The sequence below is a fragment of the Lygodium microphyllum genome, chromosome 4, assembly GCF_053477565.2.
Source record: "Lygodium microphyllum isolate KBCC chromosome 4, Lygodium_microphyllum_v1.1.10, whole genome shotgun sequence".
Lineage (NCBI taxonomy): Eukaryota > Viridiplantae > Streptophyta > Polypodiopsida > Schizaeales > Lygodiaceae > Lygodium > Lygodium microphyllum.
In genome coordinates, this window is record NC_141138.1 from 109,209,884 (window position 1) to 109,351,727 (window position 141,844).

At 40.5% G+C, this 141,844-nt stretch overlaps 1 protein-coding gene and 2 pseudogenes across 3 annotated transcripts; 1 reads left to right on the top strand and 2 right to left on the bottom strand.

The window, feature by feature from the left end:
• Positions 1–42,969: 42,969 nt before the first annotated feature.
• LOC148037459 (uncharacterized) lies at positions 42,970–120,450 on the bottom strand. Of its 3 annotated transcripts, none has more exons than XM_087676413.1 (7): positions 119,961–120,450; positions 85,022–85,149; positions 47,275–47,378; positions 43,691–43,778; positions 43,502–43,563; positions 43,254–43,415; positions 42,970–43,131 (listed from the first exon to the last, which is right to left on the bottom strand). In XM_087676413.1, the coding sequence occupies exons 1-6, from the start codon at positions 120,071–120,073 to the stop codon at positions 43,263–43,265; spliced, it is 648 nt and encodes a 215-aa protein (XP_087532539.1). In that variant the 5' UTR covers positions 120,074–120,450; the 3' UTR covers positions 42,970–43,131; positions 43,254–43,262. The 3 variants fall into 3 exon arrangements, with proteins under 3 accessions (XP_087532539.1, XP_087532538.1, XP_087532537.1); XM_087676412.1 differs by having other exon boundaries at positions 43,240–43,415; positions 119,961–120,449; XM_087676411.1 differs by having other exon boundaries at positions 42,970–43,415; positions 119,961–120,448.
• LOC148037460 (uncharacterized) lies at positions 85,157–88,171 on the bottom strand (annotated as a pseudogene).
• LOC148037461 (25S ribosomal RNA) lies at positions 86,159–87,054 on the top strand (annotated as a pseudogene; the record flags this gene model as incomplete).
• Positions 120,451–141,844: the final 21,394 nt, after the last annotated feature.

Here is a 141,844-nt window from a genome sequence, read left to right on the forward strand (position 1 = left end):
AATTTCTTCTATCATTGAAACTATAAATATTCATTACTTTTCAAGATTCAAATCTAAAGGCAAAGAGAAATATCTTCCTTATTTCCCCAACAAACCATCTACATCCTCCTCTATTAGGATTTAGGAAAGCTAAAGAGAAAATTCAAAAGAATCAAAAGCCAATTCTAGTGATAGTTTAAGCAAAGTCAAGAAAAATAAGGAGCTTAAAGTGAAAATCAAATAAGAACTACTTTCTAATCCACACGACTTTCCTAGAATTGACACCCTGAGTTCTAACACCTTGAAAAATGCCAATATTTTTATTTCTTACAAACTAGAGTAAATGCATAAGCCAATGATAATTCAATAGTTTGTTGATGAATCCACTTCAATACTTCTACAAAAACGTAAGGACAAGCTCAAAGTTTACTAAAGCACTAATAGGAATGCAAACTCAGTTTAAAAATTAGTGTAGAGTTTCTAAATGATTTATGAGAACACAAAAGGGACTTGCTCAAGGCACACAATAAGTCTTGAAAAAGCTTACACATTAGATCTAGCTGGTAGAAATGTAGAAAATAGAAACTTTCGGCATCAAAACAATCAATATGATCCAAACTACAACTAGAAGATATAGACACATACTAAACATCAATGCTTTAGAAGAAGGTGGCCCAATACCAACTATTTGTGTCAAGAAAATTGTTGGGAAATTTTAATATTTTTTAGATAGTTTGATGGATACATGATCAAGCCTTACTATACCCCTCCAATCATAGTGGAACTTTCCAACAACAAAATGATTACTCTCTCTATTATCACAAAAGCGTATCTCTATCTTTGGAAATTCAAAATTCCAATAGAAATTCAACTTATGAAGGGAATGAGATATGATTTCCTTATTAATATAGATGTTTTACAACATCTTGTTCCTTCCTTGCACCTTCTAGTCCACAACTACATCACCTTTAGCCACACAAAGGAAAACAAACAAGTGTCCCTCTTCTTGATAAAGTTGGAAGAAGTATATATGCAATTACGCAATCCTCAAACAAATATGAAATTGATCAAATAGAAAGATGGATTCAACAAAAATGAAAAAATTTCTAAAATGAAATTTAGTAGATGAAATAATCTCTTAACCAATGTGTGTCAAATTATCCCTTGTAGCTCACGAAAAATAGACATCTCTCATATTTTCAAAGAAGATGCCACACCAATTAAAGTCATGCATTAAGGGGTGAGAGAAGATGATATTTACATGCAAGAAATTAAAAAACTCATTTAGAAAGATTTGATTGAAGCCACAAAATCCCCTTGGTCATGCCAATCATTTAACTCAACAATCATTTAGAACAAAAAAGAGGCAAGAAAAGAGTGGTCATAAATTATAAGTCTATGAATAAGTGTAATAAAGCAATTTTCATGCTACCTTAGTTAGGTAATTAGCCTATTTTAAACTGGAGTATAAAAGGTAAGAGGGTGCCAATGTAAATCATATTTTTAATCATTTTCACATCTCCACTTCTTGGAGCTTGAAGGTAATTCCTTCCCCACCATTGTAAGGGGTGAGTTCCTTGCAGTACCTGTCATCAATTGATTCTCAAGCTACCATGGCTTCAACATCTCTTGTAATTCTTGGTTGTAAGACATCTTGAATAAAGAAATGGCAAGCTATGGTTCTTACCATTTCTTGTTAGTCTTTGTGTAATTTCCTATAATTTCCATTGAAGATGAAACTTTCATTACATTGGTATCAAAGCATGGACTTTGATCCATGGGAAGAGTCACTTTCATGGAGAATTTAGTCACAGGGATAAGTAGCATGTAACTGGTGTACCAAGATTTGGTCACAGGGTTTGGTATAGTTCAAACCGTGACTAGTCAGGGTTCTTTGCAACAAGTCAGGATTAATTTTGGAGGTTTCTTGAAGGAGTTCTTGATGAAGATGGAAGTTCTTGGCCAAAATAGCAGGTCGTGATCAAATGGAGGCTCATTTTGAAGGTTCTTGACCCTAACTGGAGTCTAAACAGGGATTACATGAGTTAAACCTTGGTTACTTTTTGGAGCAAGCTTCTCTTTCCTCTTTTCAAGCTTCTTGTTGAAAACTGCCATGGAGATTTCTTCTTATTTCTCTCTACCATGATCATTTCTCTTCAAGCCACCTACTAGAGAAGATTCCTGATATCTCAAGAAACCTGTAGACTACTCTATTGTTGAGTATTCGTTAAAATAATGATCATGTGGAGTAGGAAGAGGCTAGCACAATTTGCATCATTTTTCAGCCTTGCTTCTCCTGGGAAAAATCAGTAATCTCCTTCATCATTAAAGCTTCTCCTTCATTTGAATGATTAATGGCAGCCCTAACATGAAGTGCATGCCTTTTGATACTTGATTTTGACTCTTATTCAACCCTGAAGCTTCCTTCACAACCCTAGCTATGGCTGAAAGTGGCCAACATGAAGATCTCAACATTTTTTTGAAGTTTTGAGTCAATCTTGGTCTCTTTTAGCTTCAAGAAGTGGAAAGCAAGCATCTACAATTGACATTGAACCATTCTTGGACTCGAAGCTTCAAGGATAGTTGGCTATGGAGTCAAAACATGGTAGCAAGCTTTAGGCATCAAATTCTTGGATTATTCTCTTCCATTTCATGGGGATTTTGCTTTAAATCACTCCAGGGATCTCTCTTCTACTTCAACTATTCATGTTCTTGAAGAACTACCTCCTCTTGATGAAGATGGCTTAATCATCTATGAGTCCGAAAGGATTATTGGCAAGAGAGAGAAGGTTCTAAGGAACCGTATTGTTATGGAATATCTTGTAAAGTGGAAAGGGTTGCCTATGGAAGAATCTTGGCAACATGCTTCATATTTAGATAAGTTTCCATGGCTTCTTCAAGAAGATAATTAGTTCATCATTGCATAGTGGATAGCCTGTTGTTATAATTTTCGGTCATGAAAATAATTGACCTATCGACATCAAAATTGAATTTTGATGATATGAATGGATACCTTATGAAGTATAATTCATTTCTATATCTCATATTCGTCATTTCGACATTTCTGTCCAAAGTTATCGGTCATTTACTATCACTACCCTGTTTAGGACAACATTCTAGATTTCCACTGTTTTGAGCTTATTTTGGAGATTCTTTTCAATGAAAGATTATTTTCTTCAATGGACAACTTCAACAAGGATATTTAGCATTGGATCGAGTACAAAGTGCTTACTTGCTTTTAGAGCTCCAGCTTTGATAGAAGTATCAAGTGACTTTTCCAAGAAAGGTTTGTTCAAGAGGGTTCCTTTAATGTTGGTCTTTAACACCCAAATGTGGAAATTATGCAAAAACTCAAATTTTGATGGAGTGGGCTATTTTGAGTATTCCATACTTTCGATTCCAATTCTTTTTATTTGACAAATCTTCAAGGGCATCTTTTGCCTCACACTATTAATGGGTTTTGACTTTGACATTATCATGGTGTGGGACTCCAATGTCCATTCCTAGTTTTTGAAAATCTTGAGGAGGATGGTGATCCCACTCCCAACAAGGCATGGTTGTTTATTCTAATCAATTAGATATGATTATAGAGGACCTGGCTCTAATGGTAGCTTGGATTATTATCCAGTTGAGAAAGTTTCCAAAAGTGGTGGGGTTTATGTGGTATCTCTTAAATTCTCTTATTTATTTTTCAAAGTGCATGATGGTCACAACAACGATATGGCTTCTCAGAGTGGGTGCCTTTGTTATGAGCCATCATGGAGGATGACGTCACAAACATGCATTGATGATATTCACTTTGTCTAATTGACATACGAAACTTTTCTTATTTCTACTTTGATACCAAACTCTATAGTCAAATATGAAATTGGAAAGAAATAGCAAACAACTCAATTCAAAAAAGGCAAATAGAGGTGAATCAACAATTAAAAGTTACTAGTTTAAAAGATTGTTACTTTTATGGCTTACATGTTTGAGCTTACTTGTAGCTTTTTTTGTGAGCTTGCCTTCTATCTTTGACCTGTAGCCCTTCCTCATTACCGTATTTGGTCAATGTTACTTTACCCCCTTGCTAGATGGTATCGATCCTCTAACATTTCTTGGTAGGTGCACATGTGGTCTTCTAGGGACTGGATGGTTTGATGGTGAGGTAATGGGTGGTTGTTGGTGGAGATATTTAAATCTTCAAGTTATTGTTTACATAAGGCATTCCATCTAAAGGACCATAAATTGAAGTATTACATCAATCCCCACTATTTGTTTTGAAGATGACTCAAACCATATTCTTTTTTTCATCATTTGTGTGTCATCAAGACGTGTATGAAAAAAATGCCATCAATGCATGCATGATGAAAATGTCACCCTGAATGAAATGAAGGCTTAAATTAAATAGTAATCTAGAGAAATGGTTTGACATTTGGAGGAATGAACTAATATTCATAGCTACTCATGGCATGCCTCAAATAAAATAACGTGACCAAGATGTGAGGGGATACATGCCCAAGAACATAAAAGGAAACCACACCTTCTACACAATTTTATGAGCAAATAAAGGTTGAAAATAACGCTTCCTTGTAAAGGAGAGACATGATTTTACCCATGAGTGAATAAAGGGAAAAAATGAGACTTTAATGACACTTTCTTATAAAAGGATCATTACTTTTATAGAAGAATGGAGACACTTGTCTTTATATACTTCAATGGTAATTCCATTACAATTTTTGCTTGCATGCCTCCAAAGGTCTCCATCTTGAGTAATCATTGAGGATCTTTCATACAACTTGAAGATAGTGTGGAAAAGCCATAGATTCTAGATAATTATTAGAGCATGCACCATTTTTTCCATCAACAACCAAAAAATAATGAAATCACTAGGGTGTGTTGTTAGGACATTTCAAGTAAATAAGCAAGCACAATAAACTCCAAATGTTGGCTCTAACATGCTTACACACATGTTTGAGGGGAGTTATTCACATCAAGATCTAAGTTAAACAAAAGATGACAACTTGTTATGTGAAAGACATGATAACTAACTTCAATGTTCATGTTCAAAGCAATGCCCATGCTTCCTCTCTCTTGTATTTTGTTGCAGTTATGTCACTTGCACTAATTTATGCTAAGGGATATGCTAATTCCATTTGAAACATGGCACTTGATGAGGAAGGTTTTAACTATATTTCAATACAAATGAAGGTGTTATCAATAATTTTGATGATTATTGATATATGAGGGTAGTGAAAGTGGCAACCTAAGAGGAAGATTTTGACTATATATCCATACAAATGGAGGCATTATTACTAATTTTGCTAATTATTAATAACCATAATAGAAGTATACTATTTTCAATCATTGATAGGTGAATAGTATCCTAGCTATTGTTTTGGTAGAGATATCATGTCGATTAGGAATATCTCTATTAGAAAAAGGAGTACGATTGGAGTCCAATCATATCCCATATGGGGGAGGCAAAGTCTTTATGTTTGCAGCAATAGAGGTTATTGTGTTCTCAACCATTTTTAGTATTCTTTTTGTGAACCTATTAGTATAAATGTACATTGACAAAAAGCGAGGTTGTTATATGAGCATATATTTTGAGGATATTATGAAGTGGAACTACCTAATTTTTGAATTAATTTTTTATGCAATGTGTTTTATCTCATGGCACCTTTGTGCTTTGAGGAGTTGCACATGAATCCAACAAGGCTAGGTCTTATCAATGGGTTGCTTTGATGTTCTTTTGCTTTCTCCACTTTAACATTTTGGAACTTTTTATTAGTAAGGAGATTTGGATGGACATTATTTGGAAGCCCAATTTGCTCTTGTACCCTTGTACTTATTTTGGGCTTAAAGAATATTTATTTTAGTCATTATTCATGGCTTGGTAGATGGATGCTTTTGCATTGAGGGTGTTGTTTTGGCAATCAAATATATGATTTATTATTGTAGGTAGTGAATACATAGTGGTACTTTCTATCTATCATTGTATGGTGGAAATTCACGTGTAAAGGAGCAAAAGGGTTGGTTTTTCTAATTAGTTCGACTTCAAGAGTTTTATTGTGGTTGATGATGTTCTTTTTAGGACAAGTTATGCAAGGAACATATGGTTGTCATAAGGATCACTGCCTTGCCCTTTGAGTTATGATGTTTATGTATGTTGCTCTTTTTGGGGGGTTTATTGAAGGTAAGTTTAGAGCAAAAGATGGGGTATTAGAGCCTTCATCTTTGTCATCACATACCATGGTAAGGTTGTAGGGAGCTTACATCCAACCTTGATCATGAAGCTAAGTTTAGGGAGAACAATGAGGTATTAGAGCATTTACCTTCATAGTCATATATGGAGAGTTTTGAAATAGACTCAAGTAAATAAATCACCATTATATATTTAGTTGAAGAGATTAATAAAACCATAAAAACATAAACAAAATTAGGAAACATTTATCAAAGGAAAAAGGGGCTCAAATCAAGATTGGAACATTGAGTAGTGGAATTCCCAATATCCAACAGAAACCCTAGTGATTTACAGAAAGAATGAGGGAAAGAGCAACAGGAAAAGCCAAGGTAGAGTTGTACTTTTGTCATAATGTGTTGTTAAGTGGTTAAAAGGTAAGTAAACATTAGAGTTGTTTTGGAATGCATGTCCTTGTCTTTGAATGTGCCATAAATTCTCAAAACTGTGCTTATGATAGAAGCTGAATGAGAAGAAGAAATTGTTTCAAGAGACCATTGGAATCCCCAAACCAGTAGGATGAGATACTACACCTAGAGGGTTGTGATTAAATAACAGATTGCTCAAGCTCCTTGTAGGAAAAGTCACCAAGCACTAGTGCCCTCACAAATGGGATGGTTCTTGAGATATTGAGGGGTTCTAAGCTTAGAAATCTTCCAATAGCTATTGAAGAACATGTGGTCACATACAAATTAACCTTGTGGGGCTAGAAAGTCCCATAGATGATTGTGGGAACTCTTGTAGAAGTGAGATTTTGCAAATTCTTTGTATAAGTTTATAGTTTTCCTAAGTATTTGTCACTTGCCTAAATGTGTGCTAAGGTACCCCATTTAACAAGTTATAAAAGGAACTTGTTTTTTTACATGGTAGTACAAACTACTCAACTAACCAAAGTAAATATGGAGTGACTATGTAAAAATGGGTGAGCTCAATCCCAACAATAGGCTCAATGTGTGTGGAAGAGCTGCTAGAGTGCAACTGCCTTTCGTAGGATAGAACCTAAGTTAATGGTGTTAGGAAAATAGTGTGGTGGAGTACCAGTCCTTAAGGCCATGGAAGCAACTACCACTAGCAATTATTAAGAATAGTGTGGTAGAGTATTAGTCCTTGAGGCCATGAGAGTAACTGCCACTAGCAAGGACTATGCTAGCTACTCTCATCTCTAGTTGGTTGTGAAGTGACTATATTAGATAGGCATTAGATTATTTTTAGGGTGACTTTTCAATGTTTTTCTTTATGAAGTAGAACTCAAATTCCCATGTTTAACCAAGTTTATCATTCCCAATGAGGGAACTGGATAGTGTTGTGCATAGAGGTAGAAGGTTTGGTTGACTACTTAAGGAACCATCGTATGAAGGAGGGGGTTTCTAACAATAGGAGACCCCTCCAAAGGGTGCCCAACCTAAGCTACCAACCATGCTAGTGAAAGATAAAACAAAGATCTTGCCAAAGCGTAAACTTGTATATGTGCTTAAGCAATCATCACCAACATGAGAAGAGAACCTAGCCATACCTAGCTCCAATGCATGTAAAGAGAAAGACATAGATACCTTCAACAATGATTCCTATAACTCTAACATCAACAAAACTTGACAAGCCAACTAGTTTAGGAGGTAAAGAATAGGCAAACAAGGTTTGCATATCTAAATCCAACCCTCCTAAAGGTTTGAAACCAAACTATGCTAGGCAAAGCTTGGAGTAGATTGCCATAGATACTATCAAGGAGAGTCAAAATCTTCCTATAACATGTTGATGAATGAGGAGAACTCTATAGTATCCCAGCTATAGTATATGATTTGAATGGTTTAATGCATTAGATAAAAACAAAAAATTGCTTGCCAAAGTTTCACTAATCACGTGAGATGAGTTTAAGCCATCTATAGGAGGTGTCCTACATAGTACATAAGCTAGCTAAAAAGATCACTCAAAGATGAAGCTTACTACCTTAGATTGGTTCCTTCCTACTAGAAAGATATTTACAAACCCATAGATGGAGAAACATACTAACATTAGAGGTATAAATAGACAATTCCTTCTTGAAAAAATGGTATATAAATGGGAAAGCTCTCAACATTGTAGGAATTGTATCATACAAGTTCTAAGGGGCCTGGCAGCATGGATAAGCATGTATGTATATGAGAAATCAAGTGTTTAATGTATGGTGTCATGAGCTCAAAGGAAAAAGTGAAAAGATAAGCAATGCATGATGGGTGCAAACTATTTATTGTTGAATATTTATTTTTAGTTCTACAAGCCAGAATAACTATTCACAGTAAAAATTTTGAGAACTGTGGTCACTTTCATGCAAGTTGCAAAGTCTCTTGGGCAAGCTATGAAGGTATAGATGAAATCCACAAGCATGACTAATGAGTTAGAATGGCCAAAAGGTGAAGTGGATAGACCAAAAGAATAAGTGGAAGTGTGGAAAAGAATGGAGGTCGAAAAAGGGGAAACCCTATATGTATACAATGTGTAAAATGAATAGAGGAACTCGTTCTTGTGTGTTGTGTCTCTTTCTTTTTCTCTACTTCTCAATTGATCATAGCCATTGAGAGAGTCAGATTGTGTGAAAAGGGAGCTTAGTAAGTGAGTGTGAGGGGAGGAAGAACTCCTCTCCTCATCTTGTTCTTCTTTTCTTCTCTTCTTCTTGCCTTTGGGCAATTAGGGGAGACTAGAGCATAGTGCCTTATGGCTTGCAGTGGAGAGCTTTAGGTGTGGAGATCAAAACCATCGACAACCATGCTTAGATTGGGAGGTGCTGAATTGACCATTCAAACTAAAATGGATGAAGCTATGGATTTGGTAAGCTCTTGCCTCTCTCTTGAGTTGAGATTGTTTGTTCCTTGCTTGGGAAGACAAAGAGCATGCTTGTTGGAGTTAAAGATAAAGTATGAGTGGAGCATCCTCTATGATGGAGAAGACCAAGAGAGTGTGGATGATGCTTGAAAGAGTTAAAGTTCCATCCATGCCACATATATGCTAAGTTAGTTTGCCTCAATATTCTTATCATAACAAATATTGTATATGTCACTCCTATAATAGTTTAGATAGTAGCTACAAACATAATAAAGAGGAGGATCTTACAAGATATAGTAGATCACTGCCTATTACTAGAAAAAGTCCTCACATAAGAAAAGCTTCATATTGATAGTTATTTGGGACAACCCATTATGATTCATTTAGATACATTCTCATGCATCTGAGGATGTTGTATATAAAACTAGGCCAACTACACTTTTTAGACTTGAAAATCTAATCCATCAATGTCTCCATTGTAAGAATAAAAGTATCCATGATATCATTTTGTAAATAGTGTTGGTACAAACAAAAATAGCATATGATCACTTGGAAATATCCTAGGGAAAGAGAAAATTTATATGTAGGTAGAGTGTGAAAAGCTACATGAGTCCTTATAGTAGAATGCAACAACTTGACCATTGCCCTGATCATGTATACATGTTACTCTCGACGTGCATTGGCCCCACATCATGTACAATAACCTTGGACCAAGAATCTAGCAATCACACTTTTGTGCCCAATATAATAGGGAGACCACATTATTTATGCGATATGATAGTTGAAGCTTGTGATTGCTATAACAACAAAGTGTTTGGACCATAGACTAGTTGTAGAACAACTAACAAGTTGTAGCTTGTTCTCAACAGACATGCCATAATTCAAGCCAGTGATGTTGTAGGCATGTTTGAGTGATGAATGGGAAAGAACATAACAAATTTTTTCTCTTGTAATTATAATTAATGAGCCAAATTCCATTACCTCCCAAAATGCATCTAAAAATTTGACCTTGTAATTCAAGGTGCCAATGTTGAAATAAGTGCAAGCCAACAACAAAGTAGGGCTTGAATGATCATCCTTGCTTATCCAAATTATCCATGTTTCCTTATACCAACTCTCCCTCAACCACTTCTGTTTTATAAATTGGGGTAACATGTTTTATATCGAGCCCACACTAGTACCTTGGAATGAGCCATGGTGACCATTCTCTAATTGGCTCCTTTACCCTAGTGTGTGACATTTTGCCCACCCAAATTGCACAAGAGGAAAACAAGGCTTCGTGCTTTCAAGACTAGGGTAAAGGGGCCAATAAGGTTATGCTTCCCAAAAGTAAAACACATGCCACCCCAATTTAGTGATAGTTTTACACAAAAGGTGCATCAATTTCAGCCACTTAAAGCATTGATAGAAATTATTATATATATAAGAGTTGAATGTGAGTCAAACAATCAAGCATTTTAACTTTTTATATTTTGGATTTCTAAAATTTTAAAATAGAGCATCCTTGACAATAACTCTTGGTCCCTCATTGTCACTATTTTATGAACCCTTCATTTATAACTAGGTCTACCTAGCAAAAATATAAAAATGCCCCAAATTTCTTTATTTGATTGCCATATGATGTATGTAGTGTGACTCTTAAACAAAACTTATGTAACTCACTTGGAAAGATACATATAACAAGGGATTTTTAGATGATACTCTATTAGTGTATTTATTCTAAGAGTGGCATGCACTTCAACACACCTTCATGTTCTCTAACCCAAGGTTGTTTAGTGAGAAAATTGGTCACCAATGTATGCTTATACGAAGTTACTTTCATTTTAGTAGTTGCATTATAATTACTATCAGTCCATTTGCTTCTAAACCTATTAAAATGTACTCTCTCCCTCTACATGACAAGACCTATTATAACTAGTCTTTCCTCTACATGACAAGACCTATTATAATTAGTCTCTTCCTCTATATGGTTTTGTTAACTTTGGCATTATTGATCCATTGTTCACTCACAAGCCAAAACATGGATACATTTTCAATGCAAACTTTTTTAAATCCATAATGTGTTGAGACCAAGTAATCAATAATTGAATTAAGCTCTCCGGAAAACTAAGTATCCTCTAAAGAGATCAAAGATCTTTAGTTGATCCCTCATTCCACCTTACTAGAAGAAGCCCTTGAACAAGAACTTCCTAGAGTTTCCTCTCTACCCCCAATTTGTGAAATTTGAGATGGTGAACCTCTAGTGCACCTCGTGAAAGATGCAGCAAAAGTGGAAGCACGAGTTGAAGCAAGAGGAAAGTAAGAGGTATGGAGGTTCAAAGAACGGAGAGACTGATGTGTGGAAACTCCAATAGTTACAATGTGTGATGTGCCTTCCCTTATTCTATTGTCATAGTAAAAATAAATAATAATGTCACAGTTATGGCCGGCCATCATTTACAATGTATAAGTGTGTGGGTGGTAAATATAAGCAAACATAAACACCTAGGCATGTGGCCTTTAACCCCCAACAACCTCCTACTTAAAGGCAAATGTGTCTAAGTGTGGATAAAATAAGAAAAAAGTAACAAATTACGAAGTGCATATAGAAGTACAATAGGATGAGGAAGAGGCATCATCTCATCCTACACCCATCATCCTTCTAGTATAACATTTCATTGTGAAACTTTTAGTGAGCAGATCTACAAGATTCTTATTAGTTGAGATCTTAACAAGCTCTATATGCTTGTCTTCAATCACCTCTTTGATGAAGTGATAAACAGACCTCAATGTGCTTGGTCTTTGCATGAAAGATCGGATTACGTGGCAACTAAATGACCCTCATAGAGTCTGAATACAATGTAAGAGTCATAGTTATACCAAGGTCTACCACTAGATAGCCTAACTATGTAGGGCCTCCTTGCAAGCCTTGATGGCTACAATGTACTTGGCCTCGGTATAGTAGACGATGCTATGAATTGTTGCACCCTATACATCCAATAAATAACACCTCCAACAAGGGTGAAGTCATAGCCAGAGGGGGTGGATTTCATACTATCTACATGCCCTATATAATCAAAGTCTGTATAGCCCACAACTCTAATATCCTAGCCATAATAACAAATGCACATATATGTAGTCCCCTTAAGGTATCTCATGATCCCCTTCATGGAGTCCCAATGTTGCCTACCACGTGTCACCATATAATGACCCACAACTCCCATTGCAAATACTATTTTAGGTCTAGTCAAGCTACCCACCACTATAGATGCATACAAGAACTTGGCCATCTCAACCTTCTCAACATCTAACTAAGGACAACTAGCTTAACTAACCTTCACATGAGAAGGTAATGGGCAGCCAATAGGCTTACCACCCTGCATATGGAATTGCTCAAGAACCTTATGAATGTACTTCTTCTATGATAAGTAGAGGAGTCTCTTAGAGTAATTGTGCATAATACTCATATCGAGGATATGTGAGGCATATCCCATGTCCTTCATCTCAAAGCTCTTCTCAAGTTGTCTTCAAAGCATCCAGCTCATCATGAGCACTCCCAAAAATCAACATATCATCAACATATAGCATCATAATGATAAGGCTCCATCACAGGCCTTTTTCGTGTACGGACTGAAATCCATATCACTATGGGAGTAACCTTGTAATGATGAACGTATCAAACTTATGATACCATTCCCTAGGTGCTTGCTTAAGTTCATAAAGACTCTTTCTAAACTTGCACACTAGGTGTTCCATGTCCTTTTCCTCAAAGCCCTTAGACTATTGCATATAAATGACCTTAGGCAAGTCCCCATGAAGAAAAATTGTTTTCACATCCATCTAGTATAAGTCTAGATCCATTTGCACAACCAAGGCCAATACCAAGCATATGGTAGTGATCTTGACCACAAGAGAGAAGATCTCATCAAACTCAACTCACTTCTCTTGCTTAAAACCTTTAGCAACCGATCTAGCCTTATATTTGGGGCAACTAGGGGTACTTTTCAACTTGTACATCCACCTCCATGGCAATGCATGTTTCCCATTGGGTAAAGGAACCAAATCCCATGTATGATTTTTCTATAGTGAAATACTTAGATTGCATGGTCCTCTCCCAAGAGTAATTATCACATTTGCACATAACCTCATCATAGGCGAGAGGCTCAACAACATTTGTCACCATAATATAATGCATAGAGGGCTAAAAATGATCAAGAGGATGTGAAGCTCTAGTGGATCATCTCAAGACTCACCGTGGGGCCTATATGGCTTGTCCTCTTTATCCAACATCATGATCCTACACGACAAGCGGATTCTATATATCATCAATAGCTATAGCAAGCTATCTAACTAGGCCTAGCTATATTGTAATAGGAGGCTTTTCTTGAAAGATTAGCATGCATACTTCACCTACTTTGGTCTTATATGCATCTTTTCCTCATGGAATATAACATATAGTTGCAGATAACCTTCCAATCTTTCAAATCCCAAAGGTGGTAGCCCATCTCACTTGTGTCACCATATCCAAGAAAGATGCACTTGATGTACTTTGGATCCAACTTGTTATGCTTGTCTAATATGGTAAAAAGACTCATATCCAAAGACTTGTAAGTATGTATATCAGGGAGATTTACCATACAATACCTCCTTTGCAATTTTACCACCAAGAGTAGTGTATGGGGATCTATTAATGAGATGAATAGAAGTAGTAACTACCTCAACCAATAAGAACTGTGATAAGCTTGCCTAACTAAGCATACTATGGACTCTTTCCTAAATAGCCTTATTCATACACTTTGCAACACCATTTTGGAGTCGGGAGTATGGGGTGGTAAATTGATGCTTAATATCCCTCTCATCACAAAGCTACTCAAATGCATTAGAGACATATTCACCCCCTTTGGCGGATTGTAGGCATTTCAACCTCCCTATGCTCAGATTGGTTCTCAACCATAGCAAGAAAGTGTTGAAACATAGGCAAAGCATCCTGTTTTTTCTTAATAGGATAGGTATGAGACCCAACCCAATGACTGAGAGGATATGAGACCATGAACATATGTATAGAAACCCAATGACTGAGAGGATATGAGACCATGAACATATGTATAGAAACTAACTTTTTATGAGAGTTACATATTTGCTTGCCATAGAGACAATGATCAAATGGATCAAAACATGAGTAATCAAGAGGTGGAATATATTGTAAACGAGTAAGGATTTTCATTCCTTTCAAAGAAATAAGACAGTGATACCAAAGAGATACATATGAAAGATTGGTTATAGCCAAAACATGATTAACTGGCCCACAAATAAGCAAGGGATAGAGGCCACCAACCTTGGCGCCTCTAACAAACAAAAAACTATGATGAGTGATCTTCCATGCAAAATCACCAAAAGATACATGATACCTGTCATAATCCAATTATTAAGTTGAGATAAGGCTTTCAGTCAAAGTCGAGACATGACATACATCATGAAGGATAAAAGGAGCACCAATACTAAATTGTAGTCTAGCATCACCTATGCCAATGATAACCAATGCAGTGTCATCTCCTAGTCTAACAAAACTCGTAATAGTTCCATAGATATGAAACTAATGATGATGTGTGGTAACATATGGAAGGAAGCCCTTGAATCAAGAAGCCAACACTAAGAGTAAGAAGACGGTGGAGTGTCAGTCAACTGAGGAGTGCGTGCGAGAAGCGAACATTTCTAGGCAACCTCCATTTCTTGTTCTACATAGTCCACTTATTCCACCCCTTGATTTTTTTAATCCACCACCACCACCACCACCACAATAGCTTCCTCCACCACCACTGCCAATGCTGTTGCCACCACTGCTGCTACCACCACCACGTCTAACTCCACCACCACTATCACCATCTTTGCCACACTGCCACCATTGTCATCACCTCCACCACCACTACCATTATCCCCACCACCTCCACAATCGCCACCACTACCTTCACTCTATGTACCTGTGTGTGTGTGTGTGTGTGTTTTGGTGTACGTGGAGGTTCTCAGCTTCTCCCTCTATGTGTATATTCTCTTTTTCTCTTTCTAGCACACTCGTGCAAATGATTTCTCTCTCTCTAGCACGTAATGTGGATTCATTCATGTGATCATCCCCAAAGAATGGAACACAACATCCCACACCTTTCTCTCTCTCTCTCTCTCTCTCTCACACACACACACACACACACAAAATCTTAGTCACTCACTTCCTCTCCGTGTTTATCTCCCTCTCTCTCTCTCACTCACTTTCTCTCTCCCATGCATGCGATCAGTCCATATTGTATCATAATGCCTCACATCAGATTATGGCATGTGTTGTAACAAACACTTCTCTTAAATCCTAAATACCACACACACACACAATGTAAATGCTTGGGTAGCCACTTAGTGTTTTTAGAACTTTAATTTCAATGAATTGATAGCTCCCTCCCCTCCCCCCTCTCCCCACCAACAAATATGATACAAGACAATCCAAATGTACATTTATATTGTGTTAACTCTAGAAAAAGTGTTTTTTCTTGTCAAATTAAGAGAGACAAGGTCACCAAAGGATTGCCATCCAGTTGGATTGTATAACGGTGACTTTCTCAACAAAATAAAATGCGGTTATGCTAAGAGGTAGTGTTGGCATTGCATTGCTGGTCACTGTATAGGTGGTGTTGGAAAAGTTCTGTTTCCAAATACAATGTGCAAGTTTTCTTCAGTAAGTGTGGATTGGTGTATAAACATGTTGGCATTTGCATCTATCCCAAACACTCGGAGATATACATAGTATAGGTTCTTGCATGCCAAATACGCTTTTCCTTCTATGGCATAGTCCATGAAATCTCGGCAATTACATGTTGGATTCTTTGCAATGTGCACATCATAACACTCATGAGCTGTCTCTAGTTTGAAAACCTCATGCTTCAAGGGCTTCACCACTTTGCGGCCCTTCATAGTTACATCTAGAGTCAACATTGAGTCTATCCTTTTCCTTGTAGCTTGTGAAACACCTCTTCGATATCTACATGAGCCCTCATTAACATTCACCTCTTGTGCCACCTTTTGTAAAACAAACCCACCACTCTCCAACAAATGTTCTATATATGGTCTACACTATCATTACAAAACCACATGAACTGGCGTCCCATTCCATGTTGATTGCTAGCTTCTCCTCTTGAGCTAGACCACTCCATGATGCCCCAAAACGAAGGTGTAGGCATCCCATGTGATTTAGTTTTTATAGGTTTTTTGCATTTTCCCTCTCTAGCTCCCAACTATCCTTGACATTGTATACGACTGCGAGCCAGAATCCTTCTTATAGCCCAAACGGTGTCATGAAGGATTGTCTCCACCACCATTTCCTCCGAACAATTTGGTGATATTGCCCTTGATTGGTTGGAAGGAAAAGGGTCCTCAAAGTTTAGTTTTCTTGTACCGTTTCTTCTAGGTATGTTTTCAGTCACATACTCAGGCCTATGAGAGGCATTGGCTTCCTCAGACCCCACTTTCCCATCAACCTTGTGTTTTCTTACTACAATCACATTGTCCCCTCGAAAATAGGGATGTTTATGCAATTCAGTTCCGCTTGCCACCTCCTCAACCATCCTTACCATTGCTCGAGGTGTGGGGCTAATTCCATGTTGTAATCGACTCAAAAGCTTCCCTGCACTAGGTCTTGCACCATGGAACTTGCTACCAATGAATGCATGTCGTTTTGTGCTTTGTAGTAGAGCAATGGCCAAATCATTGACACATGCATTGTACATGCTGATAGATCCCTTGAATCCCTCCCCTGCCAACCAACTTGCATGCATTGGCTCTGTCAAGTTTGTGGTTGGCATATGAGCAATGTCCTCCACCACTTGGACAAAATTACAATATGAGAAGGTATGGAGCATGAGAAAACAAATGCACCACACGTCACATCCTACTATTACGAGCTAGTCTTACCCCGACAAAGTGCCGCCTCCAATGTGGATATCTGATATGCTACCACCTAAGCCAAGAATCCATTGCTAATATATTGTAATCTGCAACTTTTCCCTGAGGCCCAACAAGGCCGAATGAATCGATATTGCATTGTTGCATAATCTTTTGTGACTACACACCTCCACATGTGACACAAGTACTTATGCTCATCTTGAAAACTCTTGTGCACATACTGTGATGTGTGTATTTGGAGACTTTGTTCCTAATGAAATAAGCAAGAACTCTCCCTTCCTTGCATTACATTGTCCTGAACACTGTGCGGATGGCCCTCCAATTGGCAGCTGCCTCACCTGCCATGAATCCTCAAAAATCAGCACTTGGGTATCCACACTTCTCCATCACCTCATTCATCTTTGTCCAAAAAAGATCTTGTGCATATGTATCCTCTTCCTTCATCTCACATATTGCCAGAGTCATCAACTCTTATACACTATAGAAACATAAGAAAGGAATGGGAGAGTAAGGAGAACTATGTTTCTTAAGTTTGTGTTGTGACGATAGAATCATGTAAGAGAAACTACCTTGGGTCATACACATGTGCTCCCATGGTGTTCCAATCATTATATGATGCACATGGTTGAAGCATACCCAGCTATTGCGTAGGTCCCTAGTGCCATTCCTTCGCATGCGATTCACTAAGTCAACCCTTGTTGACATTTTAAATATAAAGCATCTCTACTATCATTGTCAACGGCTTGCCCAGGAAATAGTCTACCATGGAAAAATATGTATGCACAATGTTGCTTTAACTTTAGAAGACGAGATTCCATTCCTTGATCACTCTCAACGCATGCTGCACAGACCATGTGTTTGAACCTGCATGCACAAAATATTGATCTTCATATGCATGGATTTTTAATAATATTTTGAAATGTGTTATGAATGGAATAATATGTTACATGTTCCTCTGAATGAGTGGTTGGAGTTCCTCGAGCATCGTCGAGAGTTTAGTGTCGGACATGGGGACACCTTGCTCATGAACCAAGGCATCCATCACTAGCCTTATAGCCATAGTCATTTGTAGATGGCCAGGTCTAGCTGCACTAAAGTCTCTTACCATTTCCTCTATGGTATTTCACACCTCTTTGACATTAGCTCTACATGTGTCTCTTTGCACCTCATGGTTATGTGTGCCTTGGTGAATAAATAGTCTTGACATTGGCCTTATTGACATCACATAATACACTACGCACTCGCACTTGGAGAGTAGGATGGGGGGGTTCTTACAATAGAAGCATCCAAGGCTTCCGAGACCATCAAGACATTTCAATAGTTGATATGCTGGTACCGAGTTTACATGCATGGCATGTATTTGGACTTGGTTAGTGCAATTTACTTGCAATAGGGTACTAGAACCATGCCATGCGACTTTGCAATCACTTTAATGATAGTGGAGCGAATGAAGAATCTTACACCTGCCCATGCCACCTTGTTTGGGGAGCCAAAAATCGACTTGCCAGTACAATTTCTATTGGGACACTCTAGCTCTCCGATACATTTGCTTCGACGAACAGTACCAAGGAATTCCATCGATGTTGACAGGGGCTTTGTTTAGTAATGGCCATCGTACTTTTGCTCCATAACCTCCATTGGATGCATATTGTCTACTACTGGTGGAACCTCATATGCCACATTGCCATCATAGAAAACATGGATCTCCTCCACTCTCTCTATAGCGCTCGTATTCTAAAGCAAATGATGTAAGACTCTGTGTCAGCCCCCCGAAGACATTATGCACTCAACCACACTTACATCGTAAGAGGATTGTCCCATCCCCTCCTCTTCCACATCAAGTGTGATAGGGATGGTTTTGTTTTTCTCAATGTCCAAGGAGGGTGGTGAGGCTTCCACGGTGATTATTGTTTTTTCAATGCTACAAGGACTTTGGGTGAGGTGTATGGTAGGGGAAGGCTACAATGTAGGCCCATTTCCTTGTTCGACAAGATAGTCTTGCAAGACTAAGGTATCCAGAACATATACTTGGACAGCTTCATGGTCATTGTTACAATGGACCGACGTGCTTTGTATTCGGCCATTTGCATGGGTGATAGCAAGAACACGATAGCCATTGCCATTGCAAATGTCTTCCTTCTTCAATATCAGGAACCGACTACTTGTGTAGTACATAAAAGGTTTGGTAGAGAGGGATGATACATATATGCAGACCTTGATATTTAGTGTAGCATTGGATGCTGGATCCATTTCCAAAGCTATCCATACATGTATGAATACTTATGTCAGATATGGGTGTCATTGAAAGACTTAGTGTGGGGGTGTATGTCATATACAAGAGAGGGAGAGAGAGAGAGAGGAGGATAAATAAAGTGTGTGCATGAGAGAGAGAGAGAGAGGAGGATAAATAAAGTGTGTGCATGAGAGAGAAAGAGAGAGAGAGAGAATGTGTGTGTGTGTGTGTACGTGCATGTGTGCATGTGCGAGTGCTAGATGCATAAAGTATTTGGCATGAGAGAGAGAGAGAGAGAGAGAGAGAGAGAGAGAGAGAGAGAATGTGTGTGTGTGTGAGTGAGTGAGAGAGACGATTTAAAGATTTGTGTGGGAGGGAGAGAGCAATAGAGGGAGATAGAGAGAGTGTGTGTGTGTGAGTGGATGTGGGTACCACAGAGAGAGAGAGAGAGAGAGAGAGAGAGAGAGATGTGCCATACGAAGAGAGAGATGTGAGAGGGGGGAGGGGGAGGGGTGCTAGTCATATTTTTCTACACCAAATATTTGGCCGCCCGACGACCCCTTCTTCGGCAACAAAATGATCCCAATCCACATGCACTCTCTCTCATCAGCTATCATACCTTGGACCTTAAACCCAAATAACTAAGATAGATGCGAGTGCCAATGGGGCGACCCCTTTCTCGACGGGCAAAACGATCCTAATCCAGATGCACTTGCACTCTCTTTTCATTCCCTTAAAAAAAAATCCCATATAACTAACACATTAATGTACAATCATATTAATTGATTAATTAGTATTACTATACTAATACATTGATTTATAAGAAATGATTAATACTAATATATAAATTAATAAACAAGTAAAGTAATATTAGTATACCAATGGTTCACTTCATACTAATTGATTACTATAATAACTAATTAATCAATAAACTAGTTGATATACATGAACTAAAAGACAAGCTAACTATTATCAATTAATAAATTAATTAAAAATTTAATTGATATGATTTGATCGATACATTAATTAACCAATCAATGAACTAACTAATACCATCATGGTAAATATTATTTGATTGTTTGAAAATAAATACATAATATTAAAAGTAAAAATTACTACTTGAATAAAAGATATTTATTGGTTGTTAAAAAATAATTTATAGCTAATTAAAGATATTTAAGTAATTTATAACTACTTAATTAATAATCAATTATTAGTTACTAGTAATTAATTCTAATTAATTAATTATTAATTTTAAGTAACTAGTTATTGGTTATTACTACTTTTTTTAAAGTTATTAGTTATTAATTTCAACTAATCGATCAATATATAATTTTGTTGGCTAAGTAATTAACTTAATAATGATTAAATAACTTATTTATTTATTAATTATTAATTTTAATTAATTAATTATTTAACTACGTAACTAATATAAAATATAATATTATTTATTAATTATTAATTCATTTCTTAATTGGTTAAATGGTTACTTAATAAGTTAATTGGTTTTTAATTAGATAACTAATTATTAGTTGGTTATTAATTCATTAGTTACTTAGTTTCTTAATTAATTAATTATTAATTAAATTCAAAAAGTTATTAATTGACTAGTTGTTCAAAAAAGCTATTATTTAATTTTTATTAGTTACTTAATTAATCAATAGATTGATTAGTAAGTGAATTTGGTTAGTAATTAATTAAATACTTAATAGTTAATTTTTTAATTTAGTTAATAGTTAATTTTATTCACTTATTATTTGACTCAATAATTGTTAAACCAATTAGTTATTTAGTATAACTAATTAGTAAGTAAATTAATTAGTAATTAGTTAATTAACTAAATAGTTACCTAATTACTATTAAATAATCATTAACTAATTAGTAATTACTATTAGTAAAATACTAATTAACTAATTAATTAATTACATAATAGTTAATTATTTAATAATTAATTAATTAGTTAATAGTCAATTTTGTTCACTTATTATTTGATTGAATAGTTATTAAACTAATTAGTTATTTTATATAATTAATTAATTAATATTTTATTTTATTAATTAAGTTAATTAGTTAGATTAATTAGTAATTAATTAATTAACTAATTAGTTAATTACTAATTTTGACAAATTTACTAATTAACTAGTTGATTATTATTTAACTAATTAACTACTATTAATTGTATTGTAACTACTATTAATTAATAATTGATGAATTGACTAATTAGTAATTAATTATTCAGATAATTAGTTACTTCACCCAATGGGATTTATGGGTTTTCTTCATCCAATAAGGGCCAGCGACGATCCTTTTTTGGCGAAAAAACGAACTACAATTCCAAGTATATACAACATGGGAAGGAGAGAGAGTATGGGAAGAGAGAGTAGCAGCGTGATGGGAGAGAGAGAGAGAGAGAGAGAGAGAGAGAGAGAGAGAGAGAGAGAGACAACATGAATAAAGCAATGTTTGAACGAGTTGTTTTTAAAGCAATAAAGTAATATTTGAACAAGTGTGTATAAGCTTCTACTTTGTATGACTATTTCATATTATGCTTCTAGGAGTGTAAAGATCTACTATTTAGAAAATTCTCTCTCTTTTTCTTGTAAAGTTAATTAAGTAAATATTTGTTAATTAGTTGAGAAAATGGGGAGAGAGAGAGAAAGGGTGATGAGAGAGAGGGCATATGATATGTGTAATTTTTTCTCTCCAGAAAAGGGTCGATGCGTGGCAGTCCCTTGCCGGACGAATTTTTTTTCTGATGACCCATTTCTTGCGAGAGTAACTTTTCGCCCAACTAGATTTGTGGGTTTTCGTTGCCCAATAAGGGGCTGTCACGGCGACCTCTTTTTGGCGAAAAACAAACCACAGTTTTGAGAACAGACAACAGGGAAGAAGTGAGAGCAATATAGTGTTTTTTTTCCACCCAGGAGCGGAAAAAAAACCCATACCCTATTGGTCTCTATTCTCCCCATGCTGTATATTCTTAAAATTGTGGTTTTTTTTTTCGCCAAAAAGGGGTCACCCAGTAGCCCCTTAATGGGTGAAAAAAAAAACCACAAATCTAATTGGACCAAAAATTACTCTTCAAGAATGGGTAATTGAAAAAAAAAATCGTTTGATAAGGGGCTACCGGCGATTCCTGTCTCGTGAGAAAAAATTACACATCGCATGCTCCCTCTCTTCCCCCCTCTCTTTCATCACTCTTTCTCTCTTCTTCATCTATAAAAGGACCCAACCCTCCCCTTTTCACATTGCAAATCGTTCCATTCTCGATATGTGACTCTCTCTCTCTCTCTCTCTCTATCCGTCCCTCACTCTCTCTCCTTTGTCTCTTTAAAAGGACCCCCCTCCCCTTACAATTCAAGTTCTTGTTTTTTGTCCCCTACCCTCAACACGGTTCCATCTCTCTCTCCCCCTTCTCTCTCTCTCCACACCTCTCTCTCTAACACAGTCACACATACTCTATCCCACCATTCTATCCTAGGCTTTTCCCCTCTCTCTCTCTTCACCACTCACTCACATACACACACACTCTCTCTCTTAATCTATCCCCACCTTTCTTCCTCTCTCTATCTCCTCCTTCCTCCCCCCTCTCTCCCTCCCTCCCTCTTGCTCTCGCTCTCGCTCTCTCTCCATATCTCTCCCTCTCACTCTCTCTCTTTATCTCTCTCTCGTATCCCAACGTCATCTCTTTCTCTCTCCCCTCCTCTCTCTCTCTCTCTCTCTCTCTCTCTCTCTCTCTCTCTCTCTCTCTCTCTCAATTGGTATTTCATTGGTAGGAATATGAGGAAGCAATATATATGTAAGAAGTAACCCTAAGCCCTTCTATCATGGCCAAATCTGATTTCAAAAGACAAGATCATGTCACCCTTTATGAGGGCGATGAAAGGGTTGTAGAAGGTTTAATATGACAAACGTTCCCCTCATCGAGCTTGCTCCCTGGAGACGAGTGGGAGTTCTTATCACCTTTGTGCATCAGAGGGGTGTCAAGGCCCGTGGCAAAGGCAATACTGAGATTGACGTTGAGGAAAACACAATTGTGCAATGGCCAATTGAATAGATGGTAAGCAACTCCTCTCTTGTTTTTTGTTACGATTGCTCTATCTCCCCCTCTTACCCTATTTCAGATCATTGTTTCCAGGAAAGAGAGCGACGACCAGACAAGTCTCCCAAGGACTCTGACTTGCCTCTACGATCTACAACAATAGGACAACAGGCTATTGTTACCGGCAACATGCAATCACAAGGGGGGAGTCGCCCTCCAAGAGCGAGAGGAAGAGTAACACAAACATGATCATTGACTTCCACCGAGCTACAGGCAACCATTGCAATTGCATGTGGGGAAGGAGTGACATCAGGAGAAGGTGGGCACGCTTTGATGATACAGGCAAAGAAGGGCAAGAGAAAGCTCGTACTATCAGAGAGTGATACTGACGAGGAAAGCGACAACCATCAAAGCATCGAGTCCTTTAGTGCACAACAAGGGCGTGGCCGTACGCAAACCAAGAAGAATCGAACACAAAGAATCGAAAAGAAGCATATGACAAATGCTGGAGAAACAACTAGCGAGACCGCTCTCATAGTCACTTGTGATAAACGTATTGTGAAAGCATGCATAGAAGACCAGTTGGAAACATTGACGGTGAGTGCTTGTAAGAGATGGCAACATGATCTAGATTATGGTTTTTATTTCTTTATGTTGATTGGACATTGATTACTTCATCATCTCATTTGGATGCAGATATCCACCCCTTTGCCACCCACCCCATTATGTCATTTGGTTTCCATGCCTACAATTAGACAAGTCACATCGAGGTACAACCAACTCTCGGAAACATTTTTTAGCAATGGATATGTTAGAGGGATGGGTATATTCATAGTATCATTAGAGACTCCAAGACAGTAGTACAAGGAGGTTGATGATATGGGTATATTCATAGAGGGATGGGTATATTCATAGTATCATTAGAGACTCCAAGACACTAGTACAAGGAGGTTGATGATGTGATTAGAAATGAGTGGGTCCCCCTTTGGCTAAAGAAGCATGAGGACTTCGAGGCAGAAATCAGTGGCACTGATTGGGCCTTTTTGTCAAATTGCATGTTTTATGTTTGGGATGGTAACAATAGGCTCACATCATGGATGAATGAGATACGCACATGTGAGCGGCCCTAAATTATAGGACCTTAATATTATGCAATGTGTTTGTTGCTTACATCATCGTTAACATAATTGATTATTTCCGACAGCCTTTCCAGATAACGCGAGGCAACACGTGCACGTTGATTGTCGCCTTGTGAAAGTGACAAGTGTGGTAGAGGGGGAGATTTTGTCAGCTATTTCTTGTACAAACAAGTATAAAATGGACCATATTCATGAGATCCTAATATAGAATGTACTCAGGCTGGCACAAAAGGGGGTTGTCCATACCTTGTTCTTCCAATACACCCAAGAGATAAAGAGAAAATATAGAGAGAAAATGTTTTGCACTGTCTTCCATGATTTCAAGCCATACGAAGATATAGTGTCACAGAAGTTGGCAACATGGAGGCTTTTGTACATGTAGTTCACAATATCCTTCTTTACTAGCATATCTGCGGTGCTATCTTGCCAATCCATTCTAGAATTGTAATGGTGACTTTGCAAGTCAAGTTCATGTATAGGCAGATGGAGAGGAGGGCTATACAAACTCTACTAGGAGACTGTGAGGACAGGGCAAACGTGCAAGAGGATCACTGCATATATGAGGATTACCAGATCGAGCAAGATTGGGACAAGGAGGTATATCGAAGATGCCCTATTTTCCCCGACCATCTAGAAGGTGAATACCCCTCTAATGAGAAAAGCTTGTACCAAAAATACTCAAGGAAAAACCAAACACAAGAGACACAAGGATCTAGAGGCATGGCAAGTGAAATGAGTTGCATTCTTAGGAGTACATTACACTTTTTTGTCTCCTAATGAAGAGACTATGATGGGTTCATAGGGAACTGATACTAGTAGCGCAGTTACTGTAAAAAGAAAACAAAAGAGCAAGTGCACATCCAATATCATTGAAGAGAGGCTAAGCAACCCTCATCACACCAATTAATTTGGTTTCTCCACACCTAAAAGGCTTGATGTTTTGAAGTATTATAGCCAAGATATCTCTTGTGTCCCTCTAGTGAAAATATTTCCTTGAATATGAATCGTAACCACTAAACCATGAAGGCCCCTCCATTGATACCACTGAAGAGCAAATCACAGTGGAAGGCATCACTGAGGAGGTCCGCGACATTGGCATGGATAGAAGGATGTACAAGTTCTTCTAGATCTTGCGGTGGAGAGTGTTACCTTACACACCGCTATAGAGAGATGCACAATAATGACAAGAAGCAGAGAGGCATCACATTGAATTGGCATACGTATTATAAAGCACCAAGATGGTAAGCTAGCTTTTGTACAAAACTTATGATGTGAAGGCACATAATTCAAGTTCATCACAAAGTAACATCAACAATATTTTTTAACATGCAGAGGGTGGAAGAACTGAGTGTCTTGGATTTGAGGTCACATCGGACGTGGCGTGTGCGCAGAGAGGTAAAGAAATTATGCTCGTGAATTCCATACATGTCATGATTGGATGATGTCAGCATAGCTTTAAAATATTCTATCATTATATGATGTTAATAGTGATGTGTGTCCTTGTGTAGGGAAGGAAAGAATGTAAGAACACAGATTAGCCGTGCTAGGGGACGTGACAGCTACCAGTAAACAAGCATGACTCGTGGTTTTTTTTTCCCACAATACAATGTCAATAAGAATGGTTTGTATTTTTGCAGAGGGGGATACAATTTTTTATTTTCAACCTATAATGTTGGAGGATGTGCTAGCCCACAGACACTGGTGAGCTAATGTGTCTCAATAATACTATCTACAATAACATTTTGAATGAAAAATATGTTGCTAATTATGAATTTATCATACAGAGGGCCATACTGAAAGTCACATGGAAGTCCCCTTGCAAGACATCATCTCCCACAAAGCTAGAATGGTACAAGATGTTCCAACCACACATGCAGGTAAACAAACATATAAGAAGAATATTATCTATCATTAACATTTAGTAAGAAGAAATGTTACTAATCGAGAGTCAATGTGTAGAGGTCCACAACATTGAAAGCCCCATGGAAGACCCCTTGAAAGTCATTGTCTCCCATGTTGCTATGATGGCGAAGGTGGAGTGGCGTACTGTTCTCTGTGACCCATTTGAGATCAGCGGACATGCATTACGAAATGATCATCTAAGTGAGACATTCTCTCGATTGGTAGAGGCATTGGAGGAGGTCAACCAAAATAAGATGGTTGAGGTTGACGAAGAAACCACAAACACATCATGCGATATCATGGTGGTTTGTCTCCCTGAAGATAGTGTCGTGCATGGATTGGGGGATGGAATTCCATCATGGAACTCCCATACTAAGGTAGAGTCAGTCGATGCCATGTATCTGGCTGATCGTGTTCTCAAAGATGCAGGGATGTTACTTTTCCTTGCTACAACACACTCCATGGTAGAGCTTGTCGAGTAGGATGTGGAGGATGGACACTAACGGATGGAGTCAAGGAAAAAGTGTTGGGCCTTACGCATGGCACATGTTGTTCATTGTTACGAGACACATGTATGTGTCATTGGAGGTAGAGAGATGAGAGTTTTAAAGTCATGATATGGTCATGCTGGATATTGTTTATGTATCACACTTGTTGGCTCCGTTTAGTGAGTACAATTACTAAAATTAGTATTTCAAGCTTTAAATGCAAGTACATGTGCTATATATTCTAGCGTACATGCATTCAGATATCACTTACAATGGAATCATCCTCCAGAGTTCAAAAAAGGCGACATTACTGCGAATGAGTGGGTGCAAGATACATCAGGATCCCTAATGAGAGGTCAATATGAGATCCAATGTTGTTAAACTACTATAGAGATGTTTTGTAAACATTTAGTAAATTCCTAATCCATTATATGACTACCAAATACTATAGGTGGCATGCAACATGGTAGGGCTTTTTGGAGATCGTTATTGCAAACGTACACAAAAGAAGGGGACACCATTTTAGATTGCAATGAGGGATGTGGTGTGACTTTGCATTGGTAGTGCTAAATTCCAATAGACAAATTGCATGTCTGTATTGCTTCCCCGAAGATGGAAGATATCTAAGAGCAAAGGTAACATGTTTACATAAACTTGTACAATATCTGATTGTAATGTATTGTTCTTTTTCACCATACCAATACATGGGTGCTCACCCTTCCACGTGTGCATGTATAGCTACCTCCGACAACTTGAAAATTAATAGTGTTTGATATGAATGTGGTGCTTCTACATAGGTGGCCAAAGCAAAAGGGATCGTTACCAATTAAGCCCCTAGAAGTGAGCAGGTATTGGGTGATTTTGCGGCCAGGGCTCACCAAGTTTTTGAAGAAAATATCTACATTGTTTGACATTGCTATCTGGAGCTCCATGAAGGAAGACAACTTAAGTGAGCTACTCTAATTAGTTAGAAGTGAATGTATGAAGTCATCAAAGCAAGCACCAACCTTTGTATTCCAATATGGACAAGGAAAGTGTAGAGCAACTCCCACAACAACTTCCGCCAGAAAGAGTTACACAAAGCCCCTTTTCATGAAATGTTTTGACGACATTGATTGGTTGCACTTCATCCCAACAACAATACTATTTGTGAATGATAACATGGAGAAGATGCAGATGGACCCACCCAATGCCTTTATATGCCCACCCCCATTTGAGGGAAACCCCATGGACACTATCCTTCTAGAGCACATACTTTCCTACTTGACCGAGCTAGCCTGCTTCTGTGGTTTAATCCTAGACTTTATTAGGGATCACCAATTCCACCCCCGAGCAATGGAACTCGATTGATATTTGATGTGCATGATGAATATGTACTTTCATAATTATTAGATTCTTTTCATTTACAAGCGCAATAAAATGAGGATGAGAGGGAAAAGGAGAAAGAGAGAGGAATGTGCAAGTGGAGATTGTGTATAGGCATTCGCTCAATTGCAATACTACAAGATGTGTAATCCGAGTACGTGCAAAATATCAGGGAAGGGTGGAGTGTAGAAACATACATGTATGTGACTGTATATGTGCACGGTGGATTGAGTAACAATGAGGTAATATTGTTGTCTCGATCTTAACTATTCAAACAAAGTGAAAAACAATAGATATGAATATGTGCACGTTATTGCAATGAGTGCAACAAACTATTTGATACCCTATCCTCTTGTAGTAAGTCCACACAATAATACTCGATTGAAAGTAGCGAAAACATGTGCGATGTAGTTTTGCTTATGTGTGCACAATGGAAGTGATATATGAGGATATAATATCAAATTATGCACATAAAAGTGAGAGGTATGTGAATGTATATATGCATGTGGGATAACAATGTGATATTCTTTTCATCTTGATATTAACATCTAAAAGTGTCGAAGACAATTTACCTCATGCAAACCCTTGATCCTTGTAATAATAAGAGGGTTGTGAAAAACATAAGAATGACCCTTGCAAAATCAAGAGAGGGGAGAGAGAAAGAAGTTGCTAATTTAGAGAGAGAGTGTGTGTGTATGAGGGGCGAGAGAGAGAGGTTGTTATTTGAGAGAGAGAGAGAGAGAGAGAGAGAGAGAGAGAGGGTGAGTGCAAGAGAGGGAGAAAGTGAAAAGTTGCTATTTGAGAGAGAGAGAGAGAGAGAGAGAGAGAGAGAGAGAGAGTGTGTGTGTGTGTGTGTGTGTGTGTGTGTGTGTGTAAGAGGGGGATAAAGAGAGGAGTTGCTTGTTTGTTCTAGTGCTCTTTGATCTAATATTCATTAGTTACTTTATTTAGTTACTAAATTTAAGAGAGAGAGAGAGAGGGTGTATATATATTTGTGAGCGACACAAGGAGAGAGAGAGAGAGCAAGCGAGAGAGAATGTGAGTGTAACAAAGGGAGAAGCAAGAAGTTGCCAATATATATATATATATATATATATATATATATAGAGAGAGAGAGAGAGAGGAAGATGGGGAGGAGAGAAAATAGAGAGAGAATAATTGGTGGAAGATGGGGGTAGAGAGAGAGAGAGATTTGTACTTGAGGTAATTAACATGGGGGGAGAAACATGGGAGGGGATGGTAGTGGTGGAAGAGGTGGAGGTGGTAGTGACAACAGTAGTGGAGGTGGCAGTAGAGGTGGTGGTTGTTGTAGTGGAGGCGACAGTGGTGGTGGTGGTGGTAGCAATGGGGCCGCGGCGGTAGTGGTGGAGATGGTGGTGGTAGTAGGGGTGTTAGTGGTACTTGATATGTGCACAAGAGAATAGGAGGAATAAGTGGAATATGTGGAACAAGAAATGGAGGTTGTCCAGAAAAGCTCGCTTCTTGCTCTTCCCCCAACTAGTTGGAGTAGCATGATGAAGTAGCAAGCATATAATCATCGAAATTGCAATCCAATGCATTTATCTTCTCTATCTTCACATTGGACTTAGGCATAATGCTACGATCATCAAAAGATTTAGTTTCATCTTGCACATTCACTTTGCCTTTCTCATTGTGCCTATCATTGAGAATTTTATGGCATTGTGGCCTAATGTGACCCTACTACCCACAATAATGGCATGTCAAAGAGGACTTACTATGAGACTTACAACATGATTGCCAATGAGATAAGGCTTACCCCTATTGGGTTGTGAGTCTCTACCATAGTTATTATTCCCATTTCCACCATTTTTGCCTCTGACTATAAGTGCATGAGAAGTACGAGTTGCATCAATATTCTTCCTCTTTACTTCTTTTATAAGTAAAGTACTCTCTACATCATTGCACTTAAAGCCATTTTTAGGAGGATTAGCACTCATAGTACTACAAAATGTATCCCATGACTCAGGTAGTGTGACAAGCAAGAATAAAGACTCTTATGTTATCCTCAAACTGAATGCCTTGTGGGATAAATTGGTTGAAAATAGAGAGGAATTCATTCAAAAAGAGTAGATATAGAAGCACTCTCCTTCATGCAAAGGTCCACATGCTTCTTCAACCAATACAATTGAGATACATGACTTTCCTTGCCATAAAGATCACATATCTTCTTCCATAAATCATATGCACCACCATAAGTTGAAATAACATTGAAGTACACATGCTTAGACAAAGACAATATGATATAGACTTGAATAACTCATTAAGCTCGTTCCAATCATCTCTATCCCAACTTTCTAGCTTTATGCCCTTGGCTTTCAATGGCCTAATCCATCTCATTTGCACCAATATATGCCATATTTGCATCTTTCAAGACTAGAAGTTGTTACCATCCAACCTTTTGATGTTGAAAATAACATTATCATTGGATGCATTTGAGTACTTGTGATTATGTCTACAAAGAAAGGCAAAGTACAAGAGTATGGGCTACTATAAATACAACAAAACATCCCCAAAACTGACCCAAAAGAGAAGGCAAGAAGTGGGAAACTAAAGCATATGTTGCTATCCACAAATAGTAAGTTGTGGAGTGCTCAAACAAAGCGTCTCCTCTTAAAGAGAGTGCTCATTAACTATTTTCAACATTGTTGTCTATAAAACTACAATAAATGACTATACATTTGTAGGAAAATGACCAAAGGAGTAATCTCCCATTGCTAGGAATATCAGTGTAGAGATCGAGATATATAAAAATGCAACTATTGTAGTAACCAAGTACTAAGAATTTTCAAAATGTACACGATGTTAGATACATAGATGCATACCACAATGCATATCAAGAATGTATCCACTATTGACAACCCTTTGACAATGATAGCTACAAGGTATCCAAGCTCAAAAGAAAATCAGCTCACAAGAGTTAGTATCTATCAAGAACAATGTATGAGTAGATCAATTGAGCATGTACACAGTCTCTAATGATGAACCAAGTTCTACAATGTAAATACAAATGTCTCCCACTAGAAGCAAAAATGGAATGCCCAAGCTCACAACAAAGCTCAATACATCAAGTGCATAGCATCTGAGTGCCCAAAGACATGAATCAATGCATCCAAGAGCATAAATATCCAATGAATCTTTAATTCATAATTAGGAAACCATTGAAGCAACCTTTGAAGCAATAAGCCACTGCAAGAAGTATATAATCAAGCTCAAGAATGAAGCTTGAAGCTCTATAAAAGCATATCCCATACATGTAATCAATGGCAAGCATCCAAAGTAGCATATAGCATTCCCAAATGTCGTGTAGGCATTCAAAGCATAAAGCTCCACTATGTTTATTTTGTTGTCTAGACCTTATTACAACAATAAACCTTGTTAAAACTAAGCTAAATAAGCTCTACCCAATCCAAATAGTACCTCAAGTATTAACGTAACATCTAGGCATCAAAATGGCATCCCAAAGACATCACATAAGCAATAGGGAACTTAATGCATTTTGTCTCACAAGGTATATAGTAGATTGCCATGTTTCCATAACGAATGGTTGAACAAGATCTCTCCAAAGAGTGCTCAAGGGCAAGCCAAATAATGCTAGGATGAATGCCAAGTAGTTTGCCATGAGTAAGAAAATAACCATTGGGCAACTCGGATAGGTGTTTCCACCTAGAATATGGAGTTGTCCTAGTAGCGTGAACTGCACTAGTAGCCTTTGGATTTGTGCAGTAACTATAGACCACAATAGGGCCTCAATCAATGCTCAATCAATCTCATTGCCTGGAACAAGCTTTGACAATGGAGCAAGCTAAGACATAGGGCATACCTTGGAAGGATAGAGGGTGGGATACCATGAATGCTTCAAGCAAGCTCTTCTTCCCATGTTGATGTGCAAAAGTGAAAGCAAGAGGGAAGTAAGAGCTATGGAGGTTCAACTAAAGCAGAGAGAGACCTATATGTGGGAACTTCAATAGTCACAATATGTGACCTCCCTTCCCTCATTCTATTGTCATAGTAAGAATAAAGAATAAAGTCACAATGATGGGCAGTTGACCTATAGTGTACAAATGTGTGGGCAATAAGTACAAGTGAATGTAGGCAACTAGGCACAGTTGGCCTTTAACCCCTAACACCTCTTTTCAAAGGAATGTATTGTACGGACAAAAAGGCCTAGTATAAAAAAGAATCCTTTAAAGTCAAAGAGGCCTATGGTGGTGAAGAGCCATATTGGATACCAATAACCAATCATGGTATGCATATTGTTATACCTCTACCAAAAAACAAGAAAATTTGGCATATTGCCCTTACCCATGCTCATTCAAAAGGTGCTTCAACTCTGTAAGGATGGAAGGTATAACTTTCCTAATATCCATAACATCTATACCTCATCCTAGCTATACATACATCTTCCAACCCAAGACCTTGTGCCTTCTTTTGATGCCTTTGTATAGGATGTCACCTATTGTTACAACATTTCTTTCATCACTACATTTAAATTATCTAAAACTTCTCATCACATCCTTCCTTATTCTTTGATATCAATGCCACAAAATAGACCCTCCAAAAATGGTGAGGCTCCATCTCTATGCCTCACTTCTTCACATTTACTCAAACTTCTTGGTAACATGAATGAGAGCCTCTACTACCTACACCCACAACCCCCCTTTAAGCATGTCATTCCCTTCACTCTTGCCTTACCATAGATTACCACATCTTTTGAGCATCTTCCTCCTTCATCACCACCATAGGCCCCTTAACCACCCCCCCCCCCCCTGTGACCCTCACAAAAGTGAGAGAAAATGTTCTAATTGCATCACACCCACTTCCTTATATTTAAGGTCCTTAAGTTAGTAATGCCCAATGAATTTAGTCAAATGACTCTTTCTCTAACTCCCAAGCCTCTTATCCTATAATCCATCCAAGGCACATCCCTTAGGCCATTCTTAAACCCCCCCCCCCCCCCCCCCCGCCCCTTCCCTCACAAACCATCAAGGAAAAGACACCCTTAGGCTTACTCAAAAGTCTTGACCCTCTGAACTTGCTATACCACATAACCCCTACCATTGATAGGATCCTCATGGGACATACTTAGGAAGCTTTGCCTCACTTAAGTTAGACATGCCTCCAAATTTTACTTTCCCTAACCAACCATTTCAGAGGTAGGAACTGTGATTTTCTATGCAAGTATGAAATATCGAAAGTTGAAGATATGAGTAAGCCTTCAATTGGAGAGGGACATTACACCGATTCCCATGAAAGAACCAAGGTTTCTAAAAAATTACAAGAGTGGAGCTTATGGCTTCAAATGATTAAATAAGGAGATCCATGGCCATGGGCAACCCGAATTTGAAATTTTGTAGACAATAATGAAGATGGACCATCAAGTTATTTAGCCATGTTGGCTAGGTCTTTCCTCTAGCTACACTATTGCAAATAACATATATTTTTTAAAAAGTTATTAGACTATACCTTAATGTTTTATAGTCAAATTTAAAATACTTGTAGCATGAAAATAATTAATGCTATAAAATCCAATTGTTAGACTTACTCTCGTGTAAATTCGGGTAGCCAATTATAAAAAACCATATATATGAAATTGATATCCCCAAGCGACAAACTGTAAAGAACTTGGCTAAAGATTGGGCATTGTAAGTGGGAAAAAGAGTTAACTTTTAAGTGTATCAATTTAAATAATGGGAGGTGTAGGTGTGTGTGTGTGTGTGTGTGTGTGTGTGTGTGTGTGTGTGTGTGTGTGTGTGTGTGTGTGTGTGTGTGTGTGTGTGTGTGTGTGTGTGTGTGTGTGTGTGTGTGTGTGTGTGTGTGTGTGTGTGTGTGTGTGTGTGTGTGTGTGTGTGTGTGTGTGTGTGTGTGTGTGTGTGTGTGTGTGTGTGTGTGTGTGTGTGTGTGTGTGTGTGTGTGTGTGTGTGTGTGTGTGTGTGTGTGTGTGTGTGTGTGTGTGTGTGTGTGTGTGTGTGTGTGTGTGTGTGTGTGTGTGTGTGTGTGTGTGTGTGTGTGTGTGTGTCATATTAAAGGAAATAGAGATCTCATTCTTGCATGCACAAACTTGAGATCTCTTGCTTCAATTTTCTTCTCCTTCCAACTTCACACACACACACACACACACACACACTTCTGAATGTATGCATTCTCGCCAATGTGTCTTTAATACAAAGTTTTCTTTCTAGCCACTTCATAGTTACTTCATCATGTATTTGTTGCCTTCTTGTGTCCAAGACTACAATTTTGCCACAAACCCTTAAATGAAGAACAAATACAATATCCTTTACAAGAACACCATTCAAAATTATTTTGCAAAACAATCCAATACTTATTAATCACTTTTTTTTTTGTGTCTTGCAATCAACCCATGCAATTATAGCTTGAGACGACACCTTGTTATGAGCTTTTGCAGTAGCAAAGCAAATTTTGAGTGTAGATCTACCAATGTACTGTAGATATAAAACTCTCTTTCTAGCTCCCTTTTCTATCTCAATAGTAGTTATTGACATGTTTTGAAGTGCCTCTAGTGATACAAGCTTTCAAACTACAAATAAATGTCATGAAGTTAGGATATACTCTCTATACTTTCATTTCACACAAACATTTCCAAGTTGTCCTTACAAGATAATGTTCCACATGTCTCACAACAATCAATACATCCCATGATGTGTCTCACAACCATCTAACACCTGGCAAGCATTAGAAAATTTGCCACACTTTGGATACAAGACTACAATGTATTTTTAAGATAGACTTCTCTTTCAAATCCACGTTTAGTAATTCCACCATGCACTTCCTGACCTATTTCCACATCCTCTAAAACTTGATATGATAGTTGATCAAGGACTTGGCAACCTTGTGTGAGTAGAATGAGTTATGAGTACATATTTTTACAATTGCATGAGTATTGCTTAAGAAGCAACCCATCCATAGCAACCACAAGGACTGGCTTCTATATACTTAAGTTTATTCTTATTGTCTTGTCTAGATATATCCATGTCATGAAGGCACAAGACCAAATACAAGTAAATTAAGTTATATAGGGAAAATTTGAAACATGTTGTTGTAAAGGTACATTAGCCTAAAGGCTCTTTTGTCCAACATCTCCTTTTACTATTGGCAATGTATAGATGTTGAGGCTATGGTGCTGCATTATCATCTAGAACCACTCAAATGTGTAGGTAAAGGAGAGGCATGATGATAAAAACAGCTATGGGAGGCCACCATTGGCATCAACATTCACCTATGAAGTGCCCACATAAAGAGCAATGCCTAGTCCCTTAGAGATTGTGTCTAACCTTTGTATCCATAGAACTTGAGAGTTCATACATGTTTTGTGCATGCCACATGCTTATGAAAAGGCACCTATATATGCCTCCTCATATTTGTAATGGTAGAAAGTTTTGCATTCTTAGACTCTATTACTACTTTGAGAGCTTATTATATTATATTATTAACTAAGCATTAGAGGCAATCATCATTGAAATACATTAGTGACTTGAATATGTCTAAATACACTATGTCTTTACTTCCAATTACAACATCAAAGGGACTCTAATTTGGGGTGTAAATATTTCTCAAGACATGAGAGACCTACTTTTATCTCATATCATTTCCATGAGAACCTTGATGCCTACTTTGTGGAGGAATGGATTGTCCTTACAAGCTATATTCATGGTAATACAATGTTGCCACCTTTCCTCAAAAAAGAATATAATGATGATTACAACTGACTTGACAAAGTGCTTGTTCTTTCTTTGTTACTCTTGTCAACATCATCATCTATGCATCAAAGGCATTTGTTCATAGCCTACTATGGACATGAATTCATTATCACATGGTATATCAATCCTTGTTTACAATGACCTCTGGTAACTCCTAAGTAAAATTTTCCAATACATTTGGATAAGGCTTATCAATAATTATAGCTCTTGTTGAAGTATCCATGGATGTGTCTATTGTTTGTGGTATGTATTTGGACTAGTGGCCTGGGTTCCTTTTTGAGTTGGAAGTAGTGAAAGATGGCTTTGAGGAAAAATGTGAGCTTCAAAATTGTTGTGGTGTAACTGATTGCACATACATTGATATGCTTGCCTATTAATGAGTCTAGTGAAACTTGGAATGACCAGTGTGGCAACTATTAGCATGATTATACAAGGAATTCCTACCAATGTTAATATGAAGTTCTTAGAAATCAATGTTCTTGGGCATGTGTTGCCAATGTGTTAAACAATTCTACATTCTATGAGATGAACAACAATTGCTAGGTCTCACTTTCAACTTTCATGGCCTTTGCAAACTTGAATATATTGTTGGGGATGGTGGCTTTATGCTTTTGCCATGATTGATTATACTATTTCCATGAGCAATGCTAACAAGTTATAATTACAAGAGAAAAAACTTCATGTTGTCATCTACACATATTATTCATGAGTACACTTTTGGCCAGTTGAAGGGCTCTTCAAGGATCTTAGATGTGAAAATTGTAAACCTAAACCTTGAATTTGTCCTAAATCGATATATGTATGTGTGTTCGTAACATGATGAAGGATTTGCATGTTGATGTACCACTTGGTGAGGATATGGAGATTTACCTTAATGATCCACTAGTTGACAACCCACTTGTAAGAAATGCAAGTAATAGGGAAAATGGATGACCCATGGCATCAGGTGTCAAGGCTAACGTCATGGAGTACTTAGAAAGGCAAGGTCTTCTTTAATCTAAAGTCACATTTTACTTAAAATTGGGATACTTAATTTGGGATGTGACTCATAGTTTTACACTTGCTATAATGTCTTTTAAATAAGATGGATCATCTCTTCATAGTCACCTATAATAAGAAGGTTATCCAGATATAGGACAATTGCTATAGAGTTTTCACCATCCCCATAAACATGAAAGTTAGCATCCAAGACACGTCTTTTGAATTTTAAGCTTTAAAATAACTTATATGTCCACTGGGATTGTGTTCTAGGGCTTGTTTTAGCCTGAAAAATACATTTTTCAACTTATGAAATTTGTTCTCAAAATGGGAGCCTCAAGCCTATGAGGGTTGGGGGGGAGAGGACATCAAGAGCTACGAGAGAGAGAGAGAGAGAGAGAGAGAGAGAGAGAGAGAGAGAGAGAGAGAGAGAGAGAGAGAGAGAGAGAGAGAGAGAGAGAGAGAGAGAGAGAGAGAGAGAGAGAGAGAGAGAGAGAGAGGTTTGGAGGGGGGCCTAAATGAGTGCCACATGGCACCTACCCAAATTTCTCAATAATATATAGATATAGATTAGGGATTAGAGACTAGAGACTAGATATTAGAGATTAGAAATTAAGTCTTAGAAGTTATAGAGATTATAAATTATTGAGAGGTTAGAGATTAGGGATTGTCCATAATATATTGATTAGAGATTAGAGATTATAAAGATATTAATAATATTGCTTTATAGTAATGGCTTGAGATATTATAGACAATGCATGAATAAGATCATTGGAATTTCACACCACCATTAGTAATGACAAGTTTCACTTGTACCATCCTATTTAAGGAACTATTGACTAGCATATAATTAGTCTGCACACCCAAACAAACCTCAATCTAAGGATTGCAATCACTACACTCAAAGTTCATAAATATTTCTCAGAATCTTAAATGATAGTGCATCCTATAAGCTTTATAGTAAAATTTGGAAAGGCCTTAGCATCCTACCATAAATGGCAATTTTTGTTAGTGTTGTATTGTCAACACTCTCTCAAACTCCTTTTCCAGACAAATCAAAATCATAAAGCTAAATATATGCCTATCAATGATTGTTTGAATTCTTTGATTTAATATAGATACATAACATATTCCATAGCAATTATACTTGTTGAAAGTTCTAATAAATACTATATAAAATATGGAAGTGGAATAGGACATAAGTTACCATGGCATCAAATAGTCATCTTTATGTATCAATATATTGGAAAAATTACTACCAAATAAGAGTAGTGATGACTAAAGCAAGAAGTTCCCTTTGAGACAAGTTGCGAAGCATGCAATCCTTCCACCCCATCAACATATATTGGCTAACATCTGCAATTGTGTATTCCAATTTACAATTAACAATGAACTTTCCATGTAGAATTTTGTTTAGCATTCTTCCCTTCAACTCATCAGTATATAGTGGTTGAAGGTTATTTTTAATTTCCTCTTCAAGATATATTGATTGAAAATCCAATTTCTTTGATCATCTCCTATGAGAAACATAAAAATCCTACACAAAAAGTGTCATGTGGGATTATTTTAATAGAATGAGTATTATTGAGTGGGCACTTTGGGTTTTTTAGCATAAAGAGTGTGTGTGTGTGTGTGCGCGCAAGTGTGTGTGGGTGTTATTCAATTTCAAGAATTGCTAAAACTAATAGCTGCTAAAAATGATAATTGCCAAATAGCTTTTAGAGTCCAAAAGCATGAAATAAGCTACCAAGGAAACGGAGAGTTATTGAAAGCATCATTGCTTGAAGTTGCCATAAATAGCAATAGCCATAAATAAAAATGGCTAAATATAGTATGCCATAGCCGATAGTGGGAAACAGTAAGAAGAGACTAAGGTGGGGACTAGAAAAGCAATAGGGTAAGGTGTTTAAGGCATATGTGCCTCCTAAAATTTGTATATTTATTCATTTTTCACTCCCAAGACTAGCCCACATATTTTAGAGCGAGTTTGTAAAACACCCATAGTGTAAGGATCATGCCTATTATAAAATTTAAGCACCCATGCAAATTGTCAAAACTTATGAGTAAGACAAAAACATCCAACAAACCACTACACATAATGTAGGCTAAGTAGGGAAATCCCATGCATGCACTTCAATATCCCTTTGTGTAGTCATAGTCTAAAGATCAAGCATTATAAGTGGACAAGACATGAACAAAAGTGTTGATGGTTGTAATGTACCCATTCTCGAGCCTATTTTAGTTAATGAAACCAACTTATTTTACAACCATCTCCACAAGTTTATTTACTGTAGAACTCCACTACATTAGTTTTATCCTACCTTATTGGAAAGCTATAGTATATTTAATTTTTTTGACAAGAATATATATTGTTATTGTACCGAAATTCACTTAATAAAATATTTTTGTAATTATTTCAAACATTTCAAATTTTAAATACGATCCATGAATTTTATTACAATACCCACACAAATTTCTTAGAATATTTATAAATTTTATGATAGTATCCACACGACTTCATTAGAATGATTTATGTAAACAATTGTGGTAATTTTATAAGTGCGGCCAACTTGCAAACCCACAATTTAAATGTTCCTGGCATGAAATAGTAATGTTGTGGACATCCTCAATATTGAAAAGTTAGTATTAGGATATGAGAAAATATTATTTTATCATTGTAGACCTTAGTTAAGGTGAAAAAACACTATTTAATTCAATGTCTAATTGCAAATAGTTGAGAAATAGAAAAAACATGAAAAGAGTAGGAAAAAAGCAATGGCCATGCTTGAGAGAGCCTAATAATAGGATGAAAATCATAGGACTAGCAACATGGAGGACAAGACAGTATCCTTGGTAGCAATCACCATCGTCTTTTCTCCCCCTCTCTCTCTCTTCTCAAATCACACCATACTACCTCGTCATTGTAAAAAGCATCAATTTACTTATCATCTCTTGATCTAAATCCCCATTAGATCTCTATGGACTAAGGATTACTGATTAAGGAGGTAAGAACTTGTTGAAAACTCCAAAAAATAGTAGAAAACTAAGCGAATCAACCAATTGTGCCCATATATATCTCCAAAGAGTGATCACGCATTAGTTCTCCTAGACTAAACAAATCTAGAGGCATAAAGGCATGGCAATCAGCCTCTATATATATGATTGGAAGCTTCGATGGTTGCATATCAGTCATAGAGAGAGCCTATGTGTCGTTACATTCAACTTACATCCCCATCATAGCTCTAAATTAGCCTCAATAGTAAATTCCTAACTTGAAATTAGCACCCAGTTAAGTTAATTTGATCCCCACTCTACTTGGATTGTTAGAAAAGTGAATTGCCCCCAATTATGGATTTCCAGCCTTGCTTTGGCTTACTTTACAAAGATAATCAACATTGTAAACAATTATTTAGACATCCCAACCCCTGAATCCCTGCCCATATAACTATTGATCACTATTTGATTATTCCTCACTATTCCCTAATTATCCACTAAATTCCCAAGATATTTTAGAGGTCAGTTAAGCACATTGCAATGAGAACTCAAGTGGAAATTCCTTACTTTACATTAGCACATGCTTTAAAAAGTCTAGGTTTAATCGAAGTCCCATACATGGAGCCATTGTAGCATCTACAACTAGTTGAAGGAAGAAAGCGAGATCTTGTGATAAATTTTACATCAACAATGGCACCCAAGTATCATGTGTGCATATTGAAATCTAAAGTAGTCCCAATTGGAGCAGAACAACCAATTGCAACTATGAGCACAACCTTATTACTACCCCTACCATCCATCTATCAAGTGCACAAACAATAATGTGATATTAGACAATAATGCAATAATCTTAATTGTAGAATAGGAATTTACTAGTCACTTTCTGACACTTGGAGTTTACTTAAGAAATAATGGTAATATGAAATACTACTAATTATGATAATTGAATATTTTGTCTTAAGCGAATTACGCATAGATTCAATAATAGTTTCCATTGTCTTGCAAATTCTCCCAATTTTCCTTACTAATTGCCAAATTTTATTAATCAAATTCCTACATATGAATGATAATGATTATGTAAAAAAGTGTATTTTATGAATATTACTAATTGATGAATTAATCAATTAATATTTCTTCAACAATCACAATCGCAACTTTGTAACCAAGGAATTAGGCTTATTAATGATATTCATCAAATTCTTAGCCATGTTACATTACAAAATCAAGTGTCTTAAATTTGAGAATGAACATACATTGATTGTCTTGAATCTTTACAAACAAACCTTAAATGGGAAGCTTAAACCATAGGATTAAGTTTGAGATTAATCGATAAATTGACCTTAGATGAAAGCTGAAAATTTTGTCTTATGTTCTAATAGTGCAAATTAGACATCTAAATCCCAAAGACTAACTAATGTAAGTAAAATAGTAAAATCAATCACATGATAAATTGTTTTTTAGTCTTCTCCAAAAAAAAAACTTTAAAAATGACATAGATACATTATGAGTTAAACTAAGCAATGTATGAAACAATTGTAATCGTGAAATTCATTGTCTGAATTGTTGTTTTATTTCTTTTTAAAAGGACCTATCTTCATAAGACCTATTTAATCATCATAGTTTTGTTTGACATTGATGAATTAATGTAAAAATTGGTTAAAGTGGTTGTGTCATACTAAAGAAGTATTGATTGGAAAAGGCTATACAAATGGTGCACGAAGCAAAGACAATTATTCCCAAGCTACCTGCTACCTATCCCACATGAGCAATGCCGTCTCAAGTGCAACGACCAACCCTATATACAAGAGGCCTCTCAACTTTGGCATCTGAGTTCCAAAGACTCATTGCAATTGGCAAGGCGCTAAGGAGACTTGTATGAGCTAGTACGGAATCAACTCATTACAAGCCCAAACGCAATCCAAAAAATCTTTATACTAGTCAAGGGATGGAGGGTGGTCACTTGGTTATTTGGGGAAGTACTTTGCCTAGTTTTAGGTTGGTTTTAGCCCCATTTAGGCAAATTTATATGCTAGGTATTGAGTAGACTTGGACTTGCCCTATGGCCGGATGAATAAATTGTATTGATATGGTTTCAATAAAGGATTGGGTTTTAAAGGACTTTTCCTTTTCTTTATTGTGTACATGCACTAAATTTTGTGTAAGGACCTATGCCTAATGGATTATTTAATGAAGGTGGTTATACATACTTTCACTAAATGTGAACGGGTTCAATCATCTCAACATCTTCCAAGATCTCTTTTTTACATGCATACAAGGGCTATTGTCCTTTTACAAAGAAAGGACTTCCTACAATGGAATGATGATTTCACATATTTAAAAGAACATGCTCATAACATCAATGCCAAATGCAATAATCTCATGAGGCCTCTCTCTCTCTCTCTCTCTCTCTCTCTCTCTCTCTCTTTTATATATATATAAAAGCTTCCCAACCTTACAAACAGACTTGTGAAAAATTGCATGATGCAGCAAAAAAAAATCCATAATCTCATTTGGCCAGCCCTCATTTGGTACGTAATCCATGTGATTGTAATATTTGCTCGTTTGCAATGGAGACTATTTTGCTTTAGTATGACCATAGCAAGGCTTATGAAGAGTCACTATACACAAAGATGATCGCCAGTTTAGAAAAGAAGAATATAACAATTGCACTATGGTAAAGACCAACAATCTAAAATCCCAAATAATTGTTATGTAAGCCACTTCAAAGGAATAGAGGTAATGTTTCCAAATATATAACCTAAGTGCCGGGCTATCCCAACCACATTGTGCAAGATGAAGCTTACCCTAATGGAAACCTAAGTCACACAGAGATACAAGTAGGTGAGTCCCAAGGATCCTGTAATGCATGAACCTAGTGCTAATTCAAGAAAATATGCTCAAGCAACTTTGAATAACACAACCATTATGAGACAGTCCCTTCTCTTCAACAATCAGGTTACTTCTCAGCTTGGACACACTTTATCAGAGACGACAACCTTTCATGGCACAGATTTTCATCAGAGATAGCTCATAGTCAGAATCCTGTGGAGAAAGTGATTGAAGCCTTAAAAATGATGCTGCAGTTATGTGTCTGCAAACTGTCAGGTCAGGTGTCCAACTAGCACTCATATTTTGTGAGTCCTACCATATCCCAACACCAAAGCAAGATAACCTTATCAATATATGTAAATTCTATTGACTATTAGTTGTCATCTCCAGCTGGTAACAAATATATAATATATAACATACAGAAAGGGAGAATTAGCTCCTTGTAATAAATAACCCCTCACAGTGAAAAAGTTACAGAATGCTCAATTGAGAGTGCCAAACCTGGTACATCAAGCGAAGACAAAACACACATTTATTAACTTCAGAGTAAACCCTCTTGTCTATGATGCTAGAGATCCATATTCAATCATTGAAGAGTTTGCTGCTTACTGGTGATACAGCACCTAACGTTGTCACATAAAATCATCTTCAAGTTCCTGAAGGGATTTTCCTTTAGAAGAAATATCTTTATTGGATGTCATCTTTTCAGAGACCATGAGTCCTTTGTAGCTTCTGATCTCTGCCTGCTTTTCTTTCTCAAGTCTCTCTAATTCCTCTCTTCGCTTCTGATTACATAACAAACATCCAGATGATAAAGAAATTAACTTAAGCAGCAGATGAACATCAAGCATAACATTTGTCAGAACCATACCTTGTCCCTGAGCTGTACTTTCCTTTCAGCTTTCTCCGCAGCATTGTACGATTCTTTCTCAGCTGTATCACAAGGTACCACCAAGATTGGGTTCAATGTGCAAGGTAAAACTTTAGATTGTTTTGAATTCCTTGGTGCTATAATAACGATATGCTTTTACAGGATAAACTTGTCAAATTAGTTGTATACCTTTCAAGTCAGGTCTTCCTTCCACTTTTGTTTTATTCAACCTGTTGACAATCTCATTGATGCGCTTCTCCACCCTCACTGTGCGTACCTGCAAATTGAGTTCAAAAACACTCACTTTTGGCAAGCACGTATGATTGCTAAGTACTATTCTGATCTATTTAGTGTATCACAGGAAAATTGAGCACATTATACTCTTGGGATTGTATCTATATCAGATACCAACATTCTCTGCATTCCCTTGAGGTAGCCTATTCTACAGAGCTTACCTTGTCATTTCTTTGACACCAACTTTGCTAGCTGCAAAAGAAGCTCAGCAACAACCTTGGAAGTAAGCCAGCATTTCACAGATACATATAATCAACAAATAAGACCTTAAGTTGTGCAATATTATCTCCTCGCATATGCACAAAGCATGCGAGTCCTATGGTGCATAATGTTTCCATGCAATGCAGAAATAACTATTGTTCCACAAGGGAGAAGGTTCACGAGTCACACATTTAGAAAACACTATTGTGGCCAAAAGATGCTACCATGAGAGGGTAAAAATCATAAAGAAAGTGGAAAATAATTCAAAAAGTCAAAGGCAAAATCTAAAAGCTAGAAAGCAAAAAATGAGGATTAAACTAGCATACAGGCTGAAATAAGCCATCAAAGAGCTAGATCAGCTATTCCATTCTCTACTTAAGTAAACCTGTCTGCTGTCATTTCCATTGCCAGGAAGATTTGAAACAGAGCTGTCCTTGCTTCATTTTCAGATGGAGTTGTTCCTGTTTAGTTTTCTGCAGCTAGTTGACTGCAACATAATTTCTTCATCAGCAGTTTCATTGAGCCAAGTTGAGCTGTTCTAGACCTATTTTTGCACTTCTAGGCAGACTGTTCATGATAGATTCTCTTCAATATCTTTGTTAACAGAGTTCTCAGCAGATCAGGGCTGTATTTTATTTCAGGGATCTGGTAGGAGTCAATTCTAGAGGATGTTGAGATGACTAGTGGAGGATCTCTTCATCAGATCCTCTTGTTTTACTTTGCTTTTCACCTTTAAATAGTGGCAGAGAGCTGCCCAACATCTTAATTGAGAGGCCTGAGGGGGAGAAAGTTGTCCCTTTCTAGTGAAGGTTAGGGGCTCTTCCCATGCTGAAGTTGTGTTCACCCTATGCAACTTTGAGGTCTTGGTAGTTGCTCCTTATTTACCACATGGTCTCCTCCTTTACATTCAGTTTTCCTATCAAGATGTCAATTGTTGGCATCTTGCAGTGTCTATGCCTCTACTTCCTTCTCTCATACCAATGGCAGAGAGCTGCCCAACATCTTAATTTAGAGGCATGAGGGGGAAAAAGTTGTCCCTTTCTAGTGAAGGTTAGTGGCTCTTCCCATGCTGAAGTTGTATTCACCTGATGCAACTTTGATGGTCCTGGTAGTTGCTCCTTATTTACCACATGGTCTCCTCCTTTACATTCAGTTTTTGCTATCAAGATGTCAATTGTTGGCATCTTGCAGTGCCTATGCCTCTACTTCCTCTCATACCACCACTGCTTCCTGTTCGCTTTCACTGGCCAAACTCCTGCCATTATTTTCCTCTCCTAGTGTCACTCACTTATGTTCCAGTCCTCCCATTGACATTTGCACCAACACCTCAAATCTCCTTGCACCAAGTTGCATCACACTCTTGAATGCAGCATGACACAGTCCTCTCACTAGCAGGTTTACTAATTTGGTTGCCTGTTACAAGGATTTTATGAAAGCCCTTGGTTTTCTTGAACTGGATTCTGATTTGCTTTTAGCAAGGCCAAAATCTTCAATTATTGGATTTGTTGCAAATCGCGCTTTTGGAACTTAGCCAAACAACTATTTGAACTAATGCTGATGCCCAGACAGACCAGCTTTGTCACAAATAAGCTTATGCATCATCCAGAATTATGTTTACCGTTGCCACTAGAAACCCTAACCTTGGACATGTAACAAAAGTTTAGGCAAGCAATGTCCATATCTCAAAGACAACATGCAAAAACATCAAGAATGTCTATATGTGCATATATGCATAGATAGGCCATCATTTGTAAGCCATTTATGGCTCAATGAACTATTGGTGCTAATCAAGACAACATGCAGAAACACCAAGAATGTCTATGTGCATATATGCAATAGATTGGCCGTCCATTGTAAGCCATTGATGGCTAAATGAACTACTGGTTGCTAATCAAAGAAACCCATATCCAATGAGCTACCAACTAGAGCATTTGCGCAACAAGTACTCTACCCATAACTCATCCTCGGAGTTGTACTACCTATCCAAAGAAGAAATCCATCCATAATTCATCAAATAAGGTGTTGGGTTGTGAAACTAACCTTCAGGAACCCAAAGGGCAATAAACCACATTTTAGCAAACACTTAATTCATCATAACAGTAAATTCAATGAGAAAAATCCACACACAATTGGAGCTCGAGTACTCATACGCTACACACGACACTTGTTGGCCCCATATCTTGGCGCCCCTTTCAAGTTTCAATACTTCTTTAGATTATTGGTGTATGCTTAAAATTAGTTACAAAAGTCTGTATTTTCAGGAATTGCTTGCGGCACAATCAGTTTGCAAGTGCACAATGGCCTTGTCCCCTTCAATGATAGCTTGTAGAATGCTTTAAAAATGCATATGAACACTTCAACAATTGAAACCCTAAAAAGAATGCCCACATTTGAACCCAACTTTGTGGAGCATTTGTCTTGACAACTATCGTGCATAGTTCCCATGCAACCCATGTTGTTCCTCTCAAAAATAGAGGGATTTCTCATGATAAAACTGTGAAAGCACCGCTTTCTTTGTGACAAAGTTGTCCAAAAAGCACGGAAGGCTCCAAATCTCAAAGCAGAGGTGAGGATCTCAGTCCATTGTGCTGTAATAACCTATTTTAATGAAATGTAGATCAAAATAACAACATATCTTGCTGTAAATGGAGTTATATAAATGCCCAACGAATTCTACCTGCGGAAGAGAAGACCTTAAGTGGTCCTATAAGCCATCATTGTAGTGATCTTTTAACATTACTTCCCCTCATTATTTCAATTGTGTTGATCAGGTGCTTACAATAATCAAAGTTCATTTGCCTTAGCTCACTGAGTTGTTTGATGTATTGTCGTTCTCTGTATGTTGTCATCAAGTAAATTTTTCTAGGGACAAGGGTGGACTCTTTTATTTTTACAATCACAATCTTCAAAATAATCATAAAAAAAAACAATATAGTTCTAAAGCTCCTAAATAGTATTGTAAAAAGCATCACTTGTAGCTATCCACAATCAACGTTTTGTTTGTACAGAGGGGGAACTTCATTGAGCTTCAGCACAATTAACATGAAGCCACAATAAAATTGTAAAAATATTCAACATCATGATTAGTTACTAAAAATGTTTGAAATGAGGGAGAGAAATAAAAAGGCTTTTAAAAGGTGATTAGGAAAAGAATAAACAAAACATCCTCAAGAAGCAACGAGATTTACTCTAATCCATTACAAAAGAGATTACACGTGCCTTGCCAAATAGACATTTCTGAGAGAATGCAAATAAGTACTCCTTGCTAAGATGCTTACAAGTTTAGGGTTGTGGAAGCCAACTTGACCAACATCCATTGATGCAGTTTTCTTGAGGTTGGTCCATGGAGTATAAACAACATCCAAATTGTTTAGCTTATTGCCTACATCACAAAAGTAGTTTAGAATGAGATAAAAATGGTATCCAATCTGGTTCAACTCATTGGAGTAAAACAAAATAACAAGTATTACTTTGATTTGCTACCAAAAAATAATGCATAAACATTATCAATTTACCAAGTAAAGACACATGGAAAAAGAGGGCAAGTTTGACATTTAGCTAACACTCCCTTAGTTTCATAATGCCACCATCTAGGTGAAAACATTTTCTATGGGCCAACAATAAGAAACAACTAATACTCAAATTTTGCTAGAAAATTCATATGTATGCACATTGCCTACATGAAAGAGATATGATCATGCCAACAACCTCACATATATGCATGTTGGACATACACTTGCACGAGACAAGACTCTATTGACAAGGAAAATGCAAGGGTTGTATCAAATACTGTAGAATGAATCTAATAATTCGTATACAGGTGATACACATGTATGAATTCCCCCACTATGTAAGAGGCATTGTAGAATCTAGCCACATGACCTACCGCAGTGATTGGATACAGGATCTCCATGATAGAGGGGGCCTAGTCACCATTGTGACAATTCTTCTATGCCTATTCAAGTTGTAGGAACCATTCCACTTCTTCTTGATGGGCAAGATTCATCAGTTGAAGTCCTCTATGTTCCTAATTTGGGCTTCAATCTTCTATCCACTCATGGTTTTACAAGGATGGGAACCCAAGACGTCTTCACTTAGAAGGTAGTTACAGTGGAGGATACCACTACATGTGTTGTTTTATGGTTTGACACAAAACAGGGTGGGCTTATAAGCTCACAACCATCGTTGCTCTCTCATCTTCAGCACTTGGGCTTTAATGGCATGCCAATTATGGGCACTAAACCTAGCTCCATCAAATAGGCATTTGGAAGGGATTGGATGAGGGTTTGTTACATTTCCCTTCCTAACTTTCTTCATATACCCTAGTTGCTTGAGGAACAAATAGCATCAGTTGTTTATCCCCTAGGTGTCCACTCAAAGAGCATCTACTCCCTTGTGTTAGAATTTGCCAATTCCATGGGCAGTGCCCAATGTTTTAGTTAGTTGGTTTGTAGTATGAACACAACTGCATTAATAAGTTATGTCAAAACTTCTAGAGTTAGTTCTAGAGTTAAATGAACTCTAGCTCACTTAGGGATAGGTCTAACTTACTTAAGACCTATTGTACTTTGATTCTAACATTCTAGCACTTACATCTTTTGAGTGTGGAACTACTACCCACTCTTATTCATTGTCTTGTGTTCACACACACACACACACTCACTCACTCTCTTTTTCGTGAAGATAATTGAATTAAGTAGCAATATTTATATCAAACTATCAACTCAGCTAAGCAAAACAAAACAAACACAAATTAAGGCAAAAGGCTACCAAGACCCTAACACACAAATATTACCTAGAAAGGACAGCTAGTGTGGAGCAAACAATATCCAGCCAGGGAGTAGCAATGTCACGAAGAACCAGATCAGCTGAAAACACACACACACACACACACACACACACACTCTCTCTCTCTCTCTCTCTCTCTCTCTCTCTCTCTCTCTCTCATATTTTCATCATTTGGTATCAGAGCAACTTCTACGCGCAGATTCCAAACAACCACTATCAACCGGTGCCGCTCCACCAAGGTCCTGATATAGCCAACCAATGTTCAGCTCGAGGAAGAGAAGTTGCTGTTTTGGAGGAGGTGTTGCTACTATTTACAGCCTGCATGCAGCCCCATACACACTCTTGCATGCAACTGTGCACACATAGCCTCTCTCAGCCTTGTTCATAATTCTCTCAACCCTACTTGCCATTTTCTCAACCTTGCTCGTCATTTTCTCAGCCTTGCCTGCCATTTTCTGCAGATTGAAAAAAACTACAAAAAACCTAATTTTTCAATTTTGGGGGTTTTCGAAAAATTCTTTGATTCCTCGTCTGTCTTGCTCATCTCATACCTAATTGCAATGAAATTTTCAATTTCTCACACTCCGTACCAAGAAATTTGGGGATTTTCGATGGGCTTTCCCAATTTCTAAAATTTCTTCGAGGAAAGTTGGAGCTTTTACCGGATTTGAGTTCCCATCATGGATTTCCACCAAAATTGCCAATATTGCACAATTTCATTGGCATTGGTGTGAGAAATTTGTAGCTTTTCATTTTTTTAGCTCTAGTACGCATCATGAGGTGAATTCCAACTGCTAGTTACTGTTGGCATGCATGCCAAGGCAACACTTCTATAGAAATTTGGATTGTAAAGTACAAATTTTTTCAATTTTTTTAAAACTTTAAGAAGAAATTTGGGGCTTTTGCCCTGCACTCATTCCAAGGCAAGAAATTAGTGGTACAACAACATTCAATTGCTACTACAATCACATTACCCCAAGAGGCCTCGCACCTCAACACCATGTTCAAGGGTAGGTTGCTTGTTGGTGTTGCTATTATTGCTCCTCCTCCTCCCCCCTCCTATGGAGGATCAGAGGAAATGGGATTCGAAGGATGCTCAAGTACTTTCTTTGATAGCATTGTCAGTGAGAGGCTATCATCTTGCACATTCCGTCTTGCAAGAACTCAAAATCAGAATGGGACATACTTGAGCGTATGTTTGCTAACTGCAATGCTGCCAAGATCTCCTACTTTCGCAGAGAGTTAGCAAATGTAAACAAGGTGAGGTGATAGCATGACGGATCACCTTACTGCTATATAGGATTTCCATGAGCAACTACTCAATGTTGATAAGATTATTCGGATGTTCAACTGGTGAATATCACTTTGAACTCTCTTCCAAAGTTATATCTTGGTTTTCACACCTCTTTGATGTTGTGATTGAGGGGAGGGCAACAGCCTCTTACATTTGTTGAGTTGGAAGGCCTTTCATTGCAAGAGGAGCAGACTTGGAAAAATGTTGCATTGCATTCAGATGATGTAGCTATGCTTTTCAAGTTCAAAGGTTAAGATAAAGTTAGACAAAATGCAAAAAATTAGCAAAAGGTGAAGTTGGACAGCCATCAAACAAGGCTGTCCAAGACTCAAATAAGTCTAAAAAGAAGGGAAGATGCCAAGAAGCTCGGTCACTATATTGATAAATGCAAAAAGAGATTGGCCAAGAAGAAGAAGAAAGACTGTAGTTTGGCTGTCCAAGAGGCATCAGCCGACAAATCAGTAGATGATGATGCTTCAGCTAACTTGGTAGAGGAAGATTATGCATCTCTCACATGGACTAATGACTTCTATGGCTAATTCACCATTTAATGCTGCTAAAACACAGCAAACATGGTATTTTGATAGCGGTGCTTCAAAGCACATCACTTCTAGGAAGTGCTTGTTTACTTCTTTGCATTCAGCCCCTACTGGAAAGTATATCACATGTGCCAATAGCAACAACTATGATCTTTGTAGCATGGGACAATCATTGTTCCTATTTGCAGATGGTTCAAATTTCATCCTTCTAGATGTATTACTTATGCTTGGCATTACAAAGAACTTGTTGTCTATTGTAACTTTCAATAAGCATGGCTTTCATGTCATCTTTAAGGATGACAAATATATTGCCAGAGATAGAGAGAAGGACTATGCACTCAGGCTATCTAGCACCTTGTACAAGTGTTTATTCTGGTTAGACACTTATGACAAACAGTCTCATGATGCTCTGGCAGTTACTAGTCTTACATCCGCTATGCAAAATGCGGAGCTATGACATACCTGCTATGGACATATGAGTTTTGGGGGTTTGATGACCCTTCGGAGGTGTCATATGGTAGATGCATTGCCTGTAGTGGAGACTCCACCTCCTCATGCATGTGAGGGATGTATTTTGGGTAAGATGCACAAGTTTGCTTCAAACAATGCGCACTATCCAAAAAATGCAGCTTATTCACTTTGATGTTTGTGGTCTCACGAGGACACATGCACTTGGGGGTCACCTTTATTTTCTTGCATCTTTTGATGAATACTTTAGGAATACGTGGATGTATGGGCTGAAGGCCAAGTCTAATGTATTTATGCATTTTAAACATCTTGTAGCAAAGCTTGAGACTGAAACTAGTTTAAAAGTGCAAACACTTCACACAAATAGAGGGGGGGGAGTACATGTCTCGTGCATTTGAGACATATTTGTTGGATCATGGCATTATGCATCAAGCCATTGTTAGAATGACTCCTCAACGAAAATGGAGTTGCTAAAAGGAAGAATCACACTCTCATGGAAATGATTCGTCATATGTTGAAAAGCAAGGAGTTGCCACATAAATTTTGGTGGTTAGGACTTCAATGCGTCAATCATGTATTGAATCGTGCACCTACAAAGGCTTTGAAGACAATCACACCATTCAAAGCTTGATATGGCAAGAAACCCAAAGTTGACTACTTTTGGGTGTTTGGTTGCATAGCCTACGCGCATGTTCCGAATGAGCTTCGTGGTTTGCCAATCAGCATAGTTTTTATTAGACGCGCCTGCTTGACCAATCTGACATCTGAAAAACGTACGGAAACATGAGTACAAAATCCTATTTCATACTTGGCATACTTTTGGGGGAAAAAAGGGGACTGAAAAAAGCAATAAACATTATGATTTTGCCAAAAAAGGTTATCACCTAGCAAAAAACTAACATTCTAGCACTTGCATCTTTTAAGTATGAAACTACTGCCCACTCTCTCTCTCTCTCTCTCTCTCTCTCTCTCTGTGTGGATGATCAGATGTAAGGCCTCAGTGCCACATGAGATCATCAAAGCCGAGCTAGCAGCTACACCGATTGTAGTAGAGGCCCTCACCCGATTGGTCGCATACATACATAGCCTATGGGACTTAACCAGACACAGATATGCAGGATTGGCCCTTGAGTCCTCTACGCAGCTTACCAAAGAGGGTGATACTTCATGTTGATATGCACAGATGTCGGCCTCGTTTGAGCTGCATGGCTTTAGCATGGACAAGTTACCCCCCTTCTAGTACTCCCTTGATGCACCATCTCTTGATTTGAGCATATTAAAGATCCGCAAGATCATCAAGATGGATCTTACCCAGTTGGATATCAGGCGGACATGGTTGATGCCAGGGCAGGAGCTAGGGACAAAGATGGCTTTCTACCGTGAGCATTTCCTTCATACTACAGATGATGGATTTATTATTCGCCCGAGATACATGGACACCCACCTTTCCCATGGGATCAAATGTACTATTGGCCAATTGCGCACCTCCTCACATCAGCTAGAGATTGAGACTGGTAAATATAGATCCATCCCACCAGCGGAGTGCATATGCCAAATATACCAATTAGAGCCAGAGACAGAGGAGCATTATATTTGCCGCTGCCCAGCGTACGTCGACAGCTACGCGATTTGGAGGCCAGAGGAGAGATCACACACAAACAGGCGCAGAGACGCATGCACCGCTTGACCCGCCATAAAAAGCGGGAATGGGAGGAGGAGAGATATTGGGATATATACCACCTTCTTATGAGCAGAGATTGTGCAGAGGCATGGAGGCAGATCAGAGAACCACGCTCATCCACACCGATACATGACCCTGCAGTATGGCATGGATACGCACAGAGTTTATATCATGTACCCGCACAGCCGCTGATACCCACACCATGTACACCAAGACCGGGTATTTCATCCTTTTTCACCACTAATATGGTGAAACATGCTATCTCACGGTTACAGCATGGCCGCGCTCGAGACCAGTTTAATCTTCAGGCAAAGAATATTATATATGGCAGAGACACATTGGCTCCACTCATTGCTCACCTCTTCAACCGTGCATTGTCTGAAGGGTTCCCTGACTCGTGGACAGAGCATACCATTGTACCTATCCACAAGTCAGGGGATCCTATGGATCCTAACACGTATAGGACCATCATGATTGGGCCAATTTTGCCAAACTTTATGGCACGGTGATGGAGGAGGAGCTCAGCACGCTGGCAGAGAGAGAGTGCATGCGCGCACCCGGACAGGCAGGGTTCAGACGGGCATTTTCTACCATAGACCACATCTTCACTCTCCGTTGTCTGATCGACCAGACACGAGTGAAGAAACAGAGATTATATTGTTGCTTTGTGGATTTCCGCAAAGCCTTTGACACGGTTCCGAGAGAGAGGCTTTTCAGACGCCTACTTGATCTGGGGGTGGATGATGACATGATGTGGGGTATTTATGCACTATATGAGCAGGTCACTGGCAGAGTCAGATGTCCGGGAGGTATATCAGATCCCCTTGTGAGCACCATTGGTGTGAAACAAGGATGCCCACTCTCACCGACTCTATTTGGGCTATACATTGATGAGATAGCAGAGTTTATTCAACAACGAGCCGGTGGAGGTATAGATCTCAGTGGAGCCATAGTTCATATCTTACTATATGCAGATGACATTATGTTGGTCTCAGATTCAGCTCGGGGATTACAACAGCATTTATTAGCATTGGATGATTTTTGCATACAGAGAGGCATGACAGTGAACCTTGGTAAAACCAAGGTTCTTATATTCCATACATCAGCTCAGATACGCAGACAGAGTATTTTCATGGCAGCAGGAGGGAGTATTGAGGTCACTGGATCATATGTATATTTGGGAGTCACCTTTACAGCAGCTTTAGGGATTTTCTCGATGACACAGGCAGCTCGTGACCGCCTCACTAGAGGATACTCAGCATTGGCTCTTATGGAGCGACAGTATCATCATGCACATTTCCAAGAGCCCCGCACCAAGGGGTGGCTCTTTGATACTCTAGTCACTCCAGCACTGATGTATGAAGCAGCTATATGGGGGCCAGGCCTTGCCGATTATGTATGGACATTGATGGAGAGACCTCAGGTGATCATGATATCTAGATTGATTCGCAGCAAGGCCTCGGTCCCACATGACATTGTGCGAGCAGAGCTTGCCACACCGCCCATGCTAGTAGAGGCACTATTTCAGACAGTCTGCTTCCTACACAAATTTCAGGATATGGACAGAGATCGCATTGCATACAGAGCATATATGGCATCTCAGGAGATGGCTCGAGCGGGGGATACCACATCATGGTATGCACAGACTAGAGCTTGGTTTGACAGACATGGGCTAGACATTGATAGACTCCCACTTCTTCTATATGATACTCAAGATCCCACTTACACCCTCTCTCTCTCTGAGAGGAACAGAGTCATCAGACAGGAGATATGGCATATTTATATACAGAGGACATGGGTCAGCCCTGCACAGCCACTGCCATCGAAGATGGCACATTATTATACACAGTTCTTGAGCATATCAGAGCAGGGATTCATAGAGATTCCGAGATATATGCAGATCTATATGCCACATCGATTGAGAGTTCTTATTGGACAGCTCAGGGTATCATCACATCAGCTTATGATTGAGAGTGGTAGAGCCAGTGGTATCCCACGGGAGGAGAGGATATGCCCCCTTTGCAGATCAGAGGTGGAGAGTGAGAAGCATTTTGTTCTCAGATGCCCAGCATACTCAAAGTTGAGATCTAGATACACATTGAGCAGCTCACTTCAGGGATGTATGACTGATATGGATCAGAGATCATTTGGCCATTTTCTGGGAGAGGCATGGCACATTAGAGAGCAGAGCACACAGCGGGTCCTAGTCAGAGAGGGGCCCACCCAGACGACTATTACACAGTTCTTTCAGACAGACAGAGTGAGAGCTACTGTACCAGCCTCCAGCCAGACCTCCGGGCTCACACTACAGCAGGCTGAGGACCAGCGTACCCGACGCCGCACGAGGATCCGTGGGTTTCGGACCCCACAGCCACACCGACAGGAGATCCGAAGGATTCTTGATCTACATCGACAGCAGACTGAGATCCGACGACACTCGACACACTGGATCTCAGACCTCCAGTTTGCTCTTTCTCCACCGCCGATGTACCACATCCTGCATCCAGGAGGGATCACCTGCTATTAGCGACTTCGACGACTGCTACTACATCCCAGGATAGTATATCTCCCTGCATCTGTTACATATACACATTGCACCACTTTATCACAGCCGATAGTTGTTCCCCTATCACAGCCAACATTTGTTCCCCTTTTGTAGCCATTATCTGGAGTACCAGAGCTACATACGCACATACACATACACGACACTTATCACACTCACAGCACTGTATTTTCAGTTTTCAGTTTTTAGCTTTTCATTCAGCACTTTTATTTTGGATAGCTGGACCTCATCAGTTGTATCACAGTTTATCTCTCTCTCTCTCTCTCTCTCTCTCTCTCTCTCTCTCTCTCTCTCTCTCTCTCTTTCCAACACCCTAAAGCTAGTCTATACACACTTGTGTGGCCCCATGTGTCCGGCTTCATTGGGAAAAGAAAAGTATCTAATGCTATTGGTTGATGATGTTTCCAGACATGTATAGGCATTTTCTAAAGTTTAGATTAGAGGCTTATTCCCAATTCTATGAGCAAAAAACCTTCCTTGAAAAAATGTCTAATTTCGAGGTTCATGAAGTTCAAGCCAATCTTGGAGGAGAGCTTTCCTATAAGGAGTTTAACAAGCTTTGTAGGCAACATAACATAACATGGAGTTCGCCAGCACAAACACACCATTAGAGAATGGCATTGTGCCGCAACAAAACTGGACCATCTTAGAAATGGCCCATTCCATGCTTGAACAGTAAGGGTCATCCCTACAAAACCTTTGTTGAAAAAAAAATTGCCTTCAAGGTTTGAGGAGTTCAAGCCGATCTTGAAGAAGAGTTGGCCTCTAAGGAGTTTGATAGGTTTTATAGGCAGCATGGCATACACACGGAGTTTACCAACACAAATACACCAGTGGAGAATGGTGTCGTGGAGCAACAGAACTAAGCTGTGTTGGAGATAGTAAAACCATCCTTCCTTCTTGGAAAGGGTGGGAGATAACCTTATTTACCACAAATTACAGCAAGCAATAAACACAAAAATCTGAATATACAAACTTACCAATAGACACTGGGTTGGCCCCAACAACTAGCACCCCTTATAGTACATCTGACAGGCACTTCCTTCCTTTGCAAAGCATGCAATGGAGAGGCAATTTCAGCAAATTGTGAACGTACTACTCGTAATAAGAACATAAGCCTAGAAAACTACAAATTTCATGTACATTCTGCAAATGTGGCCATGAACATATTGCCTCTATCTTTGCAAGATCCATTTGTGCCCTATCAATAGATATAGTATGTTCAAAAAGTGAATCTCATGTACAAAGAACAAGGGGAGTTGGAATACCGAAAGGGATTGGGAGAATCCCATTGTACATCAACTTCTTCTTCAATTAAGTTAAATAAATACTGAAAGGGGCGCCAGTTTTGGGGCCAACAAGGTGTCCAATGTCCAAGATTATATGGTAAAGTGTGCATTTCAATTTTGTGAATTTGTTAATTGCTGTAAATAGTGCTTAATTAGGCTATTTACTACCCTATCCAAGGAGGAAGGCTGGTTTCATGGTTCCATTGCCAAGATAACTTATAGCAACTTTTGCCTTTGACATCCCATGATTTCCTCAGGTCCCGAGCTCGTAAATTTACTCTATCCCCAGTTACACCTCACATGCGCAACATTCACTTAACCATGTGATTAAAAATTAATCCACACATTAAGTGAGGTTTCCAAAATACATGTCCTAATGACAGTTTGAGTGTCAATTATTGCAGTATACACAATGTTCCATCAATTTCATAACACATTCTCAATAGAGAGGGCTCTAGTTGCATCTTCTCAGAGAGGGCAAAAGGACAAGGGAAAACCAAACTCAAATCAAAATCAAAATCAAAACAGGGCTAGTAAATCCCAAGGAAACCTTCAATCTACACTTAAACCTAGATGAAAGAACGTACCTAAGAAAAATAGGTATTGTCAACATTGTCAAAAGGCTAGCCATTTGACAACGAGTGTCAATCTGAGGGAAGAGGCATATAGCCAAAATCTAAGAATCAAACCTTCGCACCTTAGTCCGGTAACTCCCAACAGGGGAAGCAAGGTGGTGGCAACCCTGAGTAGGGGTAGTGGCAAGGCCAGACCCACACTACCACTAGTCAATCATCATACTTGGTGAACTACTCAACTCCAAAGGGTTTGCCCGACTCGTCTACACATGCCCACATCGTCTCCTTAGAGACATCAGATGCAAGTCTCGTTCACATCTACGAGATGCCTCCTAATGAGGTGCTTGCAAAGGCCCACTCGTCATAGTTGAGCATGTCAGTACCTGTTTGGCTTGTGGACAATTGAGCTACCCATCACATGACTTCTAAAACATACATTTTCATTTCCCAAGCTCCTGTAGCCAAGAGTGTCCGCGTAGAAAACAACTCCTTTGTCAAGATTCAAGCCCGGGGTCGCATTAATTTTTCCACTGACCTAGGTCAAGATCTCACTTCGTCAAATGATGTATATCATGTCCCCCGACTTAGGGTGAACTTGCTATAAGTTCGGCAACTTTGCCAGTTGGGGCAAGCAGTTTTCTTCACAATGACTACAGTCTAGGTCCTAGACTCTCAGAATAGTTTAGTGATTGCTCTGAGCTAGGCACAACCTAATGGCCTTTACCACATGACACACTTTCTTACTAAACCGACTGCCAATGATTTGGAGTTCCATCACTTCCAAGCTTTGGCCACCACACAGGAACCCACAGACTCTAAGCATCTTTTGCATTTTCGCTTAGGACATTTTGGCTACGACTCTCTTTATGAACTATCGCGTCAAGGAATGGTTGAGGGCCTTCCACGCCTAAAACTATCTTGAGAGGTCTATAAAGCATGTCAACTTAGTAAACAGTATCATACACCCTTTCCTCACTAGTCTATCACTCGTGCTGTGGAACCCTTAGGCTCATTCATGTAAATCTTTGTGGTCCCACATCCACTACTACATTGAATGGCGTGTTGTACTTTTTTTTAATAGTGGATGATTTCTCTACATACATGTGGATATACTTCCTAAAGCACAAGTCCGATGCTTTTACTTATTTCAATGCTTGGGTGCTTTTGGTTCATAACCAGACTGGTCATTATATGGATAGTATGAGGAGTGATTGTGGCAACCAATTTACCTCCCATGAGTTCTCTGAGTTTCTACAAGAGCAAGGCATTACATGCTAGCTCACCTCTACCAACTCCCCCCCACAAAATGGAGTCATAAGAGTGTAGGAATCGGACAATCGGCTATGGCACACTCTACGCTGTTCACAACAAAGCTTCCTAAGTGCCTTTGGGTCGAGGCTATTAACATGTCAGTGTACATTCCCGACCGACACCCAACTACGACGATCCCTAAAAAGACTCTATATGAGGTATTTTTTGACTTTCAACTTGTGATTTCTCACTTCAGAGTTTTTAGTAGTCGTGCTTATACGCACACTCCTACTAACAAGATAGGAAAGTTCACCCCTCAAGATGATCTCCTGATCTTTGTGGATTATTCTTCCGAAGGAAAAGCCTATCGTTTGTTTACTTCTCAAACGAACAAGGTGATCGTTATAAGGGATATTGTCTTTGTTGATGAGAGACATAGTGCAGTCCTCTGCAGCACTGGACTCTTCGTCGTCACCTTTGCTCACATCATTTGAGATCGTGCCTATTGAGCCGGGTCTACTACCCGCTCCTAACCTTTCTGAAGATACTTCAACTCCCAGGTCTTATCCATGAGACCCGTTACCTCGCTGATATCAACAAGCCATGTAGGAATCAGAGGTCCTTCCATCGAATTTCACTTCGAATGGCCCTAGAAGGTCTGCTGGGCTCACTCCTCAAGCTTTATATGCATTGTTGTTTATAATTGATTACATTGCACATTCTAAGCCCAATAGTTGCCAAGAGGCTCTTTAGAACCCTCTATGGCATGAGACCATAGAGAAGAAACTAGCTAGTATTGATCGAAATGGGACTTCGACATTAGTGGATCATCCTCTGTTATCGAGACGAAGTGGATTTTTAGAACCAAGCTAAAGGCTGATGGTACTTTAGACAAATACAAGGCTCACCTTGTAGTGCAAGGTTTCAAGCAAAAGCATGGCATTGACTATGAGAAAACCTTCACATCCACTACTCAATTGACATCCTTTCATCTGTTAATTGCGCTCGCCGCTCCCCGCGGTTGGCCGATCTATTAGATGGTCGCCAAAAGTGCCTTTCTAAATGGTTATTTGGAGGAGGAAGTCTATGTGGATTAGCCTCCCAATTTTTCTTCCGCTAACCGGACTGCCAAGGTATTTCGCTTGTTGCAAAAAGCTCTTTATAGACTGAAGCAAGCATCGAGGTCTTGGTACCATAGGATGGACGAGTTCTTAAAGACTGATGGATACCATTCTATCCCCTATTCTATATGTGCGCACCACTAGCGTGGAGGTTAGCTATATCCTATTGTATGTCAATGACATATTACTCACTAGCTCAGATTCTGCAGCTCTAGCAGAAATTAAGATACAGCTTTGCACTACATTTAAGATGACAGACTTAGGATTGTTGTCTTATTCTTGGGGATCGAGATTGTTAGATTCGAGAGAAGTATCTTTCTATCACAGTAGCAGTAGTACACCCTAAAGTTGATAGACCAATATTGCACTGATCAGGCATGGCCAATGGTCATGCCTCTAGATCCCATTGTCCATCTGCACAAGGATACCTCGGGTCAGCCTTTTGATTCTCACACCTATCGTTCTATTGTAGGGAAATTACTCTGGTTCATTCATACTAGACTAGATCTTGCATTCTCAATTAGTTTACTTAGTCAATATTTTCATACACCTAGAATGTCTCATTGGATTGCTCATCTTTGTGTATTGAGATATTTAAGGTGTACTTATAATTATGGACTAACTTATAGTCATGGTTTATGCTTACAAGGTTACACGGATTCTAATTGGGCAGAAGATCTTGACACCCGGCGATCCCATGGTGACTATATCTACACCTTGGGCATGGCACCCATCTCTTGGGCTAGCCATAAGCACGAAACAATGGCGGCTTCCACGGCCGAGGGGTAGAGTATCGGGTTCTCTTCGATGGTACTATGGAGGCCATCTAAGGAACCTATTGACTGCACTATAATTCCCTTGCAAGTTGCCTACAATTGTCTACTACAACAACCAAAGTGCCATTGCCCTTGCGGACAATCCAATCATCACCCCTTGGACACGGCACGTGGTGGAAATTCACTACCACTTTACCAGAAAGCAAGTTGAGCTAGGCACCATACGCCTAGAGTTTGTGTCGTCTAGTGACAACTTTGCAGACATTTTGACCAAGCCAATTAGCAGACCGATACTACAGTATCTTCTAGCGCGGATCGGCTTGGATACACCCATAGTTGTCAAGTACGATACGATAAAATATGGTACTAAATGGTACCTTATGATTTTATAAGGTACAGTACGATATTAGTATGAAAAAAAAACTAAGATGATTTTTTAAATAACAAAAACCATAAATCATTAAATGATAGATCATAGAATACATGTTTAAAGTGGAAATAGCCATTTCATTACAGAATAAGATGAATACATGAGGGTGACCATCAGAGTCGCATGGGTTGCGCAAAACATGTGATACAACTACACTCTAGTATATCTGATACAAAAAAGAGAGAGACCTATGAATCTATGATGAGGCTTCACTATCATCATCGTCATCGTCGTCATTTCTCCAAAGCAAATTTCAGCTCACGCCCGTCACGTCACAAGCTCCCCCCCTCCCCCCCCCCATCACGTCTGATCGCACCCACCAGATCGTTCGCGATGCTATGTCGCTTGCGCCCCCCCCCCCCCAAACGTCTTGATGGATCGCGACAGCCCAATGCCCTGCCTATCCGCCTTTCCCCTCCACCCCTAACAGTTTCCCCCCCTCCCCCCCCCCCCCTCCCCAACGGATTCAACCACCTGCTCCGCCTACTCCACCCTCCCCGCCATTCCATCCCCCCCCCCCCCCCTAGCCCCCTGCCCGCCCTGCTGTCCCTTTCCCCCCCTTACCAGGCCACCCTCTGATCCAAACCCCCGCCGGCGCATTGCCTCCGTCTGCGATCGCGGTCCCATCCGCGGTATACAACACCCCCTCAACGGCAAAAAACAGCATCCTACCCCCTCCCCTCGCCATTGTTCCCCCCCACCCTCCAGTCGCTCCCTCTCTTGCAGCAACTTTCCCCATCAAGTAGCACCCCGACGTAATTGGTAGTTTTCTCAAAAGGGTCGCGCAATGGAAACCTCTGGTCAGACACCAATGCACTCAGCAAGTGGCCCCCAGTCAAACACCTTGCATATCATCCTCTCTGAGGATCAACTCTTATCTGTCTGAGCTAACGAGCTGGAGCTAAAGGAAACAACGATTTATAGTCAGATAATAGTACATTTCCCAGCCAGGGCCCAAGATTGGATATTGGGGATTCGTGCCTTGGAGTCTTTAATGTCTATGCCCCTACGGAGGTTAGGGTACGCATAAGGTTCTAGGTGGAGATCGCGGATGGACTCCCAGAGGTGGACTCCTAGATTGTTGGAGGAGACTTCAACAACCTGAAGGCCTTGGAGGACCAACAGGATAGAGGCAGAAACTACCAGGGCATGGCTAGGAAGGAGCAAGAGGCATGGGAGTTTTTTTTGCTAGCAGTAGGAGCACGCAATGCCTGAGAGACCCTACCTTCCATAGGAGGGAGAGTTCATTGGACTTCTCTTCGAGATACAAGCGGCTAGGTGGAGCCCTGCTAAAGCGGTTGGACAGGTTTTATGTGGGAGAGTGGGGAGGCTCTCGTGGAGGCTAGATTGAGTAGTTGGCAGGCATCACGTTGTTCGATCATTGCCCGGTTCTCCTGACACGTTGTTCGATCATTGATCCCCCAGCATCCGCCCTAGACACACGATCTTGTCGCATCCCTGACTCGATCTATAGGAGGGAGGAGGTGACGAGACAAATAGAGTAGATTTGGACCAGAGAGTGGGACAGGAGGGACTGGGCAACAGAGGAGGTTGCAAAGGTCATAGCCGAGTCGAGCAAAATCTGCCAAGAGATAGCCATACATGCCAAGCAATAGAGCTGGGAGGAGGAGAGAGCACTCCAGCAGGACCTTGTAGCCATGCAGAGATTATTACAGGAGGCACCACAGGATCCCACCCTCCACGTACAGGAAATACGCGTGCGAGCAGCCATTGCTGGCCTAGAGGACAGGTAGTCAGAGTTCTCTTTTCGAACCTCAACAACCTTGTGGGCATGGAAGGGGGACACGATATGCAGGGAGTTCTTCCAGGTGCACCAGTCTCGCACCGCAGAAGAGCAGATACGCAGCCTTCAAGATCAGTATGGGAGGACTCGTTCTAGCCTAGATGAGGTGATGGAGATTGCCACCTACTTTTACACGCACCTCTTCCAACAGGAGACAGCTTCAGCTAGAGGACAAAGATGTAGACAACAAGTCTGGGATCACATCTCTCCCTCATCATAGAGGAGATGGGATGCTCCCTCTTGGCTCCCTTCACAGAGAAGGAACTAGAGGAGGCCTTCCATACACAGGATGGGCAGAAATGCCGAAGGGAGGATGGCCTATCTAGGGCCTTCTTCACCACCTACTGCAAAGTAGTGAAGGACTCCCTACTGATGGCCTTCCAGGAGATTTTCACTTCAGGACAGATGCCAGGGAGTCTTTCGGCAAGCCTTATCAGTCTTCTCCCCAAAGGTAGAGACCGGTTGGAGCTTTCCCAATGGAGACCGATCACCTTATTGTCAGTGGCCTATAAGGCACTGGCAAAGATGATTGGCAGGCGACTACGCCCTGTGCTCCCAGACATCATCCATGATACACAGACAGGCTTTGTCCAAGACGGCAGTATCCTAGACAATGTATTTACCTTCTTTGAGGCGACAGAGTGGGCTCAGTACAGTGGGTAGAGACTAATCGTACTACTCTTGGACTTCGAGAAAGCTTATGACAAGGTGGACTGGGATTTCCTAGAGGGCACCATGGTGAGGTTGGGATTCCCCCAGGTTTGGATTCGCGGGGTCTCCACCCTTTAGAGATCGGCCACTAGCAGGGTTCTCATAGGCGGAAGGCGAGGGGAGGAGTTTCGGCTAGAGAGATTGGTTCGACAGGGCTGCCCCATGGCCCCATACCTGTTTCTACTCTTTGCAGAGGCAATGTCTCACTTCCACAGGTCACGTGTGAGTGGATTACGTAGCCTCCGACTTCCAGTGACAAAGAAGACTGAGTTATTAGACTCAAAGTATGCAGATGATACAGCACTCTACATAGAGGACAATGAGTTGATGCTGGAGAGAGTGAGGCTGGCTCTTGACATGTTCTGTTCTGCAGCGGGAGTAAAAATCAACTGGCAAAAGTCGGTTGGTTTCCTCACAAACCCGGACTCTAGCACGGAGTGGATCGTCCACCTGGGATCTAGATGGGTGAGCAGAGGGCAAACCATCCGGTACCTAAGGGTTCCAGGTGGGACTCGACATCACTCCTGCCTAGCAGTTTCTTCCTATCCTTGATTCTATTCGAAGGAAATTGACCTACTGGAGCACGGCTCGCCTCTCACTAGCCAGCCAAGCCCTAATGGTTAACCAAAAACTCCTAGCGACGGTCTGGTACATCACCGCGTATTGGTTCTTCTCCTCATCATGCGTAGTACAACTCCGCCGCCTCGTGCGGAATTTCCTTTGGTCAAGGTCAAATGGTTCTAGGGACTCCATGGCCAAGGTGGTATGGGCGACCATCATACGGCATCGGTCAGAGGGAGGGCTTGGGATCATCGACCCAGAATATCAGAGTATGGCCCTCTTGGGCAAGCTAGCTGTCCGCGGCCTCCCACTAGAGGCGGGCAGACCTGGAAGGTCTTATTATAGGAGGGCCTTCAGGATTATAGACCGAGGCTTGGCGGTGAGTGGAGGCCGTCCCTGAGATCGATCTTCACGTCAGCTCAAATCAACCCCCCCCCCCCAGATCACCTTTCCTACACAGCTTACTCCGTGTGTGGGAGGGCCTCTGTAAGGCCCTAATCCAGAGGCGATTGCCAAGAGGCTACCCAGGTTCCTAGAGTACACTGTCAGGATTGGCAGACATGTACTGATACAGGAGGATATGAATTGGGCGCCATCACGTAGCAGGCACTAGGCAGAGCACAACATCATGGAGTCTTTCCGACGAACCTGCTAGCGCCGCCTATGGGATAGCTGGAGGCCGAGGAGGGTGTCGTATTTCTTATGGTTGGTGGCACATGGAAGCTTGGCAGTGGAAAGTTGGCTTGCCTAGATGCAAAAGGAGGGAGGTTGTAAGCATTGCACACAGCAGCCTCTGGAAACCCCACAGCACTGCCTTTGGTCATGTGAGGAGGCACAGCTCGTGTAAAGAGGAGCATGCCGCATCCTTCGCCGTATAACACCCAGCCTTGGATATATCTCATGGGGAGCTTTCTGTTGGCAGGCAGTCAGACAGGGCCGTCATCTTCTATATGAGGCCGAGATAGAGGACACGATATTCATTATCGAGGCAGGGTCATGCGCAGTGGTGGATTTGGAGGCTCTACCCATCCGCCAGGTACTAGAGCCCACAGCAGACCACTCGGAGGTATGGGAGATCATAGGGAGACTTATTGGATGGCATATCTGGAAGGCGTCGTGTCAAGAGGCTTTCGGCGAAGAGAGACTTTTAGTACATACGACCTTAGTATAGCTCTGGACCTCCATCATCCACTCCCTCCGCAACTGATGGAATCAGGTGCACAGTGAGTCTAGGGCTCGTCAAGAGCTCTGTTGTCATTTCATGCGCACTTGGGGTGGCCAGGACCTGTTTTTCGTGATGCAGGCAAGTATCCCCAATTGGCAATACACCCCCCTCCCTCCCCCATGGCTTCTTGCCCCTATCTCCCCCAAACCGCCTTGAGAGGCTTGTATACATTATGTATTTGTGATTTTGTATTAGCTCCAGCTAGTCTGTTGAGCATGAGCAATCCGTTGTAATCAGTTTTTTTTTTTTAGTAATATAATCAGCCACATTTTACTTGCAAAAAAAAAATTCATCATCATCATCATCATTAAAACCATCTGAGTGCTGATCAAGAGAGTCTGAAGATGACTCCTCGGCATCGGATGATGAGACACACTCATACTCATCCTCACTGATGAGGTTACCATCATCATCAAATGATGGCTCCCTAGGTGGCGGCTATGTAGGCAAGGGGGGAATGTCATCCTGAGGCACAGGATGTGAGATACCAGAGCCCCACCTTATATATGTCTGTAAGCCACTCGAAACACCCCTCCTTGATGATGGAGAGCATCGAATGACCATGCCCTTGCTACCACCTACTCGAACTCCTCGCCCACCTTCTAATGTATCTGTTGCTATAAGCTCTCTATAGAGCTCTACAAAAATCATCTCCTCCTCCTCCTCCACCTCCTAATGTATACTTGGAAGAGTGTCGCCCATCAACTTGAATGTATCAGCATTCACCTACACAATGCACGTAAGATTGATCTTTGTTGATGCTAAAGTCTAAGTTGTAAAGTATAAACTTCAAAGTTGAAAGTTTAAAACAACAAATTTTAAATGTTTTGGTTAAGTGTTTAAACTTAACTTAATTCAGACTACCCATGCTCATCATAGCCCTCATCATGCGTAAGTTAGTGCAACAATAGACTAGTTGCTCTAATTATCGTGTGCTAAGCCAATTGCCAATCTTTGTGCGAATGAGACAATAGGCACTCTAGTTTCTCTTACATGCACTCGAAGAGCAATCCTCGGCAAGGACCCTCATGGCTAAGGGCTAAAGAGTCTCCCATGCATATCCAAAGTTTTGCCACCAAAATAAAGGCTTCACACGTGACTCTCTCCTCCAACAAGTAGGAGAAGCAAAAGCCCATGCCCTTTCTGATCTGTGTAGCATCCTAGCTCCTCCAGCACTGCATTGTGGTCATCCATAGGGACCACACAAGTCAAATAAGCAAGCTGGTCCGAACAGAACTCTCTATCATCCATGATTGCCGGCGACTTGTAGGCCGGATGTACCAATGTGGCAAAACCATGGATGGGCTTATGCATCCATGCCCTTCTCCTCTGTGCTATCTCTAAAACATGTGCACATTGTGTCTCTCTGATCACTATACAAGCACGTGCATCCACCAATGCTGCTCTAAAGAAGTAAACGAGAAGGCCCGTGGTGGACCCCTCGCATTCACTCATACATAACACCCTATAAAAGGGAGTCACGACAATGACAACCGTATGGACTTTTTGCCAAAACTGCTCATTAAGGCACAAGCGTTGCATGGCTTTGGCCTCCTTCATCCCACTCATCCCATAGAGTGGACACCACTGTCTAGGCGGCCCACACCTCATAAAGGCGCTCGAGCAATAACCACATGTAAGCAAAGCAAGTTGAAGAAAGCTTCTTCAACTCCAATGTGCTATGCTCACGATATATCGCAAGCACCTTTACCTTTACCGTAAAGAATGTGACAATTGATGTAGCTTTGTGGACCACCCTCTTCACCCACTTGAGCATCCCAATGTCCTCCATGAGCAAGTCCAAACAATGACTTGCACATGGAGTCTACACAATCGTGGAAAACTCGGCCTCAAGAAAATGGCCCATGTGCTGACAATTTGATGCATTGTCAATAACGACTTGCACCACATTTGAGGGGCCCACCTACAACCACAATTTATAAATTACAAGTATACTAAAAATACTTGGAGGTTAGAGAGAGAAAGAGAGAGTTGAGCCTTTCAAGTTTCAAGTTTCAACTTTCAAGATTCAAGAATGAAGAGAGATGGGGGTTGAGGGCCTTGCGGCTCGAAGGGAAAGAGAGAATCGAGATAGATACTAAAGAGAAATTAGAATAGGGAGATAGATAGTTATGCATAAATCAATTATCATAATGAAATAAAGTGAAACAAATTTAAAAGACAATGTATACCTCAATGATAGCTTGTTAAATGTGGCAGTCGATGAATGTGCCCATCATTTTTCTCTCCCTCTTGCTGGTATCTACGGCCCGCAAAAAGTAAGTGCCAAGTGGACATGAGACGAGTATGTTGATGATGTCCTGTTTCTTACGATCACTCCATCCGTTGGTGAGAATGAAGCAACCATATGTTATCCATGGGGCCCGAATAGGATCAAGGGCTCTATCAATCCTCTCCTTCTCTTCATCAATCTTTTTCATCCTCATGTCGTTGTATGTAACACAAGCCCATCCTTCATATGGACCCACATTGGCAATGGCTTTTACCATTTTCTTCCATTGCTCTTGCTTTAGGACATTGAATGCAAATTGCACTCAATCACCATGCGTGCAATTTCAATGTCCGCAAGCCGTTGCCTTTCTCTAAGAAAGACAACCGATCCACGCAAATAACCCGGAGCTTAAGAGAGAGAGAATTGTCTCTCCGGCACTGCATGAGCCTCCACTTTGTCTTTTACCGGAGTCGGATGCGGAATCGGAGTCCCCCACTACCAATGATAGAGACCTCTCCCACATCGATTGAAGATACGCCCACATTTTATACTTCCTCGTTAGTAGGCATAGAAGTTAGTGCCGATAAGCCACTTTCTCTTGCTCCTCTTGTGGATCCCCCTCTCATCTTGGCAAGAATCTCCTTTGCGATGTTTTGAGGAATCTCCTTGCATGGAGCAACTTGCCTCCCCGTCTTGGAAAGATGTTGGAGAAGCTGAGTTGCACCACTTGTATAGCGCTTCCCACAATACTTGCATATCCAATGGTGGAAGTTGTACTTCTTTGTGTCCCTCTCAACATGGATCGCATGCAAATTGAAGGCCTCGTGCTTCTCACAAGTCATGGTGCCAATGACGGATAAAGAGGTCCGAGAGAGAGAGAGAGAGAAATGCTTGAGTCTCGACTCTTGAAACTCAAGACTTGAAAGTTGAAAGGGAGGGAGACTCGAGAGACCCGAGGGTTGGGGTAAAGTTGAAAGAGTAAGAGTGAGAGAGAGGGGATGGGAGATGAGAATGGCAAACACTTTGATCGAGTGCGGGATAGAGGGGATGGGAGATGAGATTTGAGAATGGCAAATGCTTCGATAGGGTGCGGGAAAGAGGGGATGGGAGATGAGATTCTAGAATGACAAATCACAAGTCCATTCAAGATCCAAGAGAGGAAGATGAGAATGGTAAGTACTTGCTGAATTGGTGTGAAAGCATGGAGGAGAGAAGCACCTTTTGTAGATGAGAGAAGGGTCAAAGTTCAAACAATCAAAGAGGGGTCAACGGTCAAAGAGAGGGCTGCTGTGGCTGGAAGGAATCCAAAGAGGGCTTTTGGGGGGGGGGGGGGGGGGGGGGGGGGGGGGGGGGCGGTGCAGGGGAATGGAAGTGCATGGTTGGAAAAGGAGGTGGAATGAGATATCCAAGGCTTCCTACCACCCCCAAAAAGTGCCAAGGGGGTGGAATGAGATATCCAAGGCTTCCCACCCCACCCAAAAAGTGCCACGCAAGCAAGCGGAACACACAAAGAGTAAAGGCGGGGGTACACAAACAGTGGGACAAGCAAGCGATGTGGCCCAAAAGGGCCCTTAAAAATGTACAGATACGTACCGCACAGATCATATGGTATGAACAGTACCGTACGTCATACGGAGAAAACTATGGGTACACCCTCCTCTACTTCTTCAAAGTGACAGGGAGAGGATGCTTCCCTCTTACTTCTCATTCTACTTTGAGAGGGGACGAATTCCTTGTCTTGATAGCGACAAACTACAGTGATAATGTTTACAATTTTTTACTTTCAGACATTTATTTATTATGTATTATATGTTATGGACATTTGTAACTTCATCCGCACTATCAGGTGGAAGAGGAAGAGAAAGAAGAAGAGGAAGAGGAAGAGGAAGATGAAGAAGAGGAGGAAGAGGAAGAAGTAAAGGCTAATGGGAGGAGGAGGAGGAGGAGGCGGCTTTATACCATTTCCTGTTGTCCTCTCTGTTCATTGCTTCCTTGAAGCAAGACGGTTCACCACAGTCTGTCAACATGACATAATCAGCCACATTGTTTGCACCAAGAATGAATCTATCAGGTTATCTAGTAGCCCTAGATGATCTCCTAACCCAATGATCATTGTTTGTTGGCTGTTGAGCATTTTCAGCTTGCTGTCCTAGCATTTCAACCTACAAATCAGCATTAATAGCTTGTTGTCCTAGCTGCTTGTGCACATGTAGTGGCTCATTATCATGAGCAATAGCTGGCTGATCATTTCCAGCATTATTTTCTGCATTTACACGTTCATTTACAGCAGGTACTTTCTGATGTACAACGGGCACATTTTGCTATCCAAAAGGTATTTCTTCCCGGAATAAAACCCTACAGACCTCCTCAGTCCTTTCGGGTTGTTTATGCATGCGATCTCCCGAAAGATAACATCATTGTTGCGTACTACTTTCCTTTTCTCGGGATCCCATAATCTATACCCCATTTCACCCTCGTCACCATATCCTAGTAAAATGTATTTGAAAGACTTTGGCTTAAGTTTGCTGCACTTTTCTTTACGAATGTGCACAAAAGCCTCGCAACCAAACACTTTCAAGTGGCATATGAAGGTGGCTTTTCCGGGACCCCCCCCAAAGACTTGTTTGGTGACCAATTAATCAAGTCTACGGATGTCATAACAGCCTCTGCCCAAAAATCATGGGGTAATGTAGCATGAGACAGCATTATATGGACCTTATCCTATATGGTCCGATTCATACACTCTGCAATACGATTTTGGGGTGGATTATGAGGGGCAGTGAGCTCCCTCTTTATCCCTTTGTTGTCACAAAATGCCTGAAAGGCCTTGGACACATATTCCCCACCATTGTCAAAGAGAAGACACTTAAGTGTCTTATCAATCTGATTTTCAACCAATGCCGAGAACTTTTTAAACTTGTCAAGCACTTCATCCTTGCTACGAATAGGATAAACCCATACCTTTCGTATAGCATCATCGACAAGGTGACAAAATATTTCTTTCCCCCTAAAGATAATCCTGGCATCTGACATACATTGGAATGTACTAACTCTAGAGGAGAAGATTTCTGCGAAAAATACTTTTTATGGGACATTTGTGCATGTTTACCATAAACGCAATGATCACAATGCTCAAAATCAGCATAACGAAGACTAGGCAAGTAACCCAAATGAGAGAGCACTTTCATTCCAGTTTGACTCATGTGTCCCAATGGGCCATGCCACAGAGAAACACTTGGCTACTCGGTCACGACAACAACATGATCAGTAACACTAGATACATGGAGAGGATGCAAGGTATTAATTTTACAACCTCTGGCAATCACTCTAGATCCCTTACAGATCTTCCATTTCCCATCACCAAAGGTGGTATAAAATCCATCGTCATCTAGCTGCCCTGTGCTAATCAAGCTCTTCTTGAGCTGAGGTACATGCCATACATGCTGAAGTGTGAAGACAAAACCCTGTTGAAACTGCAACTACACATTGCCAATACCTGCAATGTCACATGCATAGTTGTCCCCAAGATGGACAACACCATGTCGACCCCCTGTATAGTCAAAGAACCACTCACAATGAGGGGTGACATGAAAGGAAGCACCTAAATCGAGAATCCAAGTATGCATGTTATCATCTGTATCTGCAAGTAAAGCATGTGCACCAAAGTGTGAAGAGACCAAGAGTACGTCATTCCCACTATCACTATCATGAGTGACTACATTCACCTCTTCAATTTTCACACTGCTTTTCTTGGGTTGACTCTCTTTCTTCTCTTCCTTGCTATCATTTGTCTTTTTGCCCTTTCCTTTCTCTTTCTTTCATTTGTAGCAATCACGTTTAAAGTGACCCTTCTTGCCATAGTGATGGCATTCAACATCTTTGCTACGTGATATATTGTGTCCCTTGCTGTCATATTTGCCTTTCTGCTATAATTTGCCTCTAGTATGCAAAGCACTGGAAGACTTACTGGATGCATTGTTCTGTTGATTCATTTCTTCCATGAGTAGAGCACTCTCTACATCAGCATATAGAAGGATCACATTAGAATTGCTCATAGCAATCCTGAATGTATCCCAACTCTCTGGTAGAGTGCAAAGCAAGAATGTAGCCTTAAATTCTTCATCAATCAAGAACTTCAAGGCCAGCTGGCTGAAAATGGAGTTAAACTCACTCAAGTGAGTAGACACTGTTGTACCCTCTTTCATACCCAAATCCATAAGCTTTTTCAGTCAATACACTTAGCTTGTGGCACTCTTCTATGTAAACAGTTCTTACAATTGAGTCCAAATAGCATATGTAGAATCCAAACCTTCAATGTTAAATAGCAAGGCATAAAAAATCGATAGCTCGATGGTTGAGCGTGCAAGCTCATTTAACTCATCCCAATCTTATTGTTCCATATCTGCAAGCTTTGCCCCTTTGGTCTTAATCGGTTTTGCCTGCTTCTTCTGCGACAAGATATTGTAGCACTGTTTTTGCCAGACTGCTAAGTTATGTGCTCCTTCAAGCTTCTTTATGTGCATGAGATTACTGTTGTCACCGCTGCCAGCCATGATTTTCAGCCCAAATGTGACCAAAAAATTCAGCAAATGCAGGCCTAAACTGTCACACAAGTGACCAAGGTACAAGCAAGTACCAACCAGCAATAAATGACCACGTAGAAGCAGAAAATTCAGATTTGTAACTAAATTTTCAGAAGCACCAAACCATGTGCTACAGCATTTCACAACTGATTACAGCTATTCCAAGGGCAAATACATCACATTACATGAGAAGTCCCAAATTTTAGCTGCAATTTCTGTTGTACATGTATCCACGGGCATAAAATTTGACATGCACGGTCAAAGAAGCCCAAAATTTTGTACTCAAAGCATCAACCATACATCTGCATTGTCTCTGACATGCATAGGACAAGCCAATTTTGCCAAAATAGAGCAATTTCAGCAAAACCCCCAAATTTTTCCAGGAGTTGGGTATCCAAATTGCATTAATACATGTTCCTGAAAGCATAAAACGGGCAAAATTAGCAAAATTTCACAAGGTCTTGCAAAAGCCCCAAATTTCTCAGGTCCAAATGTGCACCAATGTCAGCCAATCTGACTCAGCTGAACAGAATTTCACCAAATACAGTAAAAGCCCTAAATTTTATGGTTCCAATGTTGAGAAATTTCACTCAAATGAGCAAAATTTCAATAATTTTGGCGAAAATCCCCAATTCAAATTCGCACAATGTCTACAATTTCTGACGCAGATGCCTCAATTTTGCATGAACAGCACTCAATCTAGAAAAGCCCCAAATTTTTGGGCCAAGATTGCACAAATCTGACCTTTTGTGCTTGCGAGCGCGAAACCCTGTCAAGTAAGAGGGGTAGAAGCTGATTTTCCCTTTTTGTTTTTTTTTTTAAGAAAGGAATGTGACGGTGGGGTCCGTTGACCTACCGTGCAGGTCACCGCCTGGTCCCCTGTGAAGTCGCCCTCCGGTCCCGCTGTTTCGTCAGTTGCAATCTCGTCCGGTCGACTGTCCACGCTTGCGCCTGGTCGCTGTCCACCAACCGGTTGCCTGGTTCATGCCTGTTGTCGTGACCTGTCACTTTCCTAAAAAATTGTTGCCTAGTTTCCACTTGTTGTCGCTTGGTTAAAAACAACCTGTCAAGGTTTCTAGATTGTTGTCTGACAGTGCAGCACACACACGTGCCTAAGATCAGTGGTGACCTGATAATTTCACACGAGTGAAACACTAGAGATGTCTCGCACGGACTCCGAGGAGCACAAACACCTTAGCCAAAGCTCTAATACCAATTTTTCGAGCTCAGATGGCACGAAGATCGAGACACGTGGTGCTTACTAGCAGCAGAGAAGTGAGAGAGATAGAATGCAGAGTAGTCAGGAGAGTGAACACGATTTTTGGATACAATGATGAGTGTACTACTTTAGGTTTTTAGATAGATATATATATATGAAAGTACAAGTGCTAAGGGTGCACATTTAAAAGGCACGAGGGTCTTTATTCCCAACAGATGGGTAGGGGCAGGTCTAACGAGGCCTTCACTTTGCCTTCCACTACAGGTCCTCAAGCTTCTTCTACCGCTGCAGAGCTCATTCTAGGCAATCTTCTAAGCTCCTCCTAGCCAACTCATTTGCTCGGGAGGGTTACTCGCCTAACAACCTAATGGAGAGAGCTATATGCTCAACCTCTTCTCTCCTTAATCTTTCCTCCTCCTCTTGTCGATTCTTCCTTCGTTCTTCCTTTGTCCTTCTAGACTCTTCTTCAGCCATTTGCATGCATTCCTCCTCTTCTTCCTACTTCTTCTTCCGTTCCTCCTCTAGCTTCCTTGATTTCCTTTGCATGGCTAATAGGGCTTTGTCCTCTCCTATTGTAGTTTCCTTCTTCTTGCACAGGATTTTTAGCACAATTTTTCCTTACTCCCCCTGGTTCGATGGAACCAAACCCTCCCCACCTTGCTCACTAATGGTCCTTTCATTGGAACCCTTCTTATGTCGCTCTACTTGGGGTAAAAGCTCCTTTCTTCCTTGCCGTTTGCTCTGCTTTTTCTTTTCGTAGCTTGCTAGCTTCTTCGTCTCTTACATTTCTCACTTTTGGAGACATTGACGGGCTTTTTGTGACCAAGGAGAGGTACTACTCTTGAATAGATCTCTCCAGAGTCTCCCCTACTTCCCTTTTCATCTCTCCCACGGCTTCTTGGATGATGGCCATCAGCACTCCTCTAAACACTATCATGGATGCTTTCAATGCAGGCATTTTCTTATCCGATTCAATCATGGTGGCCAATGACTTACCTCTTGCAAGTTTTTGGCTCAATGACAATGCCTTGGCTGACAATTCACTTGTTTTGCAAATGTAGGCATTCAGATTCACTTCATCTAGGGCCCCTGCTACGATGCTTTCAAGCATCAAGACTGGGATCCAAGCCATGAGGGTGTTGCATCGGTGACTAGAGAAAAGGGCATGCACTATCTTTGCTTCTAAATGGACAATGGGTTCATGGATGTTTGCTAGAATAATCCTATCATTGGTGTGCACCTTTGTCTTCAGGATCTTCAGCATGCCGTAAATATCCTTCTTCCATCTCTTTCCCAATGTGTTTGTCAACCCTAATGCCTTCTCCACTAGTCCAAGACTAAGTACAACTTCTATCCTTTTAGGCAAGCCCCCTTGCTTGACGGTCACCATACCACTATTAATTCTCCATGAAAGATTTGGGAAATGCATAGCATATTTTGGGCATGAGGATTCGTAGAGATAGAATGCAGAAATTACTGTTTTTATCTCAAAAAAAGTACATTGGAAAGGTACTGGACAGATTTAACATGGCTGAAGCTAAGCCTTTTGGGATACCCGTACCTCCTTATCTCAAGCTTAGCAACGCCAACAGCCCAAAAGATGACGCGGAAGCAAATGCTATGAAGGGAGTTCCTTATGCATCAGCTTGTGGCTCTCTTATGTATGCTATGGTTGCTACTCGTCTAGACATTCTCATGCAGTGGGAGTTGTTAGCAGGTTTATGTCAAATCCTGGCAAAGCACATTGGGAGGCTGTCAAGTGTATTCTTCGATACCTTAAGGGTACACAAAGAAAAAGTATTTGCTATGGGCAAGGTGCACTTAGTTTGAAGGATTATTGTGATGCAGACATGGCAAGTGACTTGGACACTCGTAGGTCCACCAGTGGGTATGTCTTTACAGTTGCTAGTGGGGTTGTTTCTTGGTGTTCCAAGTTGCACAACATTGTTGCATTGAGTACCACTGAAGCTGAATACACATCAACTACTGAAGCTTCTAAGGAAGCTATATGGTTGAGCAGACTTGCAGATGATCTCGGCATGTCTATGGGTACTGTAGTTTTGGGATGTGATAGCCAGAGTGCTGTGTATCTGGCTAAGAATGCCATGTATCATTCACGCACAAAGCATATAGATATGCGATATCACTTCATCAGACAAATTCTGGAAGATGGTCAAATCACATTGACCAAGATTAAAACACAAGATAACCCTGCAAATGTTCTCACTAAAAGTCTAAGCAAAGCTCAGCACGAGCATTGCATTAGACTAGTGGAAGTTGGTTAGCTAGAGGTTCATATCGGACCTTTAAGTGAGAGGTTGTTGGGATAAAGGCCCGGTAACCTCCATGTATAGTACATGCACAATGTACATGTGAACGCATCCTTTACATGCCCCAAGTATAAATGCATTTTATTCTTTGTGTACCAACACATTGTTGGTACACTCTAATCAACTCGTACTTTCACTCTGCTCACACTCTCTCCAGCTGTCACACTCTTACGCTCACTCCTGCTCGACCTCTATCTCTCTCTGTTGTGCCCCTCTTAGTCCAACACCTTGTTCACTAGCTCATTCAAATTGCTGACGCTCCGCTATTTTAGCTAGTTATAGACTTATGTCTCAGTGACCAATCGGTACCTATTGTGCTCTTTCTTTAAGAACAGAAGTTATCCTACCATCTCAAGTTCCTGTTATGGCACAACAGCTTACAATTAGCTCATTTGAGGATATCCTTTGCATAAAAAGAAAAAGATTACGAGCAAACACTATGGAATGGTGTGATATTCCAATATGAAATGGAAATATTTTATACCTCACACGATCCACACATTCCAAGCACAAATTCTATAAAAAAATTCCTCAAATACAAGTTCACTTTATTCGTCTTTTTCTGCTTTTGAAGTTCAGTTTGAAATTCTCAAGTTCAAGTCATGTTTTCTTTTTCACCTTACCCCCTTCCCCCCAGAAATGATGAACATCCTTCCTAGGATTGGAGGATGAAGGGTTAAGGGCATTAAGCACCTGCTTGTTGTGCCTTATTTCTTCATGAGCCAAGCATAGAACTATGGGTTATACTCTAAGTGGGCGTGACGGTCCATGTTATGAGGCCTAATGCCTATGTGTGTCATGTAGGTCAAGACATCGGTCAGGAAGTCACCAGAGCACATCCTGCTAGCGATGTGTAGTTCTTCCTCGTCATCCAAGTAGGAATGGGCCATAACATGCTCAATGTGATAAACTATATTGACAGCCGACAACTGAGGATTACGTGACAGTGCATCACTTTTCCTACTCTTTCTCTACGATGCATTCCTCTCTCCAGCCCTATTTTTCAGATCTGCCCTGATTTTCAGCTTTATTTTCAGATTTACCCTTTTTCTCAGCCTTTGCCTCTTTGACATGTGACTTGGCATCATCATCGTGGAATCCTGCATCTTTCCACACAGCAATGTGTCGGCTGTAGTAGCATTTTCTATAAGCTGAGATATGTTGGAAACAATGGACTTAATGCAAAACTCCTTGATTCCTTTGGCAAACCACAAATATACTTCTCCACCTGCTCATGGAGGGGTACTTTGCGATAAGAAGTAACTGGCAACAATGCATCCCAAAACTTCTTATAATACTGATCCGAGTTCTTGCAGTCTTTGGAATTCAACTAATTCCAAGCTGTCATAATGTCTACTTCAAAGGTACTTGTCAACCAATTTGAAGCAAAAATATGCTTGAACTAGACCCAAGTGGTAGGTGACTTCCCTTGAATAAGGAGTGTAGACCACCATTACAATGCATTTCTTGTCTAAAATGTGGCTGCCTTGCGTATCTTAGATGCCTCTGTGAAGTTGCCTCCAGAATAGGCTGCATCAAACTGCTGAATAAAAACAAGTGCTTTCAGCCTATCTTGTGCACCACTAAAAGGCTCAAACTTCACACTTTTGCCACCTTCATCATAGTCCTTCGACGAACCTATGGGAGTCAAGTTATCATAAATGGGCTGCAACAAAAAGGGTGCATTGGCTGTATTTGCATGAAAACCAACACTATATGAAGCACCTACATGACCAACACCAAATCCTTGTGCTCCAACTATCCCTGGGGGTGCCGATACATATCCATATGGCCCGCTTTGTGCCCCAAGCATCATACTTATGATGCCATACATGGGGTTAAGCATTCCTCTTGCATTACCCGAATACATTGGTTGTTGTGAGCCATGCATTGGCTACTACATACCATAGGGATTTGTGCCATACATTCCCGTATGCGGTGCTTGTCCAACCATAGCATGAAAAATGGTACCGCCGCCAAAGTATCCTTGTTGTCCCATGCTTGCATGTGCATAATGCAATTTCTCAGCCTCCAAGGGTCCAAATGCTGAGATCTTCAGAGAAAGGTTGTGAAAAAACTGTAGAGAGAGAAAATTCAGAGTTTTGTTACGAAGAATGACTGAAAATCAGTCAAATGAAGCTACTGCCCTACCACAACAGCTTGTAGATGCAAAGAGCTAAAGAAAATCAATCATTTACAACCGCTGCCTTGTCTCAACAACCTATAGATGTTGTCTCTTGTTGTCGATTGGTCTTCTCTTGCCCTTGGCAACCTCAGAAGGTCCTCCAATGGTTGCAAATTAGACCAGTAGCCTCTCTCCCCTCTCCCTTGCAGGCTGAATTTATAGAAATGCTTCTCTTCAGCCTCTAAAGACGTTTTTCAGTCTTGCATGGGCATTTTTAACAAGAGGCAGCCTTCCCAAAGGGTTTTTCCAACATTTTTCATAATTAAATATTAATTTTCAATCTTTAAATACTGAAAATTAATCTAATAATTATTTTGGTGCCCTGAAAAATAATCTGACTAGCCTATAATTAAATTGGCTAGGCAACTTCCATTCCCAAGTGTCTCTACGCCATCTTTGACAATCAAATTGGCGTTAGATACCATTAAACGCCACTTCTCTAGTATCACCAACTAACACTTATGGTCAAATGGATGACCTAGGCCAACAATTGGCACCAGATACCACCAAGTACCTGTGCAACATAACTTATAGGAACTTTTGTCTTTGACATCCCATGATTTCTTCGGGTCCCGAGCTCGTAAATTTACTTTAACCCCAGTTGCACCTCACATGTGCAACATTTACTTAATCATGTAATTAAGAATTAGTTCACATGTTAAGTGAGGTTTCAAAAATACATATCCTCATGACACATGCGGATATGCTTCACTACCGACCTAGATGGTGAACTCCATTTCCCCATGGTAGCCCTCGAGCGAACCATGGGGGTGATGGATGTGCCCGGTGATACCACCGGGGCATCTATCAACCAGGCTGAGAGGCGAGACTCCGTACACTGGTAGAAACAGGCCGCCTATGCCAAGGGCCACTCTATCACATCTACCGACACTCTCCACTGCGGAGGGGCTTGAAAGATAATGCTCAGATGAGGAACCTCGGCCCCTACCCACCAGTTGATGTCCATCATGCAACCCGACTACTACTGGGAGAAAAATGCCAGTCCACCTTCTCCCATCCACTAGGAAATGTGGTCTGCCACCTAGCTTTTCACCTCCTCGTCTACCTGAGTCCTCGTCCAGCCTCCTGTGTGAGAGGTCTAACAAAAGAAAGCATAGTTTGGTCCATCCGATGGTGCTAGTAGATGGACCTTGCCACTCCTAGACTTGCGTACCATGAAGATTCTCACCTCCAAGGGTAGTGGGAACACTCCGCGCTCCGCAACTCTCAAGTAAGACCATGGCCCACTACGAAAAAATCTCTAGTACTCCTCATCATTATAATGTGTAAGGGAAGGGATAAAATGAACTCCCTATATGGGCTCCAAGACTTGGGGGTGTGCAAATTTTCTCCCCAAGCCGGATTGTGTACCCCTTAGGGATCGTCGATGTGAGGGAGGGTCACCTCTCTTTTGTTTCACATCCCACCGAGCATCTACTTTTCCTCGTGGGTATCATAGATATGGCTAGTATTATATGCTAAGTTTAATTGAGCAATTATGATATATAGGAATGAAATAAGTCTTTGGGCTCGTCAATGAAATGCACACTTGTGGGCCTGTCGGCGAAGCCGCCCTAGCACCGAAGCATGTGCATTCTGTTGCCTGGTGCCCAAAGTCATGGCAACACAGGCGCTGCCCTAGCTGCCCAGTCACAATGACGTGCTGCCTAAAGGGATGTCTATCTGCCTTAATCTCTAGGAACTGTGGGATATTCTTGACCTCTTTCACTGCCACCCGTACCTTTGGGACTCTTGTGACTGTCATTGCGTCCGCAAAAGAGGCAGGAAGGACAGTGCCGAAAAGCCGTCCAAAGTCTTCCACCAACTGATGATACTCTATCGCCAAGCCAGGAAAGAGAAGGGCAACCGAGTGCCAAAGAAACCTGTTGTGGAGTGCAAACGCCTCCACTGTGAAGCCACTGTACCAAGGAACCATGTAAATGACCCCCTTCGTGGATGCATAGGGTGAACTGGCCAATAAATCACGGGCTTCGTCTGCCGAGGTGAGCCATACCATGAAGATCCCTTGGCCCATAAGAACCACCTCTACCATCTGCGTTGTGCCGATGCGCAGCGTGGAGTGAAGCTAGTCTCGAAGCTGAGCCTCGGATGGGAAATGTCCAACTACCTAACCAAAGATCATTGTTTCCTTTAGCTCCAGCTCTGTGGCACGGACGGCTAAGAGCTGTTTCTCAAAGAGGACGACGTGCAAGGTGTTTGATTGGGGGGCACTCACTGAATGCGTCAGCGTCTAACCAGAGGTTTCCATTGCGCGTCCCTTCTAAAAACCTACCAGTCACGTTGTTGTGCGGGGCGTGGTGTGTGTGTGTGTGTTGGGGGGGGGGGGGGGGGGGGGGGGGGGGGGGGGGTATATAGCGAGGAGGGGGAAATGTTGTTTTTGACGGTGGGGGAGGTGTTGGACGCCACGGATGGCTGGCTTACGACGAGCACCACACGGGTGTGGTAGGTCTGCCAGACGGAGCAGAGAACAGCAGGGCGGAGGAGGCAGAGCCAACGAGGGGGGACAGCAAGGGCGGGAGTGGGTATGGCGGGGGCAGCACAGGGGATGGCAACGCAAGGGGGGTAGACAGGGGGGGGGGGAGCGCCCCACGTGGAGGGAAGCTAGGCAAGGCAGATGCGCCACAGGGGGGGGACAGCGTGCCACAGGTCGACCGGCGGGGAAGGGGGGCGCGATAGCGATGGGCAAGTGCGAACAGGGGCGAGCATGAGGAAAAGGCAAGGGCTGGCGCGAGGGAGCAGTCGGAGCGGGGCAGCAACGCGACGTGACGAGCTTGGAGCTCTCGTTTCTTCCTAGCTTTACAAGCTGCCCAGCTTACCTCCTCCTTTTTCAATAATTGCCTTCCATCTAGCACTCTATGTTTACTATTTGGAGGCTTGCATTTGCTGCCAAATTTGTGTTTTCTCCTCCAAGTTAGCTGCCCAGCGGTCATTTTGATAGAAGTCATCCTTCAATAAGATTACATCATCTTTGTTATCGCCTACAGTTCTTGAGGATTGTGTTCTATTCCCTCCACTACTATCATCATCCGATGCCTTCTCTAACATCCCCCTTGCCTAGAGGACTGGGTATCACTCCCTCCATAGAGCATCCTCATTCACAGGTGCCACCACCTCATCGGCTAGATGGTGCAGTCATCTCCAAGCTTTGATCAACATTATCAAATCGACTTTGCTCGCCTCAATTCTGATCCTAGAGACACGGAAACTTGAGACTCCTCCATTGTATCAGCAGCATTGTAGATGATTCACTTTCTATCTTTCTGAGTTCTGTGTCTCAATGTTTCATACACACTCTTATGTGTGATAGTGCACAATGGAAAAGAACCACGAACACACACACACACACACAGCAAGAGATGAAAGAAAGAAATCTGCACTAACTGAAGATGAATGCTGAACACAAAAGAGCGGACTGATCAGTCCCTACAAGCAGCCTGAGGCATCAGTGAGGGCACCAAATCAGGCTGAGAATGATGATGACAACACTAGAGACAGAGAAGCATGCTGGAGACGGAGTGTGAACCACAACCTGCAAAAGAGAATGATCTGCCCAGCTAGCCCAACAGCTATAAATAGCTGTAAATCTGCCAAACTGGCCAACTGCATCAGGTTGCCCTGATCTGCCCTGGCTGACTGCATGTACTGCAATGAATGCTGTCAGCTGCATTAAAAGATAGGAAAATATTCTGTGTGGCTGCCTGGACAAAATCACAGCCATCTGGGGAAGATCCTCTGACAAACAGGGTGGCACTGACTGCCAATTGATAGGCACATACAAGAAATGCACAATCAAGCAGAAGAAATGCATGGAAATGCACAATGAACTGTATGAGCTCCAATGCCCCGTCAAACTCTGACAGGAGCTCAACAACTTGGACTCTAGGTCCATGGGATAAGAAATAGGCCAACACTCAGCCATGCCAAACTCTAAAAGTAACTCCGAGAGGTACCTATACTGGGATATAAAGCTGCCCTAGGCCATTTGATAAATCTCCAAACCAAGGAAGAAGTGAAGAATCCCAAGATCCATTGCGTTGAACACTTGTCGCAATATCTCCGGCGTCTCATCAACCTCGTGTGAATCACTCCCTATGATCATAAGGTCATCAACATACAGGTTGACCAAGACACACCTATCACCCTCAACCATGTAATAAAGGTTGGAGTCATGAGTCTATGTTATTTGCAATAGAGCTCCCTGAGCACCTATGGGTTAAGGTTGTTAACACTTTGGTGTACATCCTCAACCGGTGCCCAACAGTAGCTTTCCCTCAAAGAACTTCATATGAGGCCTTTTTTGGCTCTTGGCCTGTCATTACACACCTAATGATAAAATAGGAAAGCTCACTCGCTAAGCTGATCTCTTGATTTTTGTAAGACAGTCCTTCAAGTAAAAAGCCTATCATTTATTTGATCCTCAGACGAACAAGGTGATCATTAGGAGAGATGTAGTTTTTTAAGAGAGGGATATTGTGCAGTCTTCCACACCGAACTCTATACCGCTTCCTAAGATTATTTCATCGGTGACCCTAAAGTTGTCAAGAGTGTGTTCCTTGGTTATGCACAAGACCAAAAACCTTACAAGTGCTATGTACCGTCTACACATGAGACATTGATTAGAAGAGATGTTTTTAATGAGCTGGCATCGTGGTATGGTAATCCGATTGCAATGGCTACTGATAAATCAGTTAACACTAGTAATGCTAATTGCGATAAGTTTGTTTGTTTTGTGGAGGTCTTAGGGCTAGCCATCTCTATCTCCCCTTGGGTCTCTGTAACTCAATCAATCGAAAACTTCTTTAAAACCCTCACCTCATAATAAATCTTTTGAAAAACAAAACAAAGCCCTTTTAAAAAAAACAAAAAAAACTTTCTATAAATGAACAACTTGTTCTCCCATTCTGGCAATCTCGTTTTTGTAAGTTTCAAGTGTTCTATCTTCGCTATCCACACCCCATTCACGGAGGACATCTCAGTCGAGATTACCCAACATTGTCTACATCCATCTAGCACTTGTTTCCAACCTCCACCATGTACTCCACACCATCAACTACCTGTGTTTCATGTCCGAATGTATTTGATGTCTGAACAACCATGTGACCACCTTCAACTAACGCATTTGCATCGGCAGTTGCCGCCCTACTATCCACGTAATCCAAAAAGTTGCATTTTAGTAGCTGCCCAAGCTGTCGTCACCTTCCTCATGCTGTGTTTTGTAGTTTTCTCTCTCCTATGCACGTCTGACAACTAATCCAACATCACCCTTGCTGTGTTTGCTGCTCTCAAACATCTTGGAGGTTGCCTTGCTACGTTTCAGGATCCATCAAAAGTATGACACACTCTCCAACTCATTACCTCTGCTTCGGTCCCAAAGCCACGAGAATTTCCTTCACTGCATAGTGTATTTGTTGCATGAGCATTGTATTATACAAACTCATTCATTTATGATCTTCACTATGTTAATTGTCTCCGAGTTACCTTAAACCTAGATGTGTTCTATTGAGTTTATGCTTTGTCGTACGCTTTTTATTTATGTTTCTGTGTTAGGGTATTTCTTTATACACACACATACACCCACAAACCCTACCATTTATTTACATCCATCACCTCTATGAACTCCGTAGGTCCTTGGGCAACCTTACTGACACAATTGGCACGATGCGTCAATGTCTTCAAGTAGAACCTTTTGGGTGGACTAGAGCCCTCTATTCGCTCTCTTCAATCACCCTTTTTGGGCTTGAGAGGGGGTGTTAAGCTGCCAAAATTGCTGTTCAACTTATAATATTTTTCTCTCATTTTTTGGCTCTTAAAACAGTCCCAAAAAGCATTTATTCAATTAAAATGACACTTCAGAATTTTTGGTAGAACAAATGGCTCGGAATATTCTATAAAAGGGGACTCAATTACATTGTCACTTTTATCCCTTTGTCCCACTCTACAATGCCAGCTCTTCTCCTCATCATTCCAGCCGCTGCCCACATCCTGGCTGCTGCCACCCTGCTCCTCCAGCTGCTGCCTATCTGCTGACTGCTGCTGCCCTGCTGCCAGTGATGGCCCCCTGCAATCCACGCACCTCCAATGGCTGTGCTGTGTTTTCACCTCCTCATTCCTGCAGGCTGCTGTCCAGCCTCCCCTTCATCTTCTGGTGCTGTTGCTTGCTTCTCCTACCACCCAGCATCCTGTGTTTTCATCTGCAACCTTCTCCTTCAGCTGCTGCATTTTGGAGTCCAGCTGCTGCTATTGCCACCAAAGGACATCATCTGTCCTCTCCAGACACAGTCCTCTCTGCCTATAATGCTGCCAAAGTGGTCTACATCGGATTCCTTCATCCACATCAATTTGCTTGCATTCGGGATCCACTCACAAAGGATGACATTGTCTCACACTCTCCCTCAACCTGCTCCCATGAGCAAGAGTGACTGTTGGACAGCCTCTGCTCCTTGACCCTATAATTGTATCTCTTTATCACTTATTATCCATTCAACACATGACATTCATCCATCATCTTCTTCTTCATTTGTGTTCTTGGCTGAGTTCAGTGTGTGTTGGTCCTGTTCATAGACTCTATGTTTTCTCTGCAAATCCTAATGCATCCTCACACATGGCATTATAGTGAAGCGAGTATTTTCCTATGTCTAACCATGGAGCACAGCTAGAATATTGAGTTTTCACTCCATGAGAAACACAAAGTGTGACTCAAGTTCCACTCTCCCCAAACATACTGCAGGAAAGTAGCCCATTCATTAACATTGCCATGGATTGCAATATTCCAACCTCTCTCATGTGCAGAAGGTATACGGATACCAATGAAGTGTTCTGCAAAAACTTAAAAGAGCTGTAGAATTCCATGCTAAACTGAATCAGACACACTGGTTTATATAGTGATGCAATGACACCTATAAATAAACAGCTGCATTCAGCCATGTGTATATGAATTCCCAAACATAAAACAGCCTGGAATTTTTCCAAAGTTATCAGAAGTAGGGCAGGCCACAGGAGAGAATGGAAATGGAAAAACAATTAAATTATTAAGGAGGGGGCATATGAGAACTTGTTTGAAAGAAGAACATGACAATGTAGCCATGGATATGTGGCATCAAACAAAGTGGAAAGAAAACATTATAGGGAAATCAATTATTACTAGAGAACCAAAAAGAAAAAATATCACACAAACAAGGAATCAAAGGAAAGGGCAACTTGATTTGGTTAAAGAATGATCAATCTATTCATCAATGTTCGATCTCCAGCATGCAGTGATGTTTCACAGTCTCAGAACCAAGAAATGTTTGTGCTCATCCCTGGTCTCTTAGCATCAGATTAGATTAGAATAGCTAATCTGCAGAAAAAAATGGGCAGAGTAAAAATTTCTTCATATTACCTTGAATCGAATTGGCTTTTACAAGCTGTGCACAATCCTCCAGAAGTTCTGGGTTTATGCTGTCCATCGTTTGTCCCTTGTGCAATCTCAAGTAAACATGTGCAGAGGATAGCTTGTCAACATGAAACCTGGAAAATACAGCATGATTTAACCCATGCACTTCCTTGAATTAGCAACCTAATTCAGAAATCCATGAGATAGTTTAATATACATCAATTATGAAAAAGTGAATTGTACCTTTATCTTGCAATTCCTTTTTAGCTGAAACATACCAATAGCTTTCACTAAGCACATGCAACTATGAATATATTCACTGCACGGATGTGTTTGTCAACCACACATACACAAAATCAGACACTAAACAAGCAGTCACATGTACTTGGTACCTAAGTCTTGACTTGAAAGCTTGACATTCAAGACAAGCAAGAACCCCAAAAGGAAAGATATCATATCCAATGTTGCCAAAGTATATAATATGGTCGATCTTGATAGTGTCCGAAATGAATCTCCAAAAGAGCTAACTTCTTCGGCACTAACACCACCAATCTCCATGGAGGCTCAGAGACATTGGCAACAACCTCTTGAAACACAAAGTTGTCCACACCTTAGCTACTTGACATGGAAAAGACATATTCGGATATCACTCTAAATTAATACACAACTATCTTAGAGTGGAGAGAACTAAGAGACAGTCAACAAATAAGCATGCCTCACAGCTCACATATTTCTACTCCTACTTTGGTATACTACCCACATGATCCCATTTGTATTCCAAAGGGAGGCGCACAACAGCTTGGGTACAACATTGACAAGATTTGGAAGCCCAAGGAGGACATGTGGACATGGGATACATAGCATGTACAACAAAAATCAATGAAAGCAATAGAACTCCAGAAGAACAAAACTTAGAATGAAAAGTGACTGAATGAATGAATCAAACTATGTCGGTACGATACAATGGACCTCAAACCTCTGTGTCTCAAGTGGAGCACAAATGAGGTGAGCTAAAAGAGGAGTCAGGGACACAAATGACAGCTTCGAGAGTATATCATACCTTGAACACATCCCAAAATACAGCAAGCAATCTCTCTAACAATCAACTACTGAAAACATAGATCAGTGTGGTATCACCTATCTAAATCAGGCTAAGGCAAAGGGCAATAGACCAACTTTAAGAAATGACTTGAGAGGTGTAGAATAAGTGGGGGCCTTTGACGCAAGTGAAATACCACTACTTTTAACATTATTTCCCTTACTCAGTGAGGTGGAGGCGGGGCTCAGCCCCTGCTTCTGGTCTTAAGGCACACTAGCGTGCCGATGTACGCGGAAGACATTGTCAAGTGGGGAGTTTTGATGGGGCTGCACATCTATTAAAAGATAACGAAGGCGTCCTAAAATGAGCTCAATGATAACAAAAATCTCGTGTGGAACAAAAGGGTAAAAGCTCATTTGATTTTGATTTTTAGTACGAGTACGAACTATGAAAGCATGGCCTATCAATTCTTTAGTGTTTTGGAATTTAAAGCTGGAGGTGTCAAAAAAGTTACCATAGGAATAACTAGCTTGTGACAGCCAAGCATTCATAGCGACATTGCTTTTTGATCCTTCGATGTTGGCTCTTCCTATCATTATGAAGCAAAATTCAAGTGTTGGATTGTTCAGCCACCACCAATAGGGAACATGAGCTGGGTTTAGGCTGTCATGAGACAAGTTAGTTTTACCCTACTGATGAGCAGTGTCACAATAGTAATTCAACTTGATATAAGAGAAACCATTGATTCACATAATTGGTCATTGCACTTAGTTGAAAAGCCACTGGCACAAAGCTACCATGTATAGGATTATGACTTAACATCTCTAAGTCAAATTCCATGCTAGACACAGTGCTCTCTACCTCCCCGGCATTTTGGCTACCAACACAAGTGCAACAATCTGGATCATGTTACACTTATCGTGTTTATCCATAGCTCTAGTGTGAATGCTCCCTTATCCATTGGCACTTTTTACCTTCTAGCTGAAGAAGGGTTTCTTTCCATGTAAACACTTAATAGTGGATATGGTACTTTAGTACCTTACGGATTGTACTTTCATTATCATTCTCACATACTGGATGTGATCTAGTAGCTCTCCTCTCTTGTTCACTATGAGTGTATGAGTGTCTATGAGTGTCAAATTCTAACACCCTTTGCAATGCCAATGTGATGAAGTACAAGGGAGATTAATTACCAAAGGATAATAAGTTCAATGACTTTCAAAAAGGCTCAAACTTCTTACATGGTAACGCTTTGATGAAAATGTCTACGATATTTTCCTATATGGATACATACATCAAGCTAATCTCTCTTGCCTAGCATCTCTCTCTAACATAATGATAATGCACCTCAATGTGTTTCATGTGAGCATGAAGCACACGATTTTGTGCTACTACAATAGCACTCTAAATGTCAAAAAGAATGGATAAAGGACCCTCCAATGATATATGTAGATTAGCTAGCATTCTACACACCCATACACATTCCACTATTGTCATGAAGGCCACCCTATACTCAGCCTCACTAGACGAGGTAAGTTGTTCCTTACTTGGCCATGAAATGCATGAACGGCCTAAAAAGAAACAGTATCCACCACTAGTAGACTAACTAGTGCGTGAATCACCTACCCAATCTGAATCATTGTAAGCCTATAGATGCAAGTCTACCTCCGGGAAATAACAATGCAAGTGATTGAGTACCTTCCAAATATCTGAAGATCCACTTAACAACTTGCCAGATGTATGGTCCACGGGCCGTATTGCATATACCTGCTCACCTAAGATACTACATACTAAATATTGGGGCATATGTTGCAAAGAAATAAGACAGCCAATAGCCTAACTATAATTTGCAACATCCAAGGTACTCACGTACGATCTGTCCAATCCATCCAGTCTATGGACTTAGTATGATACCGAACGTATACAAAAAAATGTCAAATAAAATCCATTGTTTTGTACGGTCATTAAAAAATGCATAGAAATTTAAGGGTTAAGCTAATAAATATTACTTGTTTCAAGATGAGAGTTGCTATCCATGAGATAGAGTGTCACAAGGCATTATCTATCAAATACTAATACAATTTACAAACCACAAATGTCTTTGCTTTAGTTTTCAATAATGAGTCATGAACATGATAAGAGATTGAGACGAAATGTAAATCCAAGACTCTAGTCACAAGTAATTTCCGAGATGTAATTTCATTTATAAGATTGAAAGCATGTACAATGGATTACAAAAAGAAGCTAGCTACAATGATGGATCATGATTCATGGATCATGGTATGGCAAGTCACAAGTGCCAAGTGGCAAGGACAAAAGTAGTAGATAGAAAAAGAAATTCAAGGCTAAGACTCAAGGTGAGATGTGTGTAATGCGAAGGCTTCATGAAGAGGCTTAGGCATTGTGATAGGGATAAAGAATATAGAGATATAGATAGAGGTAGGAGAAGGGAAAGAAGAGGAGGTAAAGGAAGAGCAAATAGAAATAGAACTATACATAGGGGATGAGACACAAGAGGAAGAGAAGAATGGAGAGGTGGAGAGAAGTGGATGGAGAAGATCAGAGAGAGAAGAGTAGAGGAGCTTATAAGAGAGAGGTAGAAGAAGAGGAGGTGGTAAATGAGATACAAGTAGAGGTCAATGAGGATGAAGAGAAAAAGGGTAACCCAAATGGCAAAAACCCGTTTTTGAAAAATACCAACTTTTTTTTTTAATGGTACACGTCCAACCGAACTAGATGGATCATACTATATGGATCCATCTGCGGACGGAATGCAACCCTGATAACATAAGACATCTCTTTACCATCATCCATAAATATCTTTAGGCCTAGCTCCATAGGAGTGCACATAGGTTTGCATTGTGCAATCATGCATTTTAGACCTATATAAAAGCTTGTCCACATATTATTATCGTGACATGATGATACCATGCTGATTTTGGATGACTTAAATCACCAAATAGCAATGTAGACAACCCATGTCTGACATAGAAAATGCATCTTTCAATTCAGTCTTGAAATCTACAATATTTCCCTCTTTAGGTCCAGTGAGCAACATGTCATCCATATAAAGAACGATAATCATCAAGTCCCTCCCCTTTCATTCTTAATGTATAGAGTGGGAGCAGTTGGACTATTTTTGAAACACTTTGTTGGCCAAATAAGCATCACTTTTAGAGTACCATGCATGAGGAGCCTATTTGACACCATAAATAGCCTTATGCAACTTGCCCTCATGTGCTCTTTTCCCTTAACCACAAACCCTAGACATTAGGATATATAAGCATCCTCATGTAGATCTCCATTCAAAAATGTTATCTTTATGCTCCATTGATGTACTTTCCACTCATAACTTGCAACCATAGCAATGATACATCTCACTGTACTCATATGGAATGTGGGAGCAAAGGTTCCTCATAATCTATCCCCTTCTTGTGTACATAGCCTTTTGCTACCAATCTTACCTTGTACTTGTCAATAATGCCATCAGCCGTGCGTTTGAGTTTAAAAACCCATTTCATGCCAATAGCCTTTTTACCAGGTGGTAAAACCACAAGATCTCATGTAGAGTTAGTGGCAATAGAGTCTAACTCTTCCTACATATACATCCAATGTACATCTTGCTGAGCTTCATCCAAAGAAGTAGACTCATCATCATCGAACAGTGCTCATCATAAACATCATCTACTTCCATAAAATCAGGCAAATGTGCCCCCCTTGCATCATATGTTGCGTGTCTAGCAGCCCTTCTAGTGCCTGAGTGTAAGAGAGCATCCATTCTACTCTCTTGGAGAGTTTTCAACAACCATCCACGGACTGTTTTAGCTGCATTTACAGCATCCCTTTCATGATGTACTGCATCTTCCACCGCATGAGGCAATCCAAGATCAGTTGCCTACTATTCAAGAGCATGTCGTGCATCAACAGCTTGCTGTAATATGTCTATCCCGCCATTTACAACGAGTGTGGGCCCCAAAGAAAATGATACAAGACCCTCATAGACATCACCTATGTCATGTGTGGTTGGCATCTCAAACTAATTGTGTAAAAATACAGCATTTTTAGCAAAAGTTAACATCCCAACCGAGAAACCCTCATCCATATTACATTAGCCAGCTCTCCACATAGATAAGATATCCCAGCTTCATTACATGCTGCGAACATACATTCTAGCACATCCCAAGCTACTTTTGAGGTCTTACAAGACTGAATATGTAAAATAATAGCTCTTTTTACTAACAAAGCAATCAAAGATAAGGCTTATACTTCCTTTAGAGTCCCACCTCCATTGATCCTCTGTAGGAGGAGGAGGGGATGTAGCAACAGGCAGCACCAGCAGCCTGTTCTCTAGCATTACGTTGAGGTGTCTAAGGTGCAAGACCTCAGACACATCAACATAATGTTGCTTTGGTCACTATGCCCCTAACGTCCCATGCTGCCAATAATGCACAAAAATCAGTAGCCAAATACTTCACACTAAAGTACAAAATATACTCTGCTGATGACTACCAAAAATCCCCACATAGGATTGGAATGCAAGTACCGAATTGTCAAATTGTCACTTGCAGCAATACACTACTATACCACAATTGCCTTGAAATATGTGCCCAAAAAGACAATTTACAATAATTTAATGCTGAATCTTCCCAATTTTTACTGAAAATCCCCAAAATTCATTGCCAAATCTGATCGACGAAGCAAGATAATGCTGTTGTAACACCTGTTGTCTGCCTTGGAGTGTGTGTCAAGCAAAAGCGCCAAATTTTTTCTCAAATTTTTAAAGAAATTGAAGAAATTAATACCTTACAGTCTGAATTTCTATCGAAATGTTACCTCAAGACGTGTGCTAACAAGAACCAGCAGTTGTAATCCACCTTGTGATGCCTACCCAAGCCAATAGACCAAAAAGCCCTAAATTTCTTGCACAAACAATGTTAGCATTTTCGATGTTGATTCACATATAGGACAATGATTGGGTCATTGGTTGATAGCACAATGTAAGTGGATTGGGTCAGGTGGCAAAGAGAAGCATTGCTACTACGGACAGCGCAGGTGGAGGCAATAGGAGGCATAGGAGTCAGCATCAACTGGAGCAAGCACCAAAATGGGCACCTACGGTTGCAAGATTTGGCAGACTAGGCAGGGCTACCAATGGTGACAGACAACGGCGGCAATGCTGCAAACAAAATGGGCTGAGCTGGCGGACAGTGGAGATGGCAATAGCAGCACACCTCACACCTCCTTTCCTCTTCCTTGCACAAATGGAAGTTGGTGGCAACAAAACCTCAGGCGAAGTGGCACCGGCTAACAGTGGCTAAACAGAACCTACACGCAGAAGCTGCTCTAATACCAAATGTGAGAAATGGCACTAGCTATGGAGAAGAGAGAGAGAAACAAAGCGAACACATACCAAGCAACAGCTTGATTGTCAACCCATTGATCGGGATATTGCTAATAAAGTGGCTAATGAGAGGGCTGCTATTGAAGAGGCTAAACAATCACTAGATGGTTGTTGGATATGTTACTGGCCAATAGCCAATCTATTCCACTTCCCAATAGACCTACAATAGCCACTCACCATGCATAGGGTACCTTAGTTGCGCAAGCACTTGTAGCTACTACATGCAACGAGGAACATATGTTTCTTCCTACAAAGCTTCAAAGGATGAGCATTGGATGACAACTATGCAATCAAAGTTGGATTCTATACATAAAAATGGCATATGGAAGTTATGTGACTTGTCTACTAGCAAGCATACTATAGGCACAACATGGGTTTACAAATCAAAATGTGGATTTGATGGTAGCATTGATCAATATAAGGCACATCATGTTGCCAAAGGGTATGCCCAACAGCATGGGAGTGACTATGATAAGACATGCGCACCCACTTCACATATGACTACCATTCGCAGTGTTATTGCTTTAGCTGCCCATTTTGATGATATGTACATCAGTTGTGTGTAAAGGCTACTTTTTGAATGGTGATCTTCATGAGGTTTATGGCACTCAACCTTCCGACTTTGTTAAGAAAGGCTTAGAGAACAAAGTATGCCGATTGCATAAGGCCCTCCATGGTTTGAAACAAGGAACCTAGGGCATGGCATGAAAAGCTGCATGCACATTCAATTACTTTTGGCTTCAGCAATTGACACACTAAAAACGCTCTTTATGTCCACAAAGATGGGGATGACCTCTTGATTCTCATTCTTTATGTAGAAGATATGATGTTAACTAGACTTCAAAAGATAGAGATTGCAGCCCTAAAGGCTGAATTGCAACGTGCATTTGATGTGACAGATCTTAGCCATTTACACTACTATCTTGGCATACACTTTACTACAATTGAGGGGGGCATTGCTTTGCAAAGGCTACATACAATGGGCAACTCCTTGAGCATTTTCAAATGGAAGACTACAAGCCTACCTCTACTCCAATTGAGACAAGCCACAAGTTTATACTTGAGGATGCACGAGATTCATTTAATGCTCAACAACTCGTTCCTTGGTCCCATGTATTGGCCATTTGATATGCCATGTTGGATTTTAACTTAGTGAAATCTCAATCACTTGCAATATTTCAAGAGGAGGACATGTTAGCACAATGAGAAATGTACAAGCACTTTTAATCTTTTGATTAAACTTCATCAAAGATTTTTAATTAAAACAAACTCTAATCTTGGTACCCCTAGCTCTAGGCATGGAGACCATCACACTAGCACTAAAGTCTAAATCCCTTATCAAACCAAGGAACAAATCGGTTTGAAGGCTTGCCGTTCACTTTTGGCAACAAGAGTTTGTGTGAATTTTATGCTTGCTATAATTGGAATCAAATCAAGTCATTACCACCCATTCCCAAAAGGATGGGCAGGTTTTAGATGGACTCGTATGCCGAAGGTGTATTGTGTGAAAAAGGATTAAGAGCATAAGAGCTCACACCAACTTGATATTTCTCAAATTTGTGCCTTGGGACCAATTCATATTACTCACAAATAAGTATATACATTCTCAATTGAGAATACCAACCCTTCAGAGTCAATGCCATAGGCTTTGAGGGAGTTAATTGAGAATACCAATCCCTCTCAACTGATATCATATGCTTTCATGATGTTGTGGAAGACATCTCAAAAGGTTTTCTTGCATTCTAGAAGGCCAAACTACATTCTTTGTGAGGGGTAAGAACCTTCAACTCTTAGAGCACCTTTACTCTGATACCATGTAAAGAAATGGTATGGCAAACACATAAAACGCATTGTACAACAACACATAGAACACGATCTATAGAATGCTGAATAATAATGAATATATGAAAGAATGATGACACAATCACAAGGTCTTGGACCTCTATATCTCTAGGACTAAGGCAAAGGTGGCTAAAGGAGTGGGTATTGGAGTGTGTTGTTTCCCGAAAACACAACAACAACAATCTCATGAAATTTGAAGTAACCCAACAATTGTGGGGTTTGTGCAGCCCAAAAACTATCTGCACTTGCCCAAAAACTACCCGCACTTGCCCAAAAACTACCTGCGTTGTCCAAGCTGCCCAATAGCCCTTCCCTTACCCCACTACTCATCCAAGGGATCATCCTCTAACACCCCTGCTCAAATCCTGGACTAGTCATAAGACTTAGGGATTTGGAGTGCTAATATAAATTAGCCTAAGGAAGAGCTTTGGCTGAAAGACCGACCAAGTTATCCTTTGTCTTACAGTATTTGAAAGTAACTGCATTGTCAAATATATTCTCCCAAATGTAACAATACTGGATCTCGATGTACTTGGTTCGTGCACGAAACATCAAGTTCTAAGCAATGGCTATGCAACTCTAGTTGTCAAATAGGATAGGAGTGGCATGGGTCTCAAGATAGCCAAGCTATCCTAACACTCTCTGAAGCCACAATGCCTCACATGGTAATAGATGCAGCTCTATATTCTACCTCCATAGAAGAAGGGCCACCGTTGGTTGCTTCTTGTTGCTCCATGAAATAGCACCTGTACCAAGTAAGAAGCAATAGCCCATAGTCAATCGCCAATGATCAACATCTTCGGCCTAATCAAAGTTGGCCTATCCACACAACAACAAGGTGGCATCATTGAAACTTGCGGGATAGAATATGTGCTCTTAAGGAATCTCAAAATTCTTGTAACAGGCCTCCCAATGAGTTTTCTACAGCTCACTCACATACCATGCAAGAACATTGCCTGAAAAGCAAAGATCAAGACAAGTGTTAAGCAACCAAATCAAAGATCCCACAAGCCTTCAATAACTAGAATTATCAACAGCATCTGTGAAACTAGCCTTTCTTTTTACAAAAGAGCGGTGGAACCCTAAAATGCACTGATTTACAGGTGTTTACAGCAAGCAATAAAATTCATAAAACAAAAGATGAATCAACGTTGAACCACTTTACCGATTTGGGCTAGATTGTCCTCAAAAATTTTGAGATGACCCAACACCCAATTGGCCCCAAAATGCTGGTGTCCATTGCAATATTTCTTTTCACATTGATTGCACAACTAAGATTTGACCGAGCCAATTCGTCCACAACGTTTCGAATAATAATGGGTTGTCCTTTGTAACCAACAATCACCAAGTTTAATTTTCCCCTTGATTTGATATGCAACTGGGTAAAAATTGGGTGGAGAACACTTGCATGCAAGTCCCAATGACTAGCCATATCAAGCCCCAAATTGCCTTGGATTACAAGCACATATGGGCAAAGAATACTTGCATACAAGTCCTAAATCACCAACAACATCAAGCCCCAAAATGTCCCTCTACTATTGCATGAAAATCAACCCACCTCTAGATCCAAAATATCACGTACTCTCCTCTCCACTAGCTCAATTTACATCAGCAACCAACTTGAATCATTGAGGCACATGCATTGCAACACCACCATGCAGACCCAATTCATTGTTGGTTACACACTAAGATCAGCAAATTAATAATCCACAACACAATCAGGTTCAAATTTGAGGCTCTCCAATTTCCTTCACCAAATGGAATTTGCACACAAGCCACCTTGGCTGTAGATGAGCAACCCTTATAAGATCTACTGTAATTTCTTATATTTTCAGCAAATCCCCTTGTTTTCATGGCTGAGATTTGATGGCATGCTTCTCAAGACTGCTGAGAAACCCAGTAGAAGCTGTACCAGTAAATTAGAGCTAAGAAAAATCATAGCAGCAAATTAGAGAAATTTCTCTAACTTTCTCGCAAACAAATTGCTTGCACAACAATTGCCCGGCTATTCTAGCCCTAGAAAGTGTTGTAGATCAAGTCTCTTTGAAGTTTGCAGTCCTTGATGACTTAATTGCTCTCTCTCAACCCATCACCACACAGCCAAGAATGGGAAAAAAAAAACCCAACATGGAAGATACACATGCAACCCAAAATTGTCCCAAACTTGATTGGCCCTACCCTCATTTTTAAGAGCATTAAATGGTGCCCAACCTCAATGTTAAATCCTAACCTCTTTAAACCTAAAGGTGTTAAAACTTTCCACAAACCTTAGTCTAGGATATTAAATCATCTAAATCTCCTAACCCCCATGACACCAAAAGTCATTTCCAAGGGGAAATTGAATGTCTTTGACCAAGATCTAACTTTGGCCCCCACTAGTACCTACTTATCACAACTTCCACAAATGTCCTATACTATGAAAGCTAGGATCATTTGTCACCATGACATCCATTCAACTTAATCTCACATGTGCACAACATAAGTGTCTAAAGAGGATTATGTGTGTATTACAAGGAGATTATAGGCATTGGACAAGGATAACTCACAAGTATTTACCTCACAAATTTTTTAATTCTTTTGTCTCTCTTAAAGGCGCATTAGCATTTAACTGTAAGGTTATTGAGGTAAAGGTCGTTATGGCTAGCCACCCATCATACTCAATAACTGTAAGCGTGGAAAAGAACATGAGAATGATAAGCTTTGAGCTTAACCAACTTGATCAATCATCACCATGAAAATCAAATGATAGGAGAGAGAGAGAGAGAGAGAGTCAACACCACATTGAGAAGGGAACCAGTCCCTCCCCCTTTACAAGAATTTCTTGAGACAAACTTTGGGCACCAAGTACCTAAACCATATACAAAGGACTGATTTGCTAAAATTTTGAAACCTTAATTTTTGTATACTCTGAGCAACAAGCTGATTTTCTTCTTTAGTGCTTGGACTAGATCAAGATAAGTAAAAAGTGCTTCTTAGATGAGTAAAAGATGGGAGAATATGAAGTATATGGCTGAATTTCAGCATGAGAGCTTATTGAAAATGAAAAGAGAGACCTTCAATATATAGGTGTGGGCCTTGGGTGCTCAAAAGTGAAAAGTAAAGGCTTCAAATGATAAATGTTTGCTAAAAAATACAACTATAAAGACACTTGTCTCTTCAAAATGATACATGTCTTGTTATGGATACCACTAGAATAAAAAGCTTCTAAACCTTCTACTCTAAAAATCTCTTAAACAATTAAGAATTTGAGTTGGCCATTGAAGACAAAATTGTTCCTCGTGAAATTCTAGAGTCTTTGATACAAACAAAATTTCCATTTGAGTAATTTTGAAAAATAGTAACCTCCTAAATTTTAGGAGTTACCAAATTTAAATTCTAGAGAGCTTCATTATATAGGTTCACGGTTCATGGTTTGTTTCTTTAATCATGAGCATCTACTTTCACTTACTGAAACCACTCATTATATGAACTTCTAGTCAATGTAACTACCGGAGTGTCCAAGTCTTAGTCATTTGAGCTTTTTAGTCAATCTATCCGCTCGACTAAACTTTTAATTTCTCTTGGACATCTCATCAATGACAATCCAAGTATAATTATAGGGCATTTTGGCCATTGGCCATCCTTGAATAGAAAGGTGAACATCTAATCGTATTTTGAAACACTCAAATAATACAAATCGCCTTTCAAAGTATATGTGCATCAAATTAATCTGAATCATTCAGTCAATATATCTTGGTAACAATTCATATACAAAAGGTTGATTACATGCCTTCCCCTTGAAATCCATCTTGTTCTCAAGACATTGCTTGAAGTATTTTTGGCCCTACAACTTTTTCATAAGCTATAAGTATTTCTAGATAGTCTTTAAAATACTCTTCTCATATCCATTTAGAGTCTAAATAAAAATAATTTTAAATTTTCAAAAGAAACTTTCTGAAAATGTTTCTTCCTCATTTCCTAATTATATAAAAGACTATTTGCTCTAGTTGAAGTATCTCTTCGCGTTCATCTACTTCAAGTGGATTCTCTATTATAGGTTCCAATGGTGGAAGTCCTTCATAAAGCTTTAGAAGATGAATAGGAAAAGCATTGTGAAATCTTCAATGCTCTAGAAGTTATAACCTAGTATAAGCATCATTAATCTTTTCACTGATCTAAAATAGCTTATAATTTCTTACTTCGAGCTTAGTGACTTGGAATGAAGGCTTGTAAGAGATTCCAAGACGAGCTTTGTTAAATTTCACCCACACCCAATCTCCTTCTTGTAATCAAGTGCCTTCAATGCTTATCTACCACTTTCTTTTGTCTTTCTTGAGATTTTTGGATAGCTCATCTGACTTGGGCAAAAGATGTATCCAAATCACACATGAACTCATCGGTATGAAATATCTCCTTTATTTTGAGAATAGGTTGTACGAGTGGTTTTCCATATATGGTCTCAAATGGTGCTCTACCTGTAAAGATATAAGTTGTGTTGTTCTAGGCATATTCAACCAAAAGTAAATACTTTTTCCATGGTTAATTGGCTTCATGTAAATATCCAATATTGTGAGATTGGCTATCTTACTTTGACTATTTATTTGAGGATGGTAAGAAAAAGAAAGAGTAAGCTTTGTACCCAAATTTTCAAAAAGAACCCACAAAAAGAGACTAGTGGTTCATGCATCTCTATAACCTACGATGGATTGTAGCAACCCATAATGCTTGCAAATGATTTTTAAGTCTTCATGTCAAAAGCATCCATGTCCCTTATATTAGTGAAATCTGTATGACGAATCATGGATGCTGTATAAATCTAAGGTCTTCTTGACAAGGCATCAACTACCTTGTTTCGCTTTCCATGAATATATAATATATGAAAGTAAAAATTGAGCTAAACAATTGTCCCATCAAATATGCTTCTCAAAAATCTTTGGTTGGTTGAGAAAATGTCTTAGACTATCATGGTCCGTCTTGATGAGAAATTCTCCACCTAAAAAATAGTGTCTCCAATCTTCTAAAGCTTGAATAATGGCCATTAACTCCTTTTCATAGATAGTAGTATTCTTTTCGCATTTTGCAACCTCCTACTTACATAAGCAACTGTATGTTTTTCTTGGTTAAAGATTACACCAATGCAGTCTCTTGAAGTATCATATTCCACAAAGAAAGGTTTTGACAAATTTGCTCCATAAATCACAAGATCCATAAATTTATTTTGATTCTAGTCAATGGCTGTATCTACTCTTCTATGCCAGGGTATTCCTAATACAAAATAACAATGACCAAGATCGCCCATGACAAAACTCTCGTAATCTACATAATCACCTATCTCAATTTGTGGTTTTCCAAAAATGGGAGTAACTTGAGATTCCATTCCTTGAAAAGTATCACACCTGAGATTTCTGGTGTTCTATATGTAGAGCTTCAACAATCCGAGGATCAATATAATGATATATAGCCCCTATTTCAAAATAAATGAGAACAGATTGATTAGCAATCTTACCCCAAGCCATAAAAAGCTTTCTTTTCTCTGATGGAGTTTCATCCTGTTGCAAGGATTCCTTAAGTACAACATTCGTCTAAGGTGTCTTTTGAAACTGGTTTTTCTTCTTTGCCTTTTGTTAGGACATTGATGAGCCATGTATCCTTTTTCTCCAAAAAAAAACATCGCCTTTCTCTTGTACATTCTACTAATTGTTGATATGATAGCTTCTTTTTGGATGCCAAAGGTGGTATAACTCTATCCTTATGCTTTGGTTCTTGTTTATCTAACTTCTTTTGGTCAAACATCTTGGTATTCTTCCTTTGTGGTTCTTCTTATGAGGCTTTACCAAGAATCCATGGCATGTGTAATCCTTTAGCTTCTAGGGCCGCATCTTGGGTTGCTTCCAAAGTATCAAGCTTTGTCATCTTGACAACTCGCCATATCGTTGGATGTAATCCATGGATAAACTTTCTCGTCTCCATATTGGAAGAAAATCCATTAAGATATATAAATTTAAGAAAAATATCAGCAAACTTGATGATATATGTTTCAACATTGTTTCCCATTAGCAGTATGTCAACTCATGTGTGAGTTTGTGCATACTTGATTGGGCTGAGCACATGTCAAATATTTTAGGCATTTTATTGTGCATTATTCATGCCATTTTAGGGCATTTTGATGCCAATAGGCTAGCATTTACTGCTAGCCAACCAGCTATTATATAGGGCATATTTATGGCCTATATATTTTGTGCTCCTTCTCCTTAGTCAATTGAGTTATCATGTAATCAGCCTTCCTTCCGTGGATGGGTGGTAAATCCCTGATTACAATTTTATTACAGCAAAAAACAATTAATGCAAATCTGAAAATACAAATTTACCTACTGATCTTGGACAATGCACACCCGATTGGCCCCAAAATTGGTGTCCCTTTCAATATTTCTTTAGCTTTACTGAATAAGAAGTTGATTTACAATGGGATTCTCCCAATCCCCTTCACAATCCAAGCTCCCCTTGCTCTCCAAAGTGACCAACAAGTCTTCAATCTATTTTGCCCCTTGATTCGGGCACTTAATTGGCCTTCACCCACTTCATAGACGATGGAAATGCCCCAAATTCAATGGCTGGATAGTCCTCCACCTAAATTTAGCTGAAATTCACCTTCAGCCTTGTTGAATCCAAGTCTTGGAGCTTCCAATTTCTGGCACGCTTCCCAAGGCTACTGCTTAACCCTAATTTCTGCTGTAAATTAGGGTTTACAACAGAGAAATTTGCAATTTCTCACCGTCCAAGGGTCCCGGAGCAAGGCTATGAAATGGTTGGGAGATGAGAGAGAAAGCTGTAGAGAGAGAGAATTCAGAGTTCTGTCCAAGAATGTCTGAAAATCGATCAAATGCAGCTGCTAACCTACCACAACAGCTTGTAGATGCAAAGAACTGAAGAAAATCAGTCATTTACTGCTGTTGCCCTGTCTCAACAAAATGTAAATGTTGTCACCTGCTGTTGATTGGTCTTCCCCTGACCTTGGCTGCCTCAGAATGTCCTCCAATGGCTGCAAATCAGACCAGCAACATCTCCTCTCTCTCTCTTGTAAGCTAAATAGACTAAAAATGCCTCTCTCCAACCTCTAAAGACGTTTTTCAATCTTGCATGGACATTTTTGACAAGTGGCAGTCTTCCCAAATGGTTTTTACAGTATTATCCATACTTAGATAGTCCTTAAATACTGAAATTAATCTAATAATTATTGCGGTGCCTTGAAAAATAATCTAACTGGCCTATAATTAAATTGACTAGACAACTTCCATTCCCGAGTGTCTCTGCGCCATGTTTGACTATCAGATTGGCGTTAGGTACCATTAAACGCCACTTCTCTAGTATCACCAACTGACACTTATGGCCAAATGAATGACCTAGGCCAACAATTGGCACCAGATACCACCAAGTTCTTGTAACTCCAAAAGATGAAGTTTGGGCTAAAGGACACTATTCAATCTTTCTTACTACATCATACATGTCACATAGGTACAAGATCAACTTCGACACATGTAGTCCACCCTTCCAAAGGACCATCTTGTGGGGACTGTGCTCTACAAGCTCCCTCCACAGTTTGATGGAGTGGTCAATGCTTTACGGGCTCAAACATCATCAACACTCAATTTTTTACAGATGTCCTTGATGCTTCTTGAGCATGAGATGTCTTTGTGTTTACAAGGAAGGCTTCCATTGTAGACTGGCAATTCCAATGAGGCCTTTACAACTTCAGTGAGGGGTGACTGAAAGGAGAGGTCGAAGACCCCAGTGTTATCACTATGGCAAGAAGGGACATTTACGCAAGCATTGCAAAGAGTTACTCGCTTCAAGCCTTCTACATCTTTACCTCAAAAGTGAGAGGTGGACCATCCTATTGATTGGCACCTAACATAACCTATCAATAAACCACCTTACATACTGTCAAAGTATGAAAGGAAAGAAGTGGAGAAATAAGTTAAAGACTTGCTGAAAATAGGGTTTTATTCAGCCTAGCCAATCACATTTTGCTTCTCTTGTACTCCTTGTCAAGAAGAAAGCAAGATCCGGATTCTTCTACTAAGTCATCCTCTTTCTTAGACTCCAACTCGGACCCCAAGGCCGAGCCCAAGGTGCAGACAAGATCATCTTCTTCAAACCGAGGGAAGGGCTTGGCTACCTATTCCTCTATTGCTTTCCAGTACAAGTGATGTAGTCATCCCTCACAACTCTTAGTGCCATAGAGGGAGTGTAAGGATGGTGAGATAGGACAGGTACACCTCATCCATACAGGTATACACATGCACAAGTTCCAAAGAGGAACATCCCTAACACATTGACTAAAGTTTGATAGGTTCAACTCTTGGTGCTGGGATTGACATCCAGGTACATGATGGGTTGTTACTTAATAGAGAGCGAGATTGGGCTCCGAGTCCAAGCTCACATGAGGGGACATTTAGGCGGTCTTCCCCAAAGGCAAGAAATCCATGGTTACATATGTTCATTTTCAAGAGCTAGTACGATTGACATCAGCATTAGGTTCTCTTCAAGGTGCCATGGCGGTGGCTTGATCACCCACTGCTTGGGTATCCATGGTTCTATTCCAGTATAGAATGACCTATGATAAGTCATTATCATTGTATTGTATCAGATCACCCATGAACTGAGAGAGGGTATTAGCACTATGTCAACTCATGTGTAAGTTTGTGCATGCCAAATTGGGCTAGGCAAATATCAAATATTTTATGCATTTTTATTGTGCATTATTAATGGCCGCATTATTATGCTAGTTAGCAAGCATTTAATCCTGGCCAACCAACTATTATTTAGGACATATTTATGGCCTATATATTCTATGCTCCTCCCCCTCAATCAGTTGAGTTCTCACCTAGATGTCTTGTTGGACAAAGGAGCCAGTGCCAATGCCCATGCAGCCAATGACTCACTGTTGTATGCAATTGTCTCATGTTTGGTATATGGATTTCATTTCTCGAGCATTCTTCTGAGTTCTCTTCTTTTGCAATGTTCTTCTATCTTTTGTTCAACAATCTATTTCAGCATTCTTTCATGCTTCCATTACTACATCCACTTCCGACAATGTCCTTGGCTTTGCTTCAGCTCATCCCACTCTTGTTGCACATCGGCTTCAAAGAATGAAAGCAGAAATAGTTACCCTACCTGTGTTAGTTATGTCAGTATGTCATCTCTTGGTTGTGAGTTCCTGTCAGAGTCTAACGGAGACATAGGAGCTCTGGCAGTTTAGGTGCATTTTCTTTCTCTGTCGACTTCCTGTGTGCATTCCTAGGCCAGTTACTGCTTTCCACAGTCTCCCTACACCTACAAATATTCTCATTGTCATTGTCATTTGGGATTCTTTCCGTGGTCACCTCTAATTTTTCTAGTGTTTTTCCTCAAAATGAACAGCATTAAATGCTGGTCAGCCAGCTTTTTTGGCACCTGCTGATTCAAGTCAGCCAGATTTGGGCATTTATGGCTATTTATAGTAGCCAGCCCCTCCACTTGGCAAATACGCACACTCTTCAATCTTCAATCTTCCCTTTGAATATGCGCACCCCGATACTCCAACTCTCCATGCTTGGTACTGCCATCATCATCAACCTGATCTAGTGCCCTCACTGACATTTTGGGCTGTGTGCAAGGACTAATCAGTCCACCATCATTGTATCAACATTCTTCTTCAGTCAACAGAATATTCTTCCTTCATCTTCAGCTTCCTCTGTGTGTGTGTGTGTGTGTGTGTGTGTGTGTGTGTGTGTGTTTTCTCGTGTTTCTCTTCGGTTGCACACTCTCACATGGTATCAATGCCTATAAGTGAGGATGTGGTCTAGAGATATATTATAGAAAAGCAGGTATATGTCACAAAGAAGCAGCTCAAATCTTCAAAACACAAATTTTCAGCCTGCATTTACAGCCCACACACATGTTGCACTACCCGTTTGATCTTCCTGATAGCCAGGCAACAACATTGAAGCATCAGACGGTATCTATTTCTACGTTTTGCAAGTGACCACGTCCTGGTGCAAGTGACAACATCCTGGTGCAAGTGACAACTTCTTGGTGCAAGCAACAGCTTTGTGGTTGCAACCGACAGCTTTTCCTTGATAGATGATACATCTACAATCTCTGTAGCCGACTGCCTTCTGTCTTTCCCGTTGTCTCCATCAAAACACAAATTTCTAGGTGATTGTAGGATCGAAGATGTCTTACCAGTTCACAAGCTTTGATGACTCATAGGAGCTTCTTTCCAAACATACTTCTAAGCGGAGACACAATTATCACGATTATAGTTGGCGAGAGGAGTCCCCCATTCGCACCCATCCAACTTCTATTCATCTATCACAAAAGGTTCCATCCAAAGTGAAGATGCCATCCTTGATACCCTTGGTACAAGTGTATGTTTGACCTCATTACCCAAAGAAGACAAACTCGATGGTTCAAACTATTTGTTGTGGTCATGTAAGGTGGAGCGCATACTCGATACCTTCGATCTTTGGGCTCTTGTTTCAAATTCCATCCCCCGTGCTAAAAGGAGAATCTAGCAGATTGGACTTCTAAGGACCAAGCAACCTTGTGGGATCAGCTCAACTCTCGAGCTCGATCCTTTCTCTTTATGAGTTTACAAGATTTTGTCCTTGTGCATGTTCGCAGGTTGAAGACCGCGGCGGAAGTATTGATGAAGCTTGCATCTTTGTACTAGCACAAGACATCCGCCCATAAGATTTCCCTTGAGAAGAAGTTGCAGATGCTTAATCTTGATGATTCCTCCTCTATGAAGAAGCCCATCAGGAAGATAGAGGACATGAGAGGTGAGCTTGCCTCTCTTGGTCAAACGATATCCTCTGAAGGTATGGCTATGATCCTTCTGACTCAACTGCCATCTCCTCGGTTCGATATCTTCTACACTAGCCTTATCACATTGAGAACCCAGAAGACACTCTTATGGGAGGAGCTTTCACCGCTTGGCTTGGAGCATAAACAACGATTCAAAGATGTTGGGGCCAGTGGTTCTAGCTCAACCAAGGCATTTACTACAAATACAAGTGGAGGGAAGAAGAAGAAGGCGCAAGCCAAGGACAAGAAGGATGAGAAAAAGGAGAAGCGGCCCAAGTGCCACACTATGGGAAGGGCACTCATCCTGAAGAGAAGTGTTGGCAAAAGTACCCCCATCTGAAGCCAAAGGAGAAGGATTCAGAGAATACAAAGGCTGCCCCAGCAACGACGGAGTCTATCTTTGTGCATGTATTTTCCAAGGAGGATACAGCTCTTCTTCCACTCAGAAGAAGAGCTGTATCCTCAGAAGAAGAGCTGTATTTTCCAAGGAGGATACAGCTCTTCTTCCACTCAGAAGAAGCCTTGGCTCCTTGATAGTGAAGCCTCTTCTCACATGACCTACACACAGGATTGGCTTCAGGATTTGAGCGCCGGAGGGGACACTATCATCATTGGTGACAAATCTATCGTCCCCCTTCGAGGAGTGGGAACTATTCCTTTGTTGCCAGATAGGCAATCTTCTTCAACCAAAGTTCTCTATGTACCGAATTCAAGTTTTAACCTATTGTTTGTTCATGGTCTTACATGGCTTGGTATCCACATGGTATTTACCCAGGAAGCAGTGACAATGAAGGACGCTTCAACAAGTATTCTTCTTTGGAAAAGATCCCTGGAGGGTAGGCTTTACACGCTAACTACCTTAGCTATGAGGCCTTTCCATGAGCGTGGGCTGCTTTTGTCAGAAGTGGAGCAGCGGTGGAAGCATAAACATGTGCTGAAATAAACTGCTGAAACACAAGACAAAAAGAGAAAAGAAAAGAACACGATACAGATGAGAACTCAGATGTATGCACGGGAAATGGAATCCATATATCTGAACACGACACAGTCGCATACGACAGTGAGTCACTGGCTGCGTGGGCACTGGCACTGGCTCCTCTCTCCACAGAGTCTGCAAATGGTGAAGATGAAGTGACCGACTGAGGAGGAGCCACTGAGTATAAATAGGCTGAAAAAGTGGGGAGCAATAATGCTGGTCGGACAGCATTAAAGCTGGCCGACTGGTGCATAAAATGCTCCACTGGCATAAAATGCCACACCAGAAAAATACCTAAAATACCCAATAAAAATGCCCAGCCCAGATCAAGCTCAGACTCACACATGAGCTGACAAATACTCCGCTAACACCCTCTCTCAGATCATGGGTGATCTGATACAATACAATAGTACAATGAAAAGGGATCAGAAACTATACAACATAGAACCACCAAGTAGAACCATGGATACCCAAGCAGTGGGTGATCAAGCCACCACCAAGGTGCCTCGAAGAGAACCTGATGTCGATGTCGATCGTACCAAACACCTGAAAATAGAGAAGATCATAGCATGTCTCTGTGTCCATCACTAATGTCTCGCAGGAGCATACAAGACCATCCTGTCAAAAATGCCTCTGAACATAGGTGACCATGGATTCCTCGCCTTTGGCCAGACCGCCAAAGTGTCCCCTCATGTGAGCTCCAGACGAAAGCCTCCCGCTCTCTGTCAGATAACCAGCTCAGCATGAACCTGGATGTCAATCCCAGCTCCAGGATTTGATTCCGCCAGACTGAAGTCGATGAGTCAGGGAAGTCCCTCTCTGGAACTTGTGCACCTGTATAAAAGTATAGATGAGGTGCGGCTGCCCCATCTGAACACCCGCTCACACTCCCTCTCTGGCACAAGAGAGTCGTGAGGGATGACCTCATCACCACCACTAGAAAGCAGCCGAGAAAGGGGCCACCAAGCCCTTCCCGCGATCCGAAGAAGAGGATCCCTTCCGCGCCTTGGACTTCACCTTGGTCGGAGGATCGGAGTCGGAGTCTGATGAAGGAAAGGACTCATCGGTAGAGTCAACATCCCGCTTCGTCTTTTGCTCCTTCTTCCTGAAAGCCGCTAACTTCTTGCAGTCCTTCTGCAAATGTCCCTTCTTGCCACAGTGGTAACACTGGGCCTTCGACTTCTTCTTCCCGTCACCCCTCTCTGAAGCTACATAAGCCTCACCTCCATAATGTGCCGGAAGCCGCCCCTGTAATCTCAAGGATGCCTCATGCTCAAGAAGCATCGAGGTCATATGTGTAAAACTGACAGGAGTCGATGATGTCTGCGCCCGCAAAGCATTGGCCACTCCATCAAACTCCGGGGGGAGCTTGTAGAGAACCGTCCCGACAAGATGCACCTCGGGAAGAGCAGATTGCATGTGCCAAAGCTGGTCCTGTACCTGCGTAACACGAAGAAGAAAAGACTGAATAGTATCTTTCGGCTCAAACTTCATCTGCTGGAGCTGGCCATAAAGTGTGACGGCCCGCATGGTGAAAGGTGCCTCGTACATCTGCTGCAACTTCTGCCATACTTCAGGAGATGTCCTACAGGAGGTAACCGCCGGTAAGACCGCTTTAGAAATACACCGAAGCAACGCCGAGTAAGCACGGGCATCGTCCGAGTCCCATGTGAGCGCCGCTTCCTCATGGTTGTCCTCATCAAAGTCTTCAGGAAGAGGAAAAGAACGGAGAGGTCGAGCAATAGCTCCACAGACGATGTACCATAGCCGCTTCTGCACAAACCAAGCTTTCATGACAGCACTCCATGTGAGATAATCACGTCCATGTAACTTATCATCAGTGAAAGTGCACGGAGGAGCCATATGGAGAGGATAAGAAGAGAAGTAGAGAAGAGATGGAATGTAGAGAGGAAACACAGCCAAAACACAAGCACAGACTACAGAAAATGAGAGTTCACATGCAATAGAACCCAAAATCTGATCAATAGAAGACAAAATCTGCTGCAGAAAGTCAAAAAATCAGTCAAAAACTGCCAAAAACAGAGAAAACGGCCTGAAGTAACAGTCACCCAGCCACGAGAGATGCTGAATCAGCAAAACGCAGGCTGTAAACTGGAGATAAACAGGTAGAAAACTGTCGCCAGCAGCTGCAGATGAAAAACGCAGGCAGCAGAGGGTGCGTAGGCAGCAGAGAGGGCGGAGGCAGCAGGCGATGGCAAAACTGCAAAAAACGCAGGCTGAAAACAGCCCCAAAACAGGTCGCCTGGCTGCGGCAGCAGTCATCTGATCAGCAGGGGTACAAAACAGTCCTGAAATCAGCAAGAAAACACAGCAGAAACACAAATCCTGAAAACTGATACCATGTCAGAAGTGGAGCAGCGGTGGAAGCATAAACATGTGCTGAAATAAACTGCTGAAACACAAGACAAAAAGAGAAAAGAAAAGAACACGATACAGATGAGAACTCAGATGTATGCACGGGAAATGGAATCTATATATCTGAACACGAGACAGTCGCATACAACAGTGAGTCACTAGCTGCGTGGGCACTGGCACTGGCTCCTCTCTCCACAGAGTCTGTAAATGGTAAAGATGAAGTGACCGACTGAGGAGGAGCCACTGAGTATAAATAGGCTGAAAAAGTGGGGAGCAATAATGCTGGTCGGACAGCATTAAAGCTGGCCGACTGGTGCATAAAATGCTCCACTGGCATAAAATGCCACACCAGAAAAATACCTAAAATACCCAATAAAAATGCCCAGCCCAGATCAAGCTCAGACTCACACATGAGCTGACAAATACTCCGCTAACAGCTTTGGCAAGCTTGTTATGGTCATCTCAATTTTGATGCTATATGGCGGGCTTCTCGAAAGAAGATGATGAAGGGACTTCCTGACTTCCCTCCTTTTCACACTTTGTTCCCTAGATGTTTGAGGGGCAAGCAGCATAGGCAACCTCATCCCCAACTTACCACTAGGAGGGCTTCTTCCCCGCTTGAGTTGATTCACACCGCCCTTTGCAAATCTATGAGCACGGCCTCCCTTGGAAAGACCAAATATTTGATACTAACTATCAACAACTTCAATCATTATGTGTGGCCTTATTTTTTGGAGTACAAGAGCGAGGCATACTCCTGCTTCTATGAGTGGAAGGTGTTTGTGGAGACACATACTACTTGTGAAGAAGACTGCTAGGGTTTGCACTAAGGAAACACAAAGTGTACGACCACGATAGAAACACAAAGACACAGACACAAACACACAGAGCAAGACTCAAACCCTAAATGCAAAACTCAAAAACTCAAACACTAAACGCAAAACTCAAAACTCAAAACTCAAATACAAACAAAAGAAGAAAGAGAGAGAACACAACTCTGAAGTGAATGAATGCTGTAAATGAATGTAAGAGTGTACAGTGTGCTCAAGGGCAGAGCAATGTCGGAGAGTGACATCCACCAAAGATGGATCCCAAGTCTATAATCACTAGTCGAAGTGTGAAGAGAGAGGAAACTGCAAAACACTGACACCACGGGCTGCCAAAGACAGAGGCGACAGCTACAGAGGGGAGAGATGATGCTAGGCGGCTCCAAAAGGATGCAAACGCAAGTTGTAGGATGTCGCCTGATGTTGGAGACGGCACCTAGAGACCAAACGCAACCAGGGAGAAGGCGCCAGACAGTGGGCGACAGCTAGAAGAAGGCATCAAGGCACTGCGAGGCTCGAGGGAGAGGTGGCAACAGTCGCAAAGGTCAGACAGCCGCGTGGAGGTAGATTGATGGCTGAAATCTGCATTGGAGAGTGTGAAATTTGCACAGATGGAATGAGACTGAATGGGAACAGCCTATCTATTTATAGATGTAGAAGGGTGTCCCAAAAATTAGGGTTTTTGGGAGACCACTGAAACTCTCTCAGACCACTCCCCTCTTAAGGGTTTTTCATTAATTAAGTGTGTTTTGGGGCTGTTTACGAATGCTAATCAGCTAAAAAGCGTGTTTTAGCTCAACACTTCCAAGGTTTGTGGCGTACGAGCCGATCATGTTGGAGAGTTTACTTCTAACCTCTTTTCTCCGTTTTGCAAGGATCACAGCATTCAGGTGGAGTATACCCGTCCGGACTCACCTTTGGAGAATGGTGTGGTGGAGTGTGCAAATTAGGCCATGGTAGAGATGGCGCAATCGATATTGGAGCATCGGGGTCTTTCTCATTTCCTTTGGAGTGAGGAGGTGGCTGCTGCACTTTACATCTACAACTATTCCCCAACTTCTACACTACTGGACATGACTCCCTACGAGGCTTTCTTTGGTCGAAAGCCCTCCGTGTCTTACTTCTGCATCTTTGGATGTGATGCATTTGTCCATGTGGACAAAAAGAAGACAAAGGCGACGTAACTAGCCTTCCTCCTCGGATAGGGTGGTAAATAACTTGATTAAGCACTATTTACAGCAATTAACAAATTCACAAAACCAAAAAGTACACTTTACCATATAATCTTGGACATTGGACAACCTATTGGCGCAAAAACTGACACCCCTTTCGGTATTTACTTAACTTAATTAAAAAAGAAGTTGATGTATAATGGGATTCTCCCAATTCCTTTCCGTATTCCAACTCCCCTTACTATCCAAAATGACCAGCAAGTCTTCAATCTGATTTGCCCCTTGATTCGAGCAGTCGATTGGCCTTCACCTATTTTGATGGAGATGGAAAATGCCCCAAATTCATTGATTTGCTGGGTCCCTCTACCCGAATTTGACTAAAAATAGCTTTAGCCCTATTGAATCCAAGTCTTGGAGCTTCCAATTTCTAGCATGCTTCCCGAGGCTGCTACTAAACCCTAATTTCTGTTGCAAATTAGGGTTTACAGCAGAGAAATTTGCGATTTCTCAACCTCTAGTGATCTTAATGCTGCAATCTTCGGAGCAAGGCTGTAGAAAGGCTGGGAGATTAGAGAGAATGCTGAGAAGAGAAAAAAATCAGACTTTCTTCACACGAAGAATTGAAGAAAATCTGTCATTTACTGCTGCTGCCCTGTCTCAACAGCTTGTAGATGCAAAGAACTGAAGAAAATCAAATATTTACTACTGCTACCCTATCTCAACAGCCTGTAGATGCTGTCACTTGCTATTGATTGGTCTTCTCCTGCCCCTGGTTGCCTCAAAAGATCCTCCAATGGCTACACATCAGACCAATAGCATCTCCTCTCTCTCTCTTGCAGGCTGAATACACTAAAAATGTCTCTCTCCAGCCTCTAAAGACGTTTTTCAGTCTTGCATGGGCATTTTTGACAAGTGGCAACCTTCACGAATAATTTTCCAGCATTATCCATAATTAAATATTAATTTTCAGTCTTTAAATACTCAAAATTAATCTAATAATTATTTCAATACCTTGAAAAATAATCTAACTGGCCAATAATTAAATTGGCTAGGCAACTTTCATTCCCGAGTGTCTCTACGCCATCTTTGACCATCAGATTGGCGTTAAGTGCCATTAAACGCCACTTCTCTAGTGTCACCAACTGACACTTATGACCAAATGAATCACCTAGGCCAACAACTGGCACCAAATACCACCAAGTATTTGTGCAACATAACTTACAACAACTTTTGCCTTCGACAACCCGTGATTTCCTCAGGTCCCGAGCTCGTAAATTTACTCTAACCCCAGTTACGCCTCACATGTGCAACATTTACTTAACCATATGATTAAAAATTAATCCACATGTTAAGTGAGGTTTCAAAAATACATGTCCTCATGACAGGCAAAGCTTGACTTGAGGTCCAAAAAGCTCATCTTCGTGGGCTACAACACTAGCACAAAGGAATATTGACTCTACAATCCGAAGACAAGGAAGCTTGAGGTGAGCAAGGATGTGATATTCAACGAGGCTCCAACCTCCGAGGATCCTATCAATAGTTCTATTCCAAGTGATTCTTCCTCATCGACTGACCCTCCCCCACCCTCAGTTCTTCTCCTTCCTTCTAGGTTGCCTCTTAGCACCTCGTCTTTGGCTCCTCCCCCTCCTGCTTCTCCACCCTCTACTCCAGCTTCCTTATCACGTTTGATGGATGCAACTACTACTTTGTCACATACTTCCAGCCCTTCAACCTCCCCTCCGGAGTCTTCTAGGATTGATCCACTACCAAAGGGGGAGCCTTGTTTAGATGAGAAGGATTTACCTTCCCTTAGTGCGAGGGAGTCCCTTTCACAGACATGTAAATTGCGCGTACTGGAGGCTACTCAATCCCTCCCGCAACAAGATGCGCCTATTCAGATTTCTTGTTTTGGTACCAACAACTCATACAAGATTCAAGTATTTCTCGCTTTCCTGCTTCTCCTACAGGTCCATGTAGATCAGCTCACTTACACGCTCACTGAAATAGTTCACTTTATGTGAACTGTGCTCTTATGTCACAAATTCTTCATGCCAATGAGCCTGCTACAGTTGAGGAGGTTCTCGCAAAAAATAATTAGCATCAAGCCATGCAGGAGGAGCTCGATTCTATCGGCCATAATCAAACTTGTGAATTGGTTCCGCATCTCTCAAAGTGGATAGTGATAGACGTGGAGTGGGTCTATAAGACCAAGTACCTTCCAAATGGTTCCTTGGACAAGCACAAAGCTAGGCTTGCAAGCAAGGGTTTTACTCAGAGGGCAGATTTAGACTATTTTGAGACTTTTGCACCTACATCTTGGATATCTACTATTTGGCTTATTTTGGCTCTTGCAGCCCACCACTACTAGCTTGTTTATCAGATGGACATAAAGTCTACCTTCTTGAATGGGGTCGTTCAAGAGAAATTTTATGTTTCACAACCTCTAGGTTTTCTTATGCAAGGAAAGGAGGACCATGTCTACAGATTGCGAAAGGCCCTCTATGGCCTAAAGCAAGCTCCTCGTGCTTAGTACTAGTAGATTGGTTTCTTCTTTCTACGGAGTGGCTTTCACCAATTAGCTCATGACCCCAACCTATACTTCAATGTTGAGGGTGACAAGTGTGTTTTGCTCATCTTGTACGTGGATGATCTTATGCCACCCATTATAGGTATCTTGTTAACTCCCTCGTCTCGCGTATTTACACTCCGTTGGATGTTTCTTTTGTTGTGGTATTGTTGTCTTCTTTTATGGAGACTCCCACTTAGGAGCACTGGAGAGCAGCATTGCACATTCTTCGTTATTTACCGGGGACTCAATCCTGCGGGATCATGTATGGAAAGGGCGTTATTCTCTCTAGTTTAAGTGATTCTGATTGGGCAAGTGATGTGGATTCGTAACGGTCCACTACAGGTTATGTCTTCTCCCTTGGATCAAGAGTTATCTTGTGGAGCAACAAGAAGCAGCCTACTATAGCTCTTTCTTCTACACAAGTAGAGTATCATGCATTATGTTCTGTAACTATGGAGGCAGTTTAGATTTATCACATGTTGGTAGAGATTGGTTTTCCTCAGCCTGGACCTACGGAGCCGCACATGGACAAATAAAGTACTCTAGCTCTGGCAAAGAACCCTATGTTTAACTTGAGTAGTCAAGGGTGGGGAAAGGTAAGGCTCATGTAGAGTCAACGGTAGGCAACAATCACTATCTCTCAATGGAGCAGATAGCAAAGCCAAAGTAATAGAGAGCGTCGAACAATCAATCTCACAAAGGAGCAGATTGTTGAGGGAACGGTAGCCAACAATCACTATCTCTCGAGGCAACAAACTGCAAAACCGCAAGTTGTCGAGGTCCATTCTTGAAACCCTAGAAGAAGTAGAAGTAACATACGTAGCGCATTGTGGCAATCGCGAGGAGGCCGTGGTACCAGTCAATCCTCCTACGGCTCGAAAGAGCGCATCGGATGCATCTCATTGCCTTGAGCACAAAAATCTAAAAGCCAGTGCGGAACAAACTTTGTGGCCCAAAAGGAAGAGGTGGCACAACGAGTGCTTGGGGGTAGACACACATACTCCAATGGAGTAGGAAGTAAAGGTCCATGGTGGCAAACATTAGTGGGGGCTCTAGCGATGTCGAAAGAGGAGCATCCAATGGTTTGTCCATCTACTTGCGGAGAAGTCGTAGCACCAAAGTGTCAACCTATAAAAGGGAGGGTGGGTTGCGGAAGAAGAGAAAGGTACCTTTGTCTCCTCGTGATGCAACGGAAATGAAGGGGGAAATCAGTAGAGATGATGCTGAGCCCACAACCTATCTTTGCCTTCTCTGATGAACAAGATCTTTAACTCTCTGAGCTCCTGCGCTTTGATACCGTGTCAAAAATAGCAAGTATGCTCTCTCTCGAGGGAGCAGGTTGCAGAACCGCAAGTAGTCGAGTTGGCATTCCTAAACCCCTAGAAAAAGTAGAAGCAACCTCCGTGGCGCATTGTGGCAGTCATGAGGAGGCCATGGTACCAATTGATAATCACCAACTGTCAAGGGAGCAAAATGCAATCTTCTGATGCCAGGGAGACTTGGGCAACAAAATTCAAATCCTAGAGTGTTAGAGCTGTCAAACGCAATAAGAGCAACCCAAATGATGACACCGGGTGGATAATGATGACGCCAGATGATAGATAATAAGCCAGGCTGCAAAAACACAAGTCCCAATAGCCTCTGTGAGACGAGTGACGCCACGTGATGGAGAAGGAGCCAAGCTGCAAAAACGCAAGTGAAGGTGGAGCCTAAAGGAGAACGGTACTGACGCTAAGCAAATGATGGTGATGCCAGGTGAAAGATGCTCCAAACGCAAGGCCTAATGATAGAACAAGGCGCCTAAAGCAAAAGAGGGTGGGTGAAGGCAACCACGAGCCATGAACTGCAATGTCCTCTTGAAGGGGTGTGAGGGCAGTGGAAGGGACTGATGAGAGAAGCGAAAAGGTAGTGACCAAAGAAGGTGGTGAAAAATGATTGAAGAGAGTGGTGAGGTGGTAGAAGTATGAATGAAGTGACTGTCTATTTATAGGTATAAGCTCTCTAGGGTGAAGCACCACTACGGGGGCGCCAACTAAAAAAGCGGCCAAAATGTGGACACCAACACTTTTTGGGGTTGTCAATTTGAAAGCCTAAATAAAGTGTGTGAACTAAAGAAGTGGTTTCTCAACAATGGTGACCACCTATCACTTGAATCTCCCAGAATGGGGTATTCCTCAACCCCTTCTGATCTCCACAAAAGTTTAAAAAATGAACATCTCTTCTTATGTAAATGTCGTAAGTCTCTAGATCATGCAAACAATAACGTACTGATTGGCTCTTGTAGCCCACGAACAAGTGTCCTGCAACCTTCAGATCCATCTTCAATCACTCCTTGTTTGGAATGTGGACACATGTGTAACACCCAAAGATCCTAAGATAAGAAACATTATGTTTAGTGCCCAGATACACGTCAAAAGGCATCATACCTAGAACTATTGACGTCAAGGATCTGTTAAAGATATGTACAACCATCACTAAAACCTTTGCCTAAAGAGCCTAGGGCACCTTCCAATGTTTCAATATAGTCCTCACCATCTCTAATACAATCTTATTCTTTCACTACAATACTCCCTTTTCTTATCAAGTGTTGGTGTTGGCTAATTCTTGGTGTATCCCAATTGTTGCGAAATTAATCGTATTCTGTCAAAGTAAACGCACTGCCTTTATCAATTCTAATAGTCTTTAACTTCCACCCAAATCACATTTCTTCATAGATCAGCCAATCTCCAAAGAGAAAGAATGCTTGTGATTTTAGATGCAAAAAGAAAGCCCGCATCATCCTGCTAAAGTTCTTGACGATAAGCTTCAAATATTTATTTCCTTAAGGGATTCTTGTCTCATAGGCCTACATAAATCTACAAAGACTAACTCTAAGGCGGTCTTGGCCCATCAAGATGCCTTGTCAAGGATCAAATCTCGTCATTGCTTTTCTTTGATGCAAGAGCCACATGGGATTTCATTCACCCCAACCTTTGATAAGCCATGAACCCTATACTCATGTGCTTCCATTTAAAGATACTCGTGGTTAGAGGTGACCAAAACAAGCATGCCAAAGTTCAATCTGGGATACATAAAGAAGAAGATAGCGAGAAAGAGCGGTTGTTTCCTCCGACGCTTATAGACATCACGGTCCTCTCATCCACGGCACATCACATCTCTGATTGACCATCATAGACCGAAAGAACTCACCATCAAACAATGAACTCCACAATCAGCCCTAGGCCACAAATCTTGCTCGCCAACAAGAGATGGATGCGAAGATTGTGCACCTAATGAACTCCGAATGTAAAGGTACCACTGTGCTCAACGAGAATGACCTAAATCTCACAACACAAACTAGGATTGAAGAACTGTGAACAATATAGACATTGCCTTGCATCATACACAAGTGCTCAATGCCTTCTTTGGATGGATTCATGTGGCACAAAATCCCACTATACACGGTCCATTCGCAAGCCATGGGTTACCATCACCACAACACCCTTTAATGAAAATGTCTCTGACATCTCCAAGTGAAGGAAGCTAATGAAGTTGGAGCAGTCACGGCTCTTGAAGGCTCAAGATCCTTCTTAGAATTCTCGTTCTTGACATCCTACTTCTTCTAAACTAGCCAATTTTTCTTTCAATAGCTTGTCTAGAAACACTTCTGATAGGCAAAGCCCTTCTCCTTCTTGGACTAATCATCCTTCTACTTCTTACCCTTCTTTGTATTTACATTTTTGCTTCTCAAAGTTACCAAATTTCCCCTTTGTGAAAAATCTAAATCTAAACCATCTTCCTAATCCAACACCATAGGCACCAACTCCCCCCATGAGATGGTATCAATATGTCCGAAAGTGATCAAAGAAGAATAAAAACCATTGTATCAAATGGGTACCTATGCCAATAAGGTAACGGCCATATCTTCGAAAGAGATCGCCTTTCCCATGCTAAAGATCTCTTGTTGCAACTTGTTCGTGTGATCCTTGATGGATGCAAACTTGTTGGCAGGTCCACATCTGTACCTCCATAGACACCTCTTCATGGGCATCACCCTGTTGTAAAGCTACTCCAAGTACAACCATATATGTTGTGCATCTGTCATATATACTTCACATGCACAATGACCACCATGTGCAAAAGAGAAATATGAAAGAGTGAATGCGAGCATTCAACTTGTCCATGTGCACTTGTGTCTTCTCCAAATCACCTTTCTTGGATGTGAAAAAAGTTATGGGGTCTTTAACCATTGGATGGTTAATCTATTTGGTCACGTACTCCAAAAAATTATAGGGCTCAAAGATAGCCTCCATCATCACCTTCCAAATGCTGAAGTTGACTTTGTCGAGCTTCTGATTCTCGGAAAGCAAAGGTAGAACATGGACCTTGCAGACTATGGTGGCCTTAAAAACCATGTTTAAGCCTCTAGACATCTTTCTTATGTCTTGAATTGGCCACACTTCTCGAGTAGTCTACCTTTGACTCTAAAAACGCAGCCAATTGGGACTTCCTCTGCCCAATCACAAAGCTTGCTTCATCAGCAAAGACAATGAAAATGCAAAATCTGCTCCAAAAGCTGAAAATGCAGCATTTTTCAGCACTTTTTAAGTTCCTCCACTAAGTCCTTTATAAATATTAGATCAGCACTCTTCCTTCTGACACTAATCCTCTTGATCAACAAATTTGGCAAATCTTCCTCCCTCCATGTGCTTCTCTGCTTGCTCCAACTGTAGGTTGATGCATGGCCCTCAAACTTACACTTATACACAGAAAATGCAGCTCCATTGACGTGCTGAAAACCCCTCTTCAAATGTGTCCACCTTGATACAATGCTTTGCTGATTTAACACCATGTCAAAGTGTAGTGTTGCAAGAGCGGATATACCACCTGAGAATAGTGGAGCACAGAGAGAGACACAGAGAGAGAGAACTCAAAAAAGAGTCAATGATGAAGATTAAAATCTAGAAGCAAAATATGGGCATGGTGAATATTGGAGTACGTTGGCACCCTAGCCTCACACTCTTTGACAAAACAAAGTACCTGACTGCTAAGGCCGGGCAGCATATGTAGGCTACATGAAAAAAAGAAATAAAGCAAGTCAGCCGGGCCTGAAATTAGCCAACTCCACCCCCACATAGCTACCTGCCTGGTCGTGTGACCTGCCCAACTACCCATTGGTCTCACCACCGTTACCCACACTACCCAAAAATAGCTCCCGCCTACCTAAAAACTTTATGCACTGCCCAAGCTGCCTAATCCGCCTAACTACACTACCCAATGGCCCTCTGCTTCCCTACTGCCCATCCAAGGAATGATCCTCTAACAAATATCAATGGCTCAACAATATCCTATTGAAGAAGAGAGTCTAGGAGCACTTAACCAATTGCCCACAACCTATGTGGTTGTGCATGCTCTTGTGCTTTGTTATATGAATACTATTTTCCAAGTTTATTATTTATGAGTTCACGTGCTCTTAACGCTTGTTCTTTTGTTCAATTCTGCCATAACATAATATAAAAAGAATTTGTGTCCTTTATATTATCTTATATAGTTAATTGTTTATTAAATTTGTTTCAAATGTTGTTACTAGATATAAAGAAAAGTGCATTAGAGCTGGCATTAACATGTAGTTGCAAATTATGGTCAACCTACACAGTGGGTTTGAAAAAAATAGACATTTCCATCTATGTGACGACCTGATTGGGAGTATGTGATCAAAACTCAAGCATATCAAGGTTAGGCTCACACATAGAAATGATTAATGCCATCAAGTGTGAACTAGATCTGCCTAAACAAACAATTACGATCAACAAGATTATATGATCATGAAATGTTTGTATAATATACATATGTAGGCTAAGAGCCTAAAATACATATATCTTTGTATAGAACTCGTATAAAGATTTTAACACTGTTTTTATAATATACTCATAAAGAGTTTTCATAAGATATCCATATTGAAGGAATCCTTAAATTTTAAGAGATTCCTAAATTTTCAAAGCCTCAAACTAATCTAAAACTACTAGTCCTAAAAGCTATGGATGACATTTTAAAAATAGTAAATTTTCTATTCTAGCAAATATTTACTAAATTTAGTTGTTTTTATTATTGACAGTAATCATCCCAAAAAGGAAAACCATAGAGAAGAGATGAGTGTGAAAACACTTATCACACAAGCTTCCAAGTATCCTTCCACTTATCATACCCTCATGACATGTGGCTAGACACTTGCACTTTCCCTTCTTGCACTAGCTCCCCATTTTCTTCTATAAAGAGAGCTTATTTTTATTTATTCTACAACAGTTTTCTTAACTATAAACTCCTATATGATAATTGACGATAGCCTAAAGTTAGCCCCATCCATCTACATCATCAATCTTCACTCCTTCACCATCAAAAACCATATTCTTTTTTTTTCACTACTATTTTATAAAATAACGAATTTGTAAATTCATTACAACTCTTCTTCCTTGAGCTCTTTATTCATTTCGAGAACAAGAACTAAGTCATATCAATGTAATGCTAATCAACAATGGAGAAAGGCTGATTTTTTCTCTATCCACTCAAGAAAAAAAAAAATTCACAAAGTACCACATGTGTGTATGTATATCTTTTCATAATCTTATGAGAGTGAGAACTACTCCTCCTCACTCTCTAGTTGATTGTATAAATGAGCTCTTCCTTAAAGGACCTGGGTTGAGCAGAATTTTTTTAAAAAATTTAGTGGAAATGGTAAAGGGGAGGGGGATCGCCCATCTCCAAACCTCAATCTTATCTTCATTACTTTTATATTTCCATGGCTGTAAATTGTCATACTCAGCTTTAAGGATTTGTTCTCTTCATTTCTTGAAACACTAAACAAACAAATATTATAATTATTGAGCATACTACGTTGTTCAAAGTGTTTACAAGTTCTCAATGTATACATCAACTTCATTGATTTGCCTCCATTGCTCCATATTTATCTAACAAGACCCTCTAGTCATGAGTAGGAGTGACTATCCTACAATTGCTACTTGATAAAGTTATGTTCTTAGATGCATAAAGGCTCGGAACTCCAACCTCTAAAACTCACCAACTTTCATGAAAACATTAGCTTAAAACCCCTTTTTTTGGCATGTGGAGAAGAGGATCAACAATTCACACTCAATGAAGGCTTGCTTCAATAACTTGAGCATCAACCAAATAAACTGGTAGAGAAAAGTCCATCTTGCACTATGCGCATGCAGTAAAATCCATGGTGTTAAACATCCAAGCAAGATACTAGCTGGTGTAGCACAAGTCCAGTGAATTTATGTCAGCGAACAGCCTTCTAATGAAGAAATAAGTCATTTTTGCATTGATTAATGTTAGGGACTGCAGTTATGTCTTTCTTCTGTAGGCATCAGAATCTGCCAACCAAAAAAAAAAAAAAGATAACCTACAGAGCCAGCCTCCACAGCTAGGTGCCTGAACCATGAACAAGTCAAACAACACACACATAGCAAAAATACAACTCTGATAGCCTTGGAGCTGGAGCAAGATACTAGAGCAATTGTCACAGTTTTTGACGTTATCTCTAAGCAGCAACAAGTGACAACTACCGCAATGCTTTCCAATGTTATCTCTAAGCGGCAAACCTGTTTCACTTGAGAGAAATTGTACGACTCCCATGTTTCATGACCCATGGTTCATTCCCCCTGAACTCAGACTCCCGAGTCCCTGATAAAGTAGAGCATTTATACAGAAAAACTTCAGTCCATGTTGACAGCCTCCTATTGACACACTGCAGGCACCAAATGACGCTGATTTGTGGATTTCTAGCGTACCGACAAGAGTTCAAGGCTTTACGGCAAAGAAAAGCTCACGACTACATAGATTATCTGCATTCTGGGAACTGCACATTGCTAATGCACACAAAGCTGTCCTGAAATCCCATAGGCTTGACAACGGCTTACCAGATGTCTTCAGGGATGCCATACTTGATGAGGTCTTCGTTTTCAAACTTGTCCAGGCCCATGTAGATGACATAATCGCCAGCCTCCGGCCGTGCCTTGAAGTAGAACACCATGGCGTGGCTGCGGAGAGAGGCGGAACAATGGCGCCTGTAGTAGTCTAGCTCCTCCTGTGCTGCGATGGCTTCCGGAGAAGGAATCTGGAACGCCCGGGCTCTATCGACGAGGAGGGCATCGTGCTGGCGCGCTAGAGAGACAGAGAGATGGCGCACTAGACAGGGCAGACGTTCTCCGAGACTCCGTGACGCAGTGGGAGAGCATCTTGCTCCGGCATCTTAGACTGTCAGGCGAGAACCGAAGGTGACAGAAAATGGCGCGATCGTCATCATCACCATCATCGTACGATAGACACCACATCAGAACGCAGCATTGCGCGTGACTGCCGATAAAAGGACGAGTGCCCTGTCATCACATTCACAAAATTAAGTCAATTGATTGGATTATGCGGAGTCCATGGCATCCAAAGTTTGATAGGGTGTCGTAGGAGTGCTTCTGCTTGCTCCTCTAAATTTCGTGACTTGGCTCAATAGAGACAATATGTCCAAAATTAGATCAACTCTAGTTTGCCAAGCTTACTTGACCCCCACATAGGAGTTAAGTGGGGGGGAACTAGCTAAAAATGACAAGAGAGAGAGAGATGGCTCTCAAACGAGCCGACCAGTTGTAAAGGTGGGAATTTAGATGCCTAATTCCAAGCTGAGTTATGTGTGGTAGCATCGCTCATTCACGCTAAATCACACCTAGTCAAGTCCTTTGCCTAGGCATGGCATGGCCCTAAGTCCCCTTAGGCCATACGGCCTTCCATTCGTTTTTTTTTTTTAATGCAAAACTTTTTTAATAATGTGTTGCTTGATAGCGGTTATTTATTTTATAATCTCCTTAGCCGCTAGGGCCCCCTTTTTAGTGTTGTGGGCCATCATCGCACATCCAAATAATGCTAAATTTTATTCACAGGTTTACCTCACCTTCCATCCTTTGGATATAGTAGCTTTGCCTATAGGCAAAACATCCCCTCTGTGCCACCTAGTTTGGTATTGAGCCATGGACCTGACACACACTGCATTCCCAACCACCTAGGCTATCAATTCAAGGGTTATGGCCCTTCCATTTTTGCCATAAGGCCTTCGCAAAATCATTAAGATACTTTCGTTAAGAGTTAGATATTGGAGTGGCATTATCCAATTGGCTTGAATTTGCAAGTGAGCAATGACAACCTAATGATTGAAAAAAGTTTTGACCTAGCACTAAAGATCCAAGCAAGTTGGCATAAATAAATTTCTCTAGCATGAAATACAAATTCCACCATGAACATGATATATATGGGCCTATTGGCATATTTACTAATAAGAAACCATTAGCCTAATTTAGATTGTTAGTTTGGGTTGTGAGCCCTAGTAAGAGCCTAATGGGAACGTTAGAGCTTTGAATGTGTTTCCATTCATTTTAGTGTGCATTTCAATGTTTGTCAAGCATTTTAGAGCTCACACTACCCTATCAAATATGCATACTGCTATGATTTCTCCCAAGACATGCTACATCGTCATTTACACTCGATTGCAATAGATGTAGTAGTACTGCATTTATTACATTGATCAAATTTTCCAAGTCAACCAGATCAATATCAGCCAATTTTTCAACTTTTTTATTATTTATAGTAGTTAGTAGGGATAGGCAAATCATTAAATCTAGCTCAAGCTCTCTTTCAGGTGTATTCTTACTTTTATCCTATTATTCCATGTCAATGAGATTGTGATTGCATACTTGAATATTCAAGAAAACAAAGGGGAGAAGGTATATTACTTTAGGATTTAGGATAAGTAAAATAGCAAAATGAAAGGTTGCTTTAGGTTATGTGTCCATGCTAATCATTTTTTAAGTAATTAACAAAGTCTACATGTATTTTCTTTATTGGATTAGGTAGAAGCATTGTAAGATTGCTTAAAATGTACAAAATGCCTATCTCTATGTATGAGATTGTAGAGAAGGCAAGGGATTGTGGTGGGGAAAATGTATCTCTCTTAGATATTCCTAACTTGTACATAGGAGATGCCCTGTTCATGATATATTAGGTATTATTAGGGCAAGCCCTAATTCTTCGTATTTTGCTTTTTTTATTAGGACCATGAGCTCACTAGGAATGAATTGAGTATTATTCTCAGTCCATCATTGTGGCTCAAACTTAACCAACAACTCTTTTGCAATTTTGTTATGAAAGTTGTTAGTGTACAAGTTGAGGAGGATCATGAAGCATGGGTTAGGTCCTTCTAGCTTATGTTCCACAAATCTTTTGAATGAAAAATCCCCCCCCCCAAAGTTTTGGATGTTGGCATGCTTAATTTTTGTTAAGGTTTTTAAAGCTTTGAGTTGAATGGTGATGAATTTGCTATGTGAAAGTTTCATGAAAATGGTTTTGAGGTTCATGAAAATAGGATTAAGAGTTGTGAGAATACTGAGACTATTTCACCAAGAATTCCTTTGATCTCTTTTCTTATATGAGAGCATGGCCCCATGCAAATGGTGATATTGGTCCTTGGATCAATGGAAGATTATTTTACGACTTTAGGTGTGGTCATTTGCATGATGAATGAAGTCAATCTAACAAGAGTAAAAGCAATTTGATGGATCTTAAGCCAATGAGCTTTTAACTTCAACCTTTGTTCTCCTTGGGTGAGCCTTGGGTGAGTCTAGGGATTAAGGATGCTTATACTTGTGGCATGCCTCTCTCTGCAACACTTACATTTATGCAAGTGTGAAAATGTATTCCAAATGTATTCATATTATACAATGAAAGCAAAGCCTTATGTGGTTGTGAGCATTCAAAGAATGTTGCACAATCAAACTAATTCCCCTGCTCTCCATTGAGAAGGACAAAAGTAAAAACTTTACTTAACCATAGATGGCCTTGCGTGACGGCTAAGAAACTAGGTTCAAAGGTAGACAAAGCAAAAATAGTTGCTAGATCATTAGTGATATCATTTTAGTGAACTGAAAACTCTAGGCATTAATTACAAGCTTCTAGATGGGGATTGGAATAAATAAGTGGTCAACTTCAAGCATGAAAATCAACTTAAAACTTTAGAAATCAAAATGCCCTATGTTGTTGGATAACATTACGAGTACCCATAAATATTAGCTTCTAAATTGTGTACAACGAGAACAATGTAAAGATCATCATCATGATGTTGTCACTAAGCTTGAGTAGGTCATGAGAAAAGAATGCGAGCATCACAGTTTGATAGTGGTATTTGTTGATTCACTTGTTCAAATAGGTAGCCAATCTTTGTATTGACAAAAAACAATGGACCATGAAGTCTAAAGCATGGGACAAATTTCATCAGTTTGCACGCCATACGGATGGCCTAACCATGTCTTGTAAGATGCAAAATCATTTAGAGTATCAACTCAAATCATGACCTTGGACTATGCATAGTCATCAAGAGGAAAATAGTATTAGTGCTTGCCTCCTAGAACAAAAAACACACCCATTTACTTTCGCTTTTGCTCCTCCATGGTCTTGCATATCTTCACTTCTCAATTGTCTTGCATTTTAAATGTCAATATGTTGAAAATGTGTAAAAAATAGTTACTCTCTCGAGTCAAGAGCACTAGATCCTATGATATCTCGATGTAATGTATGCATGCATGGGCATGTGCTTCTTTGTTATGGATTAGTGAGATTAAAGTAGTACAATGAAACCATGGGTACCTAAAGACTTCATTTTCATGATTTAGTACCAATGAGCTATTTTTGGGGGCAATTTTTTTTTTTACTTGGTTGTCATAAAGCTACATTAAATGTATTTTTGTTACACTTGGCTTCATACTGCATATGCCTAAGAAGGAAGTGTATTGGCAAGAGAAGGAACAAAGGAATCCAAAATGGTTAACATGTTATGATGGAAAATGTTTTTAGTGCATTGAGCTTCTACACCATGTATGTTGGTTTACGTGAGGTTTACGTAAGATGATAGGAGATATACTTGGTGCATTGAACTTAGATGTGAGCACCATATGTATAGATGGGGAGCAATATAATTCCAAGTAAGATTCTCGGGGATGTACCTTCCCCCATTGGCTAATGAATGTCTCATTCTAACATATTCGAGTTAATGTAATAATGTATTGTCCCTTTATAGATTTATAAACTTAGTGCATTGAACTTGGACAGGAGCACCATATGTATAGATGGAGAGCAACATAATTCAAATATGGTTCATGTGAGGACAGGCCTTCCCCCATTGGCAAATGAATGTCCCATTCTAACATATTTGAGTTAATATAATAATGTAGTGTCCCTATATAGATTTTGTTTTTCTAGATGAATCATTGTTTTTTGCCAATGTAGAAAACCTATGGCATTAACTCACCATAATGTTTGACGTTACCTACTTGTCACTCATGTGCATGAACCTTTTAAAAAACCCCCATTACTATCCCCATGAGATAATATCAACCCTATTCAAGCTTAAAATGATACCTTAGAAGCGACTACATAACTACCCTTATACTTAGGTACCTTCTGTAACATTTACACACTTCTCTCCTTAGATCAAAGCATGCCATTTTGATTTTTATTAAGAAACATGATTACATCATCCACATCAATGCATGTCTACAGTTTGAATTTATTGTAGTTAAAGAGATAGATAATGGAGAATTGGAAAATCATCATTGTAGCTCAAAACAACCTACCTAGAACTCCAATGAAAGAAAGGTATTAAATTGTGATCAACTTTAGATATCATTAGATTATTATCTACATGAGTCATGGAATGTATACAATACCATCGCACAACATACACACGATCATTAGAACATATTTCCAAGAAACATCCCAATATCATAGAAAGTAAGGATGTAACATTCATTTTCCACTATTATAAGTGATAGCTCTAAAGACCAATGTTATCTTTAACATTCAACATGCAATGATTTTGTATTGAGAGAAACTCAAGTTTGCCTCCTACACCTTGCAAACCCTCCAATATACCCCCCCCCCCCCCCCCCCCGCCCCCCCTTGAAAAATAGAGTACCCCCCTAATGCATACATTAGATCAAGGACAATATAAATTTGTTTCTAAGCCTAATATACAACCAATCTTTCAAAATTTAAAAGCGTACTAACATATGCTTATATGATATAAATGAATTCTCTTAAAGAAAATCCCTAGTGTGTAATAAAAAGTTAGTAAATCAATATAATCCTCAAAATATGTGAACATGGTTTTTAACATGTAAGGCTTCCAATAACAAACATGTATATGAAGACCAATAAAGGCTTAATTGGTTTACACAAACAAATAAGGATGAGCTAAGCATTTGTTGTGTGTCTTTTGCATTCTATTAAGAAGTCAACTTCTTCCAAATAACACATCTTGTAACAAGTAAGTCTTCAAAAACAAACTGGGGAAATTAGGGAAATCATCTCTTTTTTTAATAGAAGATTCTATGAAGATGACTCAAGTTTAATTATCTTTTTGCAATATCCCATTCAAAGAAGTAGACAAAACCTACAAATTGTTTGGTTGAAGATTTTAGATTCGATCTAAATATTTTCCTTTTCGAACACAATGATTGTGTGATACCTTCTTATTTTACATTTTCCTTTCCTTATCAAAAGCTTGAAACATTGTGAACATAGTGATCATGTGATACCTTCTTATTTTACATTTTCCTTTTCTTATCAAAAGCTTGAAGCATTGTGAACACTGTGATTGTGTGATACCTTCAAATTTTACATTTTCCTTTTCTTATCAAAAGTTTGAAGATTCTTTTGAAATCATCAATATGAATGTGTAACTTGCATGAGGCATGTTCTTTTTTTCTCCACATGGCTTTATGTCCTCCTTGTGAATTCTCTAGCACCTTCTTTCTTCTGCCCATTTTCCTCTCTCCATTGCCATTAGCTCTCTTGAATAAAATGATTAAATCTATAGATGAGAGCAATGATTTATTAACTATTGTGAATAGTTATATCATTGTTATGAAGAACCAACCCGACCTTGATAAGGTTGATCAATATCGATCTTTGGCTTGTTCCATGGCTCTGATGAGTATATGTTTCGCTATCCTTAAGGTCCCATGACTTCTTTATAAGTAGTTATACACGATCACATCAAAGTTATCAAACATAATGTTTAGTATGCTATGTTACTTGAAATCATTGCGCTTAAGACTCAATAAGGCACCGATGAGGTTAAAGTTGGCAATCCACTATGTCTCAATGAAATAAGGAAGATATGCTTTGACACCACATATATAGCACATTGAATTACATCAATTTATCACCCAAGAGCTTGTATCTCTATGCAAGATATTGCCTCAACTTATTACATGATCACCACTCTTTCCAACTTGAAAGTTGTGTGATGCTTATATTTTCTAGTTAATGGACAATGAGCTTCAAAAGCAATGAGTTTGTCGAGGTGAGAGCTAGATTATGAATTTTGTAGACAAAGTTTACTCATCATTGAAGATATATTTGTCCCTCCTACTAAAAGATCATGATTAGCACCCATTAGACTTTTTGATAAGTCTAATAAGTAATAGTGATCGTTGCATGGCACATTCTTTCTCCCTTGCATTTTCTATGTAAGTGACTTTTACTTGCCTAGACCTTTCAAATATGTTTATTTCGAGAAAGTTTAAATAATGAGAACTTTCGGCACTCATCAAGGCTCATAGATGGTGTCTTGCAAGTTCAAGAGTTAATTTGTTTGTAAATGTATTTTGTGGACATTGATTGTGACTTGCCAATAGCCATTGTAATTTAACACCTACTTAGTTTGAACATGGACATTGATTGTGACTTGCCAATAGGCATTGTAATTTAACACCTATTCAGTTTGAACATTGGAGCTATGGGCAATCACCTTGTGTATGCTAAACAAAAGGATTTCCTATATGACAACTTTTCATATTTCTGAAGATACATGTATTTGCGCCGATTTCATGAATGGCAAGGGAAATGATGCTTCACATAGACCTTGTCCATGGCATCCATTTTGAGTTTGTTTGAAAAAAGCAACAAAGCATTATTTTCAATCTTATCATTGAATTCATTTTGATTTTTGTGATGTGTGCAACTATGACATTGTAAAATTCATGCAAATCCATATGCTTCAATAATGGTTTCCATAGGCTAGTAAGAGTAATCATAAGGATATCCCAAAACAACAAACCATAAGCCCAAATTTACCATGCCTTATTATTTCGATACATTGATATCAATAATTTTGCTTTAACCATGCCTCCTTGCTTTAATACCTCAAATCTATCAATGTCTTGTTTGTTTAATACCTTGATATATCACAAGTTCGTGAACATTGCGTTGTTAGTTTCTGATTGTTGAAGTAACACTTGAATCTAGGTAGCACACAATAAACTCATCCATTATTTTTAGAACAAGTTAGAGTTGGGCATAGTGAGAAACTCTTAGTGTTGCATGAGCCCTTACATTTGTTATGGAGGGTGCATTACACTTAAGAAATTAGGGATAAAAAGGAACACAATACAAAAGTAAATAAGGTGTTACTAAAAAAATGGAATAAAGGTTGAAAGTATACCAGAGTTTATGAATCTATATGGTTTTGTAATTGCACAATATGCATTAAGAGGTGATCATCTAAATAATAAATGGAGGAAGTTATACACATAAAAAAGAAAAGGAAATTTAGAAGGCCTTTGCCACATCTCTATACTCAAAAATTGTGGGAGATGTCATCCAAGGATAAAATGTAAATTTCAAATGATGGGGAAGGTAAGTTGGTACCTTATAAATAATGATTTATACGATATAATTATTCCCTCTCTTAGAAATCTTCATCATTTTCAATATCTTGTACTCTCGAAAGGTAAATAGTACTACCAAATCTATGGTATGCTATGTACATGAGGTAGCATGGCTTGACCTCTTGCATTGTAATACATAAAAAATGATGCCCACTTGATCTCAACTACTTGATTCCAAGTGTTGAGATGATCCATTTTGTAGCCTAATCGCAATTTCTAACATCCCACCTAATTCAACCTATATGTCAATTAGCTTTTCTTCTTCTTATTCTTCTTCTTCTTTTGTGGAAAATATCATGAACAACTTAAGTTCAATGATATTCAGGCTTCATTTGTTATAAAATTTAGAAAAATTGTGTTGCAACTTATCTAATCAAGCATTAATAAATTTGTTGATGGTGAGGGCACCTCTAAGAGATGCACATGATGCCTCAATACAAAGTATATAGGTTCTCTTGATGCCCTATACAATCTTTGGTGTCACAAACTCATTCTTTTCTTTGGAATTGAAGCCTCATTGTTTCTCTAACTCAAAATTGATAGCTCTTGTTGCATTCTCCAATGATTAATCATCCCAATTTTGATATTTTATTTGGTGAAATTTAGTTCTTGTAGCGTTTTATTTTAGGCCTACATGTTTTTCATTTCTTATTATTTCATTCATGTTTGTAACGTCTCATGTTGTTTGCAAAAGGTGTTTTTGATTTCTTATTATTCCATTCATGTTTGTGAAGGTCTCATGTTGTTTACAAAAGGTGTTTGTAACACATATCCTCATTATAGTCATTTAAGGGTTAGTGAAAGCATGTTTTTTGTCTCAAGAAATTCTTAACTCTCTCTTTCACTTCCCTGCTCTAGAATTTTGATGTCTTTTCCACTATGCTCATGCATTCCAATGGTTTGTTCTAATGTTATTATCTTTTTATTTATGCCTTTTGTTTTGGCCACCTTATGTGAGGGTGCATGACATAGACCAATGCATTTAGTGGGTTATTTGTTCCGTTTTAAATAAAAGATAAAAGGAACTAGATTTTGTTCACAAAAATTGCAATTTGTGGGCAAAAGCTCAAGTCTTACTTCTGTTACAACACAAGTACTTCTTTTCAAAATGTGAATGTAGTGTATAATGATATCATTTGTTCGATAGAAAGTTGTAGCTCCTTAAGCTCAAAAATTGGTCATACAACAATCACATAAATTTACTAAGAAATTTAGCAACAACTTGATAGGTACGAGGGCTTCTCATGCCATAGAATAGAGAGACAACTTCTTTTAAGTGCTCATCAAACCTCTGCAAATGGAACTCAAGTTCAAATCTTACTCCTAAAGACGAAAGTGTAACTATTTTTTCAAAGAGCTCTCAGAAAGATAGCTATGAATAAATTCCATACTTTGATTTCTCACCAGTTAGCCTTCCCTAATCATCCAAGAAAGGCTACCTTTCTCCAAAACTAGTGACCAATCTAGCTTTGTCCATGATTGTCCTCAACTTTTGCCATACTAGTCAAACCTTGGAACATTCTAAGAATATATGTACCATGGTTTCCTATTTCGAATCACAAAACAAGCATAGAGGGAAGATACTTTTAAACTGACATAGCTTCACTGCTTAATAGGAAACTTATCCATTAGGATGCACAATTAAAATAGATTAAATCTCTAGGAAGGGGTTGATGACCACACCTTACTCACCCTCTTCTTCCATGATGGCAATAAATCCTTACAAAATAGTTCCATCTAAGCATATGTAGCTTTTGGGATACAACCTTGTGATTTTTTTGTGTTTTTGAGCCTCATCAAGGGATGTTGTTTAGCACCCTCCTGAACCCACTTCTCATCATCTTGGTTAAGATCAAACTCAGCTACAATCATAATAATAGGTTTAAATCCAAAGCAAAGTAATCTCAAATGTCAATTCATAGGGGGATCCCTTTCTTCTAGTAGCTCAACAAGGTTGAAGGATTTTCAACGAACATATCCAAATAACCATTTCCAAGGAAGGAATCTCCTTTAGAACCTCTTGTCCCTCTCCATTTCACTTCCATAGTCATTGCATTCTAGCCCTATGCTAGGTCTTATGCCACCAAATATGCAAGTATTCTCACCTTAGCTGGAACCATGGACAACTTATCCCACTTATCAAGCGGCTTTAACTTAAAGCTTGCAAACTAGCACATCTTCAACTACAACAATAAAATCTTAGGCCAAAGTTGGCTCTTTTGTAATAATTGTTAATTGCAATGGTTTTTAGATAAAGTTAAAGCAAAGTCAAATTTAAAGTGTCAAATTTTATTTTTCAAATAATGGTTTTTTCTTGCTTTATCATAGTATTTAAGGCGCTTATAATCTCTTCCATGAATGTTATTTTGTGAGAGAATGCAAATTGTAATACTTCCTATAGATAGATTGAATAACTTGTAATGGATGTGAGGGTTGCAACCACAAACCGTTGTTCGCTTTAGCCTAGACTAGGTCTAATTAACCTAAGGTGGAAGCACTAATCAAGAGGAGGACCAATCACATAAGTGATAAGAGTGTGTAGGGCACCTAACTTGTGTGGAAACCCTAATTCTAATTCATATGGTCCAAACCCAAACCTTTATTCATAAAAGGACCCTAATTTTCATGTACAAAAGGAAAAAAGTGATCCTATTACTATATGTGAAAACTTTTGAGTAGCTACTCATCTTGCTCCTATTCTTCCATCTCACGCTACCATTGCTTGAGCTTGAGAGAGAGAGAGAGAGAGAGAGAGAGAGAGAGAGAGAGAGAGAGAGAGAGAGAGAGAGAGAGAGAGAGAGAGAGAGAGAGAGAGAGAGAGAGAGAGAGAGAGAGAGAGAGAGAGAGAGAGAGAGAGAGAGAGAGAGAGAGAGTGTGTGTGTGTGTGTGTGTGTGTGTGTGCGTGCGTGCGTGCGCGCACGCCCGTGCACGTGTGTGTAAGAAACTTGACAAAGTGAAGCTCTAAACCATCTCCATCTTTCATTATACGCTTCCCATCTTGGTGCAAGGTTGAGTTTGCAATTATGCAAGAGTGAGAGTTTAGGAGAGAGCAATGACTCTAGTAAGTCGAAGCTTTCTACTTCCCCTCCTCCTTCTTCTCTATCTTCTTCTCTAAATGGTGAGCATGCTTGATGTGGATGTGAAGGAGTTGAGGCATTTTCTTATGGAGAGCATATCACTTAGATTATGGAACCATCTTTGAGATTTCAAGCTTTCAACTACAACTCATGAAGGTAAGCTAGTGAGTTTACTATACCTTGATGCTATACTTGTCTTCTTTGCTTTTTGGGGTAGAGAGAAAGGATTCATGGCTTGTTTGGAGTGAGAGTGTGAGATAACTAACTGACTAATGATTGATCCAAGGAAGATGAAGCTCTTAAAACAATCAAAGTTTTGTCCAATGTCCCATTGTTGATCCAAGGAAGTTGAAGCTCTTGAAACAATCGAAGTTTTGTCCAATGTCCCATCATTAAGCATCGAGGCCAATTTTGGTATAGTTGTGCTAGGAGAAAGGAAAAAATCAATCACCAAGCTTCTCATATCCCTACCATGTGGTGGAATAAGAGACTTATTTTCTTGAGTGTGGGTGGAATGTTGAGAAGCCAATGTCTCATGCTCATGACTTGCTTAATTTGAAATACTCATGACTAGTTCAAGAGGGTTGAATCGACGAGCAATCAATATGTTGGATTGAGATTTAGCTAGTGTAGGTTAGGATCAAAGAAAAAGGAAACTCAATACTCAAAACTCAAAATAACTTTTTTAAAACACAAAACACAAAACTCAAACTCTTCTTGTTTGTGGGAATATGCATGTATGGTCAATATTTTCCTTGTTTGGATGGTCATCATCATGGGAAAAGTAGAGGAGTATAGTTTGAAGGGTAAACCCTTGACATTTGGGATTCAGTGAAACTAAAATCATTAGATAAGACTTGAGAGGGCAGGCAAGACACATTGGGGTAGACATGAGAACCTTTATAAGGCTATGAAGGATAGATACGATGATCTAGTTTGTATTTGTGTATGTTAGCTATGGTGTAGAGCTAAGTGCGAGGGATGTTCATGATAACATGGCTTTGTTGAGAGGCTATAATCATTTGGAGGTGATGAAATTGTCATTGTAGTCCATTGGCTATTATCAAGGAGGTTGAAGAGGATATACAGATGTCATGTTGATGTGGAAGATAACTCACCACTAATGTTGTTGGGACTTCAATGAATCTTTAGTAACCATGGATCTTCAAAGACCCATAATGCTCTTCCCGAGGGAATGTCTACTTTGTTATGTAGTATTTGTGCATATGCATGTACAATTGGGAGATGGGTTAAGCTCCAAACACACTTGATGTGTTGTCCTGGGGAAGGGCAAGAAGCAAGCTTTTTGAGTGAGCTTTTTTGGATAGCCTCCGTTTCTTGTTCCATATAGTCCACTTATTCCACCCCTAGATTTTTTTGACCTCTACCACCACCATGGCTTCCTCCACCACCACCACCATCATCTTTGCCACCACTGCCACCGCCACCACCATGGCTATCTCCACCACCACTACCACTATATCTACCGCTACCACTATCGCCACCTCCACCACTGCTGCCATTACCCTCACCACCTCCATGATTGCCACCACTACCTTCACTCTATGTACCTCTCTCTCTCTCTCATTCTCAGTCTCTTAGTTTCTCTCTCTACATGTATATTCTCTTTTTTTATTTTCTAGCACACGATCAAATAGCACTCCATCTTGTGTAAACGATTTCTCTCTCTCTAGCATGTAACGTGGATTCATTCATGAGATCACTGTGGAATGGAACACCATGGCCCACACCTCCACACACACACACACACACACACACACACACACACACACACACACACACACACACACACACAGTGTGTGTGTGTGTGTTAATCACTCACTCACTCTACGTGTTTATCTCCCTCCCTCTCTCACTTTCTCTCTCTCATGCATGCGATCAGTTCACATTATATAATAATGCCTCACATCAGATTATGGCATGTGTTGTAACAAACACTTCTCTTAAATCCTAATACCTCTCTCTCTCTCTCTCGTAATATAAATGCCTAGGCAATCACTTTGTATTTTAGAGCTTTAATTGCAATGGATTGATAGCTCCCCTCCCCAAACCCCCTCTCTCCCTTGCCCCCCTCCCCCCAACAAATTTGATACAAGACAATTCATGTAAGCAATCCAAATGTACATTTATATTGTGTTAACTCTAGAAAAAGTGATTTTCTTTGACAAGTTAAGAGAGACAACGTCACCAAAGGCTTGTCAAAATTTTAACACAAGCCATCCAACTAGATTGTATAATAGTACTTTCTCAGTAAAATAAAATGTGATTGTGTTAAGAGGTCGTGTTGGCATTGCATTGCTAGTCACAATATAGGTGGTGTTGGAAAAAGTTATCACGCTTCCAAATACAATGTGCAAGTTTCTTCAATGAGTGTGGGTTGGTGTATAAACATGTTGGCATTTGCATCCATTCCAAAACTCGGAGGTACACATAGTTTAGGTGCTTGCATACTATAGGTCAGACATGGTCCATGAAATCCCATCAATTCCATATTGGATTCTTTGCAATGTGCACATCATAGTACTCCTGCATGATACTTGATTTAGGTGTCTCTAGTTTGAAAACCTTATGCTTTAAGGGCTTCACCACTCTATGGCCCTTCACAATTGCATCTAGAGCTAATGTCGAGTCTATCGTTTTCCCTATAGCATGTAAAACACCTTTTCGATATCTACACGAGCCCTAGTTAGCATCCACCTCTTCTGCCGCCTTTTGTAAAACAAACTCACCACTCTCCAACATGTGGATTTCTTCTATGGTCAAATTTGTGCCTCTTGCCACCACTTGCCATACTTGTGGAACCTTGGGTAGTGCGTGATGAATGGAAGAACAAATGTTCCATGTATGGTCCACACTATCATTACAAAACCACATGAACTGGCGTCATATTCCATGTTGATTGCTAGCTTCTCCTCTTGAGCTGGGACCACTCCATGATGCCCTAAAATGAAGGTGTAGGTACCCCATGTGTTGTATTTTTTATAGTTTTTTTGCATTTTCCCTCTTTAGCTCCTAACCATCCTTAACATTATACACGATTGCGAGCCGGAATCCTTTTTATAGCCCCAATGGTGTCATAAAGGACTATCTCCACCACCATTTTCTCTGAATAATTTGGTGATATTTCCCTTGATTGGTCGGAAGGCAAAGGGTCCTCAAAGTTTAGTTGTCCTATACCCTTTCTTCTAGGTATGTTTTTGTTCACAGTACCCACCACTGTACATTGCAGGTGGCAGGCGCTCGTCACAGTCACTTATTCTTTATTCTTTTAGTGAGAATTTGAATAAAGGAAGGCCCGGCCACACATTGTGGTTGTTGGAGTTCCCATTTCTTGTCTCTCTCTTTCTTGCTCTTACTCTCCCGCCATAGCTCTCGCGTGCAAGCTTCAATCCTTCTCACCTTTCAATTGGTATCAGAGCATGGCTTCCCAACTCTTGAGCTTGGCTCGTGGCATTCTCAGCTTCCCATCGACTCCCTACTCACATTGGGTCTCCATCCCGATAGCCATAGCCGACTCTCTTGAGCTCCCGTCACTCCTCGGCTTCCCAAGATTCCTCCTAGCCTATTGAGGCACCCTCAAGGCAATCACACAAATGTATTGCTTCATTATTTACTGGGTTTTATTCAGTCCAGAGGGTGCAAGGCACAAGGCAGCCATATCCAAGGTTCATGGAGCTCATATCTCGCTCCCCCTTCATGGTGGCTTGTTGAGGCTTCTTCCTAGGCTTCATTGGTGCCTACCCTACCCCCAACACTTGCCATTTAGGCCATGTGGCATTGCCGTAACCCCAGATCAAGTTGCACCAGTTTTTCAGCCTATTTCCAGCAGCTACAGTTTGGTCTTCCTCATCTCTAGCTTCCTAGGCATTGGGCACTTGCAAAGGCTCCATTTCGAGCATATGAACATGCTTTGATGCTTGGCAGCACTAACATTGATTCGGGATTGATTTGCCACTATTTTGGGACTGTCATAATAGTCCGCAGGCAGTTATAATAGTGCTACAGTGACATTTGATGTTTATGCTTGCTCGGCATTGCTATGTGATGCTTGGTTGGTCCCGGTTGATGCCTATTGATTGGGGAATGCATGCCTATTGATTTGCCACCATTTTGGAGCTGATTTTGATGCTGAAATATTCAAAATTTCACAGTGAATCACTGTTGTAATACAGTGGGCTGAAGCTATTTAACTCATGCTTGGTTATGCCTATGCTATTTGGGTCATGTCTTGGAGATGTACATTGATGTATTGACCATCGGGGATTGAAAAAGAGTTCGACATTGCTTCTTAATCATTGGTTGAGCTTGAGCTCCACTTTCCATAGCATTTGGATATTTATCTTAGATGTATCTTGGCACTTATCGGTCTATGCTTGACCGCTTTGGACATGCACTTATGCTCATGTCACCTACCTATGTCAATTACATTATTTGAGCTTGGATGCTATTGGAGCTTTCCTTGGGCTTGACATTCGATTGTCTGGAGTATATTTTGGAGATTTATTGGCTTGCCATAGTTTATTTTGGGATATACTTGATGTCTATGGATGGTACATATGGATGTCACACCGCCTCCATGTCCGGGATGTCTCATTGATACTTGATCTTGGACACTTGTCACTGGTGCTTGTACATGCTTTGTTCGAGCTTTGTTGCTTGATATTTATGGCTTTTGTGCCAGTGGGAGCGTCTTTGGATGCTTGACAGACATTGAACAGGTGGTCTATGCTATTTGAGCTTTTGAGACTATTTGGGATTTCTTACCCTTTGGGATGATGCATGGTTCATATGTCTTAGTTCCTTCCGATGCTTATGAGCTGACTCTTTGACTTGGGTCCCTTTTCCTTGTGACCCGACACCTACTTGTGTCAAGTCTTGGTAGTGGCAGGCACACTTTGCTCCATTGACTGGGGGGGTGCCTACTCAACTGGCAGATATTTCATGACCTGTTTGGGTGTTGGATTCATGCTTTATCGACGGTCATATGCCTATATTATACCCGCATGATGCTGGTTATGGTCTTGGCAGTATATGATTGACTTGGGATCCCCTTATGGATCAGTTAGCTCTCATTTATTGAAATCAGTCATTTGTTACAGCAAGCTGAAATCTGCAGATTTTGAGCACTTCTCTGAGGGTAATGCTTACTATTTGATGTTATCTTGGTCATATTTGGTGGATAGGTGATTCTCTTGGTAAAATCCACTCTTTCAGCTAGTTTTAGCAGTGGTTTTAGTGCATTTTCTGCTAATTACAACAACCTACAATTTTGCCTTTTTGCATTGATTTGGAACAGTATGACTAGTCATCTGAAAGACACAGCTCTCTTTAACATTGCCAAGTTAGATGGTACCAACTATGGGTATTGGAAGTCCCAAATATGGCAAGTTTTGGTGCAAAAATTGCATATTAAACCCTTGCGTTTCAAGGGTGTCAAACCTGAGGATATGGATAATGATTTTTGGATGGAAGTTGATGAGCTATGCAAGTCTACCATTATTTTATCACTCTCAGAAGAGGTCCATCATAATGTTCTTGAAGATGAGAATCAGAGTGCATGGGACTTATGGGAGAAAATTTAGGAGCTTCATGCGCAGCAAAGTCCTGCATCACAGATGTATTGACTTAAGCTATTAATGGACCTTCGCATGAAGGAGGGGTCATCCCTACCATCTCATTTTAATCAGTTTCATACTATCATGAAGAATCTATTGTCACAGGGTATTGAGTTCAACGATAACTTGCACCTGTTATTTTTGCTTGGCACCCTTCTTAAATCATGGGATGTCTTCCGTACTGCCATATGCACGAACAAGCTTGATGGGTTGAAAATCAAAGATGTTGAGAGTGCTTTATTGACTGAGGAAATCAACAGAAGAAATAATGATGCTTCTCGCTCTTCACATGCATTGACCGTTAGAGGTGGCAGACATGGCATGCATGATAATGCTCATAAGGGTAGGGACTCTCAAAAATCCAGGTCCAAGTCACGTGGTCGCAGTAAGTCCTGTGGACAAAAGTCTGATCTTACCTGTCATTATTGTGGGATAGAAGGACATATTAGGCCGCAGTGCCATAAAATGCGTGATGATAAGCGAAAGGAAAATGGAAAAGAAAAGTGCAGGAAAAGTTTTATGAGCATAGTATTGTACCTGCAAAGTCCAGTGTGAAGATAGAAGAGGTTAATGTCATGCAGGTCACTAATTTAGATGATGATTACATACTTGCAGCTTCTTCATGCGATGCCTCATAGACTTCTTAGATACATTCTATGTATGCACAGTGCTGGCTCTTGGATTCGGGTGCGTCCTTTTATATGACACCCTGTCGAGATTGGTTTCATACCTATTGTACCATGTCTGGTTATGTGCGTGTTGGTGATGACAAGTCTCTTGACATTGTGGGCATTGGAGATGTTCAGTTGCAGTTTCCTTTAGGTAGTTCTTTTGTTTTTCATGATGTGCGCCATGTACATGCATTGACTCGCAGCCTTATGTTAGCTGGACAGCTTGATGATGCAGGGTATTTTGTGTCTTTTGGAGACTCTGCATGGAAGATTACTCGTGGCAGGCTTGTATTTGCAAGAGGTGCCAAGTTTGGCACCCTCTATCCCTTACTTGTATCTAGAGCTACATTGGATCATGTTTTGTCTATGAGTTATATTCCCCATGTATCCCTTTGGCATGCTCATTTAGGGCATATGCCTCTTAAAGGAATAAAAATGCTTCGTGCTTTGCAGTATCTTTTGCCTTTTGACTTTTCGCATTTTGATTCTTGCGATCATTGCTTATATGGCAGCCAGACTAGAAATATGCATAAAAAGTCTAGTAAGAAATGCATGGGTGAGCTCTTGACTCTTGTGCACTCAGATGTATGCCGATGCACTGTCAGTCACTTGGTGGAGCAAAGTACTTTGTAACTTTTATGGATGATTACTCGCGTAAGATTTGGGCTTATCCCATACAGAGAAAATCCGATGTCTTAGACACATTTCAGCGTTGGCTTGCATTTGTAGAGAATTAGTCTAGGAAAAGGCTCAAATGCCTAAGGTTATAATGGGGGTGAGTATGTATTACATGCTTTTGAGTAGTTTTGTGATGAGCGGGATATTAAGCATTAGTTGACCGCCCCTTATACCCCACCCTAGAATGATATGGTTGAGCGCATGAACAAGACCATTTAGGAAAGGGTCCGTAGCATGCTTAGCCAGGTTGGCTTACTGCAACACTTTTGGGCTGAGGTAATTACTACTGTAGTGCATCTCATTAACCGCTCGCCTAGTAGTGGCATTGACTTTCAGGTTGCAAAGGAGGTGTGGGCAGGCAAGTCCCCCCCTCTTATGATCATTTGCGTGTCTTTGGATGTGAGGCATTCTTCCATGTGCCCAAGGAAAAATGCAATAAGCTGGATCCTAAAAGTGTCAAATGCATTTTCATTGGCTATGGAGATGCAGGAGAGATGGGTTACCGTCTATGGGATCTGCAAGTGTGAAAAGTGATCCGCAGCCATGATGCCATCTTTCATGAGGACAAAATGCATATGCAACTTGAGAAAGTGGTTGAGGTACATAGAGTTATCTTTCAGGAGGAGCCACCTGCTCCCGTTCAGCTCGCTCCACGACCAGCTAGACAGCGCGCAACATCACATGATGCTCCTGGCCTAGATGCTAGATATGCTGATGTTAGACATGATGTCGGTTAGGTAGCAGAGTCTGGGTTGAGGTGTTCTACTAGAGATAGATGACCTCCTGACCATTTTGTGCCCTCTATGGATTATGTACTAGTTACAGATATAGGAGAGCCTCTTACTTATGATGAGGCTATGCGTAGGGGTGATTATCACTTTTGGGAGAGGGCTATGTAGTTTGAGCTTGACTCATTGCATAAGAATAAAACTTGGGATTTGGTTTTCTTACCTCAAGGTAAGAAAACTTTGCCATGCAAGTGGGTGTACAAGTTGAAAAGTACCCCTAGATACCCCAAGCCAGCATACAAGGCTTGATTGGTTGCTAAGGGTTTTAAGCAGGAGCATAGTGTTGACTTTGATGAAGTTTTTTCTCGCATGGTCAAGATGACCTCCCTACGCTTTGTCTTGGCCTTGGTTGCACAATTTGACCTGGACTTGTATCAAATGGATGTTAAGATGGCTTTTTTGCATGGGCTTAAGGGCTTTGCAGACCCTGGCAGGGAACACTTAGTGTGCAAACTAAAAAAGAGTCTATATGGCTTGAACCAGGCACCTAGGGAATGGAACCATAAGTTTGATGCATTCATGCTGTCATAGGGCTACTACCGCAGTGCTATGGATCCGTGCTTGTACATGAAGAAAGCCCGTGATGGTTCTTTACTGATTTTGGTACTCTATGTGGATGACATGCTTCTAGCAGGGACAGCTCATGAGGAGCTAGATGCTCTTAAGGCTCAGCTCAAGAAGAGCTTTGAGATGAAAGATCTGGGACATTCCTCTCATATACTTGGTATGCGCATTAAGCGCGATAGATCTCAGGGACTACTCTATCTGTCATAGAGGGAATACCTTCATAAAGTCCTTGAGTGCTTTCGCATGCAGGATATTAAGCCTATTGGCTGTCCATTACCTTCTCATGTAAAGGTTTCACAGGTCGATTGTCTGCAAACAGATGAGCAGAGGGCCGAAATGGCTTAGGCCGTTTGATTTGCAGACCTTGGTATGAGAGATGTTATTCCTACACTGCATTCAAATTCCATGAGTGCCATTCAGTTGGCCAAGAATCTAGTTTTCCATGCAAAGACAAAACATATTGAGGTGAGATATCACTTCATTCATGAGGTCATTGAGGAGAGGTCTATTGACCTTGTCAAGATTCCGACTGAGCAGAATCCTATAGACTTGATCACAAAAAGCCTCACTACTAAGCGCTTTACCTTCCTCAGGAGATTGATGGGCATTGGATGAGATGACATATTTTTCCTCATCCTGTTGTACATGTGTACATGTTGTATTGTCTTTTCTTTTTTCTCTCTCACTAGGGTAGATTTGCCTTTAAGTGGAAGGTTGTTGGGGGTAAATGTGCCTCCACCTAGCTGCCTGTGTATTACTACACCGACAGTACCCACCACTGTATACTGCAGGTGGCGGGCACCTGTCACAGTCACTTATTCTTTATTCTTTTAGTGACAGTTTGAATAAAGGAAGGCCCAACCACACATTGTGGTTGTTGGAGTTCCCATTTCTTGTCTCTCTCTTTCTTGCTCTTGCTCTCCCGCCATAGCTCTTGCGTGCAAGCTTCGATCCTTCTCACATTTCAGTTTTCGATCACATACTCAGGCTTGTGAGAGGTGTTGGCTTCCTTGAAACCCACTTTCCCATCAACCTTGCATTTTCCTGCTACAATCATACTATCCCCTTGAAAATCAAGATGTTGATGCAATTCAGTTCATCCCATCACCTCCTCAACCATCCTTGCCATTGCTCAAGGTGTGGGGCTAATTCCTTATTGTAGTTGACTCAAAAGCTTCCATGCACTGGGTCCTGCATCGTGGAACTTTCCACGAATGAATACATGCATTTTGTGCTTTGTAGTAGAGCATTGGCCAAATCACTCACACATGCATTATACAAGCTGATAGACCCCTCAAATCCCTTCCATGCCAACCAACTTACATGCATTGACTCTACTAGGTTCATGGTTTGCATATGAGCAATGTTCTCCACCACCTAGATAAAAATATAGCATAAGAAGATATGGAACGTGAGAAAACAAATGCACTACACATCACATCCTACTATTACGAACTAGTCTTACCCTAACAAAGTGTCACCTCCAACATGGATATCTAATATGCTACCAACTAAGCCAATAATCCATTGCTGGTATATTGCAATCTGCAACTTTTCCTAAGGCCCACCAAGCCCAAATGAATTGATATTGCATTATTGCATCATCTTATGCGATTGCACACCTCCACATGTGGCACAAGCACTTATGCTCATCTTGGAAACTATTGTGCACATAGTATGATGTGTGTATTTCGAGACTTTGTTTCCAATGAAGTAAGCAAGATCTCTCCCTTCCTTGTATTACGTTGTCTGGCGGACCACCATTGAAGACTGTGCGGATGGCCCTTCAGTTTGGTGGCTGCCTCTTGTCTCCCATGAATCCTAAAAAATAAGTGCTTGGGTGTCCACACTTCTCCATCACTTCATTTATCTTTGTCCAAAAAAGAGCTTGTGCATCTGTATCCTCTTCCTTCATCTCACATATTGCCAGAGTTATTAACTCTTGTACACTACAAAAACACAAGACAGGAATGGAAGAGTAAGGTGAACTTTGTTAGTTAAGTTCATGTTGTGATTGTAGAATTGTGTAAGAGAAACTACCTTGGGTTATACACATGTGCTGCCATGGTGGTCTAATCATTAATGCAATGCACATGGTCGAAGCATATCCACTCCCTAGTGCCATTCCTTTTGCATACGATTCACTAAGTCAAGCCTTGAGACTGGCCTGGTTGTTGACACTTTCAATATAAAGCACCTACTATCATTGTCAAACGGCTTGCCCAGGAAATAGGCTACCATGGAAAAATTTGCATGCACAATATTGCTTTAACTTTAGAGGACAAGATTCCATTCCTTGATCACTCTCAGCATGTGTTGCACAAACCATGTGTTTGAACCTGCATGCATAGAATATTGATCTTCATACGCATGGCTTTTTAATAATATTCCGGAATGCGTTGTGAATGGAATAATATGTTACCTATTCCTTTGAATGAGTGGTTGGAGTTTCTTGAGCATCATCAAGAGTTCAGTGTCAGACATGGGGACACCTTGCTCATGAACCAAGGCACTCATCACTAGCCTTCTAGCCATAGTCATTTGTAGGTGTGTGTCGAGGTCTAGCTGTAGTAAAGTCTCTTACAATTTTCTATATGGCCTTTTGCACCTCTTTGACAT

Bases quoted from the DNA above. Each gene is read 5' to 3' on its own strand.
- LOC148037459 (XM_087676413.1), bottom strand. From the start codon at position 120,073: ATGGTGTTCTACTTCAAGGCACGGCCGGAGGCTGGCGATTATGTCATC. The intron at 43,779-47,274 runs GTAAGCATCTTA...CTCAATTTGCAG, and splicing joins GCTTCCACAACCCTAAACTT to GTACGCACAGTGAGGGTGGA. The intron at 43,416-43,501 runs GTATGGTTCTGA...TTATGTAATCAG, and splicing joins AAGTACAGCTCAGGGACAAG to AAGCGAAGAGAGGAATTAGA.